Genomic DNA, 144,179 nt, shown 5'->3' on the forward strand with positions numbered 1-144,179 from the left:
GATATATCTATATCTATATCTATATCTATATCTATATCTATATCTATATCTATATCTATATCTATAGATATCTATAGATATCTACAGATATATATCTCAAATGCAAACATAAATAATATATATCAAAAGGTATGTATGTGTATATATCTAGGTATCTAGATATAGATATTTGAGATACATATATCAAATATAAATAATATATATCAAAGGTATATCTATAGGCATATCTATATCTAGATACGTATATATCTACACACACATCTATATCTATATCTATATCTGTATCTGTATCTGTATCTATATCTATATCTATATCTAATTTTTTAACTGTTGTGATGTTGCCAAATATTTTGAAAAAAAATCAAGACTGAACATTAATAGACAGGTTGTTCTCAGTTCTTGAGAAGCTGGTAGGAAATCCTGGAAAAGTGATAATAGATATATACAGAAAAGAGTCATTTCAAAGGGTGAAGAATAATGTTACAAAATCCACATCACACACTTGGAATAGCTAAGCCTTACAGTGGAAAAAAAAATGCAGGTTGTGAGTTTTGTCACTATTTTCACTGAGTCAGCATGATGGGGTCAGGTTGCTATCTCTGGCTTCCAACAGTATCCACTCATCCAGATGCCACCATAATAAACATAAGCATATAGCACTCTTGTTGTCTACTATTCAGAGCAGGGACTTTTGTAGAAAGTACTAATGGGCTTTAAACAAAATGGCAAGGTTAGCTTCAACCCAAGATAGTTCAACATCTAGATTTTGTTCTTGGCATCCAAATGATGCCCCTGTGGGGTGAAAGGTGGTCGGTGCATATTTTAATTTTTTTGCCACTTCAGAAACATTTGACAGAATTGCATGTGACACTATAAACATTTCAAAGAATTGTGGAACGGAGAGGACTCTTCTGTTATGCTGATCATGCCTCTGGTGATGATGGGCACCTTATTCTCTAGCTAGCCCCCAGAGACTTGCATTTAATCCCATATTCAACAGGACACTGCTTGGGGTGAGGCTGGCATTCATGGGTACATGCTTCACCCTACAATGCACACACAATTTGAAATAGATTGCCAGCAGCTCGGGGGCAGGAGGGGAGGGGCCAGACCTGCTGGGCTATTTGTCATCTCAAACATTTCAAGCATGCATGCCCCATAGCAGGGCATACGGGGATGTGTATCCCCTGGCAAGATGTTTAGTCTTGGTGCATACAAATTCGGGCTCTAATGTCTAAACGTGGAGGGAGAGAAAGAAGAACCATTACCTGGAACTGTTCTTTCTGTGTTAAAGTGATAGAAAACTCTTCAATAAACATCTTAATGCTTCACCTTGAAGGCTGTATAATTCCACATGATGGAATTAAAATACACACATATTGAGGAAGTTTGCATGTTAAGAACACCTCACAGCTAGCATGCAGTCTGAATGCATGGGTGTTTGGGTGTTGTTGTTGTTTTTTAATTCTAAAAAATCAAGAATCTTAGATTTTTATGTTTGTCATTCTGCTATCTTTCATAACCACTATGTGGAAATACATATGTGTTAAAAAATACTAGTGTAACGAGAAAGAAAATTTGCTAGTAAAAACAAAATAAATGGTAGCAACTTATTTGCCTTCTAGGGAAGTGGCATCTCGGGGGAATGCGGTTCTTTAAGAAAATTCCCTGGTGGTTACAAAAGTGAGACACCTGGGATAGTTTGAGGGAGTATGGAGAAAAAGAAAGGTGGATTTTTTTTCTTTTTCTTTCTTTCTTTTTTTTGTATAATGAAATAAGAGGAAATGGGGAGCTGTTCGTCAATTATTTTGTTTTGTTTTTTGAGAGGTTAAATGACCCTGAAAAAAGTATTGGGAAAAACAGTCTAAAAGGGGAGGGAGGGGCCCAGTGAATATATGAGTATGTGATCAGTTGGAACCTAGGGAAGGGTACAACCAATAAGAAATCCATTTTAGGAAATGGCCAACAAATGTTCGGAACCACAGTAACTACATTCAATATTAAATTGTTTCCAACTCTGTGTTGAGCTGAACCCCATCCTATTAACCACCTCCATACCAATAAAAATCGGTTAGGCACGATAATGTGGGAGGGTGGCCTATGAACCACATTTTAATGGATATAGGCTGGAGAGTGTTTTGTTCTAGGAAAGAAAACATGGAGTAGGATCAAGAATTTGGCATAAAGAGAAAATGAAGTAGATGATGGCCAGAAGAAATTATAAGCCTCCTGGGGTAGAAAATATTGGACTTTACGTAGGATGGGGACACAGTCTTAAAATAATGGGTGACTGGGGGCGCCTGGATGGCGCAGTCGGTTAAGCGTCCGACTTCAGCCAGGTCACGATCTCGTGGTCCGTGAGTTCGAGCCCCGCGTCAGGCTCTGGGCTGATGGCTCGGAGCCTGGAGCCTGTTTCCGATTCTGTGTCTCCCTCTCTCTCTGCCCCTCCCCCGTTCATGCTCTGTCTCTCTCTGTCCCAAAAATAAATAAAAAACGTTGAAAAAAAATTAAAAAAAAAAAAATAATGGGTGACTGAAGAAGATTTGGATCTGGGAAACAAAATCAAAAGGAAAAAGCATTAATTGTTAGGACTTAACATGGCCAAGTAGGGGGAGGGCCTATGGACCCTCATTATTCCCCTCCATAATTACATGATCTGGGCCAATTGCTTTCACTTCTGTATTTCTATCTCCTCAAGTCCAAGATGGGAGCAACAGTAAACTATTAGAGTTATTACAAAAATAAAAAGAAATGTTGACTATTATATTCCCAATAAATGCTGAATCTTAATTCATGACTCTCAAGCCACAATAAAATAAAAATCAATAGGATTCTTTAAACCTGTCAGGACCACACTCTCCCCAGTATGGCTAAATTATTCACATATCTCCTACATTCATTATGCAGTGAAGTGCCTTAACTAGTTGGTATATCATATATTTTCATGTAAATCTAGTCTTTTTCCTCAATTATATCTCATGATATATTCCAAATTATTTAGATGTCTTATGTATACTTATTTGGTTATTAAAAAGATCATTAAAGTCATTTCTAAAAAGATCAACTAAATAGGCCTCATTAAACTTTGTAAATATCATGATTTCCAGGAAATCACCATGTTTGGTAAACATCTTTCAGTCTTACTAATGATTATTTCTAACACAGTCTTACATTTTCTATAGTGGTTTCTGTTTCATGTGTATGATCTCAATTGGTCTTGATCCCCCTGATTTATTTTATAAGGACAGAATTTTTTACATTTAAAACATTAAATTTAACTGGTGAGACCCAATTTTCTAACTGCCTTCTTGAAAGTAAAGTGTTATCACTGATCATTGCACTACCTGATCAATATTTTCATAGTTAAGCCTCAGTTTCAAATTCACATGTTCACCTATGGGAATGTGTGTAGTTGGTTATTTGGCTGGTAATCTGTACTGGCACGATACCACAACAGACTTTTTTTGAAATCCATTCAGTTCAATTTTGTTTAGAAGATTAAGCATCTCTTTGGAGAGCAAAACACCTAGATCAAAACTGACATTGCATTAAATTTACAGGGCAATGCTTTCTGGTTTGGTGGTTATGCTTTAATAATATTTTGTGGCAATAACAACACACTACTGCCTGACATTTTCCTCCTCTTTAGAAATTTAAAAAGAAAGAAAGTAAAAGGAAACAAAAAGCTTTCCTGCCACAGGTCAAGGGCATTCAACTATGAACTCTGTTTTGTCAATTTCAACAGAGGAGGGGGGGATAGGACCCAAGGTATTTCTTTTCCATTTATCTATTTTTAGGAAGAAGTGGATTGTTTGAGTGTTTCTAGCCCTACTCCCTATCTTCATTTTTCTAGGGCCCTGTGTACCCCCTGTAAAAGTAGAATTTAAAAAGGGTAGTTACTGTGAGTTTGGGGATGTTAAATCTAATATATTTAGATTGATAGTCCATTTGATTACTCTGGGAATACCTATCCAGTTTTTAGTTTATTAAGCCCCTTTGCCCCCTTCATCATTTTACTGCAATGGCATGGTCTGGGTACTGAAACTCAAAGCAGACTTTTTTTTTATAATCTGTGAGAAAACAAGCAGCAAGTTATAACCATTGCATATTATATTACTTTGGGGACTCTTTTTAAATGATCCAGTTTTCTTCTCTTCCACACACAGAAGACTCACAAATGTTTCCTTCCCCAACTTTCACTGCCTGCTCCTCCCTCTCCCAACCTCAAACACGTCCCTACAAGGGATAATAATGAAGAGATGATAAAAATCCTATATACAGCATAAATATTTTGTGGAAATTAATCTGGAGAAAATAAAAGGAATAAAGAGTCACAGGGATAATTTCTTCATGAAATACAGTTCCAGTCATTTAATCCTTAAATGGCTCTTGACCGAAGGCAGACCTTCTAAATGCCAAAGGGCTTCTATTTACCAGCTTCTTGGCAATATTTATCATGGCTGATGAAATGGTTTAAGTCAGTAAGAGAACATATAAGATGCCGGTAGAAGTGGCAGGTGTGGGTGTTCACATGTGTGACCTGTTACAAAAATTCAGCCTCGACACCGTGCCTCACAGGTAGGCCAGTCCCGCTTGGCCAGATGTTCAGCCTCACTTGGATGTAAACCCACAGTGACGGGATTCAGGCGGTCTCACAACCCATCCCAACAGAGAGGGACAGCCCTTTTTCCAACAGACTCTATGGGCTTTGTCGCGCCAGCCCAAGCCTTGGTGGAAGACTCTGGCCCAGTCTACCGACGTAATGCAACTGACGGAATTAGAGGCTGGCAGGTTTCCATAAGAAGAGCACTCACTGCTCTCTTTCTGTTTGAGAGGTTCAACCCAACTCTGCCCAGATGGTGGCAACTCAGAGTATGGAGGATTGGTGCACTGTCATTACCTAGGGGCTCATGAGATACGAACAATCTCAGGCCACACTCCAGGAACTACTGAATCCAAATCATCATGTTCACAAGATAGAAGTAATTTCCATGCACACTTGACGTTTGAGAACCACTGGCCTAAGTCACCAGGTGAATGAGTCAAACACAGCACCTGGGCCTCCTGTCACTGGCAACGGGAACCTTGTGCTTGTAGGCAAACATCTAACTGGACAAGGAGCTAGAATTCACACCGATGTGTTTCACAGCGTTCGGAGAAATCCCACCAGCAGGGGACACATGCCGTCCTAGTGACTTGGCAGAGCCAGAGCATGAGTGTTTGAGGGACATGGAGAACAAGTCTGAGGGCAGACCTGGTTGACAGATTTTCCATGATCTCCTCTGGAGACCGCCACGGCCTGGGAATGATGTCATTGCTGGGTTAACAAGTTAGGTTAGCAGCTGGGTAGTGCCCAGCCCAGGGTGGGGCAGGGCCAGGGTCAAAGTGGGAAAGCAGACTCCTCAGCCTGAGTAGCCCAGGCTGGAAACAACTATATGACACTGAGGTGACGTCGTCACAGAGTATGTGGTCTTGAAAGGGTAAATTAGCAGCGGGACTAGCCTAGTCAGGTAAGTTCTGAGGGGGAGGGGTGGTGGAGGACAGGGAATGATCTAGGGCTGATGCTGAGAGGCCAGGTGGCCACTCCCAGGCCTACTGGGTATTCAGTCACCACTGCAGCCAATCACCGTTGCTCCTCCCAAGGCCCTCCTCCCTGGGAGCTATTTGTGGCTTCTGACATTTAAAATATCTTTAAGCAGTATTTTACTTACTTTTCATGACTAAATCTATTTTGTCCAGTATATAGAGCCGTCCATCACCCTTTCTATTTCTCTGGGTTCACATTTATCATCTCATCTTTTCTTATTTTTTTCTAATCTTATTTGGGCCCACAACTCTGACGAGGTACAGGTATAATTCATCCTTGATAAGGCGAAACTGAGCTGTAACTGTGACACAGAACCTCTTGTCTCACCTTCGGTAGCGTATTTGGTGACAGAGTTAAGAACAGAACACAGATATTCATATTTTATCCTAGCACTTTTGAATATGACACCTAGCTGTTTACCATTCACTTGGAATGTGTGAAAGTTTATGAGACTAACGTCCTTAAGTTGTGAAGCATGGAAGCAACTTTCTCCCAAGAGATACGTGATTTTGGAAACTGTGTTTTATTTTTCCAGCTTAGCATGAAGGATCTTTTCTCCAATTAATTTCATTTTCTTTTTTATTATTTACCCCAAATATCTGAATCCATGTGTATACTATCAATTCAGCAACTAATGGAGTCTTTAATGGCTGGTATGTGTTTTTAAACAAAGACAAAACTATAAAAATGCTTTCAGGTTAATGACAGTGACTTATAACAAATTAGCATTTAAAAAATAGCTGGGGGGTGGAAAAGATTTTGCGTGTTGTTTGTAGAGTTGAACGAAATGGAATCGACTAATGTTATCCTTTCTGAATCTGACAGAGTATGAACTTTCTCTGGGAGACGATGACCGCCCTCTTGACCCTGTCCCCAGCCCCCCAAACCCTGACACTGACATAGAGCTATGAGCCTGCCTTTGGTAATAGCGTTGGGTGGTTTGTGTCCTGATGCTGGCATTCTACTTGGACAAAACACAGACAAAAAATATATTCTGTTCCTAGCTTTGCATAGGCAGTCATCATTATACTCTGTTTTTGAACATATTGCTGAGGTTAGAGGACAGCACATCAATATAAAAGATATATATTAAATCCCAATTTAAGTTAAACAGTATTAACACATAATAATATATAACATATAAAATAATATGACTATAATACATAATTTATATAATTATATAAATATATATGATATATGCTCTGTAATACCTAATATACATATGAATCTTATACATTTATATATAAGAGAGCAGCAACATATAAGATTTGACAGCTATAACATAGTCATTGAATAGGAGTGATAAAAATAATGCTTTAAAGAAAACGTTTCAGAGCACCTGGGTGGCTCAAGTCGGTTAAGCATCAGACTTTTGATTTGGCTCAGGTCATGATCTCACAGTTCATAAGTTGGAGCTCCACATTGGACTCTGCACTGTGTCAGCGTGGAGCCTGCCTAGAATTCTCTCTCCCTCTCTCTCTGCCCCTACCCCACTCATGCTCTTTCTTTCTCTCGCTCAAAATAAATATATAAACTTTAAAAAAATTTTTTTAAAAAAGGAAAATGTTTCCCTACCACATTTTTCTTTTTTTTTTTTTAATTTTTAAAAGCTAGAAGTACAGACTGCAGATCACTAACAAATAAAAATGAAAGTGCCCCCCAAATTGGTGCAGCAACTGCCCTTGACTACCAAATACTGCAGGTCTTATGAGAGGTGGGTTTTTTGTTTTGTTTTGTTTTTGTTTTTGTTTTCCTGATACATTTCATTAGTTGCAAGAAGCTCCGTGGGCAGACTCATGTTTGTCACACTCAGTTAATAAACTTGTCCAACCAGACAGCAAACACACTAAATTTCCACTGCTTTATGAAAGCAACGTTGACAACGCGCGCACACACACACACACACACACACACACACACACACACACACACACACGAGGAAAGAAATCCTTATTTCCAGAAGGATACCAAAGAAGGAAAGATAAAACAAACTCTGAGTTGCCAACTGGTCTTATCTAAAAGTATCACTCATTGTCACCTGGCCTCTGATTCGATGTTGGGAAAATAAATTCTATCTGAATCCAAATGGTCTGAAATTACAAATTTACTTCACTTATGCTTTTTAAGTAAAATTCACATAAACATAGATTGCTGGACTGTGATAACGTGTAAAATTAGACAATATTAGGAATGTTTTGTTTATAACAAAACTTAAAACTCTTGCGCCTGGGTGGTTCAGTTGGTTAAGCATCTGACTTCGGCTCAGGTCATGATCTCGCGGTTCATAGGTTTGAGCCCTGCATTGGGCTCTGTGCTGACAGCTCAGAACCTAGAGCCTGCTTCAGATACTGTGTCTCCCTCTCTCTCTGCCCCTCTCCCACCTCTCTCAAAAATAAACATTAAAGAATTAAAAAAAAAATCTCACTTACTAGGCATCAATTACTTACATATGAAAGTGCTGCTTCCATATACATACCCCCACAAGCACAAACTTCTTTTGTCTCCTATTATAGATGGAAAACATTCTTCTCAATGACAGAGGAAGAATGACTAAAATTAATTACTAAACACTTAAATATTTAAAGATCTGCCATTTTTGGGGGGTTTCTTATGGTAAGTACAAGATCGTCATGGAGGCCTGAATCCGGGGAACAAATTATGGAATTCCAAAAGATCAAACAATTTTAACACATGTGCAGATGCCATGCTCCTTTGACCCAGGTTTGAGAAAGATGTGAAGTCCACAGAGCTGAAACCTGAGTAGCCACTGGAGGCTCTCATGCCATGGTAATGTAATTTACCATGTCATTACCACTGTTACCATGTCCTCAGTTTCAAAGCATGCAGTATGCAGGTGATAAATTATTAAATCTGAGATTTCTCAACATTCATGAAGTACTCTGGTGAAAGGACTCTATTCTCTTATCTAAATGTGCAATTTCAAGACAATAGGCTCTATTTGAAAAGGATTAAATTCCTAAAAATTTAGCTAAATGACATAATTAGAAATTTAAGGCTCTTTCTGATATGAGACATTTCCAGAAGCAGTAGCAGTAACTGTCTTATTTAATTTAACTTAATTTAATTCAAAGGGATTTGTTTTTAATGAATGTATGTGTGTGTGTGTGTGTGTGTGTGTGTGTGTGTGTGTGTGTGTGATATTGGTTTATTTTAGTAGACTCAACTTTTTTGAGCCCCCCAAAGTTCCAGTTCAAATTTATTTGCAAAAGGAGAAGTCTCTAGGATGCTTGGAACACTTTAGTACCTTACCAGTAAGTGAACCCTGGGATAGGTGTGGGTCAGTGTGGCAGCTGAGAGCCAAATTCCAGAAAGTTCAGAATGAACCTGCACAGTCCCTATGTCTGCAGCCCTGTATCAACTCCTTGCTTGAAGTCTGTTAGATTTTTGTTTGTATTTTACCAGAAGCAACCCAGAGCAGACATCCTGTCTGCAGTTAACACAAGGGACTCTTTCTTCCCCACCCTCCAGCATGTCTTGCAGATGTAATTATAGGGAGGACATGAATCGTTTGTGTAAGCTTTGATTTGCATCGGTCCTCCACCCATGATCGGGCCAATAGGTGTCCAACAGAAAACTTCGTACAGAAAACTTGTTCCCTATTTTCTCCATACAACAGGAAAAGGAGACAAGAGCTATATGCCCACTGAGGGGAAAGAAGAGGAATGGGGAGAAGAACCAATCGCTGAACCACACATTTAGCCCTTCAGAGAGGTGATTTGGCAAATGGATTCTCCTGGCTTTAATACATGGCATAGCTGCCAACACTGATCAGGGAATTCCCACTCTACGAGAGGAGGCAGTCCTTCTATGTTTTATACCATGTTCTTATAAGGTGCATAAAATTTTAAATTATAGCTTCACATGGTTCATTTAACCCACCAAGCTAGAGTTTATTGACTCTGTATGGAATCTTTAAAACAATTTTTTAACAGTTGGTGCTAGTGGTGTCTTTTCTTCTTCTTTACCAATATTTAGAATCAATCATATTGATAGAGGCGAGAGAAGTTATTATAATTTTAATTAGAATATAAATGAAAATCAAGGAAAATTCCAAGTGGCTAAAATTCTGATTGACAGACTCTTCAAATTCTCTTGGAATGCTTTAAGTTGGTGACTAAATATATAGATTCCAATATACAACACACATGCATCTATTTGACCCTATACTTTTCTTATTTTTCTTTGTGTGTTCACTTACTCCTCCTTCCCAGATGGTATAAATGCTTTGATGAGAAGGAAAAATAACTGCTATATCTAAATCTTCCATCGCACAGTGCCTAATAAACCCTTGTTGAATGAGTCTTGAAAACAAAAATTCCATTTCATAATAGGTAAGTGTTATGCAGGGAAAGCCTTAGTTTGGATATTTTTACTGCAACAAAGAAATAAACTTCTTTGGGGAAAGTGGAAAGTGATAAAGTGATAACATCTCTACGAATTCTGTATATTTTTAATCTACATTTTTAAAACATAATACTGTAGGAAAGTTTGTAACTTGCCAGAGTAAATAAGCAAATAGTGTTTTGCTCATATAAAGACAGGAAAAAAAAATATGACATGGTAGAAGGGATTCATTATTTTGAACATTATTGTTTCTGCAAGAGAGAAACAGGGTCCTAGAGTGTAGTATAGCTGGCCTGTATCACTAACACATAATGAGCTCAGCCCGAGTATTTCAAACTGAGGTTTGTTTTGAATGTCTTCCCAGTGCCAGCAATCCCAACTCTAGCCAGTCTTTAAAATATTTCACATGGACAAATACAGTCAATTCTCATTATTTGTAGTAGTTATGTTCCATAAAGTCACCACAAATACTCAATTAGCAAACGCTGAACACTGCTCCTAGGGGAAGTGTGTGTGTGTGTGTGTGTGTGTGTGTGTGTGTGTGTACATATGTCTCACGTAGATTATAACCTTAAATCTTAAATGAATTGTTTTATTCATTCTGGTAGATTCTACTTTTCCTTACAAAAGAAAAATAAGGTTCATAAGTGTTGAGTAACTTTACTTATAGCTTCTCCATCACAGGTGCCAGAGTTGGGACTCAAACCTCATTCAACTGGCCCCAGAGCCAAGCTTCCTGCACTACGCTGTGCTGGCCCCTAGTATCTCCATTCTCTGATCATCTCTGTAGAAGAGCTGAAACCTGAAGGCAGAACATGGTCTTCTCTGACCTCAACTTAGAACACATGCATTGGGTGATGCATATTTTTGTCACTCTGGGCACGTCCATGTATGGGTGTCAAAGTGCCATGAGTGTTGATTTGGGGGTTATATATACATTTTAGCTAGTAAGCAAATCTGCAAACCCAGAATCCGTGAATAATGAGGATTGACTGTATTTGTAAATCTGGCGTCAGCAAGGGCCATTTAAGGTTAGGATTAAATTCTGGATGGCTCGGTTCCTAGACCAATGCCCTGAATAGGCTTGAGGTCTCCTAAATACTCGTTTCTACCACCTGCTAGTGGCGATGCCTGTAGGTGTCCTCTGAGGAATCTCCCAGACACCTCCTGCTGAAAGTGCACTCTACACCATGTTTCGTCCAGTATCATTGTCTACCAACACCTAACAAAATGGGTTGTGGATTTTCTTCTTTGAAAACACTGAGAGGCTTGCAACGCACACAAAATAGTGTCTTTGTACTCTAAATTATCACGCTGGTTAAAGAGAAATGTAGAATGGTATTTTGTAAGAATTTTTGTAAAAATTCACATTTTCTGATAATAGCACCCCAAAAGCTTTCTTGGAATTGTATTCCAAAGTAAAGAATATCATTAGTTGAAGAAAATGGCCTTATCACAATATCTGGAGTTTCTTGTCCGTTTTCTCTTTTAATCCTTTCTGATGACTAAAACTTATATGATGAAAATGTCCCATTTGTTTTAATTTATCCACAATGTAGTGGTTGTTACATTTTGGATTCCTCTGCAAAAATTAAAAAAATGATTCCTACTACTGTCATGCTAATATAGAATATTAAAAATCATGTCATGAATCTACACAATATTTATAAATATTAAACACTGTATTTGTTTTCTATTGTTTCTGTAACAAACTATCACAAACTCAGTGGCTTAAAACAATACAAATTTATTATCTTACAGTTCTGAGATCTAAAATGTGCGGGCAGAGTTGCACTGTTTCTGGGAGTTCTCAGGGAGAATCCATTCCTGGCCTTTTGTGGTTTCTAGAAGCTGCTCACATTCCTTGACTCACAAAACCTCCTTCATCGTCATGGTCAGAAATCACATTGCTATGACTTCTATTTCTGCCCCCATATCTCTTCTGACTCTGACCCTCTTGCCTCCCTCTAATGAGGATCCTTGTGATTATCCAGGACCCATCTGGATAGTCCAGAATAATCTCCCCATCTCAAGGTCCTTAACTTAATCACTGCAGTTTATTCTGACAGGTAAAGTAATATATCCATTGGTCCTAGGGGTTTCCATATGGGCATCTTTAGGGCCATTATTTAGCCTACCACAAGAGCAAACTTGGTCCAAGTGTTATAGTGAGTTCAAAGACAATTGAGACATGGTCTCTGCCCTTAAATTCTGTCATCTAGGCAGGAGCTGACCAATACTACAATAATCATTCAACAAGGCAGAGGAGTTTCCAAGTCCGATGGAAGTTCAAAGAAAGGGATGGGTCACTAACTGAAAATTCTCTATTTGCATAGATCCACAAGTAACGTATGCCTTTGTCCCTGTTTGTCCCTCATTGGGAAATGCCATTTCTTCCTCTTGTGCTTGGTTAACTGCTACTCATCCTTTAAAATTCAAGAGTCACTTTTTTGGGACATGTCCCTTGATGCCCTAGGCTGAGATGGTACTCTTGTCACATTCGTTTTAAAGATAGTTTAATTCTGTGCCTCTCTCATTAGAATGAATTTTTTATCTTCTAAAAAACTCTTCCAGCTTTTAAAAATATTTTTGTATCCTCAACACCTCAACACCTGGTGATTTGCATATAATAGACACTTAGTAAATATATGAATAAATCAATGTGGGCAGGCACTGTGCAGAGAAGGCATGATGCCTGACCAATTTTGGGCCCTGAGGATGTCATAAAGAGGGCTTTTTCAACTAACTGATGGTGTGATGTTGTGGGAAGAAGGTGGAGAAAGGCCTGGAGAGAAGGATGGAGCTCCACTTTGCAGCCTGGGTGACCAACAAGATGGTCATGGATATAACAGAAAAAATACATCTATATGGGGAATTTTAGGTTTGGTGCAGAGTGATCGTGACTCCATTTTTGGTTTCATGAATCTGAAGAGTTTAAGACAACAACTGACTGAGATGACCAGGAAATAAAGAAGTGGAATTTAGGAGAAAAATCAGGGTATCATTTGGAATTAGTCTCCTTTAGGAGTAATGGTATGAGCCATGGGGGTGGCTTGAAGGGAAAGACTGTCAAAAAGAAATAAGGAGAAACGAATCAGGGACAGGTTGTTGGTGAATGTATTCAGAAGGAATCAACCGAATACACGCTTTTTAAAGAATAAAATCAACATCAGATGAAAGAGCAATTTTCTCAGAGGACTGTTTCTGGACCACAGGAGAGCAAGTGATTGCTTCCTTTTCTGAGCCTGTCGATGGCACAAAGTAGTATATCTACTTTGCATTACTGTTATTTGAGGATAAGCATTTGTCTTTCCCACTGTCCTAGAGGGTACACTTTTTGAGGGTAGGGGCGGTATCTCTTCATCGTTGTGTCTCCCAGGTGCTGAACACTTAGTGTCTTCACATTTAGTATACTAATCAATAAAGTAACAAATTAATGAGATTCAGATGTGATGGTATTTATTTTCTTAATATTATATCCAGTTTCTCCTAAGTTTGCTTAAGGTACTAGAATGAAAAAAAAATGTTACCAACTTGCTGAAAGACACTGTGCACGGATCAGGGGCTAAAAGCACATCCTGTGTTTATTCTTTGTCTGCATGAACATAATTGGATTGCTGCTCAACTGAAATTTCCTGCTATATGATACTTCTCAAAGGTTCAAATAAGGGACAGAAGCCTGAACTTAATTAAGAATATAAACAGGACTGTTGGTCCCAAGATGAGATTTAATCCTAAAGTCACCTGCACTACGTTTATTAGTCAGTCTGACCCAATGCTCCCCACTGGGGGTGACTGGTAGTTAAGAGCCTAGAAATGTAGCTCTAAACAGAAGATGGACCAAGTTTACCTTAAAAGTGGACACCCCAAAATCTGTTAAATACAAAAAAATAGGATTTCAGGGGAATCAAGACAAAGGGCATTCACATATTTGAAATAATTTAGATAATGAAAATACAGTTTTTTTAGTAATGTCACAATGGATATTTTAAAAATTCATTAAAGTGTTTGTATTTTATATTTAAACATGCCAGAAACTACAATTTATTAACTTCAATGAGTTGTTCTACTATCATATAATTCTCAGATTTAGCACTGATTTGCATGAAGGAAAATACTGTGTGCAAAAACATACAACGTGCAGATTGTTATTTCTACCATCCCCAAGCAAATGCAAGCTCCTTTACAGCCATACATCCATCTTTCCGAGCATGTTCTATGGCAATGACCATCCAGCTGGTCCATTAACCTTTTTAGCTGATTCTTCCCTTCTCAATGTGATACTTACCCTGCCTCAATACTATGAAAGACAATAAAACTGAAAAATAAAATTAATGGGTGAATTACACTACTCAGGAACTGGGATTAATTTTTCAAAGCAAGCCAGTTTCTAAGTAAAACTTGTGGGCAAAAATTTCAAAAGCTTTTCACAGCTGGTTCCCACTGTCTTTTTCTTGAAGTTTTGTCAATACACACAGAAAAGACAACCTTGGGCATCTTTCTGCCTCAGGGAGCAAGATGACAGTGTAAGAGGAACACACTTAGGCTTTGATATGTCCAGTTGAAATGGCACTCAAGCTCTAGCAAATTTTCTCTAAATGCTTACTTTGTGTGCTGTGTGCAATTTGTTAGCTTTAAATCCCTGTAGGAACCAGGAGGTTTTCACACATCTTTTAGAAAATGGATATTTTTCAGGGTGAGACAACATCATCTTCATCAGTAGGTGTGCTGGCTCTAATGTTGAAAGGTTATTAAATAATATGGTGTTGCTTATTTGCAACCCAAATGAAGACCCCGTAAAGAGAGAGAGGACTAGCGGGGCGCCTGGGTGGCTGAGTTGGTCAAGCGACTGATTCTTGGTTTCGGCTGAGGTCATGATCTCACAGTTTGAGTTCAAGTCCCACATCAGGCTCTGCATTGACAGTGCAGAGCCTGCTTCGGAGTCTCTCTCTCTCCTCTCTCTCTCTCCTCTCCTGCTTACACTCTCTCTCCCTCAAATAAACATTAAAAAAATAAAGAAATAGAGGACTAGTATGAAAAGATAGCTGTAAGAAAAGGTGTTAAATTTACTCTGCTGAATGATAGGTCTGTATGATCATCAAGTCTCATTTAGCTCAGTATTAAGTTTGCTTAGGTAGATATTGGGGAAGAAGTAACACAGTGTTCTTTCTATTTATCACTTATCCTCATATCCAGAATTGTGAACAGCTTGTTATGCATGATTAAAATTTAGCATCAACTGTAATTTATTTTGTCATGAATTGTTTAAGGCGCATTCTGAGGAAGATCCGAGCGCATGAAAACTTTGTGTGGGGTGAAAATTTATTTTTATATTATGAAGTTGATGTATATGTGATAACTCATGATTTGATTGCCTCTGAACATGTATTTTTGTAAGAAAAATTAAAAATGTTAATTTTTCTCTACTTGTTATAAAAATAGGCCTCATAGAGAAGCAGGCTAATTTGCTAACTGACTGCACAAAGCCGATTTACCAAAAATCAATTTGTCAAGTGACCAATTTGTCAATTTTTTCCAAGAGTTACCGTTACCATGTCTTTCTCCCTCTCTTCCTACTGGCTGATCACAGTTGGGTTTAGCTAATATCCATTTGGCATGTTTCAAAACTCAGATGTCTAGCACTTCTGGAACTTCTGCCTCTGGTCTTCTCGTGGGTCCCCAGCCCCCTCTGCTCTTCTGTCTACTCACCTCCTACTCCTGCCTCAACTAGTACCTCTGGCTGCTCAAATCCATCCTGGATGTGGTTTTAAATATCTATATAACAGTTTGAAGTAATTTTTGTTTGAAAATTTGCTGAATTGAATTGGCTCTTGCCAATTGGCTGGAGGAAAATGGTTTTTCACACACTGACTTAGAACTCCCTAAAACTATCTCCCCAAATCTACGAATAATGGTATACTTTATTGAGTGCTTTCTTTTTTTTTTTTTTTTAACGTTTATTTATTTTTGAGACAGAGAGAGACAGAGCATGAACGGGGGAGGGTCAGAGAGAGAGGGAGACACAGAATCAGAAGCAGGCTCCAGGCTCTGAGCCATCAGCCCAGAGCCCGACGTGGGGCTTGAACCCACGGACCGCAAGATCGTGACCTGAGCTGAACTTGGACGCTTAACCGACTGAGCCACCCAGGCGCCCTTTGAGTGCTTTCTTTATGCTGATACAAGTATCATCTCATTGAATTCTAAGAGTAAGCAAAAGAAGTTTCCAACACACAAGAAAACTGAGGATTAAAATGATTAAATCATTTACCCAAAGTTTCAGAGCCATTAAGTAGCACAACTGGGATCTGAAGCCAGTCTATCAGACTCTAAAACTGGAGGGCTTTATATTTAACTAAACTGCATTCTGAAATGTTGTATTTTTAATAAAGATGGTAATTACTTAAGAAAAAAACCACAAAATAATGGCTAACTTATTGCCTGATGGTAAGCACTAAAGAAGCCTAAAATTGGATAAAGAGCATATACAATTTCAAAGATTCAAAGTCTTAATAAATACTCAGATGAATAAAATAAGACTTTAATGAATTTCTACAGGGACCTGTATAAAGTAAGGGAAGGTGTTAGTATGTGAGACTAGGATACTCTTGCAGGACTCTTAAATGAGGGGTCTTAAATGCAGGGTCTCTTAAATGAGCTGACGTCTTAAACACTCTAACAAGTTTAAATGGAAGAGGAAGCAGATTCTTAAAAAAATGACTCCTGGATAGCAGACAGATTTTATGGATATTTACATGAAGCAGGAACTGAAGTGTGACACTGTCTTGAAAGTAAGTCTATAGGGGCACCTGGGTGGCTCAATTGGTTGAGTCTGACTCTTGTTTCAGCTCAGGTCATGATCCCACGGTAGGTGGGATCGAGCCCCACTCCGGGCTCTTGTGCTGACACGGAGCCTGGTTGGGATTCTCCCTCTCTCACTCTCTCTGCCCCCTTCCCTGCTCATGCCCTTGTTCTTTCTCTCTGTCTCAAAAATAAATAAACTTTAAAAAAAAAAAAGGAAATCTATAAAGAGGGTGAGAGCCCTTTCTGCTTTCTACTGTATGGCTCTAATCACACAATAATAAAACTGTAGAACAGTTACTGGGATATCTGAAAGTTAGCTCTCTTGGATTGGCCTCTATTCTATTCCCCAGAGGCTGTTCTAAAAATTTATGTTTATTGACATCAGAAATATCAGCATGGAGCTAGTCGGAAAAGGGGAAAAATACCTCAAAAAGATGTTAGGAAGCTTGTTTCTGTCTCGTCGTGTCTGCTGTCACTATCTGTCATTTTCAGTGCTCATGTGGACCCAACATTAGTGGAGACACTGGAAAAATTGCCTTTCTAATTGAGCTTCTTTGCCCTTTGGTTGAGTACCTTTGTCCTTTTGGGTGGTTTTTCTGGTAGCAGGCTGTGGCAAGTCGGCCAATCATTCATTCTTAGTATTTACTGAGTGTCTTCCTCCATAAGGAAAGTGTAGTAGGCATATTTCACTTCAATATTCTCAGTTGCTCCTGCTTTGCAAATGTATATGGATTTAAATGTGCAGAACCGTAACTGATAGTGACTGTGTCCTCATACACACCTGCCCTCCCCTTGCCCCACCCTTAAGATCCCACTAAACTGTAAGGGATATTATTCCACAATGACTTTTGGGATTCAACCATGAATACCTAATAATCTTATTAGTTAATAAGTACTAACCAAATTGCTCTACCAGCATCTATCTTCCCAAGGAAACTAAGTTACACACCAGTCCCCTGAAAATGGCATTTGTGACAGAAGACTCTGGCTGTTGATGGCAACCTATCAGGACCCTTGATCCCAGACAGTGCCTGAAGTGATCTTCGTGTTAATGAGAAATCACCTACAATTTCAGGTATTACAGGACTATCACATTAGAGGTTCTTCACCTCTTCAATTCCATTGCCTCCTACTTTGTGACTTTTTTAAAAGGACAAATCCTTAAGGCGCCTGGGTGGCTCAATCGGTTGAGCATCTGACTCTTGATATGGCCTCAGGTCATGATCTTGTGTTTGTGAGATTGAGTCCCAGGTCAGGCACCATGCTCAGCATGGAGATGCTTGGGATTCTCTCTCTCCCTCTCTCTCTCTGCCCTTCTCCCCTGCTTGTGCTCACTCTCTCTCAAAATAATTAAATAAACATTTTTTTTTAAAGGACATATCCTCATTTTCAAAACCTTGGGAAGGCTTTACCAACTTACTCGTGTGCTTTAAGTATAATATTTTATTATAGGCTCCCACTTTATAATAGTGGTAATTCCCCCATCATCTCAGCATACATGAGATCCAGGATTTTGCATATTACTGTGTGTACAGTTTGAGACGGTAAAGAAAAGCAAGAAGAAATATACATATGGCCATGGGGGAATCATACTAGCAATGAAGAGGTTGGAAAGGAAGGTCTCTGGAGTACAGCTAAAGGACACAGACTACTGAGAAATAGCTTCTTTACATTCAAGTTACATTTACCCATAATCTACACCTTTGCCCCTCACCCATTTGATTTCCCATGTTACTAATATACTGAGTTACAACCATCTGTACTGCATTTCCAGCTATTAACACTTAAAAATGTCTATAGGCAGGGAAACCTCCCTTAGGAGTAAAAGGGGGCTATCTATGCAAGTTGCCAGTGAATTTAATGCCATCTTCGAGATGCACAGTTTTAGCAGCACGCTACAGAAAGGAGCTGTCAGGCAGGGGGTCACGGACATGGCACCGATTTAGAATCCTCCTGTGAAACACGCAGGACAATGGGCTGGTAGCTGCACCAGCCGTCCCTGGTGAACTGAGATGAGAAGGGCTGTTCTTCAACTGTTTGCAATAAGGTGTTGTCATTTCAATTGGCATTAGAGCATTTCAATTAATAGTCTGGTTAATTTTCCATAGTTTCTAGCTTCATGCTATTTTCAACCCTTACACCAATATTCTACATAATCGTTAATGAAGAGCCTCTTCCTCTTTTTCTCTTTTCTTCTTCTTTGTTTTTCTTGACCAAAGAGGCTGTGTGACATGATTAAATAATGCTCTTCACACACAAAAAGGCTGATGCCCATACTCTTTATCTTCACGGTAAGTCAGACTCAAAGGTAAAGAAGCTTATATTGGAACACGTAGATTTTAGGTTCAACACATGAAATGGGATTTATTGTCATATTGGGAGAACTGAAAGATGTTCCAGAAACTAATTTTTTTGCACTTTTATTTGTATGCTTGTCACAAATATATTCAGGGAACTATATATACACAGGGGCAAATCCTTATTTGCTGTCGAAGACAGAGTAAACCTGGAGGGGTCATGATCATCAAAAACAGACCACGCGACAGAACTGAGACGTCTCATCACATTCACTGTGGGGGGTGTGGAGCAGGGGACAAAAATTACTGAACGCTTATTAAATAAAATAGAAAATCTTACTCAAAGAAAATACTCTCACTTGGTTTTATTTGTCTCATATATATGCCAAATAAAAACCTTTATTATATGCCAAGATTCATAATAAATACTGACATTAGAAAAATGTAGAAGGGGCGCCGGGGTGGCTCAGTCGGTTGAGCGTCCGACTTCAGCTTAGGTCATGATCTCGCAGCTGTGAGTTCGAGCCCCGCATCGGGCTCTGTGCTGACAGCTCAGAGCCTGGAGCCTGTTTCAGATTCATCTCCCTCTCTCTCTGCCCCAACCCACTCGCATTCTGTCTCTGTCTCTCTCAAAAATAAATAAACATTGAAAAAAATTAAAAAAAAAAAAGAAAAATGTAGAAGCCTTGTCTGCCACGTGATAACATGAAAGTGACAACACCAATATGCCTATGACTGAGTTCTCAGTTTCCGTCATGCAGTTGTTAAGTAGGCTTCGCCATCTCTTCTTATGGAGGGTTATGTTCATGTTGGTATCAATGTGTAAATTTAACGGAAGGTTAGCAATGGAAATTATAGATGACATTTCATTTTAAATACACCAGATATGGAATTCAGGAAGTTAAAGGTAAAGGAATAGGCAGGAGAGGTCTATTAAGTCTTATGTTCATACTATGGGCCAGATACGATGCTTGGAACTTTGAAATTTCAGTTAACTTTCATGGCAATCTGATGAAGTCCAAGCTACAACTCCAAATTTATAAATAAGGAGAATGAGGCTCAGAGGGATTAGGTGGCCTACCAAAGGTCACACAGCTAGCAAATGTCTAAGACAGGTTCACATCTCTGTTTTTTGATTTAAAACCCAAGATTGTCTCCAAAAAGCATGTCACCTTCTTTCTGCAGATGAGATCATCGCACCCCAGTAAGATGAAGTGATTTGTACAATTTTTACAGCAAAACTAAAAGCAGGTTTTCTATTTTCACAACCTGCAATCTATACACTACATGAACATGTAGAGGTTAATTCACATTATAAAATATTTTTTTGGGGGGTGGATTCCCTTTAACATAATGTTTATTAACTCTCAACTTTAAGGGATATATGAAATGTGCAAATCTTGCTTTCCTGGAATTGAACAAGCATTGGATAATCAGTGGGAGAAGGAGTTTTTGAATGTGTACTACCTATTTACAGTTAGGAGAAAAGAGCTACTCTGAAGCAAAAGCAATTGTGTTGTAAATTTCTTCATGATCCTCAAGTCTGGCACAAACGAATGCCTACAGAACAATCTTTTAACTAAAAATAAGTTGAACAGAGTTCCATCATGAGTGGAATTCCTGGTATTTCTATGGGCAATAAATGTGACACCATAACATAATAAGGAAATCAATATGGTGGCCTCAAATATCTTTCCCACAAGTTTAGATTTTAAATAATTTCAGATAAAATGAATAGGAAAAAACCATGACATGCCATTCAGATCCCTGAATTATAGGGTTTTAAAAGCAACCAATACACCCAAACCCTTGCTATAATCCAGGATTCATCCTAATTGATTTCAGCGTCTCCCATTGGTTGGTACCGAGGAGATTGCTGCTAACAACCTTTATCAGCCAAGTCAGGCATATTTTCTTATCTTTGAAGTACACCGCTTGCTTTAATTCTCCTCCTTTAAGAATAGTTTGCACACTTGTCAGGAGAACTATAGGAAAACTTGGTTCCCAGACATAGATAAACTCTTGCTCTACATGCCCTAATCTCTGGTGATTTATTAATGCAGACACCTAAATCCCTGAAAAGCCAAATATAATTGATTTCCTTTGCTTTCAAGTAATTAGAAAACAGTAATCTCTAAATTATTTTTAAATCCAAAATACGTCACTACGTAAGCTGTAATCCATTCCACAAGGTTTATGACTCAAAAAAATTATTTTTAGTTATAATATTTGGGAGAACAGGCTAAAACATAATTAAGTTGTTCAGAGAAATGGGGAATCTGTACTGAAAATTCAAGAAATTATCTTATTTTACATGAAGAATTATCTTTGAATTCCACAGAGTGAAGCTGACATTTCCACAGAGGCAAAACATAAGTGATTTTTCTGGCTTTAAACACCCTCTTCTTAAATATCTGTGCTTGTATCACATAGATGATAATCATTATAAATGACATCTGTGCTATCAGGATTCCCAAGGGTTCTCACTGTGATTGCAAAGGCTTCGAATTACCTTTCTGAGAAACTATGTATTCCGATGTATTATTGCAAAATCATATTAGGTATGGATATTTTTAGATTGAGGGACAAAATACTCTTAGTCTTCACGTCAAATCAAAATAGCTCCAAATTTCCAAATATTTAGTGATCAGGTATCACTGTATTTAGAAATCATAATATACACTTGGTGTGATATGATTACAGTTGGTCATATGTATGTATGTATGTATGTATGTATGTATGTATTTTTGAGAGAGACAGAGAGAGTACAAGCAGGGGAGGGATGGCGACAGGGGGAGAGAGAGACCCCAAGCAGGCTCTGTGCTGTCAGTGCAGAGCCTGATGTGGGGTTCAAACCCACGAAACTGTAAGACCATGACCTGAGCAGAAATCAAGAGTTTGGCACTTAACTGACTGAGCCACCCATGTGCCCTGGTCATGATTATTCATTAATTAAAACAGAATCCACTGAAAATCACAGGAGGCTTCATGGGGGGAATTTACGAAAATTGCTGAAAGGCAGAGGTGCTGAGTTGTAACTGAGCTAATGCATCATCTCCATGAATTGAAGAACTTTTCCAACTGGGTAGCTTGTGCACCTGTGTCTGTGTATGAGGCCATGGGGTATGGTCACCATTTCCTGAAGTTCAGTATCCAAGACAATGTTAGGAGATATACAGGTAACTAAGTTTCATTTGAATAGGTATGAGATATTAAAATCTTTGTACTAATTTACGGACTTATTTGTTTAGGGTGAATCTAAGTAAGCATCTCTTAAATCAACTTCAGGAAAAGTATTAAGCATTTACAGTACAGATCATATATGGATATGGCAAAATTTATGAAAGTGTTGTGATGACGAAAGCTTGAGAAACAACGGCTGTGATTTTCCCTATTTGAGGATTTAGTCTACTTTTGTCCAGAGGCACAAATTACTGGAAATTGACTACTCTCAACCATAAAAAGATGTGAGGTGGTATTGTCATTTCTCCTCCATCCTAAACAGAAAAGTTTGTTCTGTAAGTATGTGGCATTCTTTCTTGACAAGATAGAATCTTGTTCAGTTAACAATTAACAACTTCTTGCACAATCATTGATGAGTTCAGAAAGAATTGTTGAAAAATCTTGGGCTTCTTATACGGGAGGGAGTTCATAGATGGCTTTGGTGAGTCAAGCCAAGTGGCCTCCTGTATTATAGATTCTTTTAATTCATCAACTACTAACCATTAATAGACTTTAAGGCAATTAATCTTTCTTTCTTCCTTCCTTCCTTCCTTTCTTTTCTTTCTTTCTTCCTTCCTTCCTTCCTTCCTTCCTTCCTTCCTTCCTTCCTTCCTTCCTTCCTTTGAGAAAGCAAGCACAAGCAGAGGACAACCACAGAGAGAGGGGGAGACAGAGAATCCCAAGCAGGCTTGTGTCATCAGCACATAGCCCAACATGGGACTCGATCTCAGGAACCATGAGATCATGACCTGAACCAAGATCAAGAGGCAGACGCTTAACTGACTAAGGCACCCAGGTACCTTCAAAGCAATTAATTAATTATACCCACCAACCACATCACCAAAATTAATGTTTTCTTTTGCTCTCACTGTTTATAACTGCTGTTTATAAATACTAGTGTAAGGAGGACAAAGGAGCCAGGGGCCTCAATTCTCTGAATATTATGTGATTTCTAGGACTTACTGATATACTACTACTCACTGATACTACCTGGTGCAAGGGGATGAGAAATCAATTTATTTTAAGAAACTTTGAGCGCATACTATGTGAAATGCTCCTTAAACAATATAACCTGGTATTTACATTTTTCTAACAGACTTTGAATAACCATTAATATTTTCAGAAGCTAATAACTACTACCTTACCACTTGCTACCCATCACAACCACTATGCGTTGCATACCTGTGAGGAGCCAGGAAGAGCACTGGCTACCCAACAAAAAAGATCCCATGTCCTTCCAAGGTGGTCTTTTAGGCTGCAGAAGTTGTACTGAATATATTAGGATATGTAGACAGGGCATTGCTATGCTTCTTCATGGTGTCTGAGTGAGGGAGTGTGTGTCTGATGCACAGATGCAAAACTCGGTGTTCTGCCAGCCTCACTGACTGCTTTTCAGGGGTAGAAACTTATGTCAAAAGTTGTTCCTTTTGTTTTCAGTCTTCACAAAGACCCTCTCCTTAGGCTACCATTAACGTGAAATTTTGTTCAGGCAAGAGATCCTATTGGGAAGTATTAACTCAGCAGAGAAGAGAGGATCCTTGGAATATGCCATGAAGACAGTCTCAACAACTATATTGGTTACTCACTCAGATGGCTCATCTCTACAAAATGAGCAGCATGTTTGGCTAAGCTGTTGATTTTGATAGTTTATTTAAACTTTAAAATAATGATCGATGGTGCTGTCGAGACATGAACTTTCCATAATCTTTCAAATCAAATTTTTGCAAACTAAAGCAAGGCAAGGGGCAGAATAACCATATTAGGACAAATAATTCTATCCCATAGATTATCTAAAATATGGCATCCATCTTTTTTCCATGCTTTCACTTTGTTTCCTTGAGGAAAAAAAAAAGCAAAACACCATGAAATTTGCCCAGCATGTCATGTCAGGAAGCAGGAGACCTATTCAGTGCCTCACCCACATCAGGCACTCAAGAAACAGTTATTTGAATGAACAAAAGAAGCAATTGTTTGTCTTTTATAGCATAGACACTGTCACCTTCCAGTAATTTGTGGGAATGAGGTTTAACTAACTCTAGTTTCAACGTTCCCTCTCTCCTCTTTTCTTCCCTTCCTTCCTTCCTGGTCCTTTCTTCTTTTTTCCTTTCTTTGTTCATAATATCTTAAAAGGTGACATCATTTGATGCCTTAGTAAAATAAATGAATGTTTTAAAGAAAAAAAAATAATTTATGACTGAAAATAAACATGGGCTTCCACTTCTTTTGAATCACCAAAGTTTGTATAACAAAGACAAAATTTATTAATTTTGGGTTTTTCAAGGTCTTTTTTCCTGAGTTAATACCACTCATTCTACAAGAAAGAAAGAAAGAAAGAAAGAGAGAAAGAAAGAAAGAAAGAAAGAAAGAAAGAAAGAAAGAAAGAAAAGGAAAGAAAGAAAGAAGAAAGAAAGAAAAGAAAAGAGAAAAGAGAAGAAAAGAAAAGAAGGAAAGAAAGAAATCAGTTTCCTCCCTTTGCTTTGTCTCTAAGAAGAGCTCTGTCTTTGCCAGACCAGTCTGAGGACTCTGTGATTTAGAACCCTGAGAATAAGTGGAGAGCCTCATAACAAAGAAGCGAAAGGAAGGTGACAGGCAGAGAAGTTATGCATGTTGTTTATAGGGAGAAAGTTTGGGAGGTTTGGCTTATGAGAAAGTAAAGCAGTCACAAGGTAGGAGAGAAGAGAAGGGAGGATGAGGGAGTGAGGAAAGGGATTTTTAAGAAGTATCATTACGTGCAATGAATTAGCACCTTTCATGTTTTTCAATTCAATACTGAAGTTCTATTTTAATTTCTTTGGCTACTCTTTTGAATATTATGTTATGCAAAACCGGGTCTATGCAGAATTACTCATGCAGTTACCAAAACTTCTGGAAGTCTGATTATTTGCACCAGAAATGTTCTTTAGCCCTCTACCCTCATGCAGGCAATTATCTGCATTTCCAAATTTCATGTGCTAGCCTGGGTGGACAATTTAAAGTTAGAATGAGATTTTAAGGTGCTAAAGATAAGACATTTTTCAAATGTAGAAAAAGTGCAAAACATGAAAATATACAAGTTATCAAAAATATATCTGCAAATTTTAGTATTCCAACTCGCTTTGTAAATTTTCTATTTTACTTCAGTAGAAGCAGGCTATTTTACTTGTGAAACAATAACAAAAAATTGAATATCTGGAGGAAAATTTCAACTTTCAAAAATGGAAATTCAAATAGATTTCTGAAAGATTCATCAATGCATCAACAACCAGGAAACACAGTCAGACATTATTCTTAATAGTTGGCTGACATCATCACCAAAAGTGTTGGTTAAATCATGTAGTTTTTCAACTGGTTTTGTTGGCCTCTGAGGAAACAGAGATAGTCCAGCACTAAGTGTAAAATTAGCTGAGCCTAAACTTTGAACAGAATCATTAACTAAGGATCATTCCTCTTAGTCTCCCATCTTAATGATTAGCTCCATTTGAAAACTAGCCTTCTCATTTTGTTAGTGCTATTATTGGATTTGGATAAATTCGCCTACTAGCCTAACCAATTTGTTCCCATTTTGTTGTAATTGCTGTCTTAGCAACAGTTTCTTATTCCCTAAGACTTTGCATATGACCTTAGGAAAATACATTTATAACTTGTATAATAAAACTTGCATCCTAAATTTTACATATATAATAATTTATTTTCAGTTATTCTGAATGGCAGTTCATTTAAAATTTATAGTTTAGTTACTAGCTAACGGTAAAAAACGTAGGGGTAAAGCTTAAAATAAACCATTGCTTATTTTCATAACATAACGCATCCTTTTACCATGCAAGGTCTATGCCAAAAAACTGCAATAATACGAAAATATTCTTTTTAAGTTTTGGTAAATTCTGCAATAGGCCATTTATCAAAATATCTAAGGAAGCTGACAAATTTGTCTACCTATTTGATACCCTATTTCCATATAATGACCTTTTTATTAACCTAGATCTTTCTCATAATCCAAAAGGAAAATAATAATCCTAAGACTTTGCTAGTGCACTTTATGTATGTGCACAAGCAGATGGGTGTGTATATGAAGACAAATACTGTGCTTTGTATTTCTGAAAGTTGGGGGATGGTATGGCTTAGAGCTGGCACTAAAAGATAAAGAGGGTTTCCTGGGTAGGAAAGACATTTGGGAAGGAAAGGCAGAGGATCCCTGGGGTAATGAAGTATCTGATAAGTGGAATAGTAAGGGGTTTTGAAAGATAAGTTGTGACTACACTTCAAATTGTATTAAATACTTGCATACACAGTTTGAATTCTATAGGCAACAGAGAGTTACTAGAGTTTTAGCCAGTGGTATGATGGGGACTTATTTTAGGAAGATAATCTTTGCAGGAGTATCTTTCTTAGACTAAGAAAGAGTAGATCTGTTCAGAGCCCTTTGGCTGTGGTCATCCAGTTTCAGTTCATCACATAGCATCCGTGTGGGTACCATCTTGTTTCCTAGTTTTAACATATAAACAGCATAGAAGACTCATGATGAGAATTTTCTAAAGTCTCACTGCTGATGAGTCAACTTGGTCAGGTAAACGTTCTCTGGAATTACACACGAAAGGAGCTGTAACTGGTACCCTAAGCCTGTAACTGACGTGCAGGTTTCAGTACTGAGCTGGGGTAAAAATGCTGAAAAATGTTGGATTTATAGGACGTTCCCTGCAAGTGTCTGTTACTGCTCTGGAGTGTACATGGTCCTGAGCCCCCATTTCTCATAGCACTGGTGGAAATGAAAGATGGCTGTCTTGTCAACATAGAGGAAACTCCACAGAGATAGCCAGAGATTTCCTGCTGTCATTTCAGTAAACTCGCCTTGAATTGATCAAATATCTCCAGAGCTCTACTCTAATGTCATATTTTTTCCTCCAAATGTGCTGTGTTTGGTGGATGCAAGGCTGGATGAAGGGCAATTGTGGGCAAGAATGAAGCCTACTGTGCAGATTCCCTACCAATTGCTTTTCTGTTTATGTTGTAGTAAGCTCAAACTTCAGGTCCATATACTGACTCAGGGCTCATTTACCTCTTGGTCCCCTGCCTATTTCTGCAGGTTCTCAGACACTGAAGCCTTCCATTACTCTGAGCAGTTCTCTTTGAAATTTCCTAATGTCAGTCATCTACCCATACCTAGACACCTACCTATTCCCTGCTCCTAGAGTCCCCTATTAGCCTACTCTCCTTGTTTTCTGCAAAATCCACCAATTATTCCTTGTTAGACCTGTATGATTCTCTTATAATCACAGTTCACCTGGCTGTTTAGATTTTCCCTCACAGTTGTGGCTGGTGCTACTTCCAAGTACATGTCTCTACTCAGATGATGTTTGACTGCTAAGACTCAGAATTCCCTTGTTTCAGGGTTTTTTTTTTTTTTTTTTTTTAACATCAGCTAAGTCATAGTTCTTTATGACTTCTGAATATAAAATGATGCAAACAGTTACATTATAAAATAAGCAAATGAGCTTTTCCTAGTGTGGGTAAGTATTTAAATTATATGTGAATAACATTAAATGAGGTTTCATTTTGACAGAGGGTTTTATATGATAAATACAGACAGTCCCTCTAAGAGACTAAGGGTTTGGATTGCACATTTACATATTTACAAATATTGGAAGACAGAGGAGGGAGAGGAAAAATGAAAAGATAAAAATGCCTCTAAATAGCACTATGCATTTTTCTGTTCCAAAGAATACTTTTCTTTTTCAAGATCATGTTATTTCACTGTTTACCAAGAAATAGTGGAGTAATTTGGGAGGAGTTGAAGGGAGAGCAAGTAGGCATGAGAGGTATTGAAAAAATGACGTCCTATTATTACGTCTTATCCCACCAAAACAGAAAAATGACTGTCACTTGTAAATATGATGCAACACACAGATATTATACTTACTGAACTTCATATTGGGGTATATAAATCTTTTTGTTTGTTCGTTTGTTTGTTTTCTATTCTGGTATTTATCAGAACTAAGGGGGCAAAGACTATTTTTCGCAGAAATTTTTAAACTAAACTAACTTTAAAATTCTCCTTGCTTTTATATAATGATCACCCTACTTTTCTATCTATAGTTCTCCCTCCGTAGGACAATGGTATCATGCATTCATAGTCACACCAAAATATCATGATAATTCTCAAGGTAGTAAGGGATAATTGTAGGACAAGGAGGTCAGAAGTCTTGAGTTGGATTCAAAATTAGATGCCAATAGTGTTTCTAGCAAATCCCACTACACGGCAAGATTTATGTAGCATATAAACAGAGCATGGGAAAGCAGATAACACTGCAATGTCAAGACTCCGTGCCCACACTTGGGAAGGCCTCCGGCCACCTGGGAGCTGGATCTCATTAAATAAGTCCTTAATCAAGGCACCACTCCCTTTTTTTCTCTTACAAACCCATGGGACACAGCCTATTGGTCGCTGGGATTTGCTGTCCCCATGTTACCCTAGAAAGTGGCATTTATTCATAATCTGAAGGAGCTGGGTTATTTTAAATTGTGTTGAGAAGTTGCTCGTTTTTGCCTTGGGATTAGAGAGCAAAACGCTGAGTGATATATCTGCTGTCTTGAACCTGGATAGAAACGGGCACGTGGCCACAGTCGAAGAGTGCGCACATCCTCTGACTAATCCAACTGAGATCTGTATTGTATCTAATTGTTCGGCCCCACCGTCGCTGTGGCAGCCTGTTTATTCCAAGGGAGCACGCGGCCGTCTGTGCTCTCTGGCTCCTCCAGTGCCACACTCTAATTGGTGCCGATGCCAGCTGCTTGACTTCCATCACTTTCTATCTGAATCAGCTCATCATTGCCACTTCATTTGTCTGACAGTGGCTCCCAGTGAATTTTGAAATTGCTTCTGACAACTTTTGTTTTTAACCTCAAGGCTGTGCCCTGGTTACCTAGGTGAGTTTGACAATTTGATGTTTCTCTTCATAATCAGGGATGGTTCGGGACAGTGGGCCTCTGTGCCGTTGGCACCTTTGAGAGAAGTTAGGCCTCCGTGTCTTATCCATTAGCGGGAGGGGAAGCTCCTGGCTGAGCAGAGAAATGGGGAAGTCTAATTTTCTTTATTTAGGTATAAGCAGAGTTGAGTAATTTATTACCAGGTTGGTCTGGGAAGGCAGATGGAGGAAGACAGAGCTTTTGCCTCAGGGTTTGAACACATTAAAATAAATCCTACTGCAAAAGTGTAAATGTTCAACGCATAGTTCCTCACTAGAGTTTTATAGCCGACTTTTAGATTTGGGTTGTTTCAATTCTGCCGCCTAAAAACAGTTTTGTTTTGGTGATTTGCTACTGGCCTTCACCTCATTGCTTTCTCTCACTTGGTAGGGTTCTACTATTTTCTGTTGTTTGATATTGTGTGTCTAATATTTCTTCTTTTTTTTATGTGATGGGTTTGTTTTTCCACCTAAAATCTTTCTGTTCTCTTACAGGTTTCAGGTTCTCTGCCATTTCTGTATTAATTAGGATGCCTTGGGCTATAACAAACATTAATTTCCAACTCAAACTGGCCAAAACAATAAAGATATTTAGTTTTCTCACATAATTGGAAGCTCGGACCTGAGGCCGGGCACCATTGGGGTCACTTGTCCTCACGGAGCCACACTTCTAGTTCCCTGCTGGGGTCAGCCGTAAAGTCATGATGAGGCATGTTCCTTCATGGTCACAGATGGTCACAGTATGGCCACTGCTGTTTCTAGGCTGCACATCCAGAAATGGAATGTTCCAGAGGAAAAAGATGGGGAACAGGGGGTGGTGTATTGCTCATTCCCAAATTATGTATGACATGTCTTCCAGCAGGTATTCCTTCATGTTGTGGGGGCTAAATATAAATCATATGCCCATTCTGTCACCCATGAACAACTAGGGCAATGGTTACCTTAGACCAGTGGCTCTCAAAGTGCAGTTATGGGCCAGCAGCATTAGCATCACCTGGGGATTTGTTAGGACTGCCAATTCTCAGGCCCATCCAAGACCTGTGAAATCTGAAGCTCTGGTATGGGGACGCCAGCCTGTGCTTTAACAAGCTCTTCAGTAATTCGGATTCAAGTTCAAGCTTGATTTCCAGGAATCATCTGGGGTAGAAGAGATTTAGGGGTCTACAAATATGACCTCTCCCACATCTCCTGCAGGACAGGTAAGTTGCTGAAGTCATTCTTTATACAATGGTTTGGAGCCAGAGTATAAGTTTTGCATTTCTTTTAGTAAATATATCCCTCATTATATATCTTATTCCTTTTAATGTTACTATAAATGGGATTCTTAATTGCATTTCAGGTTGTTCACTGCATGTACAGGAATGCAAATTATTTTTGTATATTGATTGCATCTTACAAAGTTGCCTCACTCACTTATAAATTCTAGGTTTTTTTTGTGGATTTCCAATATTGAAGATCATGTTATGTATAAATAAAGATGCTTTTCTTCCTTTCTAACCCAGATATCAGACTTCACTTTTCACCAAACATTTCATGAACAAAGGATGAGGAACATGCCCAAATGATATATGAAAAATGTACGCTCTTTTCAAATCACTTGGATATTTAGTATAGGAAGAATATTATCTACTCTCTGTTAGGCCTTATGCTAAGTGATTTTGACATTACTTAATATGTTTACAACAACCCTGGAAAAAAGTATGAAAAGTCCATTTTATGGATGAGAAGACAGGGGCTCAGAGAGCTCAACATCGGGGACTTTGAAATCTGCAGACTGAGTGGGATCTGAACCGGGCGGTCATACTTCAAAGCCAGACTCAAAAACTCTTTTCAGGGAGCACCTGGGTGGCTCAGTCAGTTGAGAGTCTGACTCTGGATTTCAGCTCAGGTCGTGATCTCAGGCTCGTGGGATCAGACCCCACGCTGGGCTCTGTGCTGAGCACAGAGCCTGCTGAGGATTTTCTCTGTCTCTGTCTCTCTGCTTCTTCCTATCTCCCCTGCTTGTGCACTCTCTCACTCTCTCTCAAAAAACACACCAAAACAAAAGCAAAAACGACCAAAAACTCTTTCCAGGTAGGAGTACTCACTGAGATACTTTAGAAAGAGATTTAATAAACAGAAGGCAAAATAATACCAACAACCTATAGATCTGCAGCTGGCTGTGGGGACCTACACCGACAGTGCCCACTAAGGGCTCTGAGGTCACGCTCACCTCTCTACACCAGTCCCCGGTTGCGGCTGTCTTGGAAAACCATCTCTGCTACTGGACCACTCTGCTGGCTTCCTTCCTATAGCCAATGAAGAGGCCCTCGGCTCCTCTAGAAGGTTCCCACCGCCTTGTCCACTATTCCTCAGAATGGCCAATATTCCTCTTGACCCTTCTATCCCCACCCTACCCACACCAAAATCATTACAGAGTTTTCAGGTATAATGAAAATGTTAATGATTTCTGTTCAGTAATCAATGAAGTTGACTAAGAGTTATGATTTGGACTTATGTGATTTATGTGATCATGCATTAATTCTGATTTAACGGTTTCCATTTATAAATATATATATATATATATATATATATATATATATATATATATATATATATCTCCAAAACCGTATCTTTCGGAACTTAAACATTTTCCTGAGTTCTTAACAAAAACTAGAGTCTGGGTATAGGGCTGATGAGAGCTGCCTCATGAGAAAATCACCAGACCTTATTTTATCTCTTCTTGGGCTCAGTATTTCTCAATGATTGAAACACCAAACCGACTATATTCACTTCCTCATTTTAATCGATAACGTGCACTCATAACCTCATGGAGCTGATCTGACTGGAAGCAAATGCACGGACTTCTGTTTTCTGTTAAGTCAGTCAGCCACATTATACAGAAAGAGAACATTCGTTGGCCTTTCAGAGATTTTGAACATAGTTCACAAGCTCCTAGGATTCTGAGCACGTGGGATATTGGGGGCCTCGGTGTAGGGACTACTAGACAGGTGTTTTTCTGTTGTTAACATTTTGTGAAAAAATCAACACCAACAAAATACTCCTGAGAACATTATATCCAGCTTTACTGGAATCAGCTCTTGCTTCTCTAGCAAATGGCCCGATTACTTGGCCTTTTCCAGTGGGTCCCTAGCTACTGTCACTTATGCCTACACTTTGATTGCAGGTGATCATTGCCTCCTTATCAGCTTTTGTTGCCTGTTCTCTAAGCCCTTTCTAAGTTTCTCCCAGCCTTTCTTCACTTCTTTCTTTTTTAAGAATTTGCATTAAGGGGTGTCTTCGGAAGGATTTTTTCAGGTATCAATGACTTCTTAAAGGAGTCTACCTGTTCATTCATTCAAAAGAGAATTATCAGATATTTAATATGGGTCAGTCATAGTATAGCACACTGAGAGTATAGCACTAAATACTCAAACATGGTCACTAGTTGATTGTTTAGTGTTGGGAGGCCAGTGCTAGACTATCAAATGGTCACACAAGTAAATTAACATTTGCAAATTATGATAACTGGTACAAGGTATGAATAGAGATTATGTCCAGGGAACCTACTAGAAATAGGTAAGTCAAGGAATGCCTCCTGGAGGTGGTGATATTGAACATGAGAACTGAAGCATAAGTAGGAGTTAGGTGAGGGGATGGGCAAAACTATTCCAAGCAGAAGAAATAGCATTTAGAAACACCCTGGGTTTTTACATTTCATAATGTAAGAATGATTGTTGGCCAAAGAGAAAATGTTTTTTTTTTTTTCCTTATGGCTGATAGAGAAAACAGCTGCCTATATGAAGAGTAAGTTTTGGATATAGGTAAAGAAAGCAGTGATTGAAGGAGAAAGCAGAGTATGCCTCTACCAACCTCTTCCCAGAATGCTCTTTTCCTGATACAACAGGGTGTCACAAATTATACCAAATACACTGTCTTTTCTTGTTTTTTACTATTGCTTATCCCATAAGTAAAACCCTCTGGCCCTTTGCTATTCTGCTTCTATCTCTGTCTAGAGATCAGAGACTCTTGAGGCTCATCAGAATGATTTTGGCCATCTTATAAGCTGTAAGGTCCCCCAACCAATTCCACAGTTACTGAATTGTGACACTCAGGCAAGCCACATTTTTAGAAAAGCTCCACTGACTTGTGATCTGAAAAGGATGGGAAACCCTACTGCACTACTAGCTGTGTGTCCATGGGCAAGTTTTACCCACTCTGTAACTCAGTGTCTTCCATTATAGATTAAGAATCATAATGGTACCCATCTTATGGCGTTTTCATAAACCCCAAAACCTTATAAAAAGAGGTAAACAATCCTGACTTCACATAACATGTCTGAATAGGAAACAGCCACTGAAGGAAACAGTCCCCAAAGCTAGGGACTTTAGATAACCGGGACTGTCCCAAAGTTAGGAAGACTTCTACTGAGTCACCTCTGGTTGTGCTTTCTGAGGTCACTTTGGGAGTTCCTTTAAGAGCTGGGCAACCCCACCACCGCAGAGTTGAATGTGGTATCACGGATGTCAGCAACAGTTTTAAAACCTGCCTCCATGCCCTCTTTCGCAGCACTGCCTTCACGCTTCCCACCCCCTTAGCTGGCATGAGGCTGTCAGTTGTCACTTACTGTGAGACACTGGAAGGTCTGTAACATGTTGGCCACTCAGAATACTTATTTTCATACATAAACTGTCCACAGGTGAGTAGAAGACCTCAGCAGGATGGATCAGAGGCCATTTTCAGTAATTGATAAGAGCATCAGGGGAGAAAGGGTCTCATCCTTGCAACTGCTATCAGTGGGGATGGTAAAAGCCTGGAATCCCCCTGAGTATCTTTGCCATCAAATTCAGGAGCCTGCTGACGATCATGCTGTAGAGCAAAGCACGGCCAAGTGAGGAAGACAAATGTGGAGAGAGTCCAGATGAGTTGGAAGTCTGGATCCAGCCATTCCTGAAACCACTGGGGACTTCCTAGGGGCTGGGCTATGCTAAGAGTCTCTTGTTGAAGGCATCTATCTATTTATCTATTGGTTTAACTTCCATGGAGAAGGATTTCCGTCACTAAAAGCCCACAGTCTAGACAATACCTTTGGGTGCTCTTCTGACATGTCTATGGTCAATATGGCTTATTTCAAGGTGCTGTGAAGTTGCATTTGAGGAAGAGAGCCTAAGATTATCTCTGTCTAACAATCCAGAGAAGTAAGAGCAGAAGTAGAGTCAGAGGTACAGGCAGGATCGTTACTGCTTTGGCTCTCCATGTGTCATAATTACTGAAGAGCAAGTGTTTCAATGAGCGAATCAGATAAATTTACCACCAAATGTTTAAAAATTGATTTGCCACCCTGAACTGCTCAGAAATTTTGCTACTGCTGAGAGACGAACCCAGATGGGAGTGAGCCTATCCCTTCCACTAACTGAAACAAACTTAATAAAAATGCTGTTCCTACAATTTCAATAGGAGCCTTTGTCTTATACGAAAGCTGTACAGTATTGTGCTCTATTGTGAGCAGAACCCTATTCAAAGCTACACTGAGGGCAAACTGGAATACAGTTACAAACAGCATTAAAAGTTAAAGAAAAATCAGCCTGGTATATGCAGAACGATAAAAAAAAAAACAGTTGAAGAGAAAAAGTAATTATGTTATGGCTAGTTATAGTTAAGACTTAGGTAATTATTCTGAATTTGAAATTTAGATCATTTCCCTCCCTCCTTGATGTAATTATCCATTAGACTTACTAATGCACATTTTTCATGTCAAGCCAGCAAGAGCTCCACGGTGAAGAAGAGAGGCTTCAAAAAGAAGGGGAAGAGGCAAATTCGATGCACGTGGAAACAAAAGAGTGTAGGAAAGTATCAGCGTTTATTGCACAATCGATCACTGAGAATGTGCAGGCGTGCCAAGGCCATCTTTATTTGGTTATAGAATAGCTTTATTTGGTTATTTGGAAATAGATATGAACCCAATACGTCTCCAGCTTGACTACTCAAGGGAAAAAGTGCAGAAAGAAAGGAGTTGTAAGTGAATCCAATATCAGCACTTTAGAGCTGAAAGGCAACTTGAACAACTGAGTAACTTCCTTATGTTTGAGGTCAGGAGGCCCAGTGAGGTGGGCCTCAGGCCTCCCACACAGCTACTCGGTGTGAGCTCCCTTGGCAGTCATCAATAACCATTTTCCTGTCTAAAATATGTATCTATAAAGAAATAACGTACGGTTTTGGTTAAAGTTCTTTCCTGAGACCTATTTCTCAGAATCCCCAACATGGAAATTCTGCCATGTGTTGGGTATGTCTATTCCAATTACGCATCCTGGAATCAGGGAAATAACCACAGGAGGGGCTCAGAATGACCCACTCACTGTGACACAGACCTGAGCTAAAAATGTCATTCATCACCTAACCCCCTACTCTGACAATGACAGAGTATTAATTGGTATTAATTCCGGGCCAGTGTCCAGTAATCCCTCCAAAGTCTGATTATTTCCTTTTCCCCAAGGCACAGTCACCTGGTAAAAGTCTGCAGTATTCAGTAGCACTCTAGAGAGTCTTGTGGAATTATGTGAGCTTTTTAAAATAGAAATTACCTTTGTAGAAAAAGATAGTCCACAATACCACAAAGACAGAATATCACGTCCTGGGTTTAGTTAAATTCTAACAGAAACACAGCAAAAAAGAAGGGAGAAGTCTGGGGAGGGCTAAGAAGTAATGGAAAGAAATGTCAAAAACAAGGGAAGATTTACTCATTTCCCCAGGACACCCTATTAGTTCTCAGAACTGCTGGTGAGCAGCTTGCTCCGAAGCAGAAGCATTGTGGCAATAGAAGACGCCATTTTTATGCACTGACACCAAGAACGTGGTCTGTTAGTTCCTGACAAGATAGCCAGAGTCGGGCAACAAGGCTACTCTTTGCAAGCCACCACCACCACCACAGTAAACCTAGGGTCTGTGCGTTTCACACTGGGCCAGGCAGGTGAAATATCATGTCACCTAGTCACAAGCCCTGCTCTCAAAATCCTCTCTCCTCTCTGCAGCCCTTGGCCAGCAATGACTCACAGGAATATTCAGAGAATACAAATGTGGAGCGATGTATGCCTTTATGAAGTTATAGGAGTCTTACAAGGGAGCTTTCTGGAAGGAATGGCAACACGATTGTTTGAAGTCAACAGAATGATTCATGTGGTAGTGCTATTCACTTGTACACACAAAAAATAGAACCCAAAGGGTCCCCAAAGTCAGAACTGAATAAATGAATATTTAAGAATTTCAGATGCTAAAAATACACCTGAGATCTCATTTTCTCCTTAATCAGAAATTGCTTCAGGGAAGAAGGCTCTTTGCCTTCTGGAATCCAACATCAGCCAAGTTAACTTGGCATCTTGGCAGACATCAAGGATAACCTGACTCTCGCCAATTGTAAACAGAGACCATGAAATTTAAATGCAAGAGATACAGAGGAGAAAGCCTGCCCTACCTGTTGCTGCAAAGACTTATGCTATTTAAATTTCAATGGGTATTGCCATAGTATAATTTGAACTTGTTCAGATTTTTTTTCAAATGCACACCTGCTATTACAAGCTCAATCAAGTTGATGTAAAACATTTCAGAAGAAGAAATAGAATTAAAACCTATTAGATTTTCCCATTACAACTAGTTTTCCATTTAATTACAGAACCATTTTCTCATCTATTCTAGATTGCCCATAACTCTTTATAGTTCTTCCAAAAACACAGCACCTCACTTTTTGAATATGGGATTTCAGGTTGCAGTTATGTCTTTTTCTTTAGCTCTAGGTTATCGGACATACCTTTGATCCAAAGCAAACTGGGAGTCTCTACCTAATTTTCTGCCAGTGGTTCGTTCAGTGAATGGACTTCTGATTTCGGCTGATTATTGAGTTGCTTCTGGGGATGGTTCTAAAATGCAGGCACTGACCCTTAATGTCAATCATAAAATTCAGAGTCCAAAATTCGGAGGCAATTTCATTGTTTACAGTGTATTTCTGGCAGTGTGATCACAAGCAGGCTGACTGCTTTATGGATTTGTCTCTCTCCTGTGCAAACTTAAAAGAAGGCTTAGTAAAACCTACATTGGTTTATTGAGTGTGTGAAAGCTGGCTGCTATTCTATTCTCCTACTACTAGATATTCTTCGGCTTTGTGTACCTCAAGACTTTTAAAACTGAGAATTTTTCTTAGTGTTACTACTTATTTCTTAGCTAATTATTATGTGATGGGTCACACAGAATATCTTATGATAAAAATCATTCGTATTTTAAAGTATATTTCATAGTACAAGAAAGGCCAAATTGTGTAAGCCTAATTTATGTGAACTAATAATTCATGATCAATTGGCTATTAAAATAATTTGAAAGCCGTTTCTAGGACCATGCATGCAATACATAAATATTTATGTCTATTGTTACTCATCCACAAACAACTATTAATTGTGATTTACCTACATGGTATGTGATAAGTATTCTGGAATTCTACATTTATCACTGTGATGTTTTCATTAAGAGTACACTTAGGCATTTCCACAGTGCACAGCCACGGCATGGACAGCTGGACATTTTGCCTCTGTGTTGCTTCCTCTCTGAATACAACTGAGCCACTTCTGATGTCGGGTTCTGGCCTTCTCAATTTCTGAAAAATTAATGAGGAAAATTCTCTCTCCGTCAAGATTCTTAACTAACTACGTAGCCAGCAGCCACCCACCTAACAGTGAAATGTCATCTGAAGCAAGGAAAATGGCATCTGTACAGGATACATTTTGTGCTTTCTCCGAGATGGGGTCCAGACAAATGGGAAGCTTCCAGATATGAGAGCGTTCACTGTCCCTGATGTCAACTCTGCTCCCACATTCTTCTTTATTGGTTTTTAAAAATCACTAACACTGGAGCTAATAATTTTGTACTGTGGGTCACACAGACGGGCTACCCAAGTTGAATGTTCTGGAAAACAAAGAAATTTCAGAAGGGTAAAATTGAGAAAATGAGAGAAGTGAGGGCACAGAGTAAAAGAACAGAAGTTTAATAACTAACCTATAAATTAAATTTTTACATTATAAAAAAGCCCTAACGTTAAACTATACTAAGATTTAACTACCTTATCACTAAAATAATGCATGATAAGGTTTTGCAGAAGCATGTCACCATGACAGAGTACAATCATGTGTTTTTGCTTCCATGAAATCATATGGTGGATTCTCATAGACACTGACGGAAAACGTCATTTTCCTGGGTAGGCAATGAGATGCTGACATATATGCATACATATACTGGTATTTCTTTTCCAAAATCCCTAACTCAACATTTTCACATCGAGTTAGCAAAATCCTACCTGCCATGGCCAGAGGAAGCACACGCTAGGCACAGGGGAAGCAACAGTGAAATGGGCTGCTACTTCCACCCTCGTACATCTTATGGCCTAGTGATTTGAAGGCGGTGAGCTTGATACTAACTAACACCCCAGGTTCACCATCATGAGTGGTTTCATGGGAAAGTACAGGGTGCACATGGGAGGAAAAACTTAACCATCTGAGACGTGCGAAATGCTTCCAGAGGCACCTGTAGAGGCCTAGGTGTGACAGACCTGATGGCCACTTCAAGGAAGTGGAAGGAATTTAATACAGCTGGAGAATAAGTGCAACATATGCAGAAATGAGCCTAGAGAGTTAAATAGAGGTCATACCATGAAGAGCCTTGACGGCCAAATTATGAAGTTTGGGTTTGTCCCAAGAGCCATTCTGGGGCCAAGAAGAGCTTTCATCCGGGGGGAGGAACAAGGGAAATGGAGACATCATAAATGGCAACAAGGTCTTTAGATGGGGCAACTGCCTCAATGGTGAAATGGGACACACATTGGAGAACATGATGAGTTCAGCTTTGTACTTACTGAATTCAAGGGATCTGGGGGCACTCAAGTACAGATGCCTAGGAAGCAGATGACACTATGGGAACTGTGAGGGATCCGGCTATGGATGGAATTATACCAGAAATGCACGTACAGTGAGGAGGAAAGGAGCCAAGGGTAGGGAACATCAACATCCAAGGGATGGTAAAAGAAAACAAAGTAGTCTGAAGAGGGAACTGAGAATGCAGCCAGAGAAGAGCAGGAAAACTAGAAGAGCCTGTCCGTGGACATCAAAGGAAGGTGACATTTGAAGGTCACTGGTATCTAATGCTACAGAGAGCTGAGTGGAAGACGGGGAAGGACTCAGTGGATGTTATGGCAGGCAGATTATAAGGACCAGTGGTTGATGGGGCCAGACTGCAGTAAGTGAAGGGAGGAAGAGGAGAGAGTAATCAAGTGGTGATTATACAAAATTCTCTTTAACAGTTAAAGGTGACAGGCACCTGGGTGGCTCAGTCAATTATGCATCCAACACTTGATTTCAGCTCAGGTCATGACCTCATGGTTTGTGAGTTTGAGCCCTGCGACTGGCTCTGTGCTGGCAGCATGGAGTCTGCTTGAGATTCTCTCTCCGGTCTCTGCCCCTCCCCCCATCTCAAAAATAAACATTAAAGACAAAAAAAGAAGTTAAAGGTGAGGAAGTAGATTGGGGGAAGTGGGAAGCTGTGGTTGACAGGTGTTATTTTTGAAACCAGTGAGACTGAACCATGTAGAAATGCAGATACAAGGAAGTGACAGAGAAAGAGACAAAGACCCAGGAGAAGAGAATATACAGAGGATGGGCAAGATCAGAGAAGAAGTACACGTCTTGGGAGATAGAATATGAGTAAGGCAATGAGGAGGAGGAGGGGTGGGAGGATAGAGGAAGAGGAGGAGGAAGTAGAAGCTGAGAGATGAGCCAAAGACGGGGTGGAAGTAGATGAGTCTACTTCTGCTGCTACAACTGTCAGTAGGAAGCTCTGAGAGTTTTCTTTGATGCTATCTTTTTTCTGTGAAGTGGGAGGAGCAGTGCTCTGCAGAGAGACTTTGGGGAGATGGTGTAGTTGGAGGGCTGAGGAGAAAGTAGCATTTTAGAAACTGTCTCTGAGGGGCACCTAGGTGGCTCAGCTGGTTAAGTGTCCAACTTCAGCTCAGGTCATGATCTCACTGGTTGTGAGTTCGAGCCCCGTGTTAGGCTCTGTGCTGACAACTCAGAGCCTGGAGCCTGCTTTGGATTCCGTGTCTCCCTCTCTCTCTGCCTTTCTCCTGCTCTCTCTCTGAAAAATACATAAACATTAAAAATAAAAATAAAAAAAAAAAGAAAAGAAAAAGAAACTGTCTCTCTGGAAAACAGGAGAGGAAAAAGCTCAATAGGGAACACAGGATTGTCAGGCAACATTAAGAGCCCAGCCACCCATTTATCCTGTACCAATCTGTCTCATGTAACTTTCTATCACTGTCTATAGTTGCCAGAGATAAAAACAGACAGTCAGACTGATCTTGAGGAACGACACCACGTTTTGTGAACAGTTGATGAGGCTTCTTCATGAGCTGCACAAAACACTCCCACAAGAATATTCCAAATTCATTACATGACTCCATGAAAAGTACATTTTTCCCCAACACTCTGAGCCTAGAAAATCTGGGGGGACTGGCTAGTGAATACAGCTATTCTATTTGGAATATATAGCTTCATTAATACGATAATCATTAATTAAATGATTTGGGGGTTATACATATATCCCTATGTGGCTGTTTCGTACGAATAGTCAGTCACTCGAAAGTTGTTTAATTCTTCAGAAGAGGTAAAAGAAAATATCTAGAGTTGTGAAGTTCACAAACGGATTTAGAAGGTTATGATGACACCAAAGATTGATACATTGGGAATCCCGCATAAACCATCAGTTGCTCTCTGCCTCTGGAATCTCTCTCCCAATTCTTTCCATTCAGGTTTTAATTGGGACCGCCTATGTTCCAGGTACTGTGGTCCTGACCTTCAGTGGGCTTCCAGTTGGGGAAATGAAAGCAAGTGTTTACAACCTAGACTGACTCACTTTGCAAGAGCTGGAGCTAAAAGCTAGAGAAAAGTAAAAGGGAGACAAGTGATTAATACTGTTTGAGTAGCACAAACATATTTACTTTCAATCTCGTATATAAAATTCAATATAACTTTTGGTAATCTGTGACTCAGGGAAACAAGAAAGAACACTTAATGAAAACTAAAATTCTTTTTTTTTAAGTTCCTTTGTTTTGAAAGAGAATGAGTGCATGTGCACAAGCAGGGGTTGGGGCGCAGAAAGAGAGGGAGAGAGAGAATCCCAAGCATACTCCATGCTGTCAGTGTGGACTACAATGTAGGTCTTGAACCCATAAACTGTGACATCATGACCTGAGCCAAAATCAAAAGTCGGATGCTTAAGCAACCAGGTACCCCTAAGGTTCTTTTATTTAGAAACAATCCATGTTTCCTTTTTACCTTTTGTACCTCTTTAACCTGTGATGAACTGGGTACCATGAAGTTTTCCACCAAACCTCTCTCAGTTGATTGCTTTATTCTTGAAAGCTAAGTTTGAAAAGAAACATAGCATACATTGTTTCCAAAGACAGTGGTTCTACACTGGTGAACTTTCTTTTGAAGTCTGGGACTGTTACAACACTCAAGGTCTTGTCTGTGCAGGCAGATTTTTCAAATGGAAAACAGAAACTATATCCTTGCTCCCAGTGATGCATCTGGTTGCTACACTTCTCAGCTGGGTTTTGGAATGGCTATGTTCAAGACACTTCAGGAAACAAACCAGTGATTGAAAAGCACCCCAGTCCTCTTGGATCTCCAGGAAAAGGCAAGAGGAAAAACTAGAAGGGAAAGGGGAAGAATATTTTGTGGAAAATACTCAGTTATCAGGAGTCATGTTTTAGTGCCAGTGTTGTTATTACTGGTTGTGCAAATTTAAGCCTCTTCGTTGCTCCTTTATAAAAGGAGGAGGCTGGGATTGGGTGATGCTTTGAAAGTTTAAAGAGTTTATTTTATTAGGAAAATTAGAAATTTTGGACTTGGTGGTATTACATACCAAATCAATATGAGCAGGAGTTAACTTGCCTATCATCATGAATTATTTAGTGAGTGAGGTCTTTACACTTATACTCAAAGTCCACACTAATGACCTAGTAATTATTTTAATCGATTCTCAATGAACTGTTAACTACCCTGTTGGCATACCAATAAGCAAGAAGCATTGTGAGAGGAGGTTCTGTGCACTATATTTGTATCCTTCCATCCACAATTCTGAACGGAAATCCGTGTATCCAAATAAATATTTCTGTATCCGTTTTTTACTAAGATTTATCATTTAACATTTGCGGTATTCTAAAAGTCCTAATTTTGATTTGTGTGAGCAGAAGAGAAGATACGACATGGAATCACAGAATCTTGAAGCTGATATTATTTTGTAGAACATGCAGTTTAAGCTCTTATAGAAAACTCTAAACATGTGAGCAAAGATACTACACAAGAATGCTCTTAGTAGGAAGTTGTGTGACAGCAAAAAATTAGAAACAGCTTTTATGCACATCAACTGGGGAACGGATAAATCAACTGCAACATATTCACATGGTGAAATATTATACAGTAGTTGGGTTCATGAATTACAGTTGCAATATAGCAATAGAAATAAATCTCAAAAACCTAATGTTGAATGAAGAACCAAGTTGCACAAGAGTATACACAGATAGACACCTTTTATAGAAGACTAAAAATATGAAAAAAGGAATATACGTGTGTTAAAATTATAGAGACATGTACAGGAATGCCAGGATAAGCATCAACTTTGGGATGGTGGTTAACCAAGGACAGCAAGGAACAAGGTGCGGAAATCAGAGAAGAAAATAAACCAGAATCTGGAGAGATTAATCAACTTGTTTAAAAAACACAAAACAGGCTAGAAGTGAGTAGTGAGAGCTTTGTGCTTTCCACTACAAAATACTACCCCCAAAATGGACAGCTCCTGAGACTGGCTTTGTTTATTCGTTGGTCTCTTCTTCAGACACATGATAGCCCCAGGGAACTTAACATTATAAGGGACCTTAAAAGGTCTTATCTTCTGCAATTCCTCACTCAATTTTTTACTTTACTTACAACATGTCTGCTAAATGATGATCCCGCTTTTGTTAAAAACAAACCACAGCCAAAAGGAAAAATAAGCCTCTCCAAGTAACACCTTCTTAAACTCAAGGAAGACATTTCAGGATATCACTGGAGAAAATCCCCGCTAAACCAAACAGCGTAACTTCTGAAACGTCCAGAGTTAACTACCAGCCCCACTTGCCTTCTAAGTGTGGTTGAGCTTAGCTTTCGGTGCGGGTTGACTCATTAGGCAAGGACTTGCTGGCATCCTAAGCATGTACTAAGGGCCAGGCACAATGCCGGATGCTAGAGCATGGAGTGAACAAGGCAGCTCTTGCGATCCGTGGTATAAATGAATCAAAAAGAGTGAAGGAGGATTGTTTTGCACTATCTGCCCCTTTGCCCTCCCCCGAGAGGTGAGTAAAGCTAATGGGGTCCTTCATGAGGCTCCTTGAAGCTCCAGTAATCCTGCTTTGAGAAAGATGGCTACATACTGAGGGTGGGAAAGAAGATGAATATACAAGAGCCAGACTGCATTTGTTAGAACTGTTTGAGCTACAGGTGACAGAAACCCCACTGGGACCTCTAGGGGGTCGAGGATGTCACTTTGGTATATTATTTTGAATTAAACTTACTTAATAAACAGCTGGTGCTACAGAATTGTCGAATCACTACGTTGTACACCTGGGGCTAATACGACATTGCATATCAGCTATACTTCAATTAAAGAAAAAAAAGACACAAACAGGTAGTTCAAGAAGGACCCTCCTTTGTTTCCCTGAAAGCAGGAAATAAATCTCCCGTGTGAAAGGTACCCTTCCTGTACCAGGAGGGTGGAAGGTATCCTTGCCACCAGAGACTGAGAATTTCATGCTGAGAAGACTGTACAAACCTTGTTACATCTTTAACAATTTACTACCTCTGCGTCTTGTCCATTCTTCACAAATTTATTGTTTGTCTAAAAGTTATAAAAGCTGCCTTCTTTGGTCATTTCTTTGAGTCTCATATTTTTATGGGGTTCCAATATATATGAAATTCAGTTTTTTGTCTCCTGTTAATCTTATGTCAATTTAATTATTAGGCCAGCCAAAGAACCGAGAAAGGAAGAAGGGAAAAGTTTTCTGCCCTTACAGACCACCGGAAACACACCAGGAAGCAGCAGTGTTGAATCTTGAGAGAAGAAGGTCCAGGAACCCAAACACTTGCTGAACTTGTCCATGACTCTGCTCTTCTCCTCCTGACTGCTTTTCTTCTCTCCCTCCCTGGCCAAGTAACTTCAGCTCCTCTGGCTCATGTGGTAGGAAACAGCCACATACACTTCTGAGTTTTGTGCCACATGGTTAGGCACTTGAGCCCATTTTCCTGGTATTGGAAACCAAAATCCCGAGAAAGGGGATCAATGGCCAAGCCTGCACTGGCCACCGATTCCTTGGACTGGCGATTCGCTGCTACCACAATGTGTGGTGTACTATGAAAGATGGGCCTAGCATTGGCCAACAGACCAAACGAAGCCTTCCATTGTAATATGGTGGTTTCTGCTACAATTTGGATAGTGTAGCAGAGGAAAAGGAGCACCCAAAAGAAATGGAGGCAGGGGCTGCACCCTGAAGAAGGGTGAGTGCTGAGATAAATCAATAGCTAAAGCAATAGCATTATTGTTTATGTGTGCTTAAAACATACTTGGAAACAAATGTATTCAATGAATTACTAGAGTTTTAAAAATCTACGTTGAATGGACTGATACTGTAGCAAAGCTTGGCCACTGAATGTTCTTCAATTTCAGAAAATTTTAAGCAACTTTGACATCCATTTCTCCTTCATTTCTAGCAGTGTGGCTTCTGGAGTATAAGACAAAAGCAGGTGACAGCCCCCAGGAATACAGAAGACTCAGAAGGTTGGGGCAGAAAGGCCAGACAAAGTCCACTGGGAGAAGGAAGTTAGAGGTGGCCGGGTGAATAAGAATAAACACTGAATTTAGAGGGCACTGGGGGTACATAGTGAAGTGAGGACTGGAGTCAGGACCTGGAAGTTGGGGGTATGGGGTGGAGGAGGGCGTGGAGATACACTGGTGACCAATATATAAGTTCCCTGCCCTTGGGAAGCTTAAATTATATTGAGAGAGGTAGACCATATATAAATAAACATAAAGAATGATTACAGATCATAAGTGCCATGAAGTAAAATTTTAGGAAATAATAAAACAGATGCTAGGAGAGAAGCCATCAGAAAAGATGTACTTTACACAGGATGTTGAGGGAAGGTGATATTTAAACTGTACCCTGAATGATAAGGAAAGCCAGCAACGGAAACGACCAAGAAAAATGCATTTCGGGAACAGAGAACAGCTAACTCAAAGGTCCTGAGATGGACAAAAATCACATGAAAGACAGGATACACTGGCATCCAGAGGTGAGCAGAGACAGCATGTGCTCATTTGATTAAAAAAAAATGGCTGCCAGGCTCATCAAACTTGGAGGAAGTAACTCAAATGAGTGATTTTTTTTAAAGGAAAGCAATTTTTATTTTCCTGAATATGGGAACAATTGTAAGCATAAAGTCCTTCCATGTTGTAAGTGGCTTTGCTCCAGTTCTGGTATACAAAAATCCCCTGGGAGAAAATAGAATTTCAATATAGCAACATCACAATCAGGACAAACAGCTTGATTTTGGAGGGAAAGAATATACTTTCTCATCAGAGAGGCTCAAGAGAAAAGAATTATGTCAATCCAGTCTAGTTGCAAAACTTTATATGCCACAAAATATACTTAGTTTGAAAAAAAAGCAAGATGAAATCTCCTTAGAAATACCAAAGCATGAGGCCGGTTTGCTTATGAGGTCCTGAAGCAATTGTCTGAGGAAAAAGCAGTAAGGTGGCTTTACTTTGCCTGAAATCAGAAGCTTGCAGCCACTATGTTTCACTTTCATACACACCTATGAGGGTTAAAATATAACCTAGGCCTAATGATGTTTATTGTAAATTAGCAGAAGAAAATATTAAAAGTACCTCTTTGTTTTGGCTATGCTGCCTTTGATAACAGCATGTAAGATTTGAATAGAATGCTGACCTGCAGGAAGTTGACATCACTGACCAAAAAGAACATACTTTTCAGGCTAAGTATGTTGTGTATCAGTCCTACAGAGCCTGGGTTGGTGAGAGTGGGTTTTGAGAAGGTGGGATTATGGCTATATCATTCTTTCTTTTCTATGCCAGCTATGGTAATTCATACGTTAACTATGAGAATTCTTAGCTTAGATGCTAATGCTGAACCCTAAACTAAATGCAGTATCACTATTTCATGAAAATCAGAAGGAAGGAATCAGGAAACAGTGTCTACTTAAAAGTAGGAAAGAAAAGTCAAAGAAGTTTCTGTTTAAGGAAGACATGTAAAAATACTATCAATAAATAGCCAACAAAGTACTGGTCTTACCAAAGTCACCTTGAAAAAGAAAAGCAAGGATGCCTGGGTGGCTCAGTCGGTTAAGTGTCTGACTCTTGGTTTTGGCTCAGGTCATGGTCTCACAGTTCCTGGGTTCGAACTGCACATTGGGCTCTGCATTGATAGTGCAGAGCCTGCTTGGGATTCTCTCTCTCTCTCTCTCTCTCTCTCTCTCTCTCTCTCTCTCTCTGCCCCTCCCCCACTTGCACTGTCTCTTTTTCTCTCAAAATAAACAAATAAACTTTTGAAAAAAAGAAAAGAAAAGAAAAAAGAAAAGAAGAGAAAAGAAAAGAAAAGCTGAAGGCATCATGCTCCCTGATTTCAAACTATATTACAAAGCTAAAGTAATTTAAAAAGTGTAGTATAGGCATAAAAACAGACAGACACATTGGTCAATCGAACAGAATATAGAGCCCAGAAATAAACCCACACTTACATGGTCAATTAATTTACAACAAAGGGGGCAAGAATATACAATAGGAAAAATACAGTCTCGTCAACAAATAGTGTTGGGAAAACTGCACAGCTATTTGCAAAAGAATGAAATTGGACCACTGCCTTACACCAAACACAAAGATCAAGTCAAAAGGGATTAAAGACCTAACTAAATATGAGACCTGATCCCATAAAACTACAAGGAAACATAGGATGGTGAGCTCCTTGTCATAAGTGTTGGACGATTTTCTATATCTAACACCAAAAGCAGAAGCAACAAAGAGAAATAAACAAGTGGGACTACAAACTTAAAAGCTTCTGTACAGTGAAGGAAACTATCAACCACATGAAAAGGCAACCTACTGATTAGGAGAAAATATTTTCAAATCATATATCTGATCAAAGACTAACATCCAAAATAGACAAAGAACCCAAACAACTCAATAACAAAAAGCAAACAATCTGCTTAAAAAATGGGAAGATCTGAATAGACATTTTTCCAAGAATATATACAGGTGGCTTGCAGACACATGAAAAGATACTCAACATCACTCATCATCAGGGAAATACAATCAAAACCACAGTGAGATATCATCTCGTACTTGTTGGAATGGCTATTATCAAAAAATCTAGAAATAACAAGAGTTGGCAAGCATAGGGAGGAAAGGGAACCCTTGTTCACTATTGGCAGGAATATAAATTGGTACAGCCACTCTAGAAAACAGTATGGAGGTTCTTCAAAAAATAAAAAACAGAACTACCATATGATCCAGAAATTCTACTTCTGAGTGTTTATCCAAAGAGAAAGAAAACACTGTTCAAAAAGATACATGTATCCCCATGTCCACTGCAGCATTATTTACAATAGGCAAGATATGAAAATAACCTAAGCGTCCATTGGTGAATGAATAAACATTACTCAACAATAAAAAAGAATGAAATCTTGCCATTTGCAATATGGACGGACTTTGAAGACACTAAGCAAATGAAATAAGTCAGACAGAGACAGGCTAATACTGCATGATCTCTCTTACATGTGGAATCTAACAAACAAACAAACCCCGAAGCTCACAGATACAGAGAATAGATTGGTAGTTGCCACAGGTAGGGCAGGGGGTGGGGGAGAAAAGAGTGAACTGTCTTTGTTTTTTGTTTTCCTGTTTAAATAAATTGATTTATTTAAAAAAAAAATAATGGTCCTGAATAAAAATGCTCAGAAATTGTTTAGGTAGATATTTACAGCGTCAGATAACTCCAGGGAACATTTTTAGTTTGGCATAGATGAAACTAAATTTGATTCTGGAAAATCTCAAGAAAAGAAATAACATAAGCTATTTGGGGGAATCTGTTTGATTTTTCACTATTTTGCATATTTAAATTATGTGTGTTTTACTTTACCACTTGATAGGGGATTTTATTAGAAATGTGTATTTCTTTTTTCTTTAATGTTTATTTATTTTGAGAAAGAGAGACATAGTGTGAGCAGGGGAGGGGCAGAGCAAGAGGGAGACAGAATCCAAAGCAGGCTCCAGGCTCTGAACTATCAGCACAGAGCCCGAAGTGGGGCTCGAACTCACGTACATGGAGAGATCATGACCTGGGCTGAAGTCAGATGCTTAACTGACTGAGCCACCCAGTGCCCCAGAGATGTATATTTCTAACACAGGTTTCATATAAGTATACAATACATCATATTTTAAAAGGCATAAAAAGTGTTAATGATTCAGAGGAGAGGGACCTGGATCATCTTTTATGAAGTTAAGGATGCAAGTTCTGGCTTAACATATGGAACTTTCTAAGGAGGTGGCTATAAAGTTGAGTGGATGCCTTGAGGAGTAGTGGATTCTTTGTCCCCAGAAGTGTTCAAACGCAATCTATGCAGTCATTTGGCTGGATGTTGAAAAACCAAAAGAAGTGTTATGTATCCACCCAGACGACTCTACTATTGAACGCCTACCACACAAGTTCCATGCCGTGGAACGGGGACACCGAGGTGAGTGAGACAGGCAGGGTCTCTGTTTTCACTGAGCTTGTAAAATAAACAAGTGAACAAATAATAAAATGAGGCAACTGCTGATTATGATCATTTCTCTGGTGGAAATGAAGAAGATGGGGGTCTGACTGATTAGCTCTGGGGCTGTTTGGCTGATTGGCTGCTTTGATGAAGCAGGTGACATGTGAACTAAGCCAGGACGGGTGAGAGCTGGAGAAGAGCATCCCAGCTTCTTTCATGGTGAGAGCGCTGAGTCAGCAAGGGGTTTGGTTTTCTGGAAGATGACTTCCTGGTGGAGCCCGGAAGTGCCTTGAGGGAAGGGAGGGTGAGCCAGTGGAGGCAGACAGAGGTTACACCGCACACAGCTTTGTGGGTCCCAGGGAGAAGACTTTGTGGAAAAGAATGAGATATAACTAAAATATTTTAAACAGGGGAGTGATGTAATCAATTTATAGTGTTTAAACAATAAATTCTTTTCTAAAGCTGAGATTCTGACTCTGATATGACAGGGTCCTAACTAGGTCTTATTGCACATACATATAAAACAACTATGTACCACACCTTTTGGTATTTGTTCTATTTAGCACTAACATTGTACCTAGAGGAGGAGGGCATCAAATTGTAAATTTCAGCAGTAGCTGGGAAAAAAATGATCCATTCTTGTGATTTATCCTGAACTGGCCCTCATCAACACATCTTTTCTGTAGATATATCCATTCTGCATTCTGCTCTGCTCTGGTCCTCTATGCCTGCTAATCCTATCCCACCCCCCCATCACTTCCATCAGATCAGCAATTCCATCACTGACAACTGATTGGGTTCTTTCTTCTGGTCCCAACTCATTATTGTGCCTCATAATGGAGGGCCTGTCTCTCTTCTGTCACAATGGACTGTCCTTGTGTACCAGCACCTTGGCCTGAACTCAAGACCATTTTCTCCCTTACAGTCTGTGACACTATAGTCTCCTTGAGAACAGGGATTATAGCTGGTTCCCTACTATATCTCAGTATTCACCAGTTTGGCACGGTCAATTGTTAAATCTTACAAAAACGCTATTGCATGAATGGATACCCTGACCTTGGAGGCACCCTGCATAGACCAGAGATCCTCCTGGACACTGACTCTCCTCTCTGCATTCAACCTATCATCCTTCCAATTCCTCTGCTGTGAAACATGCCGGCTTTGTGCCAGTGAGACTCTCCTAACTATTTTAACTGGAGTTGGAATTGAGCTTTTTTTTTTTTTTTTTCTTAATCAGGCAAGGCACAAGCTTAAGATTGTTTTCTTGAATTGTGGCTGAGTCTTAATCGTGATAACTCTGAAAAAGCTGGTCTGCAGGTGCTCTGTATCATTTCCAGAATAATAACAACAGTTCACATTCATCGTTCACTACTACTTGCCAGGCACCATACTAAGTCTCCTTTAATCCTCCCTGCCACCCTACACGGCAAATATTATTATCCCCATTTCACAGATGAGGAGATTGTGTCATAGAGTTATTTGCCCAGGGTCACACAGCTAACAAGTAGATCTGAGATTTTCAATATTCTTCTAAATATGAAATTTGTACTCTTAACAACCAGGGAAGAAATTATAAAATAAAATTCATAATAGCACATCCATATTAGCATAAAGAAATGCATAACTTAATTGGTGTGCTATTGAAAAATGGGTGTTATTACAGAACTCTCTGTTGTATAATTGGATAGATTCACTTTCTTTGTCACACATTTTCCTCTTCACTTCCAAAAAAATTTTGTCTATTCTTAACCTTTACTAGCATATCAGAGGATATTTAAGATTTTTTGTAATTTTAAAGCATTTTATTTTAACAGAAGAAGCCAGGAAACCTAGGAAAGCTTAGAAAATATCCCATATCTTATTATATTTTAAAGGACTCAAATAAGAAGCATGAAAAAAAACCAAGAGTTTTCATACACAACTGAAATGGATACAAGATCAAAACCATTCAGAGTTTTAAAATCTGCTCTACCTATAGAAGGTTTCATCAACCAAAATAAACTCATCTTCCACAGTCCTTTGAGTGACAGCTCTAAAATGTCCAAAACACAAAATTCTCATTTTTAACTTGACATCAAAGCACACGTTCAGATATTTTTCTGATTTAAGAAGAAACTGCTTCTAAAAATGCCTGAAGCTCCTGATGTTATTTAAAACACGTATAAAATACACAGATACCGGTCTATCTGGAAAACTACAGAATTACAACCCAGGGCACTAACCTGGTTAAAGGCAAAACTCCAAATGCAAGTTGTTTCTTATTGAAAAAGAAGAAAACTTTTCTTCAGTAAGATAGTTATCTAAAAAATCCTGGTTCGAGCATTTATACTCACTGTCCTGAGTAGATTGTGAAATACTACACGATGCATTTAAGACATATAGAGAATCAGGGAAAGTACTAGCAAATTACAAATAACATTTAAGAGAATAAATGTTATTTATTATTATTTATTATAGTATAAGCCCATCTTAACCAGGCAAAATAATTTCCCAGCTTGGAGAAATTATAAATTCAACTAAGAATCGACCTTGTGAATAGCTTGGTTTACAAGTCATGGATTTAAAAACAACTGGACTGATAGGATATTATTTATTACATGTTTATCTTATCCACCTTTTTGGTTAGGAGGTTCTTTTAGGGAACATAAGAAGCAGGAAAGTCTGGACATGGGTCTTACTTTGGAAACTCTTAGCCTTTGCACCTTTGGGCAAGCCACTTAGTTTCTGGGTCTCAGTTACCCTGTCTGTACACTAGGGGGTAACAATACTCACGCTTCCACCACCCCACACAGATGCAATGTGTTGGGGAAGGGCATAGACTTTGGAGAGGCACAGATGCCTCCATGCCTAGATCTGCACATGTGAGGTCTGGGATAAGTTCCTTATCTACCCGAGCCTCAGTTTCCTCACCTATAAACTTTCAATATCACACCTAGGAAGATTCCATTAGGATTAGAGAAGATACATGTAATCACCTGGCACTTAATAAGCTTTCAGTAAATGGTGGCTATTGATGCCTATGGCCCATTTTGTAAACTTCAGTATATGTGTAAGGTATTAGTATATGACCGGTTTCTTCAGAAATCACGTAGTTTCTAACTATTACATTTCTCCCATGGTCTATATATATGAATACATTTTCTTAAATGGATTGGAGCCTTGTTGCGATACTTTCCTCATGAAATTTGTTATGAGACTATGAAATTAGATCATAAAAATATGAAAAATAAGATCTATGATTCTTACTCCTTTGCTGTGTTCTAGTGTGCAGTCTGCAATGAGTTTTCAGTCTATTTATTCATCTTTTTATCATTCATTCAACAAACACCTACCAAGGGCTTAGAAAATCTATACTGCAGGAGAAAATAGCCTCTATATTTTACCAAGATGGTTTCATGAAATATTATAAGTTATGATAAATTATTATAGTAATATCGAAAGCTTAGAAAATATTACAGTTCATGTAACTTATAATGGAAATTAAGAATAAGTTTTGACAGGGGCACCTGGGCGGCTTAGTCAGTTAAGCATCCAACTTTGACTCAGGTTATGATCTCACAGTTCATGTGTTCGAGCTCAGCATTGGGCTCTGTGTTGACAGCTCACAGCCTGGAGCCTGCTGCGGATTCTGTATCTCCTTCTCTCTCTGCCCCTCCCCTGTTCACGCTCTGTCTCTCACTCAAAAATAAATAAGGATTAAAAAAAAAAAAAAAAAAAAGAATAAGTTTTGATAATGTTACATATTCTCTAGAAAATAATTACATGCAAATTCTTTTCACAAGAGTTACTATATAAATTAAATAAATCCAAAATGTATAAGACAATAATCCAAGGAAGGGGATTTAGAAATGGAAACAACTTTAAAAAGTATCATGTTTGTGACTCCGTATTGAATTCTCTTTCAGAGTAGATTCTTAAGGGCTTTATATCTAGAATGATTTAAAAATAGGCCACAATTAGACACAATTAAGAAACTGTTCTGCTTTTACTTTATTTTCCATAACAACCATAAGCCATAGTCTCTCTATACTTACGGAAGACAACTGAATTTTATAATATATATATGTATGTATTTCTGTAATGTTCTAAGTCAATCATCATAAACATAATCCATTTTAACAGTGATTGAGGTGTTCCCAATGTGTGGCAACGGCAAACCGGATGATGAAAGTACCAGTTTGGCAGGGGTTGGCAAACGACTACTTGTGGACCAAATCCAGCCCAATCCCTGTTTTTGCAAATAAAGTTTTATTGGAACACAGCCTGGTCCATTTGTGTTCATGTAACGTAGGGTTGCTCATGTGACATACTGGCATGGTTGAGTAGTTTTGAAAGAAATGGCAGGGTCTACAAAGCCTAAGATATTTTCTATGCAATCTTTTACAGAGAGGATTTGTAAACTCCAGCCTCATAGTAAAGATATTAAAGAATTTATGTGCCATTTTGAGTATTGATACAAAAAATAAGAGGGAATTTTAGAAGAGTTATTTAGCTGTATATTTAGCTCATTGCGTTTGTGCCCAATGCTTAGCGGACACACCAAAGGTAGGACCCATGCTACGCACTTAAAATTTTTTTTTATTAAGTGTATTTTGAAAGAGAGACAGAGAGAGCAAACGGGGGAGGGGCAGAGAGAGAGGGAGAAAGAGAATCCCAAGCAGGCTCCATACCGTCAGTGCAGAGCCCGACGCAGGGCTTGAACCCACAAACCAGTGAGATCGTGACCTGAGCCAAAATCAAGAGTCCGATGCTTAACCGACTGAGCTACCCAGGCACCCCTACACATCTGAGCAGGCAAATTTTTCACAAGCAGTCCTTACTGGGCTAAAAGGCCATGCTGCTCCCTACTGAGGTAACAAAAACTCCAAGTGTTATCCCAAGCCCCAGAGCAAACGCCCACCAGAATTGCATAATTATCCTTTCTTTTAGGAGCTGGGGATTTTAATTTGTGTCTAATTTTTGCTGTTGCTGGAAATAAGGTGACCTTCTATATAGTTCTGTAGACATCACAGCTTATTTAATTGAAAATGACCATTATAATTAAAATAGGGGAAAAGGGTTGATGTGTTACCTGTATGTTGCTCTTCAATCCAGACTTGCAAATACATGAACAGGAGTAGCCCCGCTACCCCAAATATCAGCACCGAGAGGAAGACTTGTTTGGGGTTCATGACCATTTCAGATGGCTGCATTTCTCCTCATTTCTGAAGACCACATGATTTGTTTTTCGATAGAGCTTTGATCCTTTCTTGTTCTATTAGGTGCTCATTCCATGAAGTAACCTAGAATTATTAAAAATCCACATTGTACCTTACTGATGACATATCTTCCCAAACACAGCATAAGTATGCAGCATGTCAATGACGATGAGGGCTCACGTGAACCATAACACTCAGAAGACAGAAGAGATGGTAGGAGAGTGTCCCTAAAAATGGCAATTTTCTATAATAAAGCTTTATTGTAGCTAAAGAATCTAAGGAATTCACCGTATCCTACAGTTAATAAGTAACACTTTCACATTTAATTAGGGGCAGTATAGACAGACTTAAGCCACCCTCTACTGTAAAGAGTAAAGCAGGTTCCAGTGACCTTAAGGTGACTGTGAGGGGAAAGAAGACCTATCAGGATAGACTGTTGAAGGAGTTTTGAAAAACACGTTCATAGAAAAAAAGGGGGAAAATCACTTCATGTCTGAAAAATACATAAAGTTCAAAAATGGAGGGTTCAATCTATCATTTCCCTTTCATGTAAAAGTAATAGATTTCTCCAACTGAAAGGGTACATTAAAAATCCCTCAAACGCCTAAAAGGATAAATATTAAAAGGTCAAAGTTAAAAGGCTTCTCGCACAATAACACAGAGTACAGATGTGTACCTCAGATTACAGAAATCCACCTCCACAATGAAAAGTTACTTTATTTAAAGAAATGTTGAAATGACTTTGTTTTACAACAATCTCATTTAGTGTAATCTTAACATTTTACTTTTTGTAAGTTGCATCCACGTTTGAGAATCTAATGAAAATGCAGACTCTCCTTTTGGACAAATACCAACACACATATGCTCTTACATCAATATTGAGATGCTTAGGTACTCTCACCGAAAGTCAAGGTAAGAAGGTCTGCTGCCCATGAACTGCCACGCAAATATGCAGCAGCCTGCCTGGTGAGTTCCATAGTCTAGCTAATGAGGTCAAGGTCATGGCTTTGTATCTAGCACTGGCCAAAGACCATGGCCCTTTTCCTTGGCTACAGACCACACCCCCTCTTTGGATGAGCTGAATGTTTCCTTACTGTGAGGACATCACACACCCTGCTGTGTCTAAAAGTTCTCTCTCTTTTTTCTCCAAGTATGCCTCAAAAACTCCTGGGAGAATATTGATTTGGCCTTTTCGAAGAGGTGTTTGGTGAGATGCAAGGTAAAAGTTAAAAGCCTGCTGTGGAAAATTGTTGGCTGGTTAAAAGATAATATTGAGCTGTTCTTGGCAAAACCAGTTTTCACGTAAATGGTGGGCTTCAAAGGTAACCTATGAGATGTGTATTATAAGGAAATGTGGTAGAGTGATCCCCTGATTAGAAAAAAGAAATCCAGGGGCGCCTGGGTGGCGCAGTCGGTTAAGCGTCCGACTTCAGCCAGGTCACGATCTCGCGGTCCGTGAGTTCGAGCCCCGCGTCAGGCTCTGGGCTGATGGCTCGGAGCCTGGAGCCTGTTTCCGATTCTGCATCTCCCTCTCTCTCTGCCTCTCCCCCGTTCATGCTCTGTCTCTCTCTGTCCCAAAAATAAATAAAAAACGTTGAAAAAAAAAATTTAAAGAAAAAAGAAATCCAACAAATAGTTAAAAATGTTTATGCAGAACAACAACAAAAAGTTGTTTTATAAATACATTTTTTCTTTATATTTTATTTTATTTTATTTTATTTTATTTTTTTAACGTTTATTTATTTTAGAGACAGAGAGAGACAGAGCATGAACGGGGGAGGGTCAGAGAGAGAGAGAGGGAGACATAGAATTGGAAACAGGCTCCAGGCTCTGAGCTGTCAGCACAGAGCCCGATGTGGGGCTTGAACTCACGAACCGCGAGATCATGACGTGAGCCGAAGTCGGACACTTAACCAACTGAGCCACCCAGGCGCCCCTCTTTATATTTTAATTATTACCCAGAAGGGGCCAGAGTAAGAGCACTGGTTGCCAGCATTACCTGAGGAGCTTTCTAGAATCCACTGGTCTTGAATCCCCTGAGGAAGGGGCAACTACTAATATTTTCATGAGGGCTTTTGAGCATTTCAAGCACTTTCTTGATTTTGATAGTAGGGTAAGCTTTTAAATACGTAGAACTGAGAGTATCATCATACAGCTATATATGACGGTTGGTACTTTGCTCTTATATAGGTTCTAAACTAAAATCTTACGGGCTTTCCAAACATGCAACAAAGAACAGTTCACAAGGGAGATTTGCAATTTGAGGTGTTCCAAGACTGAATCCCTCAAGGAAAGCAAACAAGAGAAGCCAGCTTTCTCTTGTCTTGATGCTGCAGTTAAACAGTGAACAGACATAATTCCTGGGTGCATGAGAAGAGTCGGGTAGGAGGAAACCAGTTAAACAAAATCTAGTACTAACCGAGAAATAGCTGTTTACAAGAAGAAAGAGACTTTTACAATCTGTCTACATAATTAAAACTTATCTCAGAAGAAAGAGGATAGAAGAAAACGCATAAATCAGAACAGAGCCACGAACCTGTGGGAATAGTAGATGAGAAAGCCAAAAGAAGTAGTCCTTGAGGGTTTGCAGAGGAAAATTATTACCTACTATGCTGGAAAGAGATGAAGAATTTGCCCTTCCTTTCTTCGGGAGATGTTGCTCTACGCTGACATACCCTCCTGGGTAAGAAGTCAGGAGAAAGCCCATAATTGTTATTATGGCAGATGTGAGTAGGATTGAGTGATTAAAGCCACAAGGCAGAAAGGCAATCTGGTGTAAAACGAAGAGATACGTTTGATTTTCTCCCATCTCAGTCCATTAACCCAACGTTGGCATTAGGAAATGGCTCTCATTAAACAAAGGTGAGGCGGGAGGAGCAGCAGTATTGCTTTAAGCAAACCTGAAGGTCAGTTGTGATGGGAAAACACACCTATTTGGAGATCATACATCTACCTCTATGCCTGCAGGAAAAGTGCAGACTACTGGAGATTGAAATTACTTGGAATAATGCTATTTTATGTACAAGCGTTATACAACATTTCCACAGTCAAAAGCTTCCTGTATTTCATACAACTCCTTCCTCTCCCCAGCCATATAAACACAGTACCTTGAACCTAACAGGTACCCAACAGTGTGTACTCAACAGTGTGTGTTGCACTGAACTCAATGTGGAGCTCCAGTAACAAAATACAGGTAAATTAACTAATTTTCTAGTTGTACTTGGGAAATCCTTAGTCTAAGTTGTACTAGAATCCTGAAAGAGGAATTATGTGACTTTGTTAAAAAATTTTTTTATTTTTATTCGAAAATCCTATTGATTTGTCCCAAATTAATATAAAAGATACACACAAATAACTGTTTCACGGCATTATCTCTTTTCCAACACTTTAAAAGATTACTCTTTTAAGATGTTCAACATCAGTAATCATCAGGGAAATGCAAATCAAAACCACAGTGGGATATCTCCTCAAGCCTGTTAGAATGGCCATCATGAAAAAGACAGATAACCAGTGCTCACATGGATGTGGAGAAAAGGGATCACTTGTCTACTGGTGGTGGGATTGTAAACTGGTGCAGCCACTTATGGAAAACTGCGTGGAGGGTCCTCAAAAAATTAAAAACAGAACTACCATATGATCCCACAATTCGACTTCTGGGTATTTATCCGGAGGAAATGAAAACACAATGTCGAGAGATATCTGCACCCCCACGTTCACAGCAGCCATATTGGCATACAATAGCCAAGACACGGAAATAACCTATGCGTTCATCGATGGATGAATGGATAAAGAATATTACTCAGTATAGTCTTATCATTCTTAAGGTGCTGTGCATCTTAAACTTACACAGGGCTGTATGTCAGGTATATCTCAGTAAAATGGGAAAAATTAATTTAAATAATCCTGGTTACCAACAGAAGCATTTTGGGACTTGAGTATACTAATACTAGATGGAGGCAATTTATTTAAAAGGAAATTATGAGTTGTCCAGTTGAGCAGAAGTGTATGATTTTAAGGAGGGAGTCATGAAATTTAGAAAGGCTGGTTTGGAACAATGATGCAATTTGGTGTAGAAGAGCTGAGTCAGGAGATTGTCTGTCCTCAACCTCCACCTTTGCATGATGTCAGCAGTCCTTGCCATTCTCTCTCTCTTTCCCATTCTCTGAGCAAATAAGAGACCATTGGGGATGACCTTTCTCAATTTACCACCTGCCCTAACAAAGTTTACTGTCATCTGTCCCCACCCACACTTCTTTGCCTGGATCTCTTCCAGGCTCCCATGAAACTCAACTCCATTAATACCACCCTAGCCTGGGTCTTTTCCTGAACCTCTTCCCTCAGTGACTTCCTCTGTAACCCCTCCCACAACTGCCCTATTGCTGTCATTCCCTGATGAGCCTGAAGACTGAGCCCTCTGGATTGCTTCAGGTGCCTATCCCCCAGCCATCTCTCCACCCACAGGTGCCCAGGAAGCAGAAGATGTGATGAGGCTCTCAAGTTGTGTAGGGACTGAAACTTTATAATTGCTTGGGTTTTTACTTTGTTTTGTTTTGGTTTTTTTCCCTATTCTAGTTCCCTCCTCTATGAATTTCCTGTTTGTACCTCTTCCCCATTTTTCTTATTGATGTGTAGTTCCTTATGTGTTTGGATGACAGGTCTTTGTCAGTTACAGACATTACAAAAATCTTCCTGTCTGTGACTTATTGTTCCTTCTATCCTCCCCCGCTCCTTTCCTTTGCTGGTGGTGTGGTTGTCTTATTAAGCAAAAGTTTTAAATCAAATTTTGTCATTCTTTCCTTCTTGATATATCAGTTAGAGTCTTGAAAGAAAGGATATACTGAAGCTCATGAAATTGTGGGGAGGTTAGTCATGGGATAATTCCTAAAGACTAATCAGGGTTTTGGGAAACCAGCAAAGGATAGAGTAGTTCCTAAGGGTGAGTAACAGCAACCACTCCTAGAAGTGAAGAAAGAAAGTAGAGAACTATTCTTGGACCCTGGAGCGGGGCTGGAAGGAGAGAGATGGCTGATAAGAGCTGTCACGTATTGCACAGGGACACAGACAACATGCTATAGGGGGTTTTAAGGGAACCAGAAGAATTACTAACCCATCCTCAATTTCTTCCTGCCCTTACCTTGTCAGTGACTCTCATTTGGCAGACCCAATTGAAAGCCTGAGGAGATCCTGCTATTTAGGACAACATGGAGGAAACCTGAGGGCATTATGCTAAGTGAAATAAGCCAGACAGAGAAGGACAAATACTGCATGACTTCATTCATAATGGAACCTAAACAAGTCCCCCAAACCCCAAAAGGGAGACTTGTTATGTACCACATTATGGGGAGCTTTGCAATCACAAAGCATGGTTGAAATGGGAGACACCAAGTTTGTGTTCTCTATGAATTTTCCAAGATAATATTTCTTATCTTCAAATATTAAAATTATTCTTCTATATTTCCTTTCAAAAGTTTTAAAGTTCTGCTTTGTATTGAATACTTGAATCCACCTGTAATTTATTTTGTGTATGTTGTAAGGTATCCATTCTATATCAACATTTGTCCAACTCCATTGAGTAGGTTATCATTTCACTACTGATTTAAAAAAAAAATTACTGTTTATTTGTGAGAAAGAGACAGAGGCAGAGAGTGTGAGTGGGGGAGCGGCAGAGAGAGAGGAAGACACAGAATCCAAAACAGGCTCCAGACTCTGAGATGTCAGCACAGAGCCCCACCCAGGGCTTGAACTTACAAACCCGCAAGATCATAACCTGAGCCCAAGTTGGATGCTTAACCCACTGAGCCACCCAGGTGCCCCACACTACTGATTTTTAATGCTGATTTTGTTACATTTCAAATTTTTATATATGTCTGTTACTGCTTCTAGACACTATTCTGTTCTATGGGCCCAATGTTATAATTTTGTACAAACATCTGGGCCTATCTTAGAGGGATGGAAAATGAATATGATCATTGATTTAATTTTGTTAATGGTTATTTGCTTACTCATTCACCTTTTTTAGTCAGCATTAGGAAATTATATTGCCTCCACAATTATCATGTCCTTTTGGTTTCCAAGTGTATCAGTATAAAGCTGTTCATGAGATTTTCTTATTATTTTACAGATCTTTCATAGCTCTAGGTATAGCCACCTTTCCATTCTTAATGTTATGTATTTATGCCCTTTCGCTTTGATCATTCTTGCTAGAGATTTGTCTGTTTTATTTAAAAGTATATTGTAATTCCTCTCTTCCCCCTCTTTTTTTGTTCTTGTTCTCTATTTCACTGATTTCTTCTCCTATCTTTCTTTATTCTATTTCTTTTCTTTAGGGATATCTGGGGTTTTTTTTCAGTCTTTTAGTTGAAAATCAGCTCATGTATTTTAGATCTTCTGTTTCATAAAATACATTTATATAAGGCCACGAATTTCCTCTAAAACTACAAACTACACCTTTAGGTGTAGTAGTTTCGTTGTCATTCAGTTCTAAATATTTTGTAATTTAAATTGATTTTATACCTTTTTTAAATGATTTTCTCCTCCTTGTGTTAGACTTATAGTTTTCCTAAAGTTATCTAATTTTCTCTGCTCCTTTCTGATTTCTTTGAATCCATAGATTTTATTACTGTTAGCTAAGCAGTTAAAAAATAAAACTTTCTTAGGTATGAATTTTTCTAATAAAGTTTATAGCTTTTACAGGAACTTTAGCATGCTTTAAATAGACACTGAATTATTTCCTCACCCTGATTATGTTTGAGATTTTCTATTTAAATCCAATTATTTAAAAGAAATATTTATTATTAAATGACTGAAGTTGCTGGTATTTTATCAATTTCTGTGTTTAGTGTTGATTTTTGAAGGCTATACCTTCTTAGTTCACTTTCTTTCTTATTGAACTACAGCCTTAAATATTTCTGCTAGTGGATATCTGAGAGTTACATTATCTTAGATTTTGTATGTATAAAATTATCTTATTTTTTTCCTCATTCTGGAATGATGGTATGGTTAAATATGAATTGAGGTTAAAAATTATTTTCTCTCTCAACACTCTGAAAACTAAGAACCATTCTTTTTCTTTCTAAACTGTAATATGGGTTAATTTTTCTGAGCTATTTCTCTAATTTACCAATCTCTCTATTTTTGTCTATGCTTGTATGTATTCTGCTTATTGTATTCTTTCCAACACTGTAGACTTTCACAGTATCCTAATTTCCCCTTCTCCATATCCATTTGTTCTTGTTTCATTTTTTTAGCTAGGATGCAACAGGAAGTTATGCAAATCAGAGGGCTGAAAGCTATTGGCAGAAGAGAGGAGAAGGGACAAAGGCAGGGAAAGAATGTGTTTTGTTTTGCAGAACCAACAGTTCCAGCCAAGGAGATGCCCAACTTGGTGTTACACCTGATAGTCCCTTGCTACTAGGTATGTCTCATCCTATAGCTCTTAAATGAGCCCAGTTTTAGCTATATTGGAGCTGAAATCCCCCTGAGTTGTCCTGATGTTACTTTTAGCTCTTTATAATACTAAGCTCTCCTCCAATGGGGCAAGTTTTCTATCATTTTTTAACATAGGATGTAGGCGTTAGCATGGGGACACGCGCTAGGTGATCGCAATGGAACTGAAGTGTTTATGTAAGCTCCCTCCATTCCTTAATACACTGAATAAAATCATCCTGTACTAACCCCATGGGGAGACAGTGCTTTGAGAAAACTCTCCCAGTATCCTTACTTGCAACAAATGATAAAAAAGTTCTTTGCTTTCAACCCTTCCTTGGGTTGTGTTCAACTTGGTGCATGCCAAGTGGTGAACCCCCTCAGTTTGGTTACAATTCTCTGCTTTTCATGTTTGGGATGTTGTTATTTATAATAGAAAATATATATTTGGTCTTCCTTTCTGTTTCTCACACAGAGCTCCTAAGACCCGGACTTTTCCTCAGTGATAAGTGATAAAGGTGTCTTTTGTTATGTTAATAAGCTGACTTTTGCAGAGCCCACAGGTGGGTGCAGGTTGCCAAGGGAACCAACCTTGACAGAGACCTGGAACTTTCAGTCCCAACCCCTGCCTTGTGGAGACAGGTGAGGTGCTAGAGTTGAATTAATTACCAGTGGCCAATGATCTAATTAATTGTGCCTATGTAATATTAGAAGGCACCATAAAACCCAAAACATCACAGTTCAGAGAGCTTTCACGTTGATGAACCGGAATGCATCCATAAGAATGTGACACACTTCAGTTCTGTGGGGACAAAAGTTCCTGACCTTTGCCTGATGTCTGGCTATTCATCTCTATCCTTTATAATATTCTTTCATAATAAGCCAGTAATCCAGTAAGTAAAATGTTTCTCTGAGTCCAGTGAGCCTCTCTAGCAAATTAACGGAAACTGAGGAGAGGGTTGTGGGATCCTCCAATCTACAGCCAGTTGGTCAGAGGTATAAGTAACAATCTGGGCTTGTGACTGGCATCTGAAGCCCAAGGTGTGGGAGTAGGGGGGATGGGGAGGTGGAGGATGGGTGGGTGTGGGGCGGTAGGGTGAGAAGGTCTCGTAGAACTGAGCCTTTAACCTGTGGGATCAGACGCTATCTCCAGGTAGACAGTGTTAGAATTGAGTTAAATTTATGTGATACCTGGTCAGTATTCATGGAGAACTGCTTGGTGGTATTGGCTAAATCACACATACCGGAGAGTTTTATACACTTTAATTAGAAACTATCCTTTACTCTTTGACTATTTACATGTATTTTAAAGTTTTTGTCAGATTGCACAATAAAAACTAAATTTTGCTTGTAATTTTGTTTGTAAATCTCTTAGCATTAGATTTATTCATGATCTTGGAATTAAATTTTTTTTAATGTTTATTTATTTTAGAGAGAGGGTGAGAGAGACAGAGACAGAGAATGACAGACAGAGTGAGAGTGGGGGAGGGGCAGAGAGAGAGAGGGAGATGGAGAATTCGAAGCAGGCTCCAGGCTTTGAGTTGTCAGTCCAGAGCCCAATGTGGGCTCAAACCCTGGAGATGTGAGATCATGACCTGAGCCGAAGTCGGACCCTCAACCGACACCCAGGCACCCCCATGATCTTGGAATTCTTATGAGTAAGCTCATTTTGGATGGAATAGTTTTTAAATTCTTATTTTCCTTTTTCTCTTTTTCTCCATCTTTTGTCTGTTTGCCATTCCTTACTTATCAGTAGCCTCCAAATTGTACTTTGGGCTCCTATCCAGAGATAAGGTTCACTACTGTGGGCTTGGAGTTTTTGATCCAGGGTGATAGTGGGGCTGTTGCATTCCAGTCAATAAGCCTAACTTCCAGTTCCCACACAGGATTTAAACTCTCAGATAGTCCAGCAGCTTCCACATCCAAAGCCTAACAGACTCATAATTTCTGCCTATTTTACCAGTTTTGCTTGTTTACTTCTGTTCCTGATTGAATCTGGTTTTATGTTTCTCTTCTTCTTCTTCTTCTTCTTCTTCTTCTTCTTCTTCTTCTTCTTCTTTTTTAATGTGATCTTTCATTGGCCTATTTGGGGAGCAGACTAGGAATACCAAAACATACACATACTTTCTTCTCTTGACCAGAAATCCCCATGCAAACTTTTCAGAGTTAATTTTATCTGAAAAATGGGACAATGAAATATGCCCTATATATCTGCTAGCTTTAGAAAATATTAAATAAAACAGAATATGCAATGATCTTTTGGAAATGTGTAAAAACAGTGTATAATTATAAAGCATTTTGGTAATCTGGTTTAAGGAAATTAGGTTTTTATGTGATAGCTATTATGGGCATATAAATTTTTAAAAATATATTATCTTTATCAACCATAGTGAAATTAAGTTGTGGTATTTAGTCTAATGATATTTAGCCAATTATGGACAATGTTTTATTTAAAGGGAGAAAATGTAGATAGTACCCATCTTAGTCATTGTAAAATACATCAGCAAAGACCCTTTTTCATGGTTAACAACCATAAAACCATCAATCTTGACTGAATTACTCTGAAATGAATGAGAAAGGTGACCTTTATTTATATTTATTAATGTATTTACTATTTTAGAAGTTAACTCTTTTAATCCATTTTATTACTGTGCAATTTCTGAAATTCTATAAGCAATTTCTACATATTTTCACTCAATCCTTAAACATTTTTTAAACTTATCATTTTGAAATAATTTTAGAGTCACATTAATGTTGCAAAAATAGTAGAGTCCCTGTGTACCCTTTACCCAGCTTCCTCCAATGATAACATTTTATGTAACCAGAGAAGAATTTATCAAGACCAGGAACTTAACAACAGTGCATGCTAAAGGCAGAAGAATAATGCCCCCTCCCCCAAAGAGACACCTCCTCATCATTGAAGACTGTGAATATGTTACCTTGCATGGCACTGGGGAATTAGGGCTGCAGATGAAATGAAGGTTTTGCTAATCATCCGATTTATTTAGGGAGATTATTCTGCATTAGCTGGGTGGGGCCAATGTAACCACAGGGGTCCTTATAAGTGTAAGAGGGGAGCAGCAGAGGAGGTCAGAGTGATGTGATGGGAGAACTCAACCAGCCTTTGGTAGCTTTGGAGATGGTGGAAATGGAGGAAGGGAACCAGGAATGCAGGTGGCCTCACAAAGACAAGAAAGAAAATGGATCCCACCTGGAAACTGCAGAAAGCAACGTGGACCTACCGACCGGCACCTTGATATTAGTCTGTGTCACACTACACACAGAACTGCAGGATCATATATTTGTGCTGTTTAAACCACTAAATTTGCTAAAATCTCTTATAGGGCAATGACAACTACTACAGTACCTTTTAAAAGAAGACAGTTTGTGAAATTGCTATGAATGGGTAGAATAATACTGATTTTTTCAAATATCTTTTGCATGGTTTCTCAAGTATAGTGTGTCTTGTTCTATTTCTGTAATAGCTCAATTGTTCAAGTTTTTTGTTCTGTTTTGTCACACGGAACACAAAAACAGAGTCCTTTACTAGACACTAATTTATACGTGCTGCCTTATGAATTTTGTTACTTTGATTTCCTGTATAATTTAACAGGTACCTTCTACTTTTAGCTGTTGTAATGAAAATTTAATTATGATTAAAGTTTTTAAGAAGACAAAGCTTTGCCCTTATAATTCTTTGTTTTAGAAGAAAAAGTTTTAAGCTCAGATTATATATCCCAGTGTCCAGTGTAGATTTGTTTGTTTGTTTTTAGGCAACAAAAATCTATCTTTAGAAACTATATGAGACTAAAAGCAAAAGCCCTTGCACACATATACTTAATACAAACATTTGTATTAGAGAGGGGGGAAACCAGGGGCACCTGGGTGGCTCAGTCAGTTAAGCGTCCGATTTCGGCTCAGGTCTTGATCCTGCAGTCCGTGGGTTCAAGCCCTGCGTCAGGCTCTGTGCTGACAGCTCAGAGCCTGGAGCCTGCTTCAGATTCCGTGTCTCCCTCTCTTTCTGCCCCTCCCCCATTCATGCTCTGTCTCTGTCTCAAAAATAAATAAACATTAAAAAAAAATTTTTTTTTAAAAGAGAGGGGGGAAGCCACTTACAGAGGCTATTGTTAAATGAATTGTTCATCTCCTCTCTCCCACTTTTACTTGCGCCCCATTCTAAAGTGTTACGTACAGATGACACAGAAATATTATATTTGTTTATGTCATAGGAACTTGTAGCATATATTTACATGCCAGTCAGGAGTCATCAGGATCACATTAAGTAACACATACACAGCCAAATTCTGTTCTATTAAAGGGACCTATGAGGATAGAGGAAGGCCTGGGAAAGTTTTCTGGAGTCCTAGGATTTGGCCATGGTGGTAAAGAAAATGGCAATTTGAGTGGTCACACTGGAGGTGATTTGAAGCAGTCATCGGCGGCAAGGGATCATATCAGATAAGGTGAAGGAGTTAGCAAGTCCAATAAAATGAGTGAGTGTTAGTTATTATGGTAGTTAATAACGTAACCTAAGAAGTGCTGCCTCACAGATGGCTTTCAGTCCACAACTGGGATCAGCTGTGGAGCAACCAACAGAAATGGGCGGGTTACAAGTAAGTAGTGGAATGGAAGAATATTCAAGTGGATACTGTAGTGCCTCCCTGCTGTCCATTCTGCTTCTCTGTCTGGAAGCCACACAGTTTTGGAACAGACAGTCCTCACCTCCAGCTCCAGCGATGAACCCAAAATAGTGTAATCCTAACAGGAAATTAATCCTATGTTCCCGGTCAGAACAGTCGGTTCAGGAATGCCTAGGTGTCTTTGTTTCCTGTGGCTGCCATAGCAAATGACTACAAACTTGGTGGCTTAAAACAAGAGGAATTTATTCTGTCACATTTCTGGAGGCTGTAAGTCCAAAGTCAATGTGTAGTCAGGGCCCTACTTCCCCTGGAGGCTCTCTGGGAGAATCCTTCCTGGCTTCTGGTGGCTCCACTGTTTCCAGTGTCCCATGGCCTTCTCCTCTGTGTCATCTATAAGGATACTTGTCATTGGATTTAGGGTCCACACAGACAATCCAATATGAGTTGATCTTGAGACCCTTAATTTAATTATATCAGCAAAGACCTTTTTCCAGATAAGGTCACAGATTCAGGGAGTTAGGACATAGACATATCTTTGGGGGGATCACCATTCAACCCACTACATCAGGTGACCCGGCTTTCCGTGCCCACAGTGATTGTTTCACGGATGATCCAATCAGAGCAAAGCCTAGAGCTTTGGTTGGATGGTCATGGGAAATGATATTTTCTCTCCCCATGAATGTGAATAAGGAAGCTCATAGTTCACACGGCTGCTGGCAGCCTCTGCCCTGACAGAAGCCAGTGTGAAAAACAAGGCCACAGAAAGGAAGGCAAAGCTGAGAAAACTGAAAAGTTCCAACAGGACCTTGACTGTACTCACTCCGCCTCTGACTTTGTATATTAGGAGAACCCATAAATTTCCTTTTATTTTTCAATCTACTACAAGGCAAGTCTGAGTACAATAAGAGAACTAAGCAATCAGCCATATTTGGAGTGTAGCAATTTTTGCAGCATACTCAGAAATAAATGGAAATGGAAATACGAACATTTTCTGAGCAGTTAGTACATTCCAGGCACTTTCTAAGCATTTTTTATTGACTATTTAATTTAATTCTCATAATAACTCTGTTATTTCCCCAGACAAGAAATCTGTGGGACAGGCCTACATAACCACACGGTCTGATGCAGGGTTCAGTAAGATGAGGTGAGAGGTACAGGTGGAGACACATCACAGAGGGTGATCAGATCTGTCCTGTGGACATGGGAGAGCCAAGGACAGGGTTGAAGGGAGTGGAGTGATCAGGCTTGCACTCTGGGAAGATCATTCGATTTGGAAATCCTTAGGCAGGGATTGGACTAGATTACATTCCAATCCAAAACTCCTCTGTCTTGTTTGTGAACATCCTCTTGTCTTTCATTACTGGAGGCAGTTTACTGTAGCGTAAGTTAAATATGTAGTTACTTTGATAACATACAAATACATACATTACTATGCTACTATGTACTACGTCGTAGTTAAATATGAAGATTTTGGAGCCTGAATGCCTGAGTGCAAATCACAGCTTGAAGATTTCCCAGTTCTGTGACACGGCTTATCATATAACCTTTGTGTGCCTCAGTTTCCTCACATCTAAACTGGAGATAATAAAGATACCCACCATGTGCTGTTGCTGTGAAATAAGTTAATACGTGAAAAATATTTAGAAGAACGCTTGGCCCATAGACACATTCTGCAATGTTAAGCTGTTAATATCTTCACATTTTACATATGCCCAGCACAGGGACACTTGTGCTATAGTTAATCAATAAGTATTTGTTGAAAGAGTGGGTATTTTTACTTTAAGAGGCAGTCTGTATCTACTCCTGAAATCATTGTTGCACTATATGCTAACTAATTTGGATGTAAATTAAAAAACTAAAATTAATTTTAAAAAAAGGCAGTCTGTTTTTGCTGTTAGACAGGTTTATTCTTTCAATTCAAGCCAATTCAATCCAATCAATAAACACCCATTCGGTCCAAATACAGCTAAGGCCCTGTGCCAGATACTGTAGGCAAAGCCAAAATGAGGAAGGTTTAATCTCTGATATTCATCAGAGAATATTTGAACCTATCTCCTCATAACTTAACACAAGTTGGTTCTAGTAGAGCCTTCTAGAACAACTCATAACAAATCTGTTCTCCTTTACATGACAGAGTTTCCAATTATTGAAAACAATTATCCTGTCTGCCCTTAATCTTTTTTACTCTGGGATAAACAATAAATATACACAATTCCTTCAGCCATTCCTTACAGGACAGGGTTTAGGAGCTTTCAATCAATTTAATCATCCTCCTGCAGACACATCTGAGTTTGTTAATGCTTTTCTTTAAACGCAGGGCTCAGAAGTAGATACAATAGATACAATAACCTGAGCATGATTGGATGCATGGATAGTGTTATGAGGATTTGTACCATAAAAATAATAGCTAAACTTGTATAAATAAAACAGGTTATAGGTTAGAGCCTCAGGGGTTTCCTTCAGTCCAAATAAAAGGAGAATAGAAAGACCTTCCAAAACATTTCAAAGGAAAGGATTGTGAAATAAGACATGTCATAAAGAACATGCAATCACAAAGCCAAGAAAGAACACTATTAAATAATAATAAATAATAAATATTTAATAAATATTCATAAGTAAATATTTAAGAAATAGTAGGAATAATCATTAACTATGAAATATGGTTCTCCCCCAAAATGGCAATCAGGAGACCAGAAAAGATGATTTGATCAATGTGGAAATTACTGAGAGAAGATCAAAAAGGACCAAAGGATTTTGAGAAGAGGAATTGCAAGATGGAAATTTACTATTCCAACCATTAGTCTGAAGTGTCAGAAGAGAACAAGTGTATGGATTTTAGTGCATGGTAGGGAGGACAGTTGTTACACACACAAATGTCATTCATATGCCCTTGAATAATAATGAACAGCACCCGTAAATAACAAAGTATTTTGAGTATTATGTAAATAAGCCATATATGCTAATTTAAATATTTGTTTTCTGTTTTAATGATAGCAAGACATGAGTTTTTCATGTTGACTAATGGAGTTGCTTTTCAGGGAGATAGTCCAATGTATATGGGAAATACATAATCTAGTGAGTTTGGTGGGTCACCAAACTGGACAAGTAGTATGATCCAAAAATAGAGTAATGCAGGAGAGAGAGAAAAAAGTGAGGGGGGGGGGGAGAAAAGAGAGAATTTTACAAGTTTCATGGTGATATATCTACTTCCAAAAGACCTCAAAAAAAAAAAAAAAAAAAAAGGCAGAAAGCAAACCAGACCTGGCATATTTTAAGAGATAACAGAACATGGGGCGCCTGGGTGGCTCAGTGAGTTAAGCGTCCAGCTTCAGCTCATGTCCTGATCTCATGGTTTGTGGGTTTGAGCCCTGCCTCAGGCTCTGTGCGGACAACTCAGAGCCTGGAACCTGCTTCAGATTCTGTGTCTCCCTCTCTCTCTCTGCCCCTCCCCTACTAGTGCTATGTCTCTGTCTTTCAAAACTAAATAAATGTTAAAAAAAAATTAAAAGAAAAAAAAGAGGTAACAACATTAGGAAGGCATTTTGATCTTTAGTTATTTTTCTGAGTAGGCAGTAGTTCCCAATTTGTATGCTAGCTACAGTATAAAACGGAATAGATTAAACTGGTTTTGAAATGTTACTTTGTACAGTAAAATAGCAATATTTGTACTTAACTAATGTCAAATAGTTAAGACTACTTCTAGCACAACAAACTTTTGTAATAAATCATTCAGACAATAGTGTGGCATTGCTGTGTATTCAACAAATTGTCTGGGTATATTTTCAAGTACGTATTTTATGGTAAGACCATAAAACACAGATAAATACTACTGTTACAAGCTGCCATCTAGATAAAATGTCTTTTATATATCATGTCTTCACCTATATATTACATTATTTCTAAATCCCTCCCTTCTGCTCATCACAGTACCAAAAAAATCCTTGTAAAGGTATGATATTTATAGATTATCCTGCTTCCTTACATTAGATATATTGTGTAGTTATTTCTGTAATGATTAATCAGCTAGACAGTCAATAACTATTTGGATGATTGATTTTTTCCCCTTCATTATGTATTATCCGGGCACCTGATGTGTTGCTTTTGTACAATGTATCTTATAGAAAGGATAATACTGCTTCCATAAAATAGTAAAATTCTATGGCTAACAGAAAGGTCTATAAAACACTAGCAATACATATATATTCTAAAAGGAATATGATCTGTTTCTTACAGATAGTAGTTTGTAAGCCAAGCACTCATGGCTAGCTCCAAGCAATCTCATGCAAATATTTATTAAATTCTCCTATGTGCTCCCTCTCTCTTCTTTTGTTTCACATTCTAGCCCATCTGTGCTTAGCCTGCAACCATTTAATAGAGAAATAACATGAACTAAAACAGCAGAGGTGCTAATCTACAAATCTTAGTTTAAAAAAGGAAAATAAATCTGCAAAAATATCTACTGACAAAAATCATATAGTAGGCTCTTAAGGCATTTTCAAAAGAACACACCACAAAAATAGTGCTCATATTACAATATCAAAAGGACTGCCTAAGGTAGTTATTGAAATAAGTACAGATACATTGGGAAGCCTGAAATGATGCCAACAAAGCAAAGCAGGAATTATATATAACTGAAAATTAGCATTTCATAAAAAAAAGCAGGAAACACAACAAAACATGTAAAAAAAAGTATTGTAAAACTTTAAGAATAGTACAAAATTATGAATAATTAGAGATGCTTTTACTGCTATTATTGCACTGGTTGATTTTAATTAATTCAGTTAATTAATCAAGGATTAGTTAAATAGGGGCAGATTGACTCATGTATTTCCTCTTCAAACTCTTCTAAAATAAAAGCAAAGAAACTAGGGGAAAAATGTACAAAGATATAGATAAGGGAAGAGGAGATGATTGTAAGACAGAGAAAAAAATGAATTTTTAGAAAATGAAATCCATGCAGAAGAGGGATAACTAAAAACACTATAAATGTTGAGTTCAAAGTGTTTTCATAGATACCAACAAGAAAGAAGATGCTGTGTGCTATAATACCTAGGAAAGGTGCACTACGTTGCCTAGAAGAAGGAAGGCAAGAGAGAGGTAGTGGATAACCAGAAAAGAATCAAGGCAAAGAACAGGGGAAAAACAAAGCAAAACTAAACAACAAAAACAACAAATTCAAATGAACCATATTTTATATCCTTAGAGACATAAGAAAATATATTGGTTCCATCAAAGCAGGTCAGGACCCTATATTTAATAAAAAGATGGGAAAACAAGATGGGGGCAAAAAGCCAAAACTCTTGCAAATAAAAAATATAACCAAAAGAAAACCCAACCTACAGGCTACAAGATAAGTTAGGATGCCTTCTTGGAAGGCAGAATAAAAGGACAAAGAGATGGAAAACTGGACAGGAAAAAAAAATCTAAGAGATTTTTTGATCTCTTAATCTAAGAGATTCAACATCTGAATAACTTGAGTTCCATACAGAACTGAGAAAACACAATATAGATCATTAGCGATAGAATTCAAGAAAATTCCAGGGAATGGAGGACATGAATTTGCAGATTTAAAGGGATCTCAAGTACTTGGCACAATGATGAAATAAACATATCAAGGGAGATCATGCTGACATTTCAGAACACTAGGAATAAAGTAAAGATTCCAAGTGTTATCAGAGAGAAACAAATGGATCACATCCAGGGGATCAAGAATAACAATGATGTCAGGCTTGTTGACGGCAACACTGGAATCCAGAATAAGGCAATGGAACAAGAATGTCTTCAAAATTCTCAAAGAAAATCATTTTCACTTAAAATTCTTAAATGTTGCCAAATTCTATCAAAGCCTCATCAAAGGTATGGGTAGAACAAATATTTTCAGGCAAGTTCTCAAAAAAACTTACCTCTCCAAAGGAGAGGACCTGATGAAGCAAGGGCATAAGAAGAAATGGGATACAGAAAACTGTAGGTCCAGAAAAGGAGAGAGATGACATGAGAGAAGTTTCTGATTAGTAGCAAAAGGATAAAAGCTGTGTAATAGGTGTAGAGGGTAAGCAGTTCACAATGGAGCAGAAGAGAGGTTTGGAAGAAACTTTTTAGAAAGATAAAACTGGTAGACTAACTGATTTGTCTGAACATCTAGAGAGGAAACTTAAACAATGATGAAGTTTGACCAAATCAGTGATAAGAACAGAACATGAAGCAAATAAAAGAGCATGACACTATTAACTTTAGGGAAAATAGAAAATGTAGGAAAGGAAAAAATGAGATTGAAATGCATGGCTACACTGTGGATAACATATAGACATCCATGATAAAGAAAGCACTGAATATGTAAACAAAATGCTATCACTACCTTGGGAGGATAGTAGGATAGGGGGGTCAAGGACCAATGTGTGTGCTAAAATGAGGAAGGAAGAAGGACTTGCATTGTGGTAAAAAGTCAATAGAAATAAGGCCTAAAACTAAAATATCAAGTTCAAAAATGTAGGTATTGTTTAGAGACAAGGAAGTAATACCAAAATACGGAAGTTCACATGACTAATAACTGGCAGAACCAGAATCCAAATTTAAGTTCATCTGTCCCCAAATTATATTCTTTCCACTAAACTTAAGTGTACCCCTCAAATACAGTGATGCCAAAATTATGAGATTTCTTAAAATTTGCTCAAAATGAGCTCATTTACTTTTTTATTTGTTACCAAAAATCAGAGCTGACTAAATAAATGAAAAACCGAACTAAGATATAAGGGGTTATTTGTCTTAAGAAAATGTCCTATTTTCTCCAACATAGGGAAATCCTTTTATAACATTTACCCACAACTTAGGAACTTACAAAAGTGGACATCAAAACTGAAATATTCTGATTATCTGTTATTTGGTCATCCAGAAAACCACAGAAAACCTCCTTTTTATAGCGACAAGTTATTTCTTTCTTGCTATTACAAAATATGTCCTCTATGTTCCTGATCATTTCCTCCATTGACCTGTTGACCATTCTCCAAGGTCTCACATCTCTGGCTCCTGTGGTGATTATTGCTTGTTCAACCTTTAACAATCTCACCCATTTCTCTTTTTTTCTTCCTGGAGTTCTGCTTTCTCTTTTCTGCTCAGTCCCCCATGAAATGATCTAATTTCTGTAAAGATGAAAAGTTTAACCCATGTTCCAGTTCTAATATAACTCACCTATTCTGCTTTCACATTTTTAAATGTCTACCTGATATTTCATTGTATATTTTACCATTCCTCATACTTCTTAACTGTTCCAAATTTCTTATACTGACAAACAAGGCCCTTCCTAATCTAGATTTTGATTACTTCTTTAGTTTTATAACTCATACCTTGATCTCAAACTCTACTCTTAAGGTGGGATAAATTATTTAAATTCTTGAAAACTAACTGCATTCATTCTTGTCTGTGGGCACACAAACATTCTTTCCTTTCTTTTTCAGATCCTCTGCCAACCTCAAGCTGGTCCTTGCTTGTTCCTTAGGACTCATCTTTGAAGTGATGCTGTTCATGGTACCCCACATGCTAAACACAGTGCCTTAGGTATAGTGAGTGGTATATAAAGATGTATGGAATAAATGAATAAAAAGACTCCTGTGTAGATAACTTATCTCTAGATAATCTCTTCAATTCAACACAAATAATGCTGCTTCATCAGTCTCTCCTGAGTATTGTTTATTAAATGATTTTCCTTTGCTTAAAAAGCCATTAAATTTTGGCTTGTTGTTTGTTGCTTGTTGTTGTTTGTTGCTGTTGTTGAACTAAAGTGGAAATACCTCTATCTGCCTTTTAGACTCTTCATCCAGCGGTCACTATACCTCTGCAACCTAATTTCCTGCTGCCCCCCCAAGAGAAAGCCCCCTCTCTGGTCTACTGATTCCTGAGTACTCCCTGCCCATCTATACATCCATCAGTTTGTTTTTTTCTCTTTACAACATCTATTTTGGAACTTTCTTCTTTTTTGACGCTCTATCCTATAAATGAACAGCTCAAGGCCAACATATCTCATAAGGCCTTGGAACTACTCTAGCCCATACTGATGACAATAACAACACTTCAGTCATTTATCATGTGTATTTTGAGAATGTTATTTGACAGATCTTCTTTAGATACTGGACACAAAAGTAAGCTGGGAAAAGGCAAGAAAACAAGTTAAAACAAATTAGACATATGATTGCAAACTGTGACAAATGGTAAAACTAAGGGGCAACGTAGAGAATGTTGGATATAGGTAGGGAGTTAAACATACAAGTCAAGATCTCTGTGGTAGACAGAATTCTAAGTGAAATCCCGATAGGCCCAGCCCTGTAAAATTTCCTCCCCTTATTTGTGAACAAGATCTTAATTTGCTTCTAATGGGTAGCATATGAAAAAGGTAAAGCTATTTTATAGAATTAATGTCCTAAATCAGTTGTCTTAAATTAATTAGAAGAGAGATTGCTTCAGTCATGAAAAAGAAGGAAATTCCACTGTTTATGACAACATAGATGAACTTGGAGGACATCATGCTAAGTGAAATAAGACAGACAGAGAAAGCCAAATACTATATGGTCTCACTTTTGTAGGGAATCTAAAAAAAAAAACAAACAAAAACAACACCAAACAACAACAAAAAAAGAACTCGCAGAAACAGACCAGAATAGTGGTTACCAGAGGCCGAGGGGTTAGGAAAATGGGGAGTTGCTATTCAAAGTGCTAAAGCCCTCAGTTATAAGATAAGTAAGTTCGGGGGATCTAATGTATACCATGGTGACTATAGTTAATGACACTATATTGTGTACTTAAAAATTGCTAAGAGAGTAGATCTTAAGCATTCTTACCATACATACACAAAAAAGGTACCTATGTGAGGTGATAGATATAATAATTAACCTGACTGTGATAATCATTTCACAATGTATATGTACATCAAATCATCATGTTGTACACAACAAAAAAGATAAAATAAAATGGAGAGTATCTTGGGTAGGTAGGACTTAAGCAGGGGATCCCTTTAAAAGAAGTCCAAGACTTCCCTGGAGCTAGAGATGCTCTCCTACTGGCTTTGAAGAAGCAAAAAGCTAGCTATGAAGTTCTTATGCAGAGGGGTGGCCTTTAGGAACTGAGTCTCTTAGTCCTATGGCTATAAGAAGTGAACTCTGACAATAAGCTCAACAAGCTTAGAAGACATTGGGCTTCAGATGAGAATGCAGCCCAGCCAAGAGCTTGAGTATAGCCCTGTGATACTCTGAGCAGAAGATCCGGTTAAGTTGCTTGTGACTTCACTGCAACAAAAGATATCAGAGATAAAGAGGGGCATAACATAACAGTAAACAGGTCAATTTTCCAATAAGACATAACAACCCTTAATATATATATATATATATATATATATATATATATATACACATACATATATATATATATACATATATATATATATGTACATTTCTATCAGAAATGTGCAGATCCAGCAGGCAAAAAAAATCATTAAAGGCATAGTTAAGTAATATCATGAGTCAACTGGATATAATGGACAGCGATAGTACTTCATTCAACAATAGCAAAATACACATTCTTCTCAAGTGTACATGGAACATTTACCAAGATAAGCCACATTCTGAGCCATAAAACAGGCATTAAAATTTTTAAAAGAATAGAAATCATAGACTGTCTGCTTTCACATCACAATGGAATTAAACCACAAATCAATAATAGAAAGATGGCTGGGAAATTCCAAAGTACTTTGAGATTAAACAACACATCTCTAAATAACATGTAGGTCAAAGAAGAAATCACAAGAGAAACCTAATATTTTGAACTAAATGAAAATAAAAATACAACTTATCAAAATTTGTGGTATGCCAGAAAATAAGTACTTAGAGAGAAACTTAAAGCACTGAATGAATACATTATCCAAAATCAAACATCTAAGTTCCTACGTAGAGAATTAGAAAAAGAAGAGCACATTAATTCCAAAGTAAGTAAAAGAAAAGAAATAATAAAAATTAGAACAGAAATCAATGAAATTTAAAACAGGAAATCAATAGAGAAAATCAACAAAACCACAAGCTGGTTCTATGAAAAGATCAATGAAATAAAAAAGTTTCTAGCCAGACTAATTAAGAAAAAAAGACACAGGAAACATGGCTAATATCAGAAATAAAAGAGAGAACATCAATATATATCCCGTGGAAATTAAAAGCAAATAAAGAAATGTTATGAACAACTCCATGCCCACAGATTTGATAACCTAAACAAAGTGGATTAATTCTTTGAAAGACACAATCTGCCAAAATTCACACAAGAAGAAATAAATAGCCAATCTTAATAGGCCTATATCCATTAAAGAAATTGAATCAATAGTTAGTAACCTTCCAAAACAGAAAGCACCAGGCCCAGATGGGTTCACTGGTGAATTCTACCAAACACCAAAGGTAGAAATTATACCAATTCTTTACATTTTCTGTCAGAAGACAGAGGTAGGGAATAATCTCTAACTCTGTCTATGAGGTCAGCATTACCCTAATACCAAAACCAAACAAAGCCATTACAGGAAAAGAAAATTTACAGAGCAGTATCTCTGATGAGAATAGATGCAAAAATTTTCAACAAAGTATTACCAAATCAAATCCAACAATGTATAAAAATAATTATACACAATGACCAAGTAGAATTTATCCCACATCTGCAAGCTGATTTAACATTTTGAAAATCAATTAATGTAACCCATCACATCAACAGGCTAAAAAAGAAAAATCACACAACTGTATTAATAGATGCAGAAAAAGCACTTGAGAAACTCCAACTCCATGATAAAAATTCTCAGTAAACGAGAGATAGAGAACTTCCTTAACTTGATAAAAAATATCTATGAAAACCCTTCAGCTAACATTATACGTAATAACGAGAAACTCAAGGCTTTCCTGCTAAGATCAGGAACAAGGTAAGGATGTCTCCTCTCATCACTGCTTTTCAACATCATATTGGAAACCCTGGTTAATACAGTAAGATTTTAAAAAAGGAAATAAAAGGTATACAGTTTGGTAAGGAAGACATAAAACTGTCTTTGTTTGCAGATGACATGATCATCATCTATGTAGAAATAAAAAAGACAGAAAAACCTCCTGAACTAATAAATGATTAAGATTGTAGGTTAGGTTAATATACAAAATATACAAAAGTTAATCACTTTTACTACATATCAGCAATGAACAAGTGAAATTTCAAATGAAAAACAAAATGTTATTTGCATCAGTTGCCCCCACCCCCAAATTAAATACTTTGGTATAAATATAACAAAATATGTGTAAGATCTGTATGAAGAAAACTACAAAATTCTGATGAAAGAAATCACAGCACTAAATATGTGGAGTGATATTCTATGTTATGGATAGGAATACTCAATATTGTCAAGATATCAGTTCCTCCCAACTTGATCTATAGATTCAATGCAATTCCAATCAAAAATCTCAGTGAATTCTTTGTGGATATCAACAAGCTGATTCTAAAGTTTACATGACAGACAAAAGACTCAAATAGTCAAGACAATATTTAAGAGGAAGAACAAAGTTGGAAGAGTGGGACATTACTCCACTTCAAGACTTAATGTAAAGCTACAATAATCCAGACATCATGATAATGGGGAAAGAACAGAAAAATAAGTCAATGGAACAGAATAGAAAACCCATATTAGACCCCTTTAAATATAGTCATCTGGTTCTTGACAAGGGAGTAAATTCAATAAAACAAAGATAGGGTTTTTTTTTAACAAATTATGTTGGAATAACTGGACATTAATGTGGAAAAACAACGAACCTAGACATAGAACTTAAACCTCTCACAAAAATTAACCTAAAATGGATCACAGACTTAAATGTAAAAAAAAAAAAAAAAAATTATAAAACCCCTAGAAGATAACTTGAGAAAATGTAGGTAGACCTTAGGCATGGTGTTGACTTTTTAGATCTAAAACCAAAGGCACAATTCATGAAGGAAAGAATTAATAAGCTGGACTTCATTAAAATTAAAAAATTGGGGGGCACCTGGGTGGCTTGGTCGGTTGAGCGTCCGACTTCGGCTCAGGTCATGATCTCACGGTCCGTGAGTTCAAGCCCCGCGTCGGGCTCAGTGCTGACCGCTCAGAGCCTGGAGCCTGTTTCAGATTCTGTGTCTCCCTCTCTCTCTGCCCCTCCCCTGTTCATGCTCTGTCTCTCTCTGTCTCAAAAATAAATAAACGTTAAAAAAAATTTTTTTTAAAAATTAAAAAATTTTGCTCTGTGAACATCATCATGAAAATGAAAAGACAAGTCACACACTGGGATAAAATATTTGCAAAAGATTTACCTGATACAGGATGGTTATCTAAAATACACAAAGAATTTTTAAAACTCAGCAATAAGAATGAGAAAAAATGAAATATGGCCTTTTGTAGCAACATGGATGGAACTGGAGAGTGTGATGCTAAGTGAAATAAGCCATACAGAGAAAGACAGATACCATATGGTTTCACTCTTATGTGGATCCTGAGAAACTTAAAAGAAACCCATGGGGGAGGGGAAGGAAAAAAAAAAAAAAAAGAGGTTAGAGTGGGAGAGAGCCAAAGCATAAGAGACTGTTAAAAACTGAGAACAAACTGAGGGTTGATGGGGGGTGGGAGGGAAGGCAGGGTGGGTGATGGGTATTGAGGAGGGCACCTTTTGGGATGAGCACTGGGTGTTGTATGGAAACCAATTTGACAGTAAATTTCATATATTAAAAAAAAAAAATGAGCAAAGAGTTCACAGGAAATACATTTGTTTTCAAACATGAAAAGTAACTCCACTCATAATATGAGAAATGCAAACTAAAAATACACTGAGAAACCATGTTTTATATATCAAACTGTCAAATATCAAAAAGTTATAATACACTGTATTAGTAGATATGGACACTCAGGTATTTCTGGTGGGTGTGTAAATTGGATCAACCTCTGTGGAGGGCAATTTGTCAACATATTACAAAGTTGGATATCTTCAACCTTGTAAATTCACTTCTCAGAATTTATACTAAAATACAAATTCACACTCAAAATGGCTTATATATAACTATGCACAGTGCAAGTAGTTTGTGATAGCGAAGTTTGGAAACAATCTAAATATCTGTCAATAAAAGGCTAATGTTTATCCATGCAGCCATAAAAAAAGAACTTAGGAAAATCTTTACATATGTATATGGAAAAATTTCAATGATAAATTGTTAAGAAAAGCAAAGACATTTGATCTTTCTGGAAAATGCAAATTAGAGTGCATAGCATTTTACCATATGAAGAGAATATATATGTGTATGCATGTGTATCACATATATACAAATACATACCTACATATAAATTATGTATATAACAGATATGTGTATGTACATCTTCACTTTCATGGATAAAATAGCTCTAAATAAAATATCTCTAGAGAACTGTTCAGGAAACTAATATTACTTTAACATGTAGAGAGGGACATTGTAAGTCTAGAGAATAGTAGGAAAAAGACTTACACTCTATATGCTTTTTGAAACTATTCTCTTTGTATTTTTTTGCCTTATTGAGATATAACTGATATACCAAAAGTTGTACACATTTAATGTATACATCTTGATGAGTTTGGATATATACATACACCATGATGCCATCACCACAACCAAGTTACTACACATATTCATCACTTCCAAAAATTTTCTTGCATTCTTTTGTGGTGTTGTTGCTGTTGTTTCTTTATGTTTGTTTTTGTCTTTGTCTTTTGGTAAGAACACTTAACATGAGATCTATTCTCTTGACACATTTTAAAGTACACAATAAAGTTTCTTTTTTTTTTTTTTTAAAAAAATAAAAATAAAAATAAAACTCAGCAATAAGAGAGTAAACAATTAACAAATGGCCAAAGAACTTAACAGACACCTCACCAAAGATACACAATGGCAAATAAGCATATCAAAAGATGCTCCATATCCCAGGTCATCAGGGAAGTGCAAACTGAGACAACAATAGGGGCACCTGGATGGCTCAGTCAGTTAAGTCTCCCAGACTTGGCTCAGGTCAAGATCTCATGGCTCCTGAGTTTGAGGCCAGCATCAGGGTCTGTGCTGACAGCTCAGAGCCTGGAGCCTGCTTCAGACTCTGTGTCTCCCTCTCTGTCTGCCCCTCCCCTGCTTACGCTCTGTCTCTTTCAAATAAACATTAAAGAATTTAATAAAAAAAATTTTAAAAAATCACACTGTATGTTAGCCAATTTGACAATAAATTATATTAAAAATTTTTAAAAAATTAAACAAGACAACAATAAGATACACCTATCAGACTACGCACCTATCAGAAAGGTCAAAACACTGACAACGTCAACTGCTGATGAGAATGTGGACCAACAGAATTCTCACGCGTTACTGCTGGGAATGCAAAATGGCAGTTACTTCAGAAGGCAGTTTGGAAGTTTCTTAGAAAACTAAACATACTGCTACCATAGAATCCAGTAATCATGCTCCGTGGAATTTACCTAACAGAACTGAAAACCTAGGTCTACATAAAAACTCACCCATGGATGTTTAAAGCAGCTGTGTTCATAACTGCCAACGCTGGAAGTGACCAAGATGTCCTTCAGTAGGTGAAGAGATCAACGGTAGTCCTTCCAGACAATGGAGTATCATTCGGTGCTGACAATAAATGAACTATCACGCTATGAGAACCATGAAGGAAACTCACGTGTATATTACTTGGTGAAAGAAGTCAGTCTGTAAAGGTTATACACTATATGATTTCTACTATGTGGCATCCTTGAAGAAAAGGCAAAAGTATGTAGACAAAAAGATCAATGGCTGCAGGGGTTAGAGAAGAGGGACGTATGAAGTGGTGGAGTACACAGGACTTCTAGTGCAGTAAAATCACCCTGTATGATATGGAATGCTGGGCGCATGTCATTATAAATCTGGGGGCGCCTGGGTGGCTTGGTCTGTTAAGCGTCCGACTTCGGCTCAGGTCATGATCTCGCGGTCTGTGAGTTTGAGCCCCACGTCGGGCTCTGTGCTGACAGCTCAGAGCCTGGAGCCTGTTTCAGATTCTGTGTCACCCTCTCTCTCTGACCCTCCCCTGTTCATGCTCGTCTCTCTCTGTCTCAAAAATAAATAAACGTTAAAAAAAAGTTAAAAAAAAAAAAATCTGTCCAAACCTGTAGAATACGTAACATGGAAAGGGAACCATAATGTAGACTATGGATTTTAGGTGATAACGATGTGTCCTTGTAGGTTCCTCAATTGTAAGAAATGCCCACTCTGGTGGCGGAAGCAGGTAATGGGGAAGGCTCTATGTGTATTGGGATATGTGTGGCAGGGAGATATGGGAAATCTCTACCTTCTACGCAACCTGAAACTGCTTTAAAAAATAAAGTCTATCTAAAAATAGTGAGAGAAAGAACTCCATTTCAGTTGAACAAGTTCAAGCCATTAACTGTAAAGAATAGCTACCAAATTCTGAATAATCTGGAGAGAAACAGAGAGGTTGAGAATTGGCACAGAAAACTCGCAAACCTTGACCTGGATGCATATTTTCCTGAACATAATATCATGGTTCCAAAAGACTGTCCATCAAACCTTAGATTGGGACAATGAGATTTAGAGCAAAGCAGGCTGTAAGGAATGTGGATGTTTCCCTACTGAGACTCCGAATGACTAGGGATGCAGGGATGGAGAAGATACCATACCATCTACTCTTCTTATTAGCTACGGAGTGATCTCCCAGCTCAGGGTACTGTAGGAGAAAAAATAAGGGAGGCCACAACTTCTAAATTACAACACAGAATTAGAAGCTTGAATGTTTAAACATGAGAGCAAATGGAACAAGCCGGGTGAGACAGTGTATTCTAGATATGACCCTGGAGCTGCAGACTTTCCCACTATACCAGCTCCTGCAATTCTACATCCTCGGCTCCCATCAAGAATGGGGGGAAAATGAGAAAATGGCTATGGACTAGAGACATAGGTGCCAGACAACAGGACAGGGTGATGATGGTGGAGGAATGGGGATAATAATCAGGCGAACAAAAATTCAGGGAGGACAAGTCCATAGGAGCCATCCAGGAATAAATTCCTTGAAAATAAAATCCAGCCAAGCACAAAATAAATCAAAGTAACTCTGAAAGGGAAACGGTAATGAAAGGACTGTTTTGAGCACTGATTTCATTTAAATATGAAAATATAAAATTTGACATAATAGTACAAGTATAACAAAAATCTTAGACAAGGAAAGGGAATAGAAGGATCCATCACCTTATTTTCATTTTGTTAACATACAGTAAAACTGACTCAAGGTGCGGGGGGTGGGGGCGCTGCATCGAGTGTTATAAATGTACAGGGTTCATAGAGAATCCTCTCCTATATTTTATTTTACTACTAAGGTGCTTTTTCTAAGCAGCTGAGTAGATGCCACAAAAGCAAAAACCAGTTAATCAGTAATTCCAGCTTGTGCTGACAATGAGACTTCTCAGGTAGTGATTAGGTATTTATTTCTTTCTGATAACTATGATTTTGAGTGTAGTTTAGTTCCCTTCTGGAGACAGGTTGCACAGTGCTCTTTTGCTATTTCTTCTGTAATTGCTATGTTTTGAATGTAGGTACAAATAGAACAACAACACTATTTTCCATTGTTTGTTTAACTTATCCTTTCTGAGACTTTAGGTAAAATGACCTATTAAACATCATGAATGAAAAATAGTTACATACTTGGTCTAGAGTTCTGCATTCCTTGTGCAGGGAATTCAAATATACTTATAACATCTAGAATTATTCCCCAAGGCACAATCTTTTACATGGATTTATTATCAAAAGGTTCTATTTGTGCAAAGTCTTATTATCATATGTGTATATTCAATAAACTTGGGGAGTACAAATAGCTTCCAGCTAATAATTACCTACACAAATTGTTCGCATAACTGTTCTCTTTTAATGCCAAATTCTTCTACATGGAAGTCCGCTTTCCCTATTGCTATAAATTCTAACAACTTTTAACTTCCGTATTCATGGTCTTGGAAATTTTTTTAAAATATGAAATAAAAATATATTAACAGTTTAATAAGATCACAAAATTCAATTTCACCCAGTTCTCTCAAGTCTTAAACTTTTCAGTGGTACGGGTATCCACTGTCTTAATACTGATATAAATATAAGCTATATAAGTAGTTTGGGGTGGGGTATACAGGGACGGTGGTACAAAATCTATTATTTCCTTTATTTGAAGATAATCAAGACTTTTAAAGAACCAACTCCCTCCCCACAATGATTTGTTATTGTTTTCCCCTTATTAAAACAATGCCAAGTTAAGCTGATTATTCATTTTTGTCTAAATATAAGCTGAAGATTGAGTTATATTTTTTTTCTAGTGAGAAGTTCCTATCACAGTGAAATTTAGCCTCAACATCGTATATGCTAGCAGCATCTAGAGACTGCTTTTTCAAATTTTTCAGGAATTCTAGTCTCTTCTTGTTATAAATTATAATAACTTTAAACTGTCATATAAAAGATAAGGGGAAAGAACTCAATATTTGTATCTTTGGTTTATTGTATCTTAAAATATAAGAAGGTCTAGAAGTTCTTTTTTTTTTAAACATTTATTTATTTTTTGAGAGAGAGAGAGAGCAAGCAGGAGAGGGGCACAGAGAGAGAGAGAGAGAGAGAGAGAGAGAGAGAGTCGTAAGCAGGCTGTGCACTGTCAGCACAGAGCCACGTACAGGGCTTGATACCCTGAACCATGATATCATGACCTGAGCAGAGATCAAGAACTAGATGCTCAACCAACTGAGCCACCCAGGAGCCCTGTTTTCTTGTGGGTTTTAGTCATCTATCAAGAAGCACCACTACACTTGGTCTGGTTTTGTGAAAGGTACATCTCCTAAGCAGCCCTAATTGTTATCATAGGACCATGCAAAGTATTCTTACGGGGACCTGAGGACAAATATTCCACCATACACCTTAATGGGAGGATAACTATTTTAAATAGTTATTTTGAAGTTGAATCTTTTCTGAAGAGACAATTTATCACAAATTTTGTAAGGATTTTTAATTCAACTTCTTTTATTTTGTGCCTCATATAGAATCAACCCTCACTTTACTGATTAAGCAGAGAGCTTTATTTTTTGGTAGTTGTAACTGTATGGTACTGGGCTTTAGGTACCTGCTTCTAATACATGCACACTAACTGTGCTTGCCCACCTTCCAGACAATCTACAGTTGAGAATCACAATGGATTCTAAATTTTACTGGGGCCCTGGCCAGATCTATTTTACACTGCATGTTGCATTCTGTTATGTTGTGCATCTTGTAGTGACAATCATCAGTGGTTTCATTGTTCTACAGGCAAACACCACAGGATAGATTGTCTCCTACGTTGCCTAAAACGTATTCTCTTAAGGACAGCTTTTCTTAAGTGTGTAAATATAACTTACAGATTGTTGTGGAATGATGAATGGAGATATTTAGATACTTTGGAGAGGACACGTTACTAATGGACTAAAGAACTTCCAAACATCCTCGCTCGCTTCCATACATGATAATGATCTCATCTGTTGCACAGCTGGCTTAAAATGACAGAGTATTTTACCCAATTTTTATTTTTAAAAACATCTAACCTACAGAAAAGTACCAATAACATGGTGAATACTATACAATCATTATCTATATTAAACAACTGCTAATATTTGCCACATTTGCTTCTCTCTCCAACATTTAAAACAATTTTGCTGAACCGCTTCAAAGGAAGTTGCAGAGATCGCGAGATTTCATCTGCAAATGCTTTCAAATATATCCTTTCCCCAAAAAGACATTCTCCTGCACAACCCCAACATGATCATCATACTAAGGAAATTTACCATGGATGTGATACTATTCTATGATCTACAGCCCATATTGAGATTCCTCCAACTGTCCCAATAGTAGCCTGTATAGCTCCACTCCCCACCCCCAAACCAGAATCTGATCAAGAAGGATACCTTGCAGTTAGTTCCCAGTCCCCTTTAATCCTGAACAATTTTGTAGGATTCTTTGTGTGTGGCACTGACATTTTTGAAGTATCCAGGTTGATTATATTGAAGAATGTCTTCTAGTTCGGAGTTGTCAGATTGCTTCCCTATGATGTGAAACATTTTTGGCAGAATAACTTCTCAGGTGATTATGTGCCCTACTTCATATGTGTGTCATATCACATGATGTCAATTCGTCCCGCTTGTGGCGACATCAAGTGTGATCACTTGGTTAAAAGCTGGTATCTGCCAGATTTCTTCTTGTAAAGGTATCTTGCCCACTTTGTAATTAATAAGCAACCTGTGAGATGACATTTAGAGATAGCATGAATATCATGTCCCCAAAAACCATTCACTCTGGATAATCCCTTGATGACTCTTTATTAGAGTGTTGCAAAACTGTGACTTTATAATCCCATCATTTTTTAAAAATTATTAGCTTGTACTCTTCAGTGAAACAGGGCTTTTCCTTCTAACCACCACCGTCTGCATATACACATGCACTACGGGCTCGTGCTTCGTTTCCTATTCGATGTGCTCTAATTCATCACATACGTTATTAGTGTTTATGCTCAAATGATCCCACATTGGGCCTTGAAGTGGGAGTCCCTTAAACGTGGCTCTTAAGTCCCTCGGATGTGTCTCCATCAGTTCTGAGCGACTCCTTATTTTCTGGCACAGAGTGTTCCAGGCTTGGCAGCTTCTCCCCTCAACTAGTCAAAGCAAGAAGGCTTTAAATAAAAAGGAGACAAACTCAACTCAATTTTAATACAGCAACTGGAATTTAGGCACCAATATTAAAACAGTATCTAAACATAGTAAGTGCCAAGTAAGTAGGTATCTTCCTTAACTATTTCAGCCATAGTTTGAAGCTTCTGTGCCATTCTTAAAAACACTTTTTTTGTTTTTGTTTTTGTTTATTTTTGAGAGAGACAGAGACGGAGTGAGAGTTGGGAGGGGCAGAGGGAGACAGAGAATTCAAAGCAGACTTCAGGCTCTGAACTGTCAGCACAGAGCCTGACACAGGGCTCGAACCCACAGACCCCAAGATCATGACCTGAGCTGAAGTCGGACGCTTAACTGACTGAGCCACCCAGGCAGCCCTAAAATACTTACTTTTAATTTATAACCTAGACTTTTATGTTACTCTTTCAATTCCATATATTTATTCTCATTTTAATTTTTGTTCTCCTTCATCCGGCTTATCTCCATACAGGGGCCATACGGACAGATAACCTCCAAAAGGTTTTCCTCTTCTTTTCTCCAACATAATACAATCTTAGATCATTGTCTAATGCCAAAATATGCACAAACAGCACAGCATAAAACTCCCATAAGATGAAGCCTTTTAAAATTTCTATAATTATCAAGAGACTTCATATGTCATAGGAAATAATGTAAAGTAATGCTTGCTTAAGCTTTTTTTTGAGGGGGGAGGTAAGGAATTCAATAGCAATTCAATTTCTTTACTTTCTAAGAAAATGTAGCACTACTTAAGTCACCTCTGAATGAATCACTATTATAATACCAGAAATTGAAGAAAGAGGAGAGTGATATTTGGGGAGATCAAAAAGAAAAAGGTGGGGCTTCAAAGCTTTCAAGTTTTTATTTGTGTGTTTTCATCAGAATGTGAGGGTGGGTGTGAGCGGGTGTCTGTGTATAGTGTATTTGTACGCACGTATACACGTGGGGTTAAAGACAGGGATGTCCAGTCCACGTTTCTTCAGCAAATACTTACTACACTGCCACGATGACCAGGCACTGCAGTGTTTTCTAGGAATAGAAGGACCGTCAAAACTACACACTCTACCCTAGTGGTTGATTAAATAATTACACAAACGAATGTGAATTTGCAACCATCTGGGTGAAAGACAGGAATACATAAATATGGACACATGTATGCATACAAACATATACATGTATATGTATATTACAAGGAGATTTGGCTCACTCTCGGGAGGAAGAGATGGTTCACTTGAGAAAATGACATTTGGGTTGGTATTTGAAGTACTAACTAAGAGTTAAGGGGACAATATTTTGGTACGTGTGTTCATGGGTGTGGAGATGGGAGGGAGCACGGCAAGTCAAAGCAACTAGAAGAAAGCCAGTCAGTTGAAGCAGAGGGAAAGGGTGGGAACATCAAAGAGGTGAGACTGGAGGGGCCCAACATTGATGGATTTTAAAAAACCAGGTGCAAAGCTTTGGGCTTTACCAAGTAATGGTGACCCATTTGAAGTGGTATGTGTAGTTAAAACAGTGATAATTACAATTGCATTTTGAAAAGGCTTCTCTGGCATGTTACTGGAGGATGGAACTGCAGGGAAGCATTATTGGATGCCAGGAGACCAGGGATGTAGGCCCTGTGGTTCTGTACACAGTGGAGGGTGAAAGATTAGACTTGGGGGGTGGCCTGAGGCAGATTTGTAACACACTTAAAAAAAATGTATTATTGAAATGCAATTGACATACGGTGTTATATTAGTTTCAGGTGTACAATTTACAACATACTTTGGAGGTAAAAATTAACAACTGGGTGAAGGCTTTGATATGAGGTAAATGAGAGGGGATGTCAGGGATAAAATGGGAGATTGGGAGCTGGGGAAATCTGGAGGTTGTTGGGATGAGATGGGAAAAGATCACAAGTTTGATTTTGACATGTTTTACTTGATGTTTCTTTAAGACAGACCAGAAGTGGGGCGCGTGGGTGGCTCAGTCAGTTAGGCATCCGACTCTTGATTTTGGCTCAGGTCATGATCTCACAGTTCTTGAGAGATCAATCCCTGTGTCAGGCTCTGTGCTGTCAGTGCAGAGCCTCCTTGGGATTCTCTCTTTCCCTCTTCCTCTGCTCTCCCCTGCTGGTGCATTCACTGTCTCTCTCAAATAAATACGTAAACATTAAAAAAAAAAAAAAAGATTAGAAGAAATACCAAACACATAGCTGGGTCTACAAGTGGGGAACTTAGTGGGACTTCTTGAGAGGTAATTATGTCTTAAGGAGTGTTCTGCATAAAATATATGCCAATAATTTCCAGGAATTCTAATTGAAGAGTAGTTAGTATAGATATGTTGGGAAAATTCAAGGTGAACCCAAGTTCTAAGGTATTAGATAAACAATCTCTCCTACTTCGGAGTCTGGTAATTTGCAAATCCATTTCTATTCTAAATGCTGTTATAATTCTCTGAACTGCAAAATCTGAAAATATGACTCTCCTGGACTTTTTAGCAAACCACAGAAGTGATAATGTAAGTATAGGATAAATACCTAAAATATTTAACAATCAGTACATTTGGATTCTGGCCACAAATAACCAGTAAGACCATCCCACTGCATCTAGCTGACTGCCAACCCCATCCCAGTAATGGCGTCTCATTCTCTAATGGTAAAAGTTCCTAATTGAAAACAGAGTGCAAATATTAGAAAGTAAAAGAGTGTTAATGGTTCCTGCTTTTAGTCCAATAATGTCGTTCACACATAAGCATTTTTTTTAATACGTTGAGAAAACTAATTGGAGGGGAATAAATTACCCTCACTCTAATCTGTTCAAAGAAGGCTGTGGGAAAATCAAATTTATTTAGAGATATGTTCCTAAAACATCATGCCTGCATTTCAATTTTGGAATTTCTTTTTTAAAGTAGATAATCAATGCCATCACTTTATTTAAATCTTCACAGACTGTATTTGCTTCAAGTAACGTGTACCTATAAGTCACAGCTCTAATTTTCTCTGTGGTCATAAAGGAAACAATAAAAATGACTACAAAGCTAAGTGAACTCTGAGCTTCTTGCTTCTGAAACTAATGGAAAAGCGAATAGTACATTCTTCGTTTGAATTGACAAAATTGTCTTATTTCGCTTTCCCATTTTCACATATTGCTAACAGAGGCTTCTGAAATTTCTTTCACTACACTGACTGGATGTATTCTTCCTTTTCTTAACCACATTCTTTAGTGTGTTAGATCTCAGTTTAGGGTAGTAGTGAAGTGCGATAGTAAAAGGGGGTACAATGAGGCCAGGGACTGGAAGAAGTCGGATCTGTTTATTCCGGCAAAAAAAAAAAAAAAAAAAGGTTTTTTCTGTTGTATGGTGGAGTTAACAGTGCAAAGAGGGAGGAGGGCTTTGCTTTCACAATCTCTGCCTCTATTCCCTAGAAGAGTAAAAAGCATAACAAGAAAAGGCAGATTTCCAATAAAATTTCACTGCCTACGCAGATCTTTGTGCTGCTCAAATGAAAGAAACTCCTTACTTTCCTTATCACCTCCACAATTCAACACCCTCAATTTCACCTTCTCTCAATTCCCACTGCGCCATCACACTCTTATTAGAAATTGTAACAAAAGTAGACCAAATAAAGTTAGGGGTCAGTCTGAGGTTGAGCGTTGGGCCATTCAATTGACCAAGAAGCTTCCAGTAAGAATGAACAATATACAGCAGAACAATCATAGATTAAATTGTGTTGTGCACAACTGCTGCAGCCCCTCTGTAGGAAAAGCTATCTCTCATGACTGGGTAAATGCCCTTCCCGGTAGAATCTTGTGATTGCGTGAAAACAATTGGCTATTCTTTCTCTCTCTCTCTCTCTCTCTCTCTCTCTCTCTCTCTCTCTCACACACACACACACACACACACACACACACACACACACCATGACTTTCATGTTAACTGCTAAGAGTCTACATTAAAAAGTTTCTTTCTTTAAAAATAAGAGATACACAATGTTATAAAAGACATCTAAGATGGACATGGGAGTGGAAAGTAATCTAAGAAAATAACCAATTCTTACTTACAACTTGGTAAGTTCAAGGCGCTCACTGCAGCTAATACTGGGACAGCATTTCGTAGAACTCTTAATTCTCAAAAGCAGGTCTTACGCTATGGTCTGGTAGTGCAAATATTAGAAGTGAAAACTTTGAGTTCCCCTCTCAATTCCCTCCTTGTTTCTAGGGTCTCACGCTCTCCCGTATGTTGCATATACAGGGAATCTTCAAAACCTTCTTATTTCTCTGCAAATACTCTATATTTTGCAGAGAGCAGAGATGTCGGTGTGCTTTTAGTGTGTCAACAGTGCAGAGGCTACATACATCTAGGACAGACACCACAGCAATCTAACCACTTCTCCTGGCCCGACTCCTATATGCTAGCACAGGACACATTGATTTCAAGCAACATAAAAAAAATTCTAATACAACACTTTATTGGGGTGGTAACAGATTTTGGCCTCTTCTGTGAGCATACTTCACAGCACTGTTTTAGGGTACAACTTCCGATATTGGACCCATGCAGTTCTTTGTTTGCATAAAGATGTTTCAAGGGCATTCAAAATACAACCCCCCAAATACCTCCTTTTCTGTTTTCTTAGGGCCTGAAATTACATGTGTATACCTATATGTATGTACATATGACATGTACATATATACATATACATACACACATGTGAGTGTGTATATGGTCTCTGTCTGTATGAAAGCCTTCAATGCTTTTTGGAGACCTGCATTTAAACAAGGTTCAGGCCTAGGAACACTAAAATACTAGTCAGCTTGCGTATTAGTTTGTCAACACTCATAGCCACCCACCAAAGAGAGATTTCTAAGAGAAGGGAGGACCAGAAGAAGTAAACTCTTATAAAGGTAACAGTGACAGAAAAACATCAAAACATGAGCTGGAGTTTGATGGTCAGAGAAGGCAGAGACCAGTGGATCAGCAGGACAGTTCCACGTAAAGAAAATAAAGATAGATGAGTAAAGGCATGAAGAACAATCCATGCCATCATAAAAATCTTGTTTATCTAGTCCTATGGCTCTCCTCAGGGTGAGAACGCCCCTAGAGAATATTTTGGGAAGGGATGGGTACACTCTGGTTTGTCACAGTTACTGGGACAGGAGAGTATGGTTAGCTTTCAGTGAGGGGAAGCAATGCTAGTTAACGAAGAATTTCCCCAAATAGCCCACACAACATGCAATGTCCCACTGAACTAAACCTATAGTGAGTATCAGCCTATAGAATATGGTACATAATCATAATTAAACATTTTACACGAATTTCCACTGAAAGCCCAGAGATTGACAATTAAAGTTGCTGTGGCAAGTAATTTAATCATTCCACGTAGTCTGTCTCCTAACTCCAGAATTGACAGACCACAATAGTAATAGAAAATAACCTTAAAGAGGCAATATCAGCATAAATCAATAATTTTCATTTTAGAAATGTTTTACCTGTTATTATTGATGATATGGTGGGTAACCTGCAGAATCCCTTGAAGTAGAGTTCACACTAGTAACAGGATGAAACTATTCCATAAAATAGGTTTGGAATTTTGGTGCAAGTATATTAATAGTATTTATTCTCTCATTTGCAGAATATCACACTTCCACATTTTCTCCATCCTGACAGTCTATAATTTGACTTGGCATATTTTCCCTGGAACGATTCCCATTATATCCTTTATCACATACAAATAAGTCTGGTTTGTAATTATCCCAACATACTTTCAGTCTATCCTGTTCTTTCACCTTCTTATACTTCTTGTATAGAATGTTTTATTTGTCTTCAATCTAAATTTATTCGTTACATATACATGCAAGCTTCTGCTACTTTAATATATGCTGCAGTGAAGACATCCTCAGACATTAGTAGAGTTGCAAATCACAAATTCATTTTATTTTACTGCTCCATTTCATTACAGATATATTTGTTAACTAAACTATTGATGAATTACATACATTTCAGGATTACATACATTTCACAAAATGTTTGCTGTTAAAAAAGAGACTAAGAGGGTTGAGAACCACGGTCTGGTCCACAGTGAGCACTCAGTGGATGATAGAAGATAAAAAAGTCACAAGCCTTCTGCTTCTATCCCTGTACCATTTCATTTCATGACTATCGTGTGGAACTGATACTCTGATGGCCAGAAAGAGTTAACTCCCCTAACTACCCAACTTACTACATGGGAGCTGAATGAGTCAGGAGATCAGGTTTCTAGTTTCTGCTCTGCCACTAACTACCAGTGTGACCTTTAGCGGCTCACAGTGATCACCGTGGGTCCCTATTTCCTTAACTGTAAAATGAGGGCATTGGAATAAATTACTTTAAAGGTCCTTTCCAGCTCTATAACAAAATGCATAATTTTGATTCTAAGACTTAGGCAACTGATCAGAAGAAACTGATGCCTTTAACCAATGTATATAAAATATATCCTGTGGGTCTCAAATATATTTCCAACCACAATATTTCTTTTAAAATATTCAGTCTAAAGACTCAAGTCTTTAAAAAAATGTCACATCCTATAGAAAATAAAAAATGTTTCCTCAAAAATGAAGTACCCCTACACTTTCAGTAGTGAGCACATGTATTATGAGAACATAGTCACCACTCTGAGGGGGGACACCTACTTTATTACCATTCTGCTCACTGCGGTAAAAGTTACAGTTTTAGTTTTTGCTTTGAATTCTTGAAATCAAAATGATCTTCTCTGCTTTTCCAATCATATATTTTTAGCAGCTCTAACCTTCCCCACAGAGGTTTTCTAATAGCCCACAGAACTAACAATGCAACAAAATCTAGATACAACTAAACACTGACTATAAACAAGGTGTTTAACAGCCAGTGGTATGGTGTGAATCAACTTCTTGTTCAAGTAACTATTTCATCCACAACCAATTTTACCCTAGAGCTTTTGAAAAACACGATAGAAATCTGTTAAATTGCCAGTCTTGCTGAACTTCAACTATTTTATCTAACCAGTTCCTCGGTAACAATAGATACTTGAGAGCTTCTCTTCAATGAAATGTACTTTGATTTGGAGCATAGGAACAGAGATCAAATGGGCCAAACACCTTATTCTGGTGGTGTTTCTCCTTTAGAAAGTACCTATGTAAGGCATAGGACTATCACCTTAACACATACATATGTGTATGCTTTAGTAAAACCTCATGCTTACAGATTCAGCTTAGTAAACCAGAATATTCCTGTTGGGATTTCTGGAGTACCCCACTATCATTTAAAAAAAAATATTAATCACCTAGCTTACATGTAAAGTGGGATTGAATTTCTCCAATTTTGATTGAATGACTTTTATTTTTCCCAGAGACATGTCTAATTCTTAAAACATATTCATTAGATAGGTATACAGTCAAGTCTTGATCATGTTTCTGTGAATTACATGTATTCTACCTCGAAGCTGCCAGGCCAGGTTTGCTTATTTCTATCACCCGGCTCATTTCTGGGCAGCCTGCCACCTCCCTTTAAATCGTTTTTGGTGTTTGAGGTATATAAACTCATTTAAAAATTAACCTAAATGAAACAAAATAATTAGAAAGGCAACTTGCCCACAATAACAATGAAACTCTTTTTTAAACCAAACATGTAATACGTTCCAAAGACAAAAACAAATGACTTTTTAAATAACCATGATTTTGGATTATCTTTGCCTCTATTCTTCTCATTAACATGAATAATTCAGGGTGCTTACTATACATAGTGAAACTATTTCCCCTCAATAATTCATTTTTAGTATTCAGAAAAGTAAGATCTAACACATCCTTATGTATTTACAAAGGTTTAAATTAAACCATATTTTTAAAGGCAACTTAACTTTCAAAATTATCTATATAGTTTGGGTTCATTCCCTTCAGTGCTATCCTGGTAATAAGTAAGGAGAATCTTATGCTTTCAAGGCAAAAGCAGTATAGAGCAGTGTAGCAGGTTAGAAGGTAGAAACCTCACGTTTCTTTGGTTCTGGATGTTCTTCTAGTACATATAAAGTATTTGCAAAGTGTGGGCAAGATTGCCAATATCTTTTTCCTTAAAAATATGAAAGTGCTTTAGAACACTACACCTAGGTTTGAATAAAAAGAATTTCCCAACATTCTGCCTGCATCAAAGGAAAAACATATTTATTACGCAACTTAATTTCGAGTGCTAAAAACATCCTAACGTTCCAGTTGTAGCTACAGCAAACATCCCTAAATGTGAAAGGCTTCTTGGACTTGGGGGGCAGGACTCAAAACCCCAAATATTGTTCCACTGATGACATAAACAAGATGAGGGGTGTGAATCTACCCCCTGGTTACATACAAACCCACCCACGTTCCCAAACACAAATATAAAGACTACTTACAGAGGCATGTTATTGATATGCTAGGCGACACCTAAACCCCGATCTATGTGGGAAACAATGTGTATATCCTAGGTCTACTTAATTTGGGGTTTGGAATATTAAGCTCCCGTTTTGTAACTTCTTCCTGGGAAGATGTTTTATCCTTCTGGAAACACAGTAAATTTTTGGAGTCCCGGGGCTGTTTAATGCACTGCTTCAGAGCACCAAATGCTACCCTTGTGACCAGCAAGAAAGGGAAAGAATGTCATCAGGAGGAGCTCGCAGCTGTACTAATTCTCAGCTTCTCTTTGGTAACAAAAAGGTGGCAGTGAGGGGGACAATCAGGTTTCGCTGGAGTATACACACCAGCTTTGGCCAAAGGCTTTAAAACTTTTTTGATTTCTTCTTTCATTGAAAATAAAAGGAGAGGAGTTTATAGTATAACAAGCCAAACACGGCAGTTGCCAAACTTGGGTCAACATCAGATAGCATGGCAGGTTTCAGGATATTCATGGAAATGTATGAAATGAGGATGTATGTTTTGATACCTGTGAAAATAAAACACTGCGTTTTAAGTAAGTGGGAGAGAACAGATGGTTGGTAATGATTTAAAACATTTATGTATTTGGACTGTCACCAAGCCTCTGTATTAAAAAATATGGTGTTTAGTCAGTACATACCAACATCTATCTGCAAGGTGTTCATTTTCTAGAAGATGCTACTATAATAAAGGAGATAAAACTCAAATGAGGCAAGAGGAAAATCCTTCCTGCTTTCTCAGAGCATGCAATGTGTGCCATTTCTCATTGACTATATTCAATCAAAATGTTGTCTGTGTGACGAGAGGATTTTCATTTTTCTTCAATAACTAGTCAACTATAAGTGTCCAGGATTGTATTCCTTCTGAATGCATTGGCTAGAATTCTAATTTTGTTCTGTGTATTTGATTCACTTTGACCGAAGCCCTTAAAAAACCCTTAAGCAACAACAAAATTGGGTAGTCCAGGGTAGTCTTGCCCATGAAGAAGGATAACGGTTCTCCTTACCCTCAATTTGGTAGACAGGCATATGGTGTTATGATTATGTACTGGAATTGGCAGGTGCCAGACCACTGAATCAGGAAGACAGATAAATATTGGATATTGTCACATTGTATTTTGGTGAGTATATGTGAGTCCACAAGAAGCCTTTGTCCGTTAAACCCAGTGAAACAGTGACAGACAGAACTGTACACAGAGAGATTAATGCAATGTTTGGAGTTAAAGCGAAGAAAAATAAACACTGTGAATAATACTCTTAATTACTATCAAAACTACTGAAGCGGGGTCCCATTAAACATCTCCAGTGTTTTGATTTGGTTCTGATAACATAGTGGGGAAAAAGTCACACAAACACAAAGTATATCATGTGCTTGCCATCCCTTTCAAAACCCTGGAAGATTCGGGAACAGTTTGCCGGTGGGAGGGAACTGGGGGGTGGACCGCAGGCAGTTGAGCCAGGAGGAGCAGCCGTTCAGGCTTTGCACCTGTGAACTTACTTGGAAGTAACTCCTGACAGTCATCAGACAGAACACCTTTTAGCTCTTTAACAGAAAAGTGCTGGCAGACAGGATGTTCAAACGGGGCAGAAGAGCGAGCGGGTAACCGTGACCGTAGGAAAGTAACGGCAGCAGCAACACAACAATCACGCCGGTCCTACTCTTCCCCAACCCACTTCATCCCTCCCCCCCCCCCCACGCCACCCCTCCCAACCCCTTTGCTGGGGCCAGAACAACCCGGGCTCTGATTCTCCTAACTTCCCTCCCGCACTGCCCGCAGCCTTCGCAAGAGCTTTGAGCAAAGTCTTGGAGCGTGAGGCCGATGCAAAAGAGGCACCGCTGCAGAGATGCTCATCTTTCTGCCAAACACGCTGGAGGACCGGATAAACCGGCATCAGAAACTCAATACCGTGCCCTGGGTGTCCTCCTTCGAGCCTCTGCTTGCGCCGAGTGGGGGCTGGCACCGGGCATCCCGGAGCCCGGGGCGCCCCGCCGAACCCAGGAGTCCAGCACAGGTAAAGTTCGGGCGCCCGTCCTCCTCCGGCGCCCTTCTCAAAGTCCTCCTGTCCCCTCCACCTCCCGGCCACCCCGCCCCTCCAAGCAGGTCCAGTAAAGTGAACGGAAGTGGGTTCACACATTGGGTGCGGAGCGAGGGGGAGAAGGGGTACAAAGGCAAAGAAAGATGCCTCCCTCATCCGACAGAGGTGAAGTACCTGAAAAGGTGAGGATGCGCTTCCCCGCCCACGCAGACCCCACTACCTCGGGTGCTAAGCGCTCCCCGCGACCCCGGCCCCCACCGCCCACCCCATCCCCGGCCCCAACCCGGTGCGCTCACCTCGCGAGCACCCGCCGGCCGGTCCCGCTCCTCCCGGAGCGCAGCTTCGCGGGAAACTTCCCCGCGCTCCGGGGCAAACTCGGAGGACTCCTCCCCGCCGCGGGCCGTCGGGTGCGCAGGGGCGGGCGCGGCGCGCGGGGAGCAGGGGCGGCGCGGAGCCCGGCGCTCGCCCTCGCCCGTCCGCCCGGCTGGCTGCGGCGCCGCCTCCGCTCGAGCCAGCTCCCGCTCTCGCTCGGTTCCCGCCGCGGCCGCCGCGCCCCCGCCCGCCCCGGCGGCTCCGCCTCCCGCCTTTATCTGCCCAGCCGCGCGCCGCCCGCCCCGCCGCCCGCCGCCCGCCGCTCGCCGCTCGGCCTCGGTCGCCCTCTCTTCCCCGACTTTCCGGCTTTTGCTCCGCCGGCCCCTCGCCCTCCCTCCCGACCCCGGCCCGGTCGAGGCTCGAGTGCCATCCGGTCTTGGTCTGGGAAGTAATTATCCTCGCCGTTTCCTAATTCACCTTCCCCTCTTCACCTCTGCCCCGTCTCGGATTCCTTTCCCAGGTGTTCTACAAACACCCGAAGGACAAATCAATAGGTTGGCAGGTTATTGCAAACGTTGACTTCAGAGTCTTAGGATTTCTTGTGCTTCGCATATTGTATATATTTAGATTTATATAAACACCTTTTATATATTTATATTTATACACAGACGTATGCACATTTTGATGATGGTCGGGCGGTAGGTGCAGTTAGGAATATGTGCCGGGGGTGAGTTCAGTAGCAGGTTTCTGTAAGGCAAGGGCTTCCTTCAAAAAGAGCAGTGGCCATTTACCATATTCCAGACCTCAGAGATCTCTCAGGCCACGCAATTCAGAATCCAGCAAGCTGAAGTGGGCAGTTTGCAAAGGGCTTTGCAAAGACCCAAGACTGGGATCAATTCTCTTTTACGGTTAAAGGAAACGAACCAAGGGTTCGTGGGGATTTAAAAAGATTAAATCTTTAAAAGACTTAAAAATTAGTTCCAAACATGATGCTAGCAACAATTTGACCAAACTAGAGCCAGTAAAGTGGCCAAAACCCTTGATGGGGCGTTGACTTGGGCAGTTTTTATGAATTAAAGGAAGACGTTTGAAAAGTGGTAAGTGGTTAAACCTACCACACTGCTAATTAGAATATATATATTTTTCAAACTGAGCTGTTACCAAGTTTCTGCATTTCCAGTTAGTCTTCGTCTTACTGGTGGGTTAGAAATAACAGGCGGTGATAAGGAACTTTGGTTCATTGAGGAAATGCTATTAAAGGAATTGCTTGTGCCTGATCCAGGGCTCTTTGAAACAGAGCCTGATTTTTTTTCTAAGAGTTTTATTTTTAATTTATATGTCTGCTGGTTTGTTATTAATATTTAGCTCCAATAATGTCTGTCTTCCATGCAGTGAAGGTTCTTATTCACCACTAGAGTGTACCTCTTTTCCTGCAGTTGGACTTTCAAAGAAACAAGATGGAGTCCCTGAGCTGTTATTAACTGGTAGGCCGTTGATGAGTGCTTGTTGAATGAATTAACCAGTTTAACTTAGTCACTTTCAGTTTGGTCCTATGGGTGTCATTCCGTGTTCTATGCACTCTTGGAGTTGTAACCATCATTACATAGAGCAGTGAGGAAATTGCAGCCTGGCTCAGAAGAGCTGCACTCTGCTTTTTGGCTGCTGAAAGTCAGACAACTTTTGTCACCGGTACCTTCTCATTCGCAAAATAAAGGAGTTGAGCGAGAATATCACTATAACTCTATTATTTCCAAAGTCTTAAAGTTTTTGTAGCTCCTGGGGGAAACTGGGTAGGGTCAGGTCAACTTCTGAATGAATTTGCTTGATTGGTGGGTTGCTAGGCATTGCGAATCCCTTGTTGGATGAGACTCTATTTCATTCATCTACCATACCAGATTAAACACTTAGCACTATGAGCTGTCTTCTACTCCTGATCTTTTGTCCAAAGCCATTAAAGATATTTTTAATGACTAAGAAAATTGAATTTTGTTAATATCCGAGGTTGATGAATAAAGGATCAAAGAATCACCTGAGCGCATACCAAGCATCATAAGATACATTTTCTCACGGCATTTGATTGGGAGTTATATGGTTAAGTGAAAATACTGCCGTTTTAAAAAATTTTGTAGTTAAACTAATTTAATTTTTACATAGTGAATTATTTCTGAAACATTGGTTCACAGCATGTTTCTAAACTCTCTAGTCTATTAATTTTGTTTAGTTCCTTGAATGCCTTAAAATGTTTAACTATTGACTGTTTCTGGGCAAGTATGAAGCTTCTGGATCATTGATCCTTTAATGTGTAGGTTAGTAACAATTATAGTCATAAAAGGAGTTTCTGCATCAAATTATGAGTGCTTTGTGGAAGGAGGACTTCACCATCATAAGGCAGATAATTATTGGACTAAAGCATAAGAAATGCAGTCAAACTTGACTTTGAAAATATAAGTAATAGTATTAAGAATGAGCCCAGCAAGCTGCTTATATTTTGTGAGAGATGTGTGTAAGGAAAACAGGGGTAGAGGGTAGGAAATGAGTAAAGAAGGGTATTTTTCTGGTATTGCATGTGCAAAACAGCTACTTTAGGTGTGAGCACAATACTAGTATGAGATAGCTCTTAGTATTGTTGAGTTTGTGTTTTTCTTTAGCCATGTACTTCTCGATGATGGTTTGCCTTAATGAATGGCCCAAATAATAATCCAGCAGAAATACATTAAGCACAATGTACAAGGCCATTGGGGGTTGCAAATACCTCTAAACCATCTGATTTTTGGTCCCAACTGTTTTGTTGAGGGAAAGCAGAGATATGTTTACTTGGGAAGAAGTACTCTTACATGAGTCAATAGAGGATAGTCCAGTAGCTACAGGAACTTCTCTTGCTGTTATTCTGTACAGCAGGAGTAAAACAAGAAAAATAATGAAAGAACATGATATATGTTGATTCACAAGCAAGGGAGCACAAGCTTTCCCGCTAAGCCAGAAGGGGAGAATAGCAGAACTCTTGTAATGGATGATAGAAGGCATTTTATCCAGACTTTTCTGAGGGAAAAATAAAAACAAACAACTTTTAAGGAAAAAGAGGTTTAAAATGGTTTTTAAAAAGCTTAAGCTAGTGAGATGAAAAGGAAAAAAGTGCTGGAGAACAGGATTTAGATCTATGAAGATGAGCAAGTCTTCTCTCTCCCTGGGCTCTGTTTTATCATCTGTAGTCCTTGAGGTCATTGAACTGGACACGCCTAGAACTCTTCCACCTTCTAGAACTCTGCAACGTCTGGTCATGATCACTTATTTTGATTACGCTATTCAGATGATTATTCAACTTCACATGTCAGTTCATCTGCAGAGTGACGCCCAATGCATATTCCAATCACAAAATAAAAGGCGAGTGTAGGCTTTTTTCTCAGTAGATGAAATTCAAAACAAAAATGGGAACACACTAAAGAAATGTGGTACTGATGACCTGGAGTTGATATACAGGATGTAGAATGTGGTATCCTACGAAGTGGAACTTCCTCTCTGAAAGTTAAGATGAAAACATCCTATTTTCATGTCAGGAATAAACAGGGCAAAGGACAAAGCATTAAAATTTTACAGTCAAGGAGGAGTCTGGAAGTATAATGATTTAACTCCGTGCTACGGTGTAACAAATTTTGCAGTTTGAGGTAGACCAAAATTAGTATATAATGGGGAAAAAAAGAAATGCCACTTGGCTCTGTGGGCAATGTCTTTACCATTTTTTTTAGAAAAGAGGCTATTTCTTTAAAAATTAAGAAAAATATCAAGGATCAGATATATATAACTAAAACACAAGTTAAATATTCAGAAAAATATTGAAAAAAAAAAAAACGCACAGGGAAAAATACATGGAGAAAGCACAGGATTAATAGTAAATGAGGAAGAACTGTGATCCCTAAAGAATGAAAACCTTTATATGAGAAAAAAATGTTGGTCAAACAGAAAAACTAAAAGATAATTATAAGTAAACAAAAATGAAACAAGATGTGTTTTATGAAATGAAAATGAAACAAGATGTATAATAATACATATAATAAAACAAGATGTTTAATAGAATTTATTATATGTCTGCTGCCCAAATACAGCAATGATTCAAGGTCAAATAAATTAGAATAGTCAGCACCTAATAGTCTTAGTAAATAGAGCAGGTCAATAAATATGTATTGATTGGTTGATTGAATAAGAACTGCTTGGAGTTATTTTAGGAAAACCAAAGTCCGTAGGGAAGTTATGTATGTCATTTCTTAAACTAAACAAGTATGAATTTCCTTTAAAAAAATAACAAAAAACAAAACCTTCCCAATGGCCACTTTTTAAGTCCTAAGCAATGAAATTTTATGAAAAATTTATATCATCTTTATGTATAGAAAAACCAAAATTGGAAATTCATAAAATGTGGAAATATAAGTGTGCCTTTTTATAAAGAAATTGTATTTTACATCTTTGATGATTTTTGACGGGTGATTGGAATTGCAAAGATTCCAATCTTTGAGTGATTTACCAAAAAAAAAAAAAAATGCAAAACTTTTCTCTAAAATGGTATGTGGATACATGCATTTTTTATTTTCTAAAGTGGGTTTCAGTTTCTGAAATGGGTGGTCAAGATATTGACAGATGACTTCAAGACCCCAAGTGAAAATAAAAAATAATTTGCAATGGTCCGAATTGATGAGGGGCCTGCCATACTGTAAATTTCAACAGTATCTAGAAAAGAACGAGTGATGGAGATTTCCTTGAGAAATATTTTACTAGTTAATTCACCAACCATGGCTGTCCAGTCAATGTGGACACTCCGTGTTGGTGCCCTGGGTACAAAAATTAATAAAATGAAGTCCCTTTTAATAAAGTGGTAACTAATGGATTCACATCACATATCATTACATTTAGAAATGTTAACTAAGCTTACAGGAAGAAAAGGGAAGAATTCCTGGAGTAAAAGAAAAGGAAGAATTAAAATCGCTTTATATGGTTTCTATTCAATGATGTGTGTGAATGTGTGTGTGCGTGTGTGTTTGAAAGGGAGGGAAAAAGCAAGCAAGCTTTTAAGAGATTTGATGAAATCAAGAGAGTATGTCAATGATGTATCCTAAGATAAAATATGGCATTTGAGGGCAGAGAGTAATTCTAAATCCACCCCTCCTATGCAATGAAATATTTCCTTGTCCAGCACTGGGAGTATTTGTGATATACGGCTCACCTCACCAAATCTAATATCATTTCAGCCCTGAGGGACTCAGACCATGGTGACTGTCCTAGCCTTTCTGAAGACTTTTTGTTGACTGTTCATTCAAAATGTGTATTGTTAACAGGAGGACTTTTTTAAGTGAAGGTAAAGAAAAATTTTTGAAAACCAATGTATAAGATGAAAAATAAGTATAAAAAAAATTTTTTTTTTAATTTTTTTTCAACGTTTTTTATTTATTTTTGGGACAGAGAGAGACAGAGCATGAACGGGGGAGGGGCAGAGATAGAGGGAGACACAGAATCGGAAACAGGCTCCAGGCTCCGAGCCATCAGCCCAGAGCCCGACGCGGGGCTCGAACTCACGGACCGCGAGATCGTGACCTGGCTGAAGTCGGACGCTTAACCGACTGCGCCACCCAGGCGCCCCTATAATTTAAGAAATCTTATATTTGGTAGCCTCATAAAATTTAGTATGTAATATCAGCAAGGTATTACAAATATTATTTTCTGAAGTTGATACTCAAAATAGCTAAAAACAGAGCAAATTCAGGGATCATTAGACACACGCTATTTATTTATTTATTTATTAATGTTTATTTTTATTTTTGAGAGAGAAAGAGAGCACGAGTGGGGGAGGGTCAGAGAGAGAGGGAGACACAGAATCCAAAGCAGGCTCCAAGCTGTGACCACAGAGCCCCACTCAGGCTGAAACCCATGACCCTGAGATCATGACCTGAGCCAAAGTCAGAAGTGTAACTGACTGAGCCACCCAGGTGCCCCGACACAAGATATTTATTTAGTTGTTTACATCTGAATCTATGTCAACATGTCAGTGCATGGTTATTCTAAACACTTTGCCTATTTGGTTTATTTAAAAGTCTTTTTCCCCTCTTGCATTGAAAAAAGGAATTAAAAATTCTTTCCTAGTTCTTAGGAAAGAGGAAGAGAAAGAAGTTAGTATCCATTAGATATTTACCTTTTTGGGTTTGTATTTGTGAGAGGTAATGACAGTGGAATTTAAAACTTGAAAGACTGACTTATTTTAGGGGAAAAAAAGGCATTATTTCTGTTTATAATTGTGAAAGCAACTTGAACCCTAGGTATTAAGGTAAAGGTAAAAATAAACAAGTTCTGGATATGATCTCTTGCTAAAGTCCATCCTTCAATACATTTATTAACACACATTGCCATCCAAGAATAAACTTTTCAAGGAGAAATGTCCTTTATGCAACTCCTTCCAAAGGCTGTCATATTTAAGTTCATGCGGAATCACAGATTTGAGCAGTTACGAGTTAATTGTTAAAATGTTAGGAATATCTCCATGATACGATATCGCTATTACCTCAAGATCTCTTACGTGCTTCATCTTCTCTGTCTTCTCTGGGTTCGTGCTCTATGTTCTAGCCACTGTGCTGAGCCCTTTAATTCTTAATTTCAAAATACCAATATCATTTTGAAATACCCTCCATGCACAGAGTAAATCTGTAGTATAGTTATTGATTTCACATAATTTCTCAACGTTGAGTGACCGTTTTAGAAGCTTTCACAACCTCACAGCTGATACATCTTTCATGTTTTATTTTTCATTTTGATGGGAGGGACCGTTTAACGAATCTGCACATGGATGTTCAATCTGCATTTTTCAGCCACGTTTGACTACACTTCATGAAGTACTAAATCACTTACACATTATGCAAATGTCCTGAAACTACAGAACTCTCTCGTTATTTTTTCTCAACCACCACTGAAAACAAAGGAGTAAATACCAGTATATTATCTTTTGAACACTGTCTATACTTCTGGGTTAGATGTGCGAATATCTTCCCCAGCTTAGGAGCTTGTCCATGTCTGCTGTCAAGCTAAATGGAGACTTTCATAGGAGAGAAAAGGGAAATATGTCTCAGTGTGATGAACAAGCAGGAAGGAGAGCAAAGCCTTTGCATAAGGATGTAGAGACAAATATGTCCCAGTCTGACTACTGCAAATATGGTAACACCAGGAATTAAACATAAAAATGGACTGTTCAACAGGCACTCCCTCGCTATAAGCTTCTAAATCACCCTTCAGATTAAATGCGATACTAGGGTATTGCTTTTCACCATAATGAATAACCATAGGTGGTGAACACATGAAAGACGACAGCTTCTAGGATGGGCAGCACTCAGCACAGCAATGATCTTTACAAACAATGAAAAAGCATTGAGATAGGAAGGAAAGGAAAAGCCCAGTGTTTGTAATTCCTACTTTTCTGAAATATGTAGACAGCATGTCTGTTGATGGAAAGTACTAGCAAATATTTATAGGTACCATTGCCTACCTTAGGTAGTCTGTCACTTTAGCAGATTAAACTGGCCTCTTTTAAGCATTTGTTTTAAATTTTAAATTGGACCTGCATGAGAAAAATGATTGTCCTCACATCATTTTTCTCATCTGCAGGAAAATAGAAAACTAAGTAGGATGTGGCATAATAATTTGTGACTTTTATCCACTGTATACATATAACTTGCTGCTGGGAATGAAGTTAATGAAAACAGAACAACGACACCAACAAAATTAGAGATGTGGAGGTTTGGTACTGCTACCTCCAATTTACAGATAAACCTGTTGAGGGTAAGCTAATCCCAGGAATATTCTTACCAGTTGTTTGGCCCAGTTCTGAGCTGCATAATCTCAGGAATCCATGGAAAATGGAAAGAGAATTGGTCAGAAAACGACATAGTCATGTCAAGTGCCTGGCATACTGTAGGTGAGCATGATTTGTTTATCGACAGAATCAAATGAGACTTAAAATAAAATCCATGGAAAAGACCAAATAATCTAGTACTATTTAAGCTGTGTCTTCAAGATTTTTTAAAAACTGAAAAATATTTTAAGGAAAATGGGCTAAGGGTGATAGCATCAAGGATTATATAATATTATATATATATATATATATATATATATATATATATATATATATGTATATATGTATATATATCATATCTTTTGCTCATTTATTTACCAAATATTTATTAAGCACTTCCCATGCCCATAATTGCTTGGGCATGTAAACAAGAAAAATGAGATCTCTGCCTCTATGCTGTTTACACTCCAGTAGGAAAAGGACACTAAGCACATATACAAAATAAACAAACATCATAAGTAAAGACTGGAAGTTTCCATGAAGGAAATGACCAGGATTATATGATAGATAATAGAGGAAAGAGGGTGCTGAGGTCAGGAAAAGAGATGCTGAGTCCTTAAAGATTAAGAGTAAACAAAGCCAAAGCCTAAGGAACGGTGTTCCCAAGCAGAAGGAGCAGCATATGCCAAAGCCCTGAGATGAAAAAGAGTTTGGTGTGGTTAGAGAATAGAAAGGAAGTCAAATGGACTGTGGCAGCTGAGACATCATGAATTGAGGCTAAAGAAGCAGGAGGGCCCAGTTCATGGAGGGCTGTGGGACATGATAAGATATTCACATTTTCTTTTATGTGCAGTGGGAAGTCACTAAAGGGCTTTAAGCATAGTCAAATCTATTTTTATTGATAGTGAATGTAAATAAACGATAGTTTGAATTAAGACAGAGGTTGTATTATTGTTTCATGGATTGGAACATCTTTTGAAATAGAATGGTTTCTCCTTGAGGAAAATTTTCTACATGGGCCTGACTTGAGGTGTGTAAATAATTAGCTTATTTATCACAATGTGAGAACTCTTATGTCCACATTACAACACACACACACACACGCACGCAAACACACACATGCAAACACACACATAAATATAGCAAATTTCTAGCTTACATCTTTTAAGGAAAATTATAAATCATCCTGTAGGTACATGATGAAATTCAGGATCCGTCCTATAATTAATTCTGGTGAGGTTTTGCATACAATAATGAATGAATCTCTCATTTGGCCAAAGTGATCTCTAGAGGGAAGATTTTTCAAGGTTTCTTCAATTTTTATTATTGGCATTCCTACCAGAATTGTGGATCTCTCTGGACTTTTACACCTTGAAACGACAGCGATCTTAGGGACTTGCTTGGTTTCATTCTTTGTTACAGAAAAGTACCCAGCTGGAACTTCAACCCATGAAGGGGATCCCACAGACTCTCTGATGACAGGAAACAGCAGGCCTTAGCTCATCGCCCGAAGAATGCTGGCTGTGTTCCTGGTATTTGGGATCCTTTTCACTGTTTTGCAGTTGTTTTAATCATGTTATAAAATCCTAGGCTGTCCAAAACCCTTAGAGGCAACATAATTCGTGGGAGAAAATACATCCTAGAGTTATGTAGGAAATGTATCAGCTTAAAATTGCAAGAGATATGATGGGGGTGTGCTGGTTAGAGTTGCCATAACCAAGAACCACAGATTGGGTGGCTTGAACAATAGATACTTGTCTTCTCGCAATTCTGAAGGCTAGAAGGCCAAGATCAAGGTGCTCACACTGCTGATTTCTTCTGAGGCTTCTCTCTTTGGCTTATTAGTGGCCATCTTCTCCCTACGTCTTCACGTGATCTTCCCTCTGTACTTGTGTCTCAAAGTCCTCTTCTTTTAAGGACACCAGTTTTGTCAGATGAGGGCCAACCCTATTTATCTCTAAGTTAATTACCTTTTAAAGGCCCTATTTCCAAATACAGTCATCTGAGGTCCTGGATTTTAGGGCTTCAACATATGAATTGGTGGGAGGGCACAATTCAGGCCATAATAAATAGTAAAAAATCTAAAAATTAAAGGGAAAGATATTTAAATTTAAAAAAAAATTTTTTTAACATTTATTATTGAGAGACAGAGAGCATGAGCATGGGAGAGACAGAGAGGGGGAGACACAGAATCTAAAGAAGGGTCTAGGCTCTGAGCTGTCAGCACAGAGCCTGATGCGGGGCTTGAGCTCACAAACGGCGAGATCATGACCTGAGCCGAAGTCGGACGCTCAACCAACTGAGCCACCCAGGTGCCCCAAGATATTTACATTTTTAATGATGAAGATTGAATCTCACTGAGCCATACTCAGATTTGAACCTCACAATTTTCATGCAATCTAGACTGGCAGAATCCCACAGTCTACCCTATTCAACATCCCTAGTTTCTTCTACCAATTTAAATGAAGTTTGCAATGCCTATAGTGTAACCTCAATGTTTGCAATTTTCTATAATGTAAGGACATAGCAATGGTTTCAAGGAAAGTGATTTGAAGGGTGATGGAATTGCATTACCATATGGTATTTAGATCAGTAAGGGGAAGATTATAAATATGGTAGGAAAGGAGTATACGAGGCAAAGTAATTTTAACTCTTGCATTAGAAGATCAGATTATTTTAATTTTGTTGAAACTTACTGATTATAATACTTGATCCCATCTGGTTTTTCTCTCCATTTGCTTAGAATTTTGCCCACATAACAATTCACTGTCCTGGTGCATTGTTAAAAAAATTGTTACTTTTTCATAACTCTCAATATCATTATGGTGAATATTTTCTGGTTGCCCCCTCCCCACATCCAAATGTCACCCTCCTCATCCTGCTCTGTGTCAGAGCGCAGACCTGTATGAAATGCTGTTTGCAGAGTTCCTTGGCCTACAGCTTCCAGCTAGGTTCTTCCAATGGGATGCTGACACAGGAGGTCAGAGAGCAAGAGGAGGGAGGGGAGTAGAGCTTTATTCTCTTGGCTCTCTCTCTTCCAGGTTGTCTTGGGGGGGGTGCTAAAATGTTCTTCCAAAGGTTCCTGGGAACTACCCCACTCCCAGCAGCCTGCTGCCAGCTCTGGGCCCTAGGACCATTCTCTTCCTGCTCCCCTCTGGGCCTACAGGTGCTAACTCTGCACCCCTTCAATTGTTTCCAGTAGCCCTGGGGTTCTACACTATTCCCAGATGATTTTCTTAAAAACTGCTCACATCTTTATAAATCATCTGCTTGTTAAACTTTCCTCAATGGACTCAGTTTTAGTATGCCACTCTACCCAAGTCTTGGCTAGCTAGACAGAAATTGTAAAGCCAGGCTTTATCTACTAAAGAATAGTTCAAGAGCCAACTCAGTCACATTATTTAAAAGATAAGAAAGCAGAGTCACACCCTGATTAACTCACTTAACCATATATTTTCCACTCATTAAACATATTTATTGGGTTTACCATGCCCCTGACACCATGTTTGGTGAGGGTGATATGAGAGTACAAGGCCTGAAGGCCCTGGACATCTGCTGGAGGAAAGCAATGAGAGGCTGTCATGTTTTAGTAAGAAATGCTAGAAAGAGACGGAAGGGATGGTGGTCAAAGAACCAAGGAAAGTTCTAGAAGTGGCAACTAAAGTCAAATTTGAATAGTGGGATGAGAAAGAGGGGGAATGAGGGAAAGGGGACTTTTTTGTCATAAGAAAACACACTGAGGGGTGCCTGGCTCCCTCAGTCGGTTAAGTATCCAACTTCGGCTCAGATCATGATCTCAGGGCTCTTGAGGGCTCTGTGCTGACAGTTCAGAGCCTGGAGCCTGCTTCAGATTCTGTGTCTCCCTCTCTCTCTGCTCCTCCCCCACTCATGCTCTGTTTCTCTCCCCTTCAAAAATAAACAAACATTCAAAAAAAAAAAACTAAAAAAAGGAAAACATGCTTAGGAAATCCAAGAGTGAGAGAGATCATGGCATGTTTGCAGGCTGGGAAGTAGCTCAGTGTGGAAAGCACTTATGATACAATGAGTGAGTAATATGAGGTTGCACATGTTAGCAGGTGTCTTATCTGTTGTTTTAAAGAATGTGAACTTTATTCCAAAAGCAATGAGGAGAATGAGAACAGAAGGAAAGGAATAACACTTTAGAAAGCTCATGCTGGCTGCAGTGTGGAAAGTGCACAGGGCTAGAGGCAGAGAAGGGAGTGAGGGGCCGGCACATTCATCTAGGCGAGCCATGAGGGTGGCCTGAACGAAAGCCTTAGCCCTAGGAATGGGGGAAAGCGGAGAGAATGAAGAGATGTAATCTTCGGAAAGCTTGCCAGTGGCAACCTAGGTACCTAGCACTACATTAAACCGAACTTCAGAATATACGCAGTTTTGCTTATCACCGCAAAGTTCAACTTCTTTAAACTTGTCATAACCTTTCAAGAATTTCAGTGGAGCATTTTTATTATTGCTGAACTAGCAATTGTTAGAGATTTCATGGGAAGGCTAATGTTGTAGTCTTTATAGTGACTGGAACCTGGCCATGGTAAGTATAAATACTTACCATGTGAATTCATCTGCAGCCTTTTGAAAATAATATACCTTTAGCAATAATAGATTTCTACTATATGCTTTGCAAATTCACTTTATGATGCTAGTCTTAAGCAAGAATAAAATCATATAACTTAATAATTAAAAAAACAACAATTTGTGGGACACCTGGGTGGCTCAGTCGGTTAAATGTTGGATGTCGGCTCAGGTCATGATCTCATCCTTTGTGGGTTCGAGCCCGCTGTCGGCTCTGTGCTGACAGCTCGGAGCCTGGAGCCTGCTTCAGATTCTGTGTCTCCCTCTCTCTCTGCCCTTCCCCAACTTGTGCTCGCTCTCTCTTTCTCTCAAAAATAAACATTAAAAAAATAATAATAATTTGCAAAAGCCCCTTGTGATGGGTATGGTATTCCAGTAATGAATTTAAAATGTGTCCAAAGAATTGCTCTTTTTTACAAATCTAAAATTCTTGTAAATGTTCTTTATCATCCTTAACCCCTAAATATGTTTTCCTATATCTATTTGCTGGACATTCCAGTGTACATTGAACTATGAGTAAGATATTATGCTATCTTTTGGCCAGTGAAAACTGGGGTTAGCCCAAATAAATATTTATTTATTTTTAAGACACAAGGATGTCATTTGCTAAACTACTGAGTTTTTCACTGAGTATCGCCTTGGTGACTTGAAAAAAAATGCCCTCGTTCCGGAAATGTCCAAAAAAAGTTACTAAAAACACAAAAGATCATCAAAAAATATTTTTTAGTAGGAAGAAAGTACTTAGGGAAATAAAATTTTAAAAGATGTTTGAGATATGACAGCAGTAAAGACTTTTAAAAATCACTTAAATTTGAGTACGGTCATAAATTTTTTTGACTAAGCGAATCTAACTCATTAAGTTATTAATCTCCCTCAAATCCCCAATAGATGATCTACCGAGGAATTTTAGATAAGATTAAGTTAAAACAACCCTTTATAAATTCCTGTTATCACTTTTAGCTGTAGCTGGCATGGAATGATATATGGGCCCATTTCAGTTGTAATGTTCAAATGTTTGTAGGTGGTTATCATGGTTTCATCCCCATTTTCTCTCTCTCCAGCTTATTCCAGGTCATCTTCATGTACCCATAGGTCGCCAAAGAAGTTTAATCAGTAAATAACATGTTGTGTCCCTGATGACATTATTCTTCTTATTTTTTACTATCATAAAACACTGGTGGGTAATGTTTATTTTCTTCCATACATTAGTAGAGAAAACCATTTATTTTTCTTGACATTATTTAAAAAAATTTTTTTTTAACATTTATTTATTTTTGAAAGAGACAGAGACAGAGCGTGAGCCGGGGAGGGCCAGAGAGAGAGGGAGACACAAGATCTGAAGCAAGCTCCAGGCTCTGAGCCGTCAGCACAGAGCCTGATGCGGGGCTCAAACCCACAAACCGTGAGATCATGAACTGAGCTAAAGTCGGACGGCCAACCGACTGAGCCACCCAGGTCCTCCTTTTCTTGACATTATTTTTTTCTATTTTTCACTTATCCATGAATGTTTATGTCTTAAATAGTTATATCCTGGGAGTAGTAGCACATTATTGTCTTCATTCTTGATAATATTGTTTTTCCCTTACGTATGATCTTCTCTACATTGGCATCTAAAATAGTCCTCATTGAATTGTTTCGACAATAAATAGTGTTATGTCCTGAATTAACAAATCACCGAACACTTCCTATATGTTTAATTATAACCTCAAATGTTCATGTAATGTAGAATTGTAGTCCATATACTATATATTTTAGAAAAGGAAATATACAACTTAAAAATGATCAAATATATGTGTATATATATATACCAAAATTATACCAAATGTATGGGCCCAATGGAATAGTTCTATGATGAAGTAATTGTTTTTAACCAAAGCTTTCAGGTAAGGTTTTTATACATTTAATAAATGAAAAAAATTGGTTAATATTTTATATCTGGAGAATAGACAAGGTCATGATTTCTCTTGCCTTTACGGAGAGTTGCTGGAGGAGAGGCGGGTGGGGGGATGGGTTAAATGGGTGAAGGACATTGAGTAGGGCACTTTTTGGGATGAGCACTGGATGTCATATATAAGAGATGAATCACTGGGTTCTACTCCTGAAGCCAAGACTACACTGGGTGTTAAGTAACTTGAATTTAAATAAAAAAGAAACAAAAATGAGGTGTTTAGGAATCATTATAAAGACAACAGGTCTTATATGGAAATGCAATGGACTCAGTTATGTTTCTTACATTCTCACCCTGCTGCTCTCTTCCATATGTAGAATTCAGTTCTGAACTCAAATTCCTGGAAATAGCTTTAAAAAGTAAACTAGGGGGATTCCTGGGTGGCTCAGATCATGATCTCACAGTTTGTGAATTCCAGCCCCAAGTGGGACTCTGTCCTGACACCAGGGAGCCTGCTTGGGATTCTCTCTCCTGTTCTCTCTGCCCCTCTGCCCCCTCAAAAACAAATAAACTTAAAAAAAACAAGTAAACAGAAAGTCAAACTCTATAGAATTTGCATGATATGTTGATAGACAAAAAATTGTTGAACAATAGACAAGAAATAGTTGAAGGGTGCCTGGGTGGCTCAGTCAATTGAGTGTCTGGCTGTTGATTTTGGCTCAGGTCATAATCCCAGAATTGTGGGATTGAGCCCTACATTGGGCTCAGTGCTGAGCATGGAGCTTGCTTAAGATTCTCTCTCCCTCTGTCTCTCTCCCCCATTCGTGCTCTCTCTAAAAACAAGAGAAAAAAAATAGAAAAGAAAAAAGAATTAGTTGAACAATATTCAAATAATTTGAATAACAAATAACCACATAACAAATAACCACAATTTTAACAGCTTAGTACAATACCCATTTATTAGCTGGCAGTTGTGCAGGTCAGGAGTCTGAGCCTGGCATCATTGGGTTCTCTGCTCTGAGCTCCACAAGCTGATAGGAAGGTGGTGGGCAAGCTGCATCACCAGCTGGAGCTCAGGGTCCACTCCCATGGGTAGAATTCAGTTCCTTGTGGTTATAGGACTAAGATACTCATTTCCTTGTAAGTTGTCCTCTGGGAGCCACACTCAGTTCCTAGAGGTCACGCATGTTCCTTGCCTATGGTCCCTTCCGTCCAGTCAGCATCAGAGAATCTCCCTTATGTTGATTCTTTATCATACTTCAGACTCTCTAACTTCTCTGTCTCACCTCTGGACTCATATTTAACGGGCTCATGTGATTAGATCAGGCCTGCCCAGATAATCTCTCTATCAGAAGGGCAACCGATTTTGGAGCTCATTACATCTGCAAAGTCTCTTTTTCAGCAGTACCTCAGTTAGCATTGCACTGAATTACTAGGACATGAGGTGGATATACCAGGGCCTGGGAATCCTGTGAGCTACCTTAGAATTCCACTTACCACGAAAACAAATGGACTGAAATGCTGCACGGCGAAAGGCCAAAGATGAAATAGATGAATAGGAAAGGTGGTTGTTTTCATTTTCATTCCAGATTGCTTCAAACTAATTGTATTTTTGAGAGTTGTGACATTATCAAAAAAGTGATCAAAGAGTACAGATCTTTGAAGGAATAAGCAAAACTTGGGAGAGAGCACGAAGCCTAGAGAGTGTTTCTCTCTCTGCCAAAGTTGAAGGAGCTCAAGGTGGCCTAGAAAGTTCTAAAACACGACAGGCAGTTTTTAGAAATGCTCTAGGCGTGTTTGTAGAATATGCCTTGTGGAAGAGCTGCACAGCCTGAAGTTCCAGATTTTGAAGCAGGAAATACCAACAGCTATACTTTGAGCCGATAAGGATAGAAATGATTAAGATGTAGAACTTTACAGTCCAAATTTAAAGCACTTCAGTGATTGAGAATGTTTAGCAATTTGGGCACTTTGATAACAAGCAGTTAACAAACCAATTTGGACTGACTAGATCCTCGGGGACATTGGCCATGACCAACATATAAAATATGATTAGAATGCTATTATTTGGGGACAGTGAAAGACATGGCAATATGAGGATAATACCTATAGAAAAGCAATCCTAATCTAGAAGTGAGTGGGTAATCCCAAAATATTAGTATTTCACATGTTTTGGGATTTTTAATGACTGGTGTAAATTTAGTGGCATCTTAAGATGAAATCACAGAAGTTTTTAAAAATGTATTTGTTGGGGTGCCTGGGTGGCTCGGTCGGTTAAGTGTCTGACTTCGGATCAATCAGGTCATGATCTCGCAGTTTGTGAGTTTGAGCCCTGCATCAGGCTCTGTGCTGACAGCTCAGAACCTGGACTGAGCCTGCTTCAGATTCTTTGTCTCCCTCTCTCTCTGCCCCTCCCCTGCTCGCACTCTGTTTCTCTCTTTCTCTCTCTCTCTCAAAAATAAACATTAAAAATTTTTAAAAGTAAAAATGTGTTTATTTACTGCTTGTGTGGTCTCAATTCTTCCGGTAGCATGACTGAGGATAGCAGTGTGGGTAATGTATGCACTTTTCCAGCTTTGAATAAAGGACTTTGTATTTCATTCTCGATATTTGGGGTGTTTAGTTGATACATCGATGTCCTCGTGTATTTTATCGACCTTTGACAAATCGGAAAAATGGGACAGTTGGGATCCTGGGGTTATGCTAATTCAACCTTGGAGGTTCCAGTAGAGCTGAGCTATTCCTGACTTACACTAGAAAACATGAGCCACGAGAGAATCTCACACTGTACTTGTTTTGTTTTGTTTTGTTTTTTCAATGTAGAAAGGAAGGGGCTTCTGGATGACCCTAGAGGCCAAGACACCCTGTTGTCTTTCTACTGCCATGCTGGCAACTAGAACATGTCGGTCCATACCTCACTCACTGATGCTGAGCTCGTGCTGGCTTGTTCTTTCCTCCAACCTTGCAGCCCAAAGCCAGCAAACCCAAGGCTATGGCTCCTCTGACCTGGCAGGTTCCTTACTCTGTATCAGGTAGCCGGGTCACCTCCCTTAGATCCCCGAACCCCGAGTTTTGTTCTGCTTGGTTAGATTTTTTTAGCACAGTTCCTCTGAATCTTACACTGAGCCTGAATCATCAATTTTGCCTCATTCTTAGCCAAAGAGTGTGTTGGCAGGCTGAGACGGGAACCCGTGGTTCAATGGAAGGCTGTGAGCCAAACACCAAGTGTCTGAGAGATCAGTAGGAGGCAGTGATGAGACGGGATAGAGGGAAGGATAGAGGGACGGGTGGACTGATGGTAAGTGTTATAGACTGATGGCTCAACTTCAAAGACGCAGGGTGTAAGTGAGGAAAAACAATTGGTCTGGAAATATACTTCTATCCCTGTCTCTCTATCTTCATCTCTATATCTGTATCAGTATTGATATATACACAGTACATACTTTATATGCCAAATATGTAAAATCAGACTGCACCTTTTAGAATGGCATTATTTGAAATGACCATCATAGGTGTACTAGCCCTGAGCTTGCCCACAGAAATGTTATTTTCTTTAGTGCATCCAGAGTTGAGGAGACAGCACACTTGTAAAAACTCAAATGTAACTGTCTTTATTTTCAACAAGAAATACAGCTTCCCAGACAGAGGGAGACAGAAAGCTAGTAAAACATACAAGGTAATTCACGGTATTTTCAGAGTTGGTAGTAACTATGGGAAGAAGAAAAGTGGTTTCTTTTAATACTAACTCTCCCTGTAGCTACCATAATACCTCACTGGGAGAATAGATGTATCCATGTGTAACAAAGACCTCCATCTGACAAATAGCCTGAATCATGTGCATGGGTTTATCAAATGCCCTCCTTCCTGGGCTATTGTTAAAGACTTAGATACAAATTTTTACACTACCTCTCTCCCCCCCCCCCTTCATCCACTATAATTTGCCCCCGAATTCTAGGCATACCACCTTCTTTTATTGACTCATCCTTCTTTCTAGATAGATTAATGTCATTGATTAAGCTCCAGCAACTTCTTTACCAATTAATCCTAGTCATGAATGACAGATACACTTATGGATACTAGCTAAGTTGTTTCCCACATCTCTTCAACTACATATTGACAACCTATTCTCCTGTTCTGGGGGTATCAAACTATTGCCTTCCAAGTTCTGGCTCTGATATTTTGTTTAATTTAGCTAGAGTAAATTATATGATCCATAGTTGGAGCTGAATTTCTAACAGTGATTTCTTTTAATGTATCTGTAAAATTTCTAGCAGGTATCACTTACTAGGTAGTGCTATTTGGCATCAGGAAGCCCAGCCATCATTTACACTAAAGACACAGGTCCTCAGAGAGGACAGATATCTAAGAACCCTCCTAGCAAAATGGCATCTGAAGGAGGCATTTTCCCAGTTTGGGTCAGGCACATACTATATTTTACCCTATCCTTCTGCATATGCTGAAGTTTTCCTTATGTAGGAAAACAGTATAGTTTAATGGAAAGAGAGAAATTAGATGAAGCTTTAGGTTGATACTCTGAAAATTAGAATTTGCTGACCCATCTCAGAGGGAGCTGTTATTGAAATTAACATGACACAGAGTAAAATATCTAAAGTAGGTAATCAATTACCCATTCTCTTGATGTTCTACCAAATTCTTGTATGGGACATTTAATTAATGGAACAATGAAACAATTGTTTCATTAATTAATGAAATTACTTTCATTAAATAATGAAATAATTCTAGTAAAACACCTTTACAATCTTCAAAAAAAGGAAAATATGTTTTTCTGAGTGATAAGTAAGAAATCCCACACCCATAATAAAAATATAAGAGTGCATGGTTTTTGGTGCCTGGGTGTCTCAGTTGGTTAAGCCTCTGACTCTCGGTTTCAGCTCAGGTCATGATCTTACAGCTCCTGGTTCGAGCCCCAGATCAGGCTCTGCACTGACAGTGCAGAGTCTGCTTGGGATTCTCTCTCTCTCTTTTAAAATAAATAACTCAACTTTTTAAAGAGAGTGCATGATTTGTTTCCTTGAGAAGTAAAATTCTTTTGTGCTATTAATATTAATTGGGAGTCATGAGGCCAATTCCAAGGAAAAACTTATTTCTCCTATTTGTTTTATAGATTTCCTCAATTCAATTAAGCCTTTTGTTTTGGAGAGAGAAAGAAAAATATTTTAAAGGTAAGAAGATCTATAAATGAAAACAAAACAAAATACCTACCTCAGTATTTTATATATTGCTTCAAATGATTTATCCCTCTCTCAAATACTTAGAACTAGTTTATGTAATACCTGTGTCATATCTTGGGAGATCTCTCCATCTCTGTCTCCGTCTCTGTCATTAACCTCACAGCAGAATTGCAGGATTTCAGAACAAGTCATAGGAATGTCAAGTGCCACATACAGATGCAATAGATGAGCATGGGCAAAAGATAAGGAAGGACATTTAATTAATGAAACAATGAAAATAAAATTTGAGTCCAGCCAGAAATAAGGTAACCTAAGCTTTGATTCTCATTTGCTTTCTCTTTGTTTTCCATTGTAATCCATTTATTGACAAGTTTGCTGACTGACAAAGGCTGGCCAGTACAGAAAGTGTCAGAACAAATGCCTCAGGATTTTGATAACCCATTGAATGGTATTGATCATTCTTTAGCTTTCCATGGATATTTTCACTCCGAATAGATAAGCAGAAATATTTTTAACTATTTACCTTCTAATTTACCCAGTGCAACTCTCCTGAATTAGAATTCTTTTCCACTTTTGGAAGACAATAAGATATTTTATATGCTGAAAAGAATCACTATTCTCACTGTGGTATATTCTCCTATTCTCAGTAAAGAGATTTATCTTATATTGTCATTTTGTTGTGATTATTAAATAGAATCGGCAGTTTCAAAATTCTGTTGAAATTAGTATTTTTGTTTTATATTCTAATTTTTATTAGACATATTTATTAGATATATTAGATGTATTTATATTCTGATTTTATTTAGATATTGTAAGGTTTAATTTTCATACATATGCATTGTTCTTATTTTGTCATTATTTATTTGCTGCATTTACCACATACTGATTTTCTGATGCGAAAAAATTAAAAATAAAAATCTTAGTGTTTTCTTTATTTTCCAATCTGAGAATTAAAAGAATGACTCATTCAGACATATAACAAGGAGCTATGGATCAGGTGGAAGTTATTTATAGTAGTGTAGACCTAGATAATTATAAAAAGAAAATAGAGCAGAAAAAAATATAGTGACTTAATCTTTTCATTAAAATGACCATTAAATCACAATAATCACCAAAAAAACACATGAATAGCATATCAAATATTTCTCTTTTTTAAAAAAAATGTTTATTTGTTTTTGAGAGAGAGAGAGACAGAGTGCGAGTGGGGTAGGGGCAGAGAGAGAGGGAGACACGGAATCTAAAGCAGGCTCCAGGCTCTGACCTGTCAACAGTCTGACTGATGCAGGGCTCGAACCCATAAACCGTGAGATCATGACCTGAGCTGAAGTCAGCACAGGTTGACTGAGCCACCCAGGCACCCCAAATACTTCTCTCTTTGCTCTCAGTTTAGCCACTGAGGGCAATCACACAGAACATACCTATTTCCCATAAGTGGCTTAGCATATGCTAGTCATGACATTATGTTATGGATTGAAGCAAAAGTAACTCTCCATCTGTAAGTTCCAGAAAAATCCAAATCTGTTGAAAAGGATGTGGCTTCTAACCCAAGTTAAAAGGTGTATACTTCACAGAAACTGGACTGATACTATTAATAACTAAATATGGAACTAAGCTCCTAATTATTAAGCCAGAAAAATTATAATCAAGCAGGTAGAATAAATAAAAATAGTAACAATGGTCAGCAGATGGAAAGAGGTTGTTGATACCTCCTAAGCCTTTAACACACTTTCTACTGTCACTTCATAGCCTTTCCTAGAGGCAGTAAATCACATTCCTCTTGGTTTGGACATGTTCTAGGAGCCCTGGATGTCCACTGATGGCCATCTATTTCTGTGCATTGTTAGTGATTCCATTTTATTTTTAAAAAATTTTTTTAATGTTTATTTATTTTTGAGAGAGGAGAGAGAGAGAGAGAAGCAGACTCAGACTCCGAAGCAGGCTTCAGGCTCTGAGCTGTCAGCACAGAGCCTGATACGGGGCTTGAACTCAGGAACCGCGAGATCATGACCTGAGCTGAAGTCGGAAGCTTAACTGACTGAGCCACCCAGGGGCCCCTTAGTGATTCCATTTTAAAAGAAGCCATGGACAGCCAAGGAACTGTGTGCCTTACTCCCTAGCTTCCCCTCCAGGAATGTTCACTACCAGTCAAGGGAGAGATAGAGAAAGTCAGAGGCCTGGTTTGAGAATGTAGTTGTAGGGCCCTGAATTTCTATATATTTGTGCTTTGGACAGATTTCTTCCTGAAATATTGGGCAGCACATAACCTCCTATAGGCAGATTTCCAGGGGAACCATGGATTCCTCTATGGAACTAGCAGTCTGACCTATATTCGATTACATTTGCCTAAGAAGGCCAGAAGGGGAGTAGGACACAGTTACACCTCCTTCCCTAGGATATCCAAGTGATAGGCCTCTGGATCATAAAGCAGTGACAGTGAATGTTCTTGTGATGAAACTAGTTACAGAATTAGAGGAAGCCTAATCGTGGAGGGGGAAGAATTGGGGGAAAGCTGTCAAAAGGCATAAATTTCCAGTTATAAGATAGGTAGGTACTGGTAACGTAATGGTGACTAAAGTTAGCACTGCTGTATGGTGCATTCTGAACTTGTTCAGAGTTCTCATCACAAGAAAAAAGTATTTCTTTTCTCTTATGTCTGTATGAAATGGTGGATTTAACTAAACTTACTGTAGTAACCTTTTCATAATATATGTAAGTCTAGTCATTATGCCATACACCTTGAACTTACACTGTATGTCAGTTATATCTCAATAAAACTTAAAGGAAAACAGAAGCTTTTCACTCTGAAATAAATATACAGAATCCCTCAAAAAAAGGGGTGGAGGAGAAAAAAATGAGAGGAATCTTGGAAAACCTCTAGCTTAATTTTCTCATTTTACAGAAAAAAACCCACCTTAGTTCAAATGATAATTCTACATATAGAGCATGTGTACAAGCTACAACTCATGAACTATCTTTACAAGAATATTCATTTGTGTAGTTACTTCCAGAGAAATGATTGAAAACTTTATTGAAATCAGCAACATTTTGCTCCTGGATTTGATGACATCATATGCACATGTTACCCCTGCACTGTTTAAACACCTTCATGGTAATTGCTTATATTAGTGAAGTTAAAGATGTTAATTCATTGTTTACCTAAAGTCCACAGTATGTCTTTGAGAATAAAGATTTATTTCTTGAAGTGATACTGATTTTTCATTAAAAATAGGTGCATTATTAGATGGAGAATTTCTTTCTTGAAGAAAAAATATAATCTCTGAGCTCAATGTAGTTGGAAATTATCCCCTTATGTGGACCCAGGAAGGAGCCTCGTTTCATCAACAATGAAATAAGAATCATAACCTAATCTACCATAAAATGACTATTGAGAAAAATAACATCTCTTTCATCTATGGAAGTAAGCAAGCTGTCTCTAACTGCCCCACTGCTCTGTTGAAAGCCTCTTTAAGAAATTCATTAATAATGAAGTTTACTTGTTTTCCCAAATTAATTAGAGAAACATTTAAATACACATTAACCACTGCTGAATAGTAAGTGTCTTAAAAATGCAAATAACATTTTTAACCATTAGATTTTAGATCTTTGGCTGATAAAACAATGAAGAGGATGTGCCCTTTCTAGAAAACTCCCACCTCAGATCTCTTCTAGTCATCAATTCCTCTTAAAAAAAATGTGGAAGCATCCCTCTTCTTTGAGACTATTTTCATGATAGGAAACACAACTTTGTAAATACATGTTAGGGTTATGTATGCAAGTAGACTGATCTCTTTGCATTTTCTTCCATATAAAAAGGATCAGAGACATCCATATTTTTAAAAGAGCACACACTGTAAATTTATTTATGGAATTTATGCTTATTACCAACAGTACGAATAGTATTTGATCTGAAGTATCTCCTTCATATAACTAAGGGTTTTTTGTTGTTGTTTTTTGCTTTTTGTTTTTTTTTGGTTTTATTTTGTTTTTTGTTTTTGTTTTTTGGTCACAGAAGGGTGAAAGAGTATTGGCATTCTGATCAGGATCTTTTATTACCCTTCAAAACATCTACAAAAACACCTAATATACAATATGATGACTATAGTTAATCACACTGTGTAGTACATTTGGAAGTTGCTAAGAGAGAATTAAGTTCTTGTCACAAGGAAAAAATTTTGTAGCTACATGTGATAATGGATGTTAACTGTGGTGATCAATTCACAATATATGCATGTATTGAATCATCCTGTTGCACACCTGAAAATAATATAATGTTATATGTCAGTTATGTCTCAATAAAAAATTTTGAAAAATCTAAAACTAAAGGGGCCGTTGGCCAAGGAGAAATAACATCTCAGTGATGCGGTGAACTTTTGGTCAATGGTAAAGATTATACTGCATGACTTACAGAAAAAAATCCATAGGCACAATTTCAAAAAATAAAAATTAAACCTTACTGTGATCTGTTGAAAGCCTGTTTCAGAAAATAAGTTTCCAGATTGTCTAATCTTTGACCTTGAGAATTAGGACCGTGCTGAAATGTCAATATTGCAATACCCAATGCTCCAGTGAAAACTTAGGAAAACGGCCAGGAAAGAAAGTGGGTGGATGCTCTTTGAAATCTTTCTGAAGCTGTACAAATTATTCTGCCATGATAAGCCTGCTAGCTCCACTTTCTACAAACAGCCAGTGTGGCCAAGCATAAAGCTGTCCGTCAGAGAAGGGTTAATTATTTAATTAAAAGGAGAGGCCTTACATGACTGCACCATTAACTTGATGATAGTTGAGTTAAACACAAAACCAGATGCTTTTGTGTTTGTTGGTTGTATTTGATTTTCATGTGTTTGTTCATTGCCATGCTTAGCATTATTGGGCGGCTATAATCTAGAAGATAAAATCCTTTAATACTCTATTTAGAACTACAGGAGATGAAACTTGATCAATACTTTTTATGAATCTGTAAACTGTTACGGCACAGCATGTTCCCACAGCCTCTCCCCTGGTGACATGGCTATATTATTTTGGGGCCAGAGGCCCAGGCAATATTGAAATCCTGCTTGAATTCATCTTCTACAGGCCATAAAAGTGACAAGATCCCCAAAGATTTACATTTTTTTATGCTATAGATTAATCAATCTTGTAGGTGGAAAAGAAGGATTTGGGTGTGCATGCTATAGACTATCTTTTCAGCCTGGGGAGAGTGTAAGAAATTAATTTTCTTTTTCCAACAGAAGTGGGCAGTGAGGGTGAGTTGTCTAAATCAAAGAAAATGCAGTTAAAGTATCCTTTTGCCACATGGTTTTTGATAGATTCTGAAGAAGATGTCCGCGGTGTCATAAAGAAAAACTTCTGGAATGCATAAGTGTATGGAAAATAACTCTTTGGCAACAACAGAGTAGCAACTGATTTTGTTGTTGTTAAACTCAAACTCAGATACTGATTAAGAATTCGGTCTGTTCAGAATAGTTACCAACTGAAGTATTTATTATTGATGTTCAAAATGTGAGGATCACACAGATCTCACAAAACTATTACGTTATCTGTCAGAACAGAGATGCTAAAATGGGCTTCCTTTGTTTTTAAGAAAAAGCTGTCAGAGTTTTCCATATTTCATTCTCCAAAGATAGAATTGTTTTTTTCCAAGGCTCTTATCAATTATTTATGCACAGTAGCAGCTAAATTATTTTAATTTTTGCTTTGGACAGTTCTTTAGCATAAAAATGCCACTGACAATTTCAAAATGTCATTGAGTATTTTACAGACTAAGGATATTTTCTAGAAGTGTTAACTCACCTGTCCCACCAATTTAAAGAAGTTAGGATTTCCCCATAGACAGGAGGAATAATAGGAAATTCATCCAAATTTTTAGAGAGCTCTAGTTCATTAAAACTCTTGGAAGGACAATTCAGCAACAGCTATCAAAATTAAAAATGTATCTGACCTTTGACATACCAATTCTATTTCTAAAAATTTATTTTATAGGATAGGCACACATGTAGATACACTTTAATGTGCGTGAAAATACTTGTCTTTAAAGTTATTCACAGAAGAATCTTGGTAAAAACAAATAATGGAAAACTAAATGCTCATTTTTAATAAATTCCTTAAGTGCATTATATCCAACTATATGTTGGATCACTATGCAGCAGATATACTGATGTACTGATATGGAAAAATTACCTCCATACTGTTGGATAGGAAAATAAATGATAGAGGATTATATATATATATATATATATATATATATATATATACACATACATATATGTGTATATGTATATATATATATTTACCATTAATGTACAAAAAATATATAAATATATATATTATATATTTACCATTTATGTACAAAGAGGGGAGGGTGGTAGAATACATTTTTATATTTAATGTAATCTCTTGAAGAGTATATTTGAAACTATTAAACCATCAACAGTGGTTCCCTGTGAGGGATTAGGTAGAAAATATGTATCTGAAGAGAGAAATGGAAAGAGACATTTCTCTATGTCCCCATTTAAATTTTGTTATGTTTACATGTGAACCGTATGAATAGATTTAGTCTAAAAAGGTAAAGAAATAATTTTTAAAGTAAAAAAAATATACATATACACATCAGTCTCCAAAGAGAACGGGATCTATTGGATAAGTCAGGTCTTTGAAAATTCTAGTACCTTGTATGGAAGACGCACTTACTGTCCATACCATTTGTCAGGTGTCATTGCTTCAGTGTGAGCCACCAACTTACAACTGCCAGCATCACTGCTGTGCTTCATGGTGGGGCAGATCATAAGTGCTGGAGAATTAATGCTTCCTCTGTGTCTAGACCAGCCCTCAATCAGCCACCAAAGGTGGTTGCTCAATCAGTATTCCAGCTCCCTAGCCCCTCAGTAGGTAACCTGGAGGTCTGAATTATAGAATTAAGCTATATCGCTCAAGGGGGTAACTTGTCTGCTAATGTGTCCTTTGTTGGCTACCTTTATTTTCTTCTCTTCTTCACTTTTTTTCCAAATTCCTGAGATTACTTCCTAAATAAACTACCTGCACCCTAATGCTCTTGCAGGGTTTGCTTCTTGAGGAATCCAAATTAAGACAGTTAGTACTAGAAGTTGGGTTGTGAAGTGATAACTTCTGGTGTGCCACACCACCCCCATTACTAAGACTCCAGTTGTGGAATGAGATAGAAGTTCAGGGGGATGAACTGGCTTATAAAATATCTCTAACATTCTAAGAGAAAAAGGGACAGTGATAATTATAGATTATGACATTGGTTGATTACTGTTGAGTGAAGTAATGAAGTGAGCTTCAGGTAACCCACCTATCATCCCAAGGTCTTGTGAAACCTAGGAAGTCTTTATGGCAGTGTTTAGAGGGATCTTTTATCTCCTACAATTGGAGGGCAGCTTGTGTTGAAAAATCAAGCCAGGATCTGATAGAGACAGTAGTTGTATCACCCAGAAACTCAATTCATGGCCTTCTACAGTAAAATCAGAACTCTGGTAAAAGATAATTGGGATCTTGAGACCTGGGATGGGGTCATATAGAAGATACACTTGAGGACCTTGAGCCCCAGAGTCCCCTGAACCCTCTAGGCTGGAAGAAGTAGCATATTCCCTCTTGCTATAAATTTGAAGCCTCCCCCACCCCCGCCTTGTGTGAAGACCATGCAGAGGCAAATGACTCCCAATATGATACTAATCATCCTCCAGATATGCCCCCACCTCCCTTTTCTGTCTCTGTACTATTTACTAGGACCGTATCACAACATGACTTACTGTGGGAGAAAAACCCACATGATCTAACTAAAATGCCCAGGATGAACCAGAAAAACATGTTTCAGAAGGGATCTTGAGGATGCTGGACTGTGGTGAGGTATGAAATGTAAGACTGTATAAGAGAGTTTATTGCCACAAAGTGTTCACCCACAAATGAGGATTTAGTGTCCTGGGATACCTATACTGTGGAGATGCTTCCTTCCAGTTTGGAGAAAAGAGTGGAAAATAAGGTGAAGGTGGCAGAACTTTCTTGACAAAATATTGTAGGAGGGTTCAAAAAGCTCAGAGAGCTGGTCATGCTGGAACAAATGTTATGTAAGACCAGAAACACCACCAACTGCTTCTATATATTGGGAAGGCCCAGAGAACACTCCCTTCTCTAGCAGTAAAGATTTCACTAGTCCTCTGTAGGTTGGGCTGCCAGATAAATTTGGGCATACTTTTGCTGAGAAGTTATTCACTATTTTTCTGAAATTCAAATTTAACTGGGCATCTGTTGCATGTTGTTTTGTTTTGTTTTGTTTTGTTTTGTGTTTTGCTAAATCTGGCAACTCATCCCATTGGCCAATGTTGATAATAGGGAATACCACTATGGAAATGGTTTCCCTAGAGTCACAGGGGATGGAAGGATTTCAGAATAATAGAAGCCATGTAATTGTACTTCACCATCACAGGCAAGGGGAAGGGAATTTTGAAAAGGGTAACAGAGCTGGAATAGCAGCTGGAATTCTTAACAACAGGGATCTGTAGTAATGGCTCACAGAACAAGGTATTCCAAGAAGAAGGTGAATGAGCAGCCACTGACAGTGCTATTTAACCAGTGTAACCAAAAATGATCCAGAATGGGTGATTTTAGCTACTGCAATTGAAAATTTTGACTCTTTGCCCAGTTTCCAGATCTAGCCAACTCTTAGACCAACATTCCTTTAGGAAAAACTCTGAGACACTCAGGAGGCATCAGGAACAATTTCCCCAAGTCTGTCTCAAAGGGACTTGCTACTATTTCCAGAGTACTTGAACACTGGGGTAGAAGGAAGTACTCAAATCCTTTTAGGACTCCTGGTTAAACATTTGAATGAAACTTATATCAGGGGACCAAAAACACCATCATGGCCTCTGTTTGGTAAGACAGGGCAGGAGAGAGGATGGAGGAGTCATACAGAAGTCAGATGATAAATGGATTGCTGGTCCAAGTCTATCTCACAGTGGGTCTAATGTGTCTATACACCCACCTGGGTCATTTACCTCACTGTATAACTCAACATATAACTGAATTTGATATACTTAGCAGCCAGAAGAAACCTCACATTAATTCTCTGATCTGTGAGCTAAGAGCTATAATGAAAGGAAAGACCAAGCAGAAGCCTTGAAACTTCCAGCTCCCTCCATGCCAAAAGAGGACACTGGAAGCAAAGCTGTGCCCCAAAGAGAAATGGCAGGGAATAGAGCCGTCCTTAAAGACTTAAAGGATCCTTATTACATCCGTATTTAATTCATTAGTCACACTCTTGATAAAAACAGGTGCATCATGGTAGGTAACAAAAGACTTGTAAACTTAACCAGTTATTAACCCCAATCTCAGTTCTAATGCAAGTGTCCTATCTTATAGAACAAGTGATGCTACTACTGATCTGGTAATTGAGTTCTTTTGATCCCCAGTGGCAAGGAGAACCAGAAGTTTGCATTCACTTAGAATTGACATGAGTACCCACTAAATGTCTTGTCCTGGAGTTTCCTGGACTCTTCTGCTCACTTTCACAGTGAAGTCCAAAGGGAGTTTCATCATCTGGACATTCCCCCAAATATCATGCCTGCTCCACCATACTGATGACATTATTAATTCAACCCGAGGAGCAGGAAGGGACAAGTATGACAGACGCCTTGGTAAGAAACACTCATGCCTGTGGTTAGAAGATAAACCCTTCAGAAATAAGAGGTAGGCTATATAGTGAAATTTTTGGAGGTCCAGTGGTCTGGGGTCCAAGGACAGATGTTACACCTTGCCCCTGCTACTATTCAGAAAGAAGCACAATATTTGATAAACCCTTTCAGATTCTGAAGATAGGGCACACTGCACTTGGTGGCAAGTTGATTACATTGAGCCCTGGCTCACCCTGGAGAGCAGCAATTCATAGGTGTTTGGATGGATATATATTCTGGGTCTAGGTTTTTCTTTCCTCTCTACAATGCCTCATCCAGCACTGCTTTCTGAGAGCAGTGGAATTGCCTGTAATATTGCCTTGGATGAATGGACCCACTTTATGAGGAAGGGAATGCAACAAGGAGCACACAACCATGGGATTCAACACACCATGTCTTTTCTGTCACACCAGCCATGTCAACCGCAGTCAGCCAGAGAAATACTGAATGGGCTCTTCTAATGCTACCTCTCCTTTGTGATCCCACTTGCCCACTTTCCTGCCAGTGTTTCCTGGATCACCTCCAAAATAAACTATTTGCCCTGGAATCCTCCAGTCTATACTTGCTTCTCCTAGGTGTGTGAGGGAGTGCAAACTAAAGCTTGAAAGAACTACACACCTTCTCGTCCGTTTGTCAATATCATTCTCTCTTCTAAACACGCCTGCCTTGTTCCACTTCAGTGACGGAGCTAGGATAGTGAAAGAATTTGTCCACAGCCTGCAGACCTTGCATTTTTCCACAGACACCAATTCTTATAATCAGGACACAGGATTTATTAAATTTATTTCCGACCCTGAACTTGACTTTCATTAGGTCTGGCCTGATTTATTTTTAGTGCCTTGAGTCAGTGCTTACTTCCACAGGAAAAGGCTTATGGTAGTAAATTAGGCCAGTTTTATGGGGGGGATACAGATAGTCTTGGGTTTGAATCTTACGACTTCACTTTATGTGTACTTGGAGGCAAGTGAGCTTGAGTATCAGGAACTCGGACCTAAGTTTCCTCTTCTGTTCCCCTGACAATAATAATATGTATTTCGCAAGGCTCTTTGCAAATGTGCTTAAAGCAAGTTGTTCAGTGCCTAGCACAGTATGAATCCTTAACAAAAGCTCATTTCTCCACACTGTTCTTTGTGTGTTCTCTCCCTCTTCTAACCTTGATAACATTTATAGGAGCACCTGGTTGGCTCAGTAGGTTGAGTGTCCCACTCTTGATTTCAGCTCAGGTCATGATCTCATGATTTGTGGGTTCGAGCCCTGTGTCGGGCTCCACACTGTCAGTGCAGAGTCTGCTTGGGATTCTCTCTCCCTCCCTCTCTCTCTGCCCCTCCCGTGTACTCCCTCTTTCAAAGTAAATAAAATAGTCTTTAAAAAATTGTTTTAAAAAAAAGGAAATATTTGGGGTACCTGGGTGGCTCAGTCAGTTAAGCATCCAACTTCAGCTCAGATCATGAGCCACAGTGGGTTGAGGCCCTGTGTCAGGCTCTATGCTGACAGCTCAGAGCCTGGAGCCTGCTTTGGATTCTGTGTGTGTCTCTCTCTCTCTGCCCCTCCCCCGCTAATGCTCTGTCTCTCTCTGTCTCTCAATAATGAATAAAAACGTTAAAAAAAAATTTTTTTTAAAGTCAATATTTATAATATAGAAGTGACGCCTTTGAGGGTTAAGGGACATAAAGTAAGTAGAATGCTTATAACACAGTAAGTGTTCGATAAATGTCAGCCTCTCCCCACATAGCACTATTCTTACCTACTTTAAATTGTCAGACTTTCAAACTACTTTACCCAGTTATTACTGGGGAGAAGAAGAGGATATTCTTTAATCAGACCTCAGTTCTAGCCATTTATTTTCTAGAGCAGCGATTCTCCCACATAATCCTTTGACCCTCATTATAGATTGGTCTCTGCACCTGGCTTGCTGTGATGAATGCAGTTTCTATCCCATCACCCAAAAACCAATCCGTTCGGGAGGTTATTTCCCCACAAGGCAGGCAATTCCATTTTCATGCATTTCTCTTAGAAAGATGGGAGCGAAAAAAGAGAGGAGGTGTGGAAGCCAGAGTGAAGACACAGCCAGTCATAACAAGTCTCTGTGGACAGCAATTGCTGTCCAGCGCTCTGGCTTTGAGGGGAGTGGCCCAGGCTCCAGAATGTATTTATTTATTTTTTTAATGTGTATTTAGTGTTGAGAAAGAGAGAGAGAGAACGTGAGCCAGGGAGGTGCAGGGTTGGGGAGGGACAGAGGATCTGAATCGGCTCAGCGCCGACAGCAGAGAGACCTATGCGGAGCTCAAACTCATAAAATGAACCGTGAGATGATAACCCGAGCCAAAGTTGGATGCTCAACTGACTGAGCCACCCAGGCGCCCCTGGGCCCCAGAATTTCTAAACAGGATGGGCTAGTGGCTCAGCTCATCCACCTGCTGGCAGTAATGAGGTGAATTGACTGTAGAGAATTTAAAAACAATAATAAAACTGGCCAAAACTTGGCCTGCTTTTTTGTTGAAATCACCACACACCAGTAATTCTAAACAATGTCAGCGCTGAAAACTCCTCTCTGAAAAAATCTTTTACTGGTGTACTAAATAATTACTGTGGGTACCCTTGATATTTTTATTACTTACCCTTTAATGAACATTGCATTCTGCATGGAAGTGAATTTGTTCAATGGTTGCTCTCATCCCCCATACATGCTCAGCTACATGCATTCAATTCAGCATCCGGTCTCCAACCTGGTGCTACCTTATATATTCCTGTATATATTCCTGTGTTTAAACAGTTGATTTTAAATAAATATATAGCGTAGGGAGATTATAAAGAAGAAACAGAACTAGTTATTTCAATTCTGTCATTCTATGTGACCATTCATGGTTAAAGTTTAAAACAGTGAACGATGGGGCGCCTGGGTGGCTCAGCTGGTTAAGCACCAACTCTTGATCTTGGCTCAGGTCATGATCTCACAGTTCATGGGATCGAACCTTGCGTTGGGCTCTGCACTGACAGTGTGGAACCTGCTTGGGATTCTCTCTCTCCCTCTTTCTCTGCCCCTCCCCTACTCATTCTTTCTCAAAATGAATAAATAAACTTTAAAAATAACAGCGAAAGAATAAATGAAAACTGTATTATTTATGCCAATAAGTACAAATCTTGTTTCATATGAGAAATGTATTTGTGCTATTTCATGATATTATTGAAAATAACTTTGTTGCATACAGAAAAGTGACAGGTTTTGGGGTGTTGGGGGGGGGTTGAGGGGTCCAGAGCTGAAGGCCAAGAAAGAATTCTTGAAGATGTCTTTGGTGCAAAAACGTGATTTTATTAAAGCACAGGGCCAGGGCCAGTGGGCAGAAAGAGCTGCACTGGGGTTGTTAAGAGTGGTTCCTTAAATACCCTGAAGCTGGAGAGGTAAAGTCAAATGGGAGGTCTCCAGAGGAACTTTGATATGCTAAAGAGGACACCTAATATATTTGAAGCCTTGCTGTTGTCAAACTAAGGTTCTTTTCCCTCTAGTAAGGCATTAACATTATGATGGCAGGGTGTTCCTGGAGAAATGTTATACTCTGTATTTGCCCCAAGTATTTGTCAATAGGCTGCAGGTTATAAGGAAATTTAATTTTACCTGTCATTTCCTTCTTGCCTTTGTTCCCTGTATCACTAAGGAGGGGTGATGTCGGGGCTCCAGGAAACTGAGTCTACAGGTTTCTGGAGATTATGCTGTTGATAAGATTGCTTTTTTCTTGTAATTTACTAAGATCTTTGTAAGCTCAAGGAGACCCTGTCCTTCATGACTGTGATCTCTATCAGTTAGCCATTTGTTTTCTTTCCTCTCCTTTGTTCTTGGGCATCCAGGAGTGCCTGAGGGATATCACACATATCCCACCTGGGGGGCAGGGCAGGTGGGCGAGCTTGTAGTTTGTCCTCAGCTTGCCCCATGCTCCCTCATCAAAAGGGTATTGAAATATGACCTGTTTTGGGTGTCAAATATATTATCTAGGCCACTGGGATGGATTTAGAGAGGCAACCTGGGAAGAAGAGGAGGCTAACAGTTTTATTTATTTTTTAATCTTTCTTTTAATGTTTATTTATTGAGAGAGAGACAGAGAGACAGAGAGACAGAAAGAGAACAGAGGAGGGGCAGAGAGAGGGAAAGAAAATCCCAAGCTGGCTCCACAATGTCAGTGCAGAGCTTGATGTGGGGCTTGAACTTAGGACCATAAGATCATGACCTGAGCCGAAATCAAGAGTGATGCTTAACTGACTGAGCCACCCAGGCCCCTATTTTTAACCAGCATTTGCATAGCAGTTTCCATATTTTTGTATGGATCATATTCAGCATATCAACAAAAATAATGTTTCCTAAAGTTGCTTCTCGTACTTTACATAGGAATGAGAAGCAACTATTTTGTAGTATGAAAAAATAATAATGACAACATGAAATAGCATCTACATGAAAGCGGTCACAATAATGATGCTCAAGTTGGCCTTAGTGCCATGGCATATGGCAAAAGCATGTTGAAAGGGCAGGCCTACGTCGGCTGACTCCATCTTGTTCTGTGTCCTTCACCTTGACCACACCTCCTCCCCTTGAGGAAACCCCCCCCCCCTCCACCTGCCTAACAGGACTCGGACCCTTCTCCAGCCAATTGGCTGAGGCCAAAGCCATTACCTCACCAACTGCCCCTAGGCCCCAATAAAACCTTTGTCCTTTAGAAACTCGTTTTCAAACCTCCCCCCCCCCCCCATCTCACGGCTATGTCAGTGCAGGTAGGGGATTGAGCTCGAGCTAGCTCGAATAAAGGCTCTTTTGCTTTTGCATCGGACTCGGCTCCCTGGTGGTCTTTGGGGATCACGAATTCTGGGCATAACACATATCAGATTTATTCTAGTCTAAAAACAAATGAACAAATAAGGCTCGGGTAACTGAAAAGTTAGGGAAGTGCTTTTCCTCTGCTGCATAGGAAGCAAAAGCATCAACAATACATTTAACCTTCAGATCTTTGCCTCCTTTGGATTTATATACCCAGCTAGGGCATCATTTGGTTTTCTGTCATTACTGCATTCCCCCATCAAGTCTTTATTCAATCCTATATGACAGGATTAATGGTCAAAATCACCCTGGTGCAGACCATTGTGTGGGACAGGGCACAACAGAGCCCGAAGGATTGGGGCTTAATGAGCCCCTCCCCCGCCTTAGCACTATTTCTCCTCTTATTTCTTCTGGTGCTTTATTGCTTAGATTGTGAGGCTAGAATTTAGGACTATAGAATTTTTTTTTTTTTTTTGGTCAGCTCCAGCAGTTGTTGTTGGATTTTTCACTCTGAGTTCTTTCTCTTTGCCTTTAGGGATCTTCTGGTCATCTAAAACGTCTTCGTTAGGGCCGCTCATTGTCACCCTTAAGGACTCAGACTCTCATGAACAAAGTCAGGATTGTCTGTTTATCTCCACAAACATCTCATGCAAATAGGATAGCATTTACATCTTAGTTGTTTGTAAAAGAGCCCAAGAATATGGTGAAATAGCTTTGTGTATAGGAAAAGCAAATGTTATTACAAACTAAAAGTTATCTGGGCAATTTCTTTTTTGTCTTCTCTAATATTGAATATATTTATAAGTCCCTAAACACAAAAGTCCCCTCTCAGCAGCTCTTGAACATTCCTGCAGAACATTCCGAATGCCATGGTAGTGATTCAGATAATATAAATACATAAATAGGATAATGGCTTCCCTTCATAAAGAAATAATAGCTTTGGTTTCCACATTATGGTGCTATTGAGTCCTATTTTTAAGGAATTCTGCTTAGGAATATTTCGAAGAAAAAAAAATAATGGTTATGGAGGAAAAGAAGGTTGAAAAATTATCTATGGCATTCGTGTATTATTATTAGATAAAAATGATTGGAATTAGATTGAATTATTGGGAAGGCTTATTCTTATAAATATGAATCTTTAAAATATTTATATACTTTTTTCAAATAAAAATGTTTACTGTGCAATAAAATTATTACAGTGTAATATAATTTTAAAAAACATCATGTACTTGAGCGCTAGCAATTGTCCGAACTTTCTCATGATCACAGGCCAGCAAGGCTGTAGGTATGGTGGTTAAGGGTCCAGACTTCATAGTGATACTCCCAGGATGCAATTCCTGTTCCATTACCTAGATACGTTCCTTGTTGTATGGCTTTGGGTAAGTTACTGAACCTCTCTGTGCTTCAGTTTCTCAAATGTAAAATTAGCATAATAATATCTCATAGAGTTTTTATGAGTTTTAAATATATTAATACATGCAAAGAGCTTAGGGAAATGCCTAGCATACAATAAATGTTCAACACATATAAGATTGAAAATGACAAAACTTTGAGATACAGTTGAAGCTACCTGAGTACCCTATTGGACTCTACCTCTCCAGAGTAACTGCTATTCTAAATTTATGTTTTTCATTTCCAAGCATGCTTTTATGTCCTTATTTATAAAAAAAAAATGTGTCAATAAGTGATATTTATGATTTTTTTATACTTTTCTAAGTTTATATTAATGGTATTATACTATAGATATTATGAAACTCTTCCCCTCATTAGCTTTAGACATGTTTTTATTAATTTATTTAATAACTACTTCAATTGTGACCACTATTCTCTAGTTGATGAAGTATTTGGAATTTTTCTAATTCTTTTGCTCTTACAATGATTCAGCAAACATTATTGTGCAAATCTCCTTATATACTTACACCTGAGTTTCTCTGGAGTATATATCTAGAAGTTGAATGGCTGAATCAAGGGAAATGAATCTTTTCTCTTTTATTGGCTATTGCCAAATTGCTTTCCAAAGCAGTTCCAACTTACATGCCTACCAGCAGTGTGTAAGAACTTCCACTGTGGTAAGCCTCACTAACACTTGGTATTAGAACATTTTAAGGGGTGCCTGGGTGGTTCAGTCAGTTAAGCATCTGACTTTGGCTCAGGTCATGATCTCGCAGTTGGTGAGTTCAAGCCCAGACTTAGGCTCTGTGCTGACAGCCCAGAGCCTGAAGCCAGCTTCAGACTCTGTCTCCATCTCTCTCTGCCCTCCTCCCTCTCTCTCTCTCTCTCTCTCTCTCTCTCTCTCTCTCTCTCGCTAACACACACATATTCTCTCTCTCTCTCTCTCATATAAACATTAAAAAAATTTAAAAAAACAATTTAAGATTTTTCCTAATCTGACTGTTACAACATAATCTCTTATTTTACTTTGGTTATTTCTCATTTCTAATTAAGCCCCTTTTCATAAATTTCTTGGGCACTTACATTTCTGTTTCTGTGAATTTTCTGTTTATATATCTATGTTCCTTTATTAAACTGTCCTTTTTTGATCGGTGTGTAGGAATTGTTTTGTTTGGTTAATACATCTTGGGTACAAATCCTTTGTTGGTTATGTGTCTTGGAAATACTTTCTTCAGGTCTGTGACTTGTTTGTTTCATTTTGTTTTGTTTTTGCTTCATTTATGGTACTTTTCCGAATAGTCTTACTTTCTTCTAACTTGTCAAATTAACTGATCTTTTCCTTTATGGTTGTGATGTTTTTGTATAATTATTTAAGAAAATTGTTCTTATCCCAAGGTCCTAAGTATTCTCTCTCTCTTTTTTTAATTTTTAAAATTTAAAGTTTGTTTTTCATATTTAGGGCTTTAATAAACTTGAAAAAAATATTTTTTCCATTTGTTGTGAGATAGGAAGCTAATTTTATTTTCCATATGGATAAACAATCATGCAATCATGCCAATGATGTTTATTGAATAGTTCATCCTGTCTCTCTCTCATTTATAATGCCATTTATATCAGATTTCAAGTTTCCTTACATTCCTGGGTCTGTTCCTGTGCTCTCTATGCTATTCCATTGGTTTACTTGCTTGTTCCTCTGTCAATACTCACAGTCTAGCTTTATAATATTCGTTGCCCATCTTCAAAGGCAAACCCTCCTCACTTCCCACACTGCACAAATTTTGCTCCCTTCCGTCTCTTTAGATGTTTACAATTTTTAAATGTATAGTTTTGGTCCTAAACTTTTCCCTGTTAATTTTATGATAGCCTGTCCAGCTTGCAAAAAACCTTGGGAAATTTTGGTTGAAATTGCTTTAAAATCAGAGATTAATTTTGGTGAAATCCCATATTTAAAATTCAAATCTCCCAGACACCAGTGAAGCCTTTTGGGTGGGGCCTGGGCGAAGCAGCTCCAGAGGCAGCGATTTCACACTGGAAACAAAACAATGGCTGCTAGGGAAGGAGTCTCCCCTGCAAGCAGCTGGTGGCAGCAGCAAAGGAAGAGTAGACTTAATCTGGGAGCCTGCAAGTGACAGCAGCCTGTGAGGTCCTTAGAAAGCTTGGCCTGGAGGAGAACCCCAAGAGGTTTTGTTTTCTGTGAAAAAGTATGTCTCTATATGCTTGCTCCAGTGACAGAGTTACCTGCACCATTGTCCTACTTCCAGAATGCGCAGATAGGTCTGCAGACAACCACCTGAGCAATACTAATGACAGCAGAGAATGGCTTGAGCACAGCAGCGAAAGGTGGAGGCATGGCAACCCTGAGCCATTATCTAATGGACGACCCCAGGGTAACTCAGGGCAGGTGGTGGAACAAGATGAAGAAGAAGATGAAGAACAGACTTTGAAATATGGCGGCAAACATGTGATCATGCTCTTTGTCCCTGTGACTCTCTGTATGGAGGTGGTCATGGCTACCATCAAATCAGTCAGCTTCTATACCCAGAAAGGCTGCAAAGGACCAGAGACATCAACACAAGCATGAAACCCACAGATAACATAATGACACTAAATCCGTATCTTTCAATAATAACGCTGAATGTAAATGGACTAAATTCTCTAATAAAAAGACATAAGGTATCAGAATGGCTAAAAAGACAAGATCCATCTATGTGCTGTCTACAAGAGACCTGTTTTAGACCTGAGGACACCTTCAGATTGAAAGTGAGGGGACAGAGACCCATCTATTGTGCTACTGGAAGTCAAAAGAAAGCTGGAGTAGCCATACTTATATCAGACAAACTAGATTTTAAACTAAAGACTGTAACAAGAGACAAAGAAGGGCTTTATATCATAATTATGGGGTCTATCCATCAAGAAGAGCAATAATTATAAATGCTTATGCACCCAATTTGAAAGCGCCCAAATATATACATCAATTAATCACAAACATAAGCAATCTTATTGATAAGGATGTAGTAATTGCAGGTGAATTTAATACTCCACTTACAACAATGGGCAGATCATCTAGGCAGAAAATCAATAAAGAAACAATGGCCCTGAATGATACACTGGACCCAATGGACTTGACAGATATATTCAGAACTTTTCATCCAAAAGCAGCAGAATACACATTCTTCTTGGTTGCACATGGAACATTCTCCAAGATAGATCACATACTGGGTTACAAAACAGCCCTCAATAAATATAAAAGCATTGAGATCATACCATGCACATTTTCAGATCACAATGCTATGAACCTTGAAATCACAGGAAAAAGTTTGGAAAACCTCCAAATGCATGGAGGTTAAAGAGCATCCTACTAAAGAATAAATGGGTTAACCAGGCAATTAAAAAAGAAATGAAAAAAATATATGGAAGCAAACGAAAATGAAAATATGACAGTCCAAACTTTCTGGGATGCAGCAAAGGGAGTCCTAAGAGGAAAATACATTGCAATCCAGGTCTATCTCAAGAAATAAGAAAAATCCCAAATACAAAATCTAACAGCACGCTAAAGACACTAGAAGCAGAACAGCAAAGAAACCCCAAGGCCAGGCAGAAGAAACATAATAAAGATTGGAGCAGAAATAGATAGTATAGAATCCAAAAAAAAAAAAAAAAAAAAAAAAAGTAGAACAGATCAATGAAACTAAGAGCCGTTTTTCTGAAATAATAAAGAAAATTTATATCCCCCTAGCCAGACTTCTCAAAAAGAAAGAGAGAGGAACCAAATAGATAAAATCACAAGTGAAATTGGACTTATTACAACCAACCCCTCAGAAATACAAACAGTTACCAGAGAATACTATGAGAAATTATATGCCAACAACCTGGGCAACCTGGAAGAAATGGACAAATTCCTAGACACCCACACACTACCAAAACTCAAATAGGAAAAAATAGAAAATTTGAACAGACCCATAACTAGTGAGGAAATTGAATCAGTTATCAAAAATCTTCCAAAAAGGAAGAGTCCTGGGCCAGATGGCTTCCCAGAGGAATTCTACCAGACATATAAATTGTCATAGACTCTAAGTCTAACGTTCTCTTTTGGCCAGCAAAAGAGCAGATGCAGGATTAAAGCAAGAGATGGCTAATGTCTGGGAAAAGATAAGAGCCTCGAGTAAGTGTCCTTGCCCCATTTTATTAGGATCAGAAGGCTTACAAACATGGCGATGGATGTGCACAAAGAGACAATGAATCTGTGAACATTAACTTGTGGATGTGAAGGAAAGGGGCTCTTGAGGATATTTGTGGTTAGGGGGTTTGTGTTAACACAAAACAAAATCTGGGCACCGGGCAGTGGGGAGGAGGGTTGTTTACAGTGGACATGAGTCAGCACCTCTGTTTATCTTAGCTAACCTAGGGGATGAGACAGATAGGGGAAATAACCTCAGGGTTGACAAGGCACCTTTTCTTTTGTTAATCATCTCCTCTCAGGCTGCTTTGTATTGGTCAGGCTGGTGCCACCACTTTAGATGGTTTCTGTACATTGCAGCAGTCCATAGTCCAGTTCACCAATTTACCTAACCTGGCCCTATTCTATGAAAACAGCTTTCTGCTATAGTACTAAATTTGGGGTGCTTTCACCCTGAATATCTAATCTTGTTCTTTTCATATACCTATGTATTGGGCACCTCTGTACCATTTGTATCTCAGGCCTTTGCCTCTCTCTCTCTTTTTTGGGGGGGGGGGCTTTGCACCCCCTCTCTATTTTAGGGTGCCTTTGCACCTTCCTATTTCTGGCACATTTGTGCCTCCCTATTCTCGAGGTGTCTTTGCACCCCCCTATTATTGGGGTGCCAATGTGATTTACCCAAACTTGGGTGTGAGCATTTTATGACTTTGAGTTTCTTTATGCCTTGTCAACCCATTGGTGTAAGCCTGGGGGATTCCTAAGCTTATCCCCCACAATAAAGCAGAGTTAATGCCTATCCTTCTCAAGCTGTTCCAAAAAAACAGAAACAGAAGGAAAGCTTCCAGACTCAATTCTATGAAGCCAGCATTACCTGGATTCCCAAAACATACAGAGAACCCACAAAAAAAAGAGAAGTACAGGCCAATATCCCTGATGAGCATGAATCCAAAAATTCTCAGCAAGATTCTAGCAAATCAAATTCAACAGCATATGAAGAGAATTACTCACCATGATCAAGTGGGTTTCATTCATGGGCTGCAGGGCTAATTCAATATTCACAAATCAATCAATGTGTTACATCACACTAATAAAAGAAAAGAACCATATGATCCTGTCAATAGATGCAGAAAAATCATTTGACAAAATACAGCATGATTTCTTAGTAAAAACCCTCAAGAAAGTGGGGGTAGAAGGGACATACCTAAACATTATAAAAGCCATGTATGTAAAGCCCACAGCTAATATCATCCTCAATGGGGAAAAACTGAGACTTTTCTCCCGAGATCAGGAACATAAGAGGAATGTCTACTCTCACCACTGTTGTTTAACATAATGTTGGAAGTCCTAGCATCAGCAATCAGACAACAAAATGAAATAAAAGGCATCCAAATAGAAGTCAAATTTTACTTTTCACAGATGACATGATACTCTACATGGAAAACCTGAAAGACTTCACCAAAAGGCTGTCAAAACTGATACATGAATTCAACAAAGTCACAGGATACAAAATCAATGTGCAGAAATTTGTTGCATTTCTATATACCAATAATGAAGCAAAAGAAAGAGAAATCAAGAAACTGATTCCATTTGCAATTGTACCAAGAACCATAAAATACCTGGGAATAAACCTAACCAAAGATGTAAAAGATCTTTATGCTGAAAACTATAGAAAACCTCTGAAAGAAATTGAATAAGACACAAAGAAATGGAAAAACATTCCATGCTCATGGATGGGAAGATTAAATATTGTTAAAATGTCAATACTACCCAAAGCAATCTACACATTCAATGCAATCCCAATCAAAATTGCACCAGCATTCTTTTCAAAGCTAGAACAAACAATCCTAAAATTTGTAAGGCACCACAAAAGACCCTGAATAGCCAAAGTAATGTTGAAAAAGAAAACCAAAGCAGGAAGCATCACAATCCTAGACTTTAGCCTCTACTACAAAGCTGTAATCAACAAGACAGTATGGTATTGGCACAAAAACAGATACATAGATCAATGGAACAGAATAGAGAACCCAGAAATGGACCCACAAATGTATGGCCAACCAATCTTTAACAAAGCAGGAAAGAATGTCCAATGGAAAAAAGACACTCTTATCAGCAAATGGTGTTGGGAAAACTGAACAACTAAATGCAGAAGAATGAACCTGGACCGCTTTCTTACACCACACACAAAAATAAACTCGAAATGGATGAAAGACCTAAATGTGAGACAAAAAACCGTCAAAACCCTAGAGGAGAAAGCAGACAACAACCTCTTTGACCTCAGCCACAGCAATTTCTTGTTCAACATGTCTCCAAAGTCAAGGGAATTAAAAAAAAAAAAATGAACTATTGGGACCTCATCAAGATAAAAAGCTTCTGCACTGCAAAGGTAACAATCAACAAAACTAAAAGGCAACGATCAGAATGGGAAAAGATATTTGGAAATGACATATTGGATAAAGGGTTAGTATCCAAAATCTATAAAGAGCTTACCAAACTCGACACCCAAAAAACAAATAATCCAGTGAACAAATGGGCAGAAGACATGAATAGACACTTTTCCAAAGAAGACATTCAGATGGCCCACAGACACATGAAAAGATGCTCAACATCACTCATCATCAGGGAAATACAAATCAAAACCACCCTGAGATACCACCTCACACTGGTCAGAGTGGCTGAAGTTAACAACTCAGGAAACAACATATGTTGGTGAGGATGTGGAGAAATGGGAACTCTCTTGCATTGTTGGTGGGAATGCAAACTGGTGCAAACTGCTCTGGAAAACAGTGTGTTCCTCAAGCAATTAAAAATAGAACTACTCTATGACCCAGAAATAGCACTACTAGGAATTTATCCAAAGGATATAGGAGTGCAGATTCATAGGAGCACATGTACCCCAATGTTTATAGCACTGCTTTCAACAATAGCCAAATTATGGAAAGATCCTAAATGTCCATCAACTGATGAATGGATACAGAAGATATGGTTTATACATACAGTGGAATACTACTTGGCAATGAGAAAGAATGAAATCCTGCCATTTGCAGCAACATGAATGGAACTGGAGGGTATTATGCTAAGTGAATTAAGTCAGAGAAAGACAGATAATCACATGTTGTCACTCATATGTGGAACCTGAGAAACTTAACTGAAGACCATGGGGGAAGGGAAGGGGAAAAATAGCTATAAGCAGAGAGGGAAGGAGGCAAACCATAAGAGACTCAAACTGAGGGTTGATGGGGGGCTGGGGAGAGGTTAAACTTTTAAAGTTTAACCATTATTTGATTAGATAACTTTTCTTTATCAAATTTCCCTAGTTTGATAATCATTTTTATTTTGAAAGAGTTTTGCATATCTGTTTCAGCTTTGTTTCTAGTCCTTAACCATGTTGTCTTTTTGATCCTAATTATGTGTATTTGATTTTCTCTTTGTATTTTATATATCACCGCTATGTGTTTGGATCAAACAGGATTGTCTAAATGTGAAATTATTATAATTTCCTGTCTGGTAACTTCATAATCATATTTTTTTAGTAAACTCTACACCCATAATGGGGCTTGAACTCACAACCCCACGATCAAGAGTTGTATGCTCTACCAACTGAGCCATCCAGTCACCCCCATAATCACGTTTTTAAAAAGTGAAAAATCATAGTTACCAAATAATTTGCCTCCGATATTAAAAGGTGGCTTTCAGAAAACTCAAGTCTAACAAATTACTTGTGGTATTGTCCAAAATCCTAGATGTTTATCATTAGCTGTTTATTTTTACAGTGTCATGTTGGATTAGGCAGAGATTTGAATTTGAATGATCTTTTTCTGGAGGTATAACTTTTATTGTTTCCTTGATAATAGAAAAATAATGTACTGAGTTACTAAAGATTTTTTAAATTGCTGAAGTTTTGATAGCCAATAGCAGGAGTTACCAAACTTTTCCTGTAAAAGGCCAGATAATTAATATTTTCAGCTTTGAGGACCACATGGTCTCTGTCAGAATCCTTATCTACAATAATTTTTAGAAGTGAGTTCTAAATTAGATGTTCAAGAATATACATACTATGATATAAAAATATTAAATTCATGAATAAAAAAATTAACTATATGTATTTTATCATAATCATGGTAAGTAGAAAAATGAAATATTAATTTTAAAGGGTTCAGATGCTGTCAGTATCTTTTTTGATGTTAGACTTAAACTGAACAAGGCATGTACTCAGAAAATTAGATGGGTACATTTATTTTTTCACTTGGACATTGCTGATCAATAAATACTAATTAGTCTATAATGTAGAACTCATTAGCAATAGAAACAGTAATTAATATCTCTAGATTTATAAATTATAATTTTTTGAGATACGGTTCTATGAGATCCCAATGTAAAGCAATAGCTGATATTTAAATTATTTAAGGATGTAGGTCTCACTACTAGAGGTGATGCTAATAAGACCATGATATAGAGGGCAAGAAAGATTCTAAATTATAACATAACATAAAAACTACAATGTCAAAATATTTCTACATGCTCTCAAAAATTGACTGCAAAAGGCTTTTTTGGATTTTCTATCAGCAGTATGGAAAGCTGTCTGGCAAGTATTATTCTTTTCAGAAGAATTGAAATCACAAGGATTTCAAAGAGGAGAAAGATGGGAAGCAGGTTGCAAATTTCATCCTCAGCTTCCCTTTTTTGTCCATGGAATGCCAGTTTCTCTCACCTGAATGTGTTCTATGCCCTCACATCTTGTCACCGATCAAAATTTACACATCAGATGGCCTCTAATTTTTATGGTGTTTGCAATTCTTTGTAAGAGTGTTTGAACTTCCAACTTAGTTTTTTATTGTGCATTGGAAAATAATTTATCCTATGCTAAAAGGCATCCAGGCAGTTGTGAAGAGATTGGGCAATCGGGATGGAGGGAAGGACATTATGGTGATAGGAAGGTGGCCATCTTGGGGCCTCTGAAGTCACACCTTTTAGGTTCATGCCCATCCTGACTATGAACATCCAGTCCTGGTAAAGACGGTATATGTGCTAAATACAAAAATGTAGTTTTTGGATAAAACTGAGAAAACAAGCCAAAGCAAGGAATTGAAGAAGCCACAGTGCACTCAATCACATAACTGCTGTAATTTTAGCTTTATTGTAGTGATATTTCCTTTATTTTTAAGGGAGGAAGTGCAGAAGGGCACATTGAATCTCAGAAATTTATATTACCAAAAGACACCAGCTTTATACACAGGAGCAGAAAGCTGATCCAAACGTGTATCATTCAAGGATTCTAAGTTGAGTAGAGGTTTGGGGTTTAAAAACAATCCCTGTAAAGAATTATGGGATGAGCCTTAAACATTGGAAACATTTCGGGCACCTGTCTGGCTCAGACAGCTGAGTCGTGATCTCAGATTTTTAAGTTCAAGCCCCATGTTAGGTGTAGAAGTTACTTAAAAATAAAATCTTAAAGAAAAGAAATTGGAAATATTTGAGGGAATACGGAGTTTGGAAATGTTCACCTTAAAAAAATTTTTTTATGTTTTTTATTTTTGAGAGAGAGAGAGAGAGAGAGAGAGAGGCAGAGAGAGAAGGAGACCCAGAATCCAAACAGGCTCCAGGTTCCAAGCTGTCAGCACAGAGGCTGATGTGGCTCCCAAACTCACAAACCCACAAACTGTGAGATCACGAACTGAGCCAAAGTTGGACGCTCAAACGACTGAGCCACGCAGGCGCCCCGAGAATGTTTACCTTAAGTATGAATAAAGATCTGTCAAAAATCAGTGTAAGAAACATAAGGTTAAATTACTTGAATGATAGAATCTGTCACCTTTGCTTCTGGCAAAAGAAAGCATCCTCAAGGCTAAAGGATCCTTGATATTAAAGGACTCCTTGAGGAAGGCTAGAAATGCATCGTTTTCAACAAAAACAAGGCTTCTGTTTGGTAATCTGTGTGGGGAGAACATCTGTGCAGGAGACATCTCCAGTGAAAAGGTTCAATCATCTTGTTGCTTTCTCTGTTGACTGAGATTCTGAGAAATGAGACACGTGGCAGGGAAGCCATGCTATTACATTCAGAGGCCAAATGAAATGATGCACTTCAGGGCACTTCAAAATAAAAATAAAAATAGCAAATATAATTTAGGCATAGAACATTCCTGAACTAATTTAATTGCATATTTCTTTAAAGCAGACAACCACCTGGAAGGAGTCGTAACAGCAAGAGCAAATCGATTTTGGTGAGCAAACTAAGTTAAATATTAAGATCTAATAATATACTGTCTTGGAAGCAGCTGTGAGTTTATATTTATTTCCTTTTTAGAACAGTGCTAATAGTTTACAAGCATAGCATGTATCTATTATCTTATCCTCACCGAAAACAGAATTATCGATTTCTACTAAAAAAGAGCATAAAATAAGTATATGTCTGTAAGGCTTATAGGAGTTATGTAGTAATACCAAAGATATTACTGAGAACTCTTGAGATTTTTTTTTCTGAAAAAGGCTTTCAATACTTCAAAATGACATAAATCGAAACATCAAATATGTGTGTCTGAGTATTGTGCTGTCTATTAAAAAACTTGGTTATTGAGGCAGGTGTACATTCTATGTTGGTAATGAGAAACTAGTATAAAGGGTCCCTTGATTCTAGTCAGGACCTCAACACTTAACATATTTCCCAATTTCATGTTTAACCAAAATATACAATTGGACCAGGTTTTCCCCATGCCAACTAGTATAGCCTCACTCCTGGGACCAAGGATACTTGACAGAGATGGAGAAGAAGCAGATGTCTAAGAGAATTGAGTTTTGGTCTTTGAGCTAAAAGCATTTTATTATTATAGGCCTTGAGAAGATGTTTCCATGCTCACTTTATAGTCAACTCAACTCTTTTTTCTTTAAATATAAAACAAACACTATTCTCTGATGAGAATAGGTTATGAACCTATGTAAAACAACTGCATACATAGAATTTCACTGACACTATCCACTGAGGATACTTCAGTAAAACAAGAAGCACCGTCTCTATCTTACAACTCCAGACAGACAGCTCCTGCTTTCAGGGAATGAGAGTCTGGTGTTGTTACAATACATCAACTGGGTGAAGGTGGGACACTGTTGGGTGATTTTATCAAGTTGCTTGTGTTCTATCTGAAACTGGAAATATTTTAGAAAGAGGCGATAGATATACAAGCATATTTTACAAAGTCTGACTATTTAAGGGTTTAGAAGTAATCTGGAAGATTCCTGCAGTGAATCCATATCAATTATCAACTAGTGAATGATTTGCTAGAACCCAGGATTCTGGTAATATTAGCTCTATTCTAAAACAATGCCAAATGACTTCAAAGGAATTTCTACTTAGGTCAGGAATAACACATATTAAAAAACAAGAAAAAGGATATTTTACATTGTTCTTAGTGGTGAAAGCACAAAAATTCAGTTAGCTTTGTATCATGTGAACGATTCAATGTGTATTTCCCAATAATATGGATCAGGGCTAATACATAGTCAAATCACTCTCGACTAAAAGAGTCTGACATTTTCTTTTTAAAATTAAGTCCAGAAATTGATTAAATTATTTTTCAGGGGAAAAGATCAATTTTACATTCTTATTTCAGTTTGTGGCCTGTGAGTGAAGTATGGTACTGTAGTACCCTGAAGATGATGAATCAGAGTTGTGTCCTTGGCAACACTTTTCTGACCACGTCATAACAGGCATTTTTCGAGATCTTGTGACCATTCCACTCCTCCATAGCCACAATAAATTATAACTTGCCATTTTCAAATCTGCTCTCAGGTATTATTTCAA

General features: G+C 38.4%; 1 protein-coding gene across 1 annotated transcript; it reads right to left on the reverse strand.

The window, feature by feature from the left end:
* Positions 1-53,905: 53,905 nt before the first annotated feature.
* On the reverse strand, positions 53,906-96,927 carry LOC122232390 (carbohydrate sulfotransferase 9-like). The gene is made up of 3 exons (XM_042961567.1): positions 96,824-96,927; positions 54,153-54,363; positions 53,906-53,925 (listed from the first exon to the last, which is right to left on the reverse strand). Exons 2-3 carry the CDS (start codon positions 54,271-54,273, stop codon positions 53,906-53,908), a joined length of 141 nt encoding a protein of 46 aa, XP_042817501.1. The 5' UTR covers positions 54,274-54,363; positions 96,824-96,927.
* Between the last annotated feature and the right edge of the window lie 47,252 nt (positions 96,928-144,179).

This window comes from Panthera tigris, chromosome D3, assembly GCF_018350195.1.
Source record: "Panthera tigris isolate Pti1 chromosome D3, P.tigris_Pti1_mat1.1, whole genome shotgun sequence".
Classification (NCBI taxonomy): domain Eukaryota; kingdom Metazoa; phylum Chordata; class Mammalia; order Carnivora; family Felidae; genus Panthera; species Panthera tigris.

Bases quoted from the DNA above. Each gene is read 5' to 3' on its own strand.
- LOC122232390 (XM_042961567.1), bottom strand. From the start codon at position 54,273: ATGCAGCCATCTGAAATGGTCATGAACCCCAAACAAGTCTTCCTCTCG. The intron at 53,926-54,152 runs GTAACACATCAA...TTACCTCAGTAG, and splicing joins GATTGAAGAGCAACATACAG to GGAGCAGCATGGCCTTTTAG.